Raw genomic sequence first — 144,179 nt, forward strand, 5'->3', positions numbered from 1 at the left:
GAACCATATGATCTCAAAGATGGTCTATGAAACCACAAGTTTAGGTTAGCCTAAAATCTGTCATTAGATCTTGATCTGACTCTAATGCAAAGCTCTCAACCTCAGCACCATTTGTGTTTGAGCTCAGAAATTCCTTGTTCTGGGGAGTGATCCTGTGCACTGTGGGATAGTTTGAAGTATCTCTGCTCTGTAGTCACTACAAGACAACGGCACAACCTCCCTGATTGTGGCAGCAGTCACACCCTCTAGTGGTGGGAATGCACATACTGTGGTGGACCAGGAGGACAGATGCTTTGGGAGAATCATAAATAGCATTCTTTCAATGTTTATTATGTCCTGGACCCTGTCCTAAGAATTCCTATGTATTCTCACTTCATGTTCACAGTCACCCTATGAATCTAACATTGTTAACCCCATTTTAGAGAAGAGGGAACTAAGATTGAGTAACTTGATTAAGGTCATATGAAGCTCACAAACTGTCTTCTGAGACTTCACTCCCAGGCATTCTGGCTTCAATGCTCACGCCATCTACATTCTTCAATGTGTTACAGATAGCAAGACTAAACATGTGGGCCACAGCTGGCATGGGTCCATAGGCTGTTTGCTCCATCTGTGATAAAGTAAATCAACTGTATCACTGAATACACCATTTAGTTCAGATAATAATTTTTTTTTGTAGTCAGACTTCTTCAGTGAAGGAAGGGTTACATAGACTTATATTCTGATGCAAGCTCCTTGTTGCAGGCAGGCATAGAAGATAAAATGTCATCTCATATTTGCACAGAACCCTATTATTGTCAAACTGTACGCCCTTTTATATTCTTCTGTGATCCCCACAGCTGTGTCTTCTCAGACCTTGTGAAGTTTACACAAGAGGCAACACAACATAAACCATCACCTTCTAGTTCAAGAAGCCACACTTTTCACAGTTAAGTAATTTGCCCTTGTCATTAAGATAACAAGTTGGGGATCCAGAGGATGAGCCTAAGTTTCCCAATTCATAGCCCATCTCTTTCCAAGAAGGTAGGACTTTGTGCAGTGATCCTATCTAGAAGTGGCTCATTTTTGTCTAGCTCTGTGCCAGTGTAAGGACTCATCAAGGAGAATCATCCTTAATTCATGGGATAAGCTTCCATTATAATGTGACATGGTTATTTGAAAAAATCACAATTCCTTTGCCAGTGTACTTCCCATTCAAAAAGCACAGTGCTCTTTTGAATTTCATGTTGTGGAAAGACACTGGGGTTTGGAAGCAGTTCTAGCTTCCCTATTTATGAAGTATGTGACTTTAGGCAAATATTTAAGCCTGTCTGATCCTCAGTTCTGTCATCTGTCAGATGAACATCATCATACACACCTGTTGGGTTGTTGTCTTATGAAATGATGCATGTATGGGGTGGGTAGTTTCTAGAACCCTGTTATAGTAGGAGCTAAGCCTGTGTGACTCTTCTCTCCTTCCTTCTATCTAGCATGTACTTTTCAATCCACTTCCAGGTCTTTAAAACTGTCTCATAACATAGTAACTGATAACAGTGGAAACCAATCTTTATCACTAATGCACAATCCATCTGGGAGAAAGCCATTCCTTCTTAAATCAGGACTAATCAACGGGGCCTCACGACCCAGCTCTGTCCTGCCATGAGCTTGTAAGAACAGATGGAAAATGGGCTGGGCAGATGGAAAAACTCCATTTTCCAACAGGAATTATTTATTTGTGAAGTTGGAACCACTTGGAATGAATATTTCGAATTAGGAGGATGAAATATCGTAAGATTCACAACAGGGCCATGAAATTAACTAATGTGCTGCAGCTATCAGCATCATTGTGAGATGGGGAGAAGGAATAATAATGGGGCTTTTTAAAGGGTCCAAACACATAAATTATTCACTCGTGTGTGTCAGTGACTCCCTTGAAGCCGTTCTGCTGATGGCATGGTCCCTTCAAGCTCTTCCTAAAGAAGACCATTCACTTTGCAAGTTCCCTTTGTGATCAGGTTATTACAGAAGACGAGAATTATAAAATACATGGCCACTGTTAGAAGACTTATTTAGAGTTAGACTCTGTGAAGTGCTTTCTGTCTCTTATATCCAAACCTTATGAGAATCCTGCTTAGTAGACACTTTAGAGCCTGCTTTACAGATAAAGATACAGAAATTTAATGACATGAAATGATTTCTCCAAGTCACACAAGTAGTATGTCATGGATTTTCCCTAATGCTGTTCTGTTTCACCAAATGGTTGCTGAATAATTAAACATTCCTCTGGCCATCAACACCATCCTGTCCCCTTTAAGATTTGGTGTCTTAGAAGGGCATTTAGAGGCCTTCAAGTCTGACCCTGTGTCCACCCCTTTCCCCTGGAACATCATACATGTATGTAACCATAGTTTACAGAGGGTGGATTGATGTTGTAGGATCATCATTCATTTCACTTGTTCTATCACGAAAAGTCATTCCCAATCCCACATCCCACCCCATTTCTAGCCATTTAGTTTTCCTTTGCCAACACTTGGCTCAGTCATTCTCTAGGAAGACTTCTCTGACAATAGCTATGGTCCTATTACTAAGCCAAGCCATGTAGCCTTCTGTTTAGACAGAGCACTCTGATTTCCTCTCACATATCCCATAGCTTCAGTGTCTGCCTTCAGGAACACACTGTGAACTCTGCTTTGCTCATTGCTGTGTGATGGTACTCAGCATAGCACCAAGAACAGTGCAGAATTTGTACATGTTAGACTGATGAGTGAATGAATGAACAGACAGATGGATAGGAGGAATGATCCCTTTTAAAGCATCTGTGTGGCTTGTTTGCAGTATTTATGAAGGTCTCAGATCAACAGATAACCAAACTATCTAGATAGGAATAGGTTACTAATGCATTGGTGGGATCCTAGAAGGGGCTGAGGGGACATGGTGTTGGCTGAGTCATATTCTCAGAGTGAGGAAGACTGGGCCAGAAGAAGGGTAAATGGGAGTACACACATATTTCCTAACCCCCTAAATGCCATGGAGAGATATTACCAACTGATCAATTCCAGAAGAGGCTCAGTATTGGAAGGGAGTCCAAGTAAGTCAGTAGAATTTGAGTAAGAACCTTACCAAGGAAATGTGGACATAGCTTTGGAAATCCATTCAAATTATTCGCTGAAGTGTGGCACATGGTAGGTGCTCAGAAAATATTTATTGAATACAAAAAGAGAGAAATATAAAGGCTGAGCGCCTCTTTTCCATCCCCTGATTCAAGAAGCTCAGGTAGAAGCTTCAGAAAGAAGCCACATTCGGGCCATAATGGCTCCCTCCATGCCAAGGGCGGAGTCACCGCAGGATTTGGACTTGGGAATATGTCTTTTTAAGTCTACTTTTGCTAAGACTCATTTCTTCATTCATAAAGCAGAACTAATTTCTACCTCTGAGGGCTGCCACAGGTGTTAGGTAAGATCAGAGAACCTGCCTGCAACACATGTGCAATACTTCGCGAGTTCCCTCCCCTTCTCCTAGGTTCAGTGAACCATGTGGTAGCAGGAAACAAATCCCCAGAGCTGCCTGCTATGTGGGACCAATGTTCCTCTCACCTGCTTGCCTGGCCCTTGCAACGGGCAGAACCTGCTGCTGGAAGTTGGGTAACAAGTCAGGATACAGCAAGACTGCCAAGTCTACCAAGGCATGGTCACTGAGAACTTTGTAGAAGGAAGGCAGGTTCTCATCTGTCTCTCTCTTCTTGTACCTTTGGAAAGTTACAGAACTTCTTTCATCTCAGCATCCTCATCTGCAAATGGTCATCGTTCTTCTTGTTGTCCACTCCTTCCTTGACCAGTTTTGTGTGCTCTTCTGAGGACAGAGGACATACTTGGAAACATGCCCTGGATAATGCGTTGGCCATTATAGTTGACCTGGCCAGAAGTCAATCCCTCCAGGAGGCCTGGGGAATAATGAGCCCCACTTGCTCTTACCACAGGCATACGGTAGATTGGATCTTAGGCTCTGCAAGCTCCCATTAAGCACTGGTCTTTATTTAAGGTTTGGTTGAGAAATGGCAGGACTCTATCTAAACAGGAACTGCTGGGCCTCAAGTAAAGCTGTTAGTGTGTTTGTAAGTATGATGATGGCACAAAAGACCTAAGAAAACTAATCCAGTCTATGGGTAAATCCTCTTTCTGCCACTGGGTGGTCAAAATAGGGCAACCTCTCAGAGATTCTTCCAAACCAAAATATTCCATCATCCATAATGTCTAACATGTGGAAAGAACCACCAATCTTTTTTTTTTTAACATGGACAGATTTTTGTCCCTCTTGAGTGCTTCTAAGGATAAGAAGTGACTAATCCTATAGCACAGACAAGTAGTCATGTCCATTGGTTCTGATGGTTCATATGCGTTTTGGAAATTGCATCAAAATCCATCTCTCTATAACTTCTGCTATTCTTTTTCCCAATCTCAGCTCTGAAAAGAGCACAGTACCTTTCCCTCCTGCCTTTGTGCTTTCTCACTCTCTCTCCCACATGCTGAACGGAAGGGCAAGTGTCACCAGTGCTGAGTAAGGAGTGTTAACCAAGGTCAGCCCTCATAGGAGTAGTTGTGACACTTAATTGGGATGGACTGTTTGAGTTTCAGAGTTTGTACATATAGAGGTAAAAGTAGTAGGTCAGGATACGGGTTATGGAAAGTTTTGTACAGCAAGGTACAAATGATTTACCAAAGTACAGATGATTTAGATGTTACAGTTAAAAAGGAGAGAAAAAGATATTGCAAGAATACAATTGCACGTACAAATGCAAAATCCCTCAAATCTGTATAAGACCTTTAGGAAGCAGACACTTATTCATGTGAAACAAAAGTGAAGGGATGATATTAAATGAGGCACGAGGGATGGGTCGTCGTGAGACAAAGATGTGCAACGAGATGCTTATTTCTGTTTAGATGTTAGCTAAGCTGCAGTTAGTCTTATTTAGTTAATATGCAGTTTTCTGTCACCATTTTCAATTATTCATGATTACTTGATATCCTATTAAGGACCCTGGAGTTTGATGGCACAGGATCTGGGACATATTGTGTGCTTTATATGCATTTGATGGGTCAATAAGTGCAGTAGGTAGGTGGAAGATTGGGGTGCCCAAGACAGCATTTCCCATAGTGCCTTGTATAAAACACTTGTTATGAGATAGGCTAAAAAGTTATTTGGTAATAAAAAGTACTTTAGTCAAATATGTTTATATTAAATGAGAGTAAGAGTATTTTTTACTTTGGTTTCAGTTTTATTGTATTGTGCCTTGAATATTGAGACTCATCAGTGAGAAAGGGATACAGCACATGATGTTTCCCAAGCCTACTAGAACTTGGAGCAAGTGTCTGGAATTATCACCTGGCCTTGTCATTACAGGAAACACACTCTGAGAAACACCTACTGATATCAGAAAATCCATGAAGATTCACATGGTTTTGGTCCTTAAGGACAGGTTAGAAAAACAAAGAGAATAGAGAAAAGCCAGCTACTGCTTAAAGTATGCGGCGAAGAAGGATTGGATATTACCTCAATTCACATTCCACTGGTGAGACCTTTTGAAAAAGCCAAGCTTAGATAAAGGAGAACTGAGAAATGTAGCCTTGCTGGACAACTGCTTTCTACCTTCTTCTCCCCTTCATGGAAGAGAAAGAGTGAAATTTGGTAGGCAGCTGGCTAACTCTGATAATTTTGGTGGAGAAATATACACTCCATGAAGGAGCCGGAGAGAGAGAACCAGAAGAGTATAGATGCTCTGCAGAATATAAAGGGCTCTCTCTGGAATTATGCCCCCTTTTCTTTGGCTTGCCAGGGTGTGCATAAATAAACCTCAGTAAGTTTTGCAATGTTAACAAATGGTCTTGCATTCTTACTGGCTTATTTTTTTGTTCATGTTCAAAGGCTTATTTCTGTTTATGTTCACGTCCATGACGAGTCCATGGTGTTGACTTCTGCTCTGATCCATGTTGTCATTACTTTGGATCCTAATAGAGGGATGTCTGGCTTGTCGAAGAAGAAAAAGAACAGAGAAGAACTGCACGATGTTCTTCAGAGCTACTTTTGGGAGTTCTGTGTCCCTTGTATCCAGATTTACTAATGAAATGGGGTTTAATCAGGTGGAGTTGACATTTCTCTGCCTGAAAGAAAAGTCACAAGTTACTGGCCACGTCTGAAATCAATGGGTGTGAACATTTTCCTCAGGGAGAGAAAACAAATGTTGAACAATAGTCATTTTGAAAAATAATACAATATTCTCAGCTTTTTGGGGTCCAGATACTGTAAGGTCCTGTGGATTTGTTCTTCAGTTTCGGGCAAGAATCACACACATCAGTTGTCGGCAGTAACTCATCATGAAAAAGGATTTATATTTCCAGTCTTGTGAGTGTCTAGGGTCAGATCTGCTCACCCAGGGCTGTTCTCAGTCATCCTGGATCCTTGTGTTTAACACTTTCTGGGGGACAGCACCATCATGAAGAAAGGATCCTAAATCCTGGCTTATGGAGGGATTGGGAATTGGGAGAGAATGTCCACCCTGGGGAGTTTGTGTGTGTTGTAGGAACAGAAGAACAAATCTTGAAAAACTGTCAGGTGGAAAAGAGACTTATGTGGCTTGCATACATTTTCCATTTCTTGAAAAGATCATCTCTGTTCACTTACCTGGCAAAAGACAACATGCTAGCTGAGCCCAGTACTTCTTCCCCAGGAGAATCCCACAGAGCCACTCAGGTTGAGACATTTAATTCTTCTATTGTGTGCTCATTTTCCCATGGAAAATCTGAGAAAGTGCTTACCATTCGGTACAATTATTTCTCTGTGCTGTCATAGGTTGGATTGTGTGCCAGCATAAAATATCTGTAGAAGTCTTAATGCCTAGCACCACAGAATACAATCTTATTTGGAACTGGACTCTTTGCAAAGGTGATCTATTAAAATGCGGTCCTTATGGAGGGCCCAATTCAATGATGGTGTCCTAATAATAAAGGGGAAATTTGGATGCAGAAGTAGGCATGCATTCAAAAAGAACATCATGCAAAGATGAAGTCAGACACCAAGGTCATGCATCTAAAAACCAAGGAACAGCAAGGATTACCAAAACCCACACGAAGTTGGAAAGAGGCACAGAACAGACTCCCTAGCAGCCCTCAGGAGGAACCAACCCAGCCAACACCTTGACGTTAGCTCCCCCACAGTGAGACAATGAATTTCTGTTGTTTAAATAACCAGGTTTGTAGTACTTGGTCACAGTCACCCTAGCAAACCAATATACTGGATTATACATTTGTCACCCTATATTTTCCTCCCCTCTTAACTCCTTCCCCAACTTGATTCAGTTCTGCAGGTGAGAAACAAGATTTTCTCTCTTTGCTGTTCCTTCTTCATTTGGTTTTAAAAGTGTTTAGCCCTGATGTCTACAAAGGCCAGACACAGGGCTAGTATCGTCATTGCTTTTACAGTGATCCATCAAACTTCACATTCTCTCTGACCACAAGGGAGGATAGAGAAGAGATTAAAAGAGAGACTGATTTTAGAAGAACAAATCGGAGCTGTCTGGAGAGGACAAGATCATAAGTAGTGAGAGCCATATCACTAAAGGTATCCAAGCACAGGGAAGCTGAAGGAAACTCTGCTTGGGTTGGTTCTACACTGAAAAATAGCTTTGCTGTTTGTAATCTTCCAGGGACTAGTCTACTGACCGGTACTTTGGGATTCCAGTGAGACAGAATCTGGGATCCATGTCTCCCTCCTCTAAGTGGAGGAGATTGTGTGGGAGAGGGGCGGGTGTGTTTTGTGCAAGGGTTTGGTACCGAGTGCCAATTGCACTTCACCAAATAAGTCTCGCTCGGCCTTTGTCAGCGCTCAGTCTGCCTGTGAATCTGTCTGGAATCCATTCCCCACAGTGCCATCTGTTCATGATTGTCCTACCATCTGACCATTTACCCTTTGTTAACTCTCCTCCTCTGGGCACCCCCACTGCCAGTTGGAGTCCACCCATTGTCCAACCTGGAAAAACTGAGTCTGAAGAGAGACAGGACAGGAGAGGGGGGCAGGGACGTTCCAGCAGGATGGCATTGGAGATGGAGATACATTTGGGGGTGGGGGTGCTGTTGTGCCTTTGCACAGAACCTGGGGAGAGAGCATGCGGCCAAGTCAGAGCCATATTGTACCCAGGCAGTCTGATGGCTTCACAAATAATATTGATGGCTTTTGTTTGGAAACTTTTGTGAAGGTTTCCCATTTCCCAACAAACCACGCTAAATGCTGGGCCTCCCCCAAGCCACTTGCCTTTTGCATGGTCCCATGGCCAACTGTGCAGGCAGATGAGGCCCCTCAATGCTAATGAGGGGAATGGCTGGCATTCCGGAGGCACCCAGGCTCTGGGCACCCCGCCTTTGTTGCTAAGGAGCATTGGAACTGTAGCTGAAAGGCTCTTACAAGAGGGGGAGTGAGGAGAGAGAGGGAAGAAAGACATGCATTTGTTTTCAGAGCCTCACAGTTCTCAGGCCAACTCCAAAGCTGTCCAATTTCTGATCCCAATTAGAATACCAACCCCCTGCTATTGTTTCTCTTAATGATCTTGGGAAATTCCTCTGAAGAGTCAGCAGCGAGCACTTAGCAAACTCTTTGGACTGTGCCATCTCTACCGAGGTGCTTCTGGTTACATGAATAGATCATCAAAGCATTCTGAAGGCATCTTTTATTCCAGCAACCAGATGTGGCACAGGAGCTGGGAGAATTGGAAGAGGACAGAAAGGTAGCAGGGTTTTCAAAAGGTTCCTGTGGGAACTCCATTCAACAGGCGTTTACCAGGTGTGCTCTTGGTGCAGAATCCAGGTTCTATGCTGGGTGACTGACGGAGAGGAAGATCTTGACTCCAGCTTGTATTTACCTCCAGACTTGAGGGAGAGATAGATCATACTAATGAGAATTCTGTGGGTTATTTGCTTTAACTGTGACCTTCATGGTGGTATTGGACTCTGAGTCCTGCACAGCTGGGTTTTAATCTTGGCTCAGTCACTCACTAGCCATTAGATCATGGGCAACCACATCTGTTACTGTGAACCTCAGTTTCTCATCTGTACAATGGTCAGAGTAGCACCAACCTAGTTTGTTTACTATGAGGAGTAAGTGCAGGTAGGAGAATGAAGAACAGGAATGTGGGAAACTCTCTGATCTCTGGGACCCCATAGTCAATGAGCTATATGTTGGTTGGAAGGTGTCTGTACCTGGAAAATGCACTTAATGATTTGGCACATTGAATGGGGTAAAAAGTGAAATACCACGTAAGAATAAAATACACTAGACTCTCACTATGGGCATGTCCATGTGCCAGTTACAGTGCTAGGCAATTTGCATGCATTATCTCATTTGATATTAGTGGTGCTCTTGGGTAGTTAGTGAATTGCTCAGGGTTACACAGTGGGAAAGTCTGCCTACCTGTGAGTTCCTTTCTCTGTCCTCTTTCTGTGCTTTTTCCATCTTTAAAGGCTGAGGCTCTTGGAAGATTAATGCACACACAGTTCATTCTGTGTCTCTCCAGGGCCTGCTGTAGGTTAGCAAGGCCACTGCATGCAAACCCCTATTTGAGAAAGTTCTGCCAGAGGTAGCTGATGAAGCCCCAAGATTCCAGACTTTCCTACCCAGCATTTATTAGAAGCTCACAATGACACAGCCATGGGGAGTATACAAAGTTCCACTTATCTGAGAAACAAAAGATATAATATGGATTTTTTCATAAGCAAACCCACAAAGTCCCAGCATAGAAGTCACAGTGACTAAAGCATAATGACTTCATAACATGCTCCTGTTTGGGACAGTGGTTTGCTTCATAGCCAGGCCTCATATAACCTCAGTTGTCACATTGTCCCTTGATAGCTACAGTTTTCTCTGTGACTTAAATAATTAAATAATTTTGGTTCTTTTAATGTTTACTCAGAGGAAAAAGGAATGAGTACGTACTTTAGCAATGTGTAAGTCTTGCAAATGTGCATGCACATACACACTGACAAAGATTCTCTTCTTGACTAAAGTCTGCTCACCTTACTTCCCCCCCTGGTGGGGTCTGATCATCCTGGCCTGGCTTCAGCAGATATCCTGTCAGGTAGTTTTAGTTGGAATCCCCTCTCACAACTGATGCTTCATCTTAGTAATTTTCCATACAACAATCCCTGTGCCCTGCTTCTCATGTCTATAGATTTTCACTTTTCTTTGTTTTATTTGGAATTGAGCCCAGTATTTCTTCCCAACTGTAGACGCTGTTGCAGTAGTCCCTATACCTATTGTGATAGTTCTGAATAAAAGCTGATTTACCATTTTCACAAGTGTCAGAATGTGTTTTGCTTAACTCACATACACATATACACCTGCACACACACATGGGGATAAAGCAGTGGAGAATTCTAGACAGGAGATGATTCAAAAGCAATTGTCACTTGGAAATAGAAGGACAGGATACATCTCAAAATGTGTTTTTGCAATAGTAGTGGTCTGGTCTCTCTAGGACTTTTCACACAGACAATTGTTCAAAGTTTTTTGAACCTTCCTGAATGTTCAGCCACTAAAGAAAGGTACATCCAGGGTCTGGGAGTATAATTCAATGATAGAGTAACATACATGCATACACAAAAGAAAAGAATGGCATGTCTACACTACAAGGAAGTGTCCAAATGGCATTGCTTTCAGTGTTTATAATCCTCCTGAGAACAGGGGTTAACAACTCCCTTTTTATAGATGAAGAAGCTAAAGTTCAGGGAGACCAGCAACTTGCTGAGGCTTCTAGCTCCTAAGTGCAAAGTGCAGGATATGGGCTGTTATCAGGCCTATTTTTTTTTTTTTTTCTGTTTGCTGTGGAAGTACAGCTGGCAATGGGTCACTGAGGATCACAGTCTGGCCGCGGCTGTCCGGCTTATAGAAATAGTCATTTAGCCATCACTTTGGGATTATAGGTCATCAAATGTAGTCAGAGCTTGTGCTGCATTCCATGTAAGTGGAATGCCCTCCATTTGTGCAGCTCGGTGGTGCTGAGGCCAAAGAGCAGCAACTGTATTTATGTTGGACATAAAGAATTGGGCAGGGTAAAATCACCACTTTTGAGGACCTTCTGAGTTAGTTTAATAACTCTGATTTCATGTTTAGGGCCTCCCTTGACTCCGACTGCCTATCCAGCCCACTTTCCTCGGACATGAAGCTGGTACCAAGTCATGCTTAGGTTGCCCTCTTCCAGTGCTCCCCAGGCTCTCTTCCTCTGCAGACTATTAACTGGCATAATTAAACAGCTTTCTTACCTTTCTCTTCTCTGGGTCTCTGTTTCCTCATCAGTGAAATGAGGCTGTAAAAATCTGTCTTATTGAGTTGTCAGAATTGGAGGAAACAAAATACATCAAGTTCCTGGCACACAGTAGTTGCCCAGTGTATATTAAATTGCTTGACCTAGTATTCTAATTTTTCTCACTTGGCATTTTTGTAGAATGTGAAAGTCATGTCTGTTTACTTACTCTTCTGACCTAAAAACAGTGAGCAGGTCCAAGGATTCTAGAATGATAGGAGAGTGATCAATGCATCTCAAGAGACATTTTTATGGACAATGCAAGGATTATAAAAACTAACGCATTTATTTTAGTGAGTTCAAATGGTTTTGTTCTTGAAATTTTGTTAGTAGGTTGCTCATGACACCACTATTTAAAGTGGATAAAGGGAGAAGCTCAGAGACTTTTCTGTTTGATTTTTCTCCTTGACTTAACTCGTCCTCCTCTCCCCCATATTGATTTGAAGATCAGTATCCAGGTCCCACTGAGTTAGTGATGAGCTGAGGCAACTTGTTTTTGAAGTCCCAAGCTGGTGTTCCTTCAACAACCCCTAGCTACCTGTGATGTGGGTTACATGGGTGGGGGATAGTTCTGGGGAATGTTCAGGATAGAACTATGAGAACTGGTAGAATGTTTCACCTGGTTTTCCTGACTCAGGAGAGCAGAAGAGGTTACCTATTCTCAGAAACTTTTGTCTCAGGAGTCCTTTCTCAACCCTTCTAACCATGACTCTTGGAAATATCCCTAGAGACAACATTATATTATCTAGTTTTGCACTGTAGAAGATACTGTGCTTGTTCAGAAAGCCTTGCTTGAAGTTATTCTTCTGCTTAGTATTAAGATAATGTTAGTATGTTCTTCTTAGAATAGCTTCTAGGGTAGGGCCTATTTATCCATGCAAAAAATGATGTACTTATGTCTACTATGCACCAGGTGCTTCAGGGAATCAATTACATCTGGCATGTATTTTTTTGCTATACGGAGCAGTGAGGTTTGCAAAAACAGTTTGATGACCAATGTCGAAAAATATCATACATGTCATATTAATAAGTTTTATTATATGAGCATCTTAAGTAGTTGGGTTCTTGCCACATCAGAACAGAAAACCTGGTTTTCTCTGATCATGCAGAACTGCACGTGAGCAAGCATCAAAAACCAGAATCCAAGAGCTGGTCAAAAGCATCTACCATAGCTGCAATGGCCTCAACTCCTAGAAAGCCTTCACCATTGCTCTCAGGCTGGGGAGAAAGATGTGTCTGGGTAAGAAGGGAGATAAGAGAAACATCTGTTCACACAATATGGGCTTGCTATCATAGCTCCTTTAAGTACCGCAGTGCTGGCTCCAAGAGCATATTTTCTCCAGAACGGAATCTCCGCAAGGCCTGGTCGATTTTCCGAGGGCTCAGGGACAGGTTGTAAATGAGATTGTAGTTGTGAATGAGGCGTCTGGCTCGTTCCTTCTCCAGAACTCCTGTGATTGGATTGGAATGGGTGGAGGTTTTTTTTAAAGAGGAAGAGGAGAACAGAGAAAGATATACATTAACTTGAATAACTTGTAGGTAGACACTAAATGCTAGTATTTTGAAACCATAAGCCTCTTAAAAATCAAGTGACACCTTAAAAACTATTTATATTCCTGGATATGCATGGGTACTGTCCTTGGGAACAGAGAGGACTAGAGAAATGATGTTACCTCTGGAAACTTCCTGATCTGGAAGACAAGTTATGCAGACAGTAAACATCATGACTGATATTTATATATAGAACTTTCTGGGTTCCAAGCACTGTTCCAAACAGTTTTTTCCAATATTGACTCATTGAAACCTCACAACCACCCATTTCACAAAGGGAAAAACTGAGGCCTAGAGTGACAAAGTCACTTGCCTAAGGTTGCTCAAGGTTAACCACTACACCACACTATGGAATGAGAGAGAAGAGATTGCTTCCTAAATACATTTCTTGAACTGTGAAGATTTATGATACAAGTGTTAATGAAAAGATTTTAAATACCTTTTATAGGAATGAAAAGTACATCCCTTGCATGTTTCTCTTCTATTCCCTTTACCTGTACAGACTGTTATAAGTGATTGCAAAATTCTTCCTCAAACAATCCAGAGGCAGTGCCGTGGTCACTTTGTAGCAAGGCATTGTTAGCCCAGTTGACATGGGCAGTGGTGAAGGCTGTCATCCCAATTTAAGTTACCAAGTACTATTCATATTTTCATGTGCCAGGACTGCTGGGCTTAAACCTCCCCTCTCAATTACTCGCAGGGGTTATTTCTTTCTTTCGTTTGTAGTACTAGGGGGTTGAACCCAGGGCCTTGGACTTGCTAGGCAAGTGCTTACCACTGAGCTGCATCCACAGCCCTTTTTTATTTTCATTTTATAACAGGGTCTGGCTGAGTTGCCATAGTTGGACTCAAAGTTGTGATCTTCCTGCCTCTATCTCCTAAGTAGCTAGGATTACAGGCATATGTCACAGTGCCCAGCTTCTAATGGGTATTCTTTTTTTTTTTTTTAGAGAGAGAGAGAGAGAATTTTTAATATTCATTTTTTAGTTTTCGGCGGACACATCTTTGTTTGTATGTGGTGCTGAGGATCGAACCCAGGCCGCACGCATGCCAGGCGAGCGCGCTACCGCTTAAGCCACATCCCCAGCCCCATAATGGGTATTCTTAACAGTGGGCTACAGAGTGGTAGTTCTAATGTCACCCATTCTGTTCTATTCATTCCATTCCAGTTTACTGTCCAGTCTGTTTTGATTTGTGTGTTGACTATTTAGCCTATTTGAATGTCCTAGACTATTTGAATCTCCTTCTTTGTATAGGCCAATGCTACAAAATGAACAAGGCACTGCCTCTGGATTCTTTGAGAAAGAATGTTATAATTGCTCTTAATAGTCTGTACAGGCAAAGGGGGTGGGGAAGAGCAAAACTCAAGTGATGTATTTTTTGTCCCTATAAAAGATATTTAAAAGATTTTCATTGACACCTGCAATATGCATCTTCACATTTCAGGGAATATATTTAGGAATCAATATGACCCAAACTTTGAATAATCTCTTTTCTCTTTGGAATTCTCTGGAATGGTTGGCTATTTCCAATTCTGCTTAGGTTTGTTCCTTCCAGACATTTTCTATACTCTTCCTCTGGAAATGTAAGGCTATGGAGGAAGTTTCTGACTGTAAGACCTTAGAGAAGTTACTTTGATGTTTGAGCCTCATTTCCTCAATGTTAAAATAGGGATAATTAAAATTTGTGAAATCCAATAAAATATTAACTTCTTAGTATATGTCCATATTAATAAGATTTATTGATGGCAAATACCATATAGGATAATTATAATAATGATATCAATACTAGTTAAAGCACAGAAGATGAATTTTGATATGAAAAAGTTACTAGAATATGTAACATGCAGTTTGTATTTTAATTAAAAAATGAAAAGTTCCATGTCAGAATCACGGTGGTATTTTTCTACCTTCTAAGCTTTGCCATTGGTAAAAGATTGCTAGTGTCAAACCAAAGTCCACTCAGAAATTTTTCTCTCTCCATTCTGTCATTAGAGGATGGCCAGAATGGCTGCATAAAATGTCACCTTCAATTCATCTCAGTGTCCGAAAGCTATCCTTTCTCAGCCAGACACAAAATGAAAGAGTTAACAAGAAGAACCTCTTCAATATCCACTTTGTTTTAAAATTTATAAAGAACTTTCTATTTTTTTTTCTCTCTCACTTGAGCCTTTCTCAAATCTGGGAGGTATGTTTTATTTTTATCAGTTCTAATTTATAGATAAGAAAATAGGTTCCGAGTAAGTGACTAGTTTTCAGGGCTCGACAATTGGTGGAGCCTGGTCTTGAATTTTAATCTTCTGATGAAAGAAAAATAAGCGAATCCTCATGTTCTTTCCAGCACATCATGAAAGCTGGCTGTAGCGGGAAGTCACAGAGAGCTGGGTTTGAATTATGGCTCAACTTCCTAGTGGCTATGATTTTATCACGTTAAGCTTGAGTTCCTCCTCTGTAAATAAGAGTGCTAATCCCTTCAGCATGTGTTAGATGTGAGAATTTAGCCATGAAGTGTGTGCACAGTGCAAGCCCATGCCGAGAATGTCCTTTAAGGCATTCTGCCTCCTTGAACTTTAAAATATTTTCTATGTAGCCTTTGGTTCTCTGGGCAAATTCCAAGTGCACCATTTGCTCAGACATTTATCCCAACCACTCTTCTTTCTTTAGAAAAAAAAAAAGACCAGTTATTCATAGTCATTCCTTATTCCTTCTCCTCAAGGCTATTTTCTTGACAAACCCCATTAGAGAATAAGCTTGGTAGGTTCCCAGAAACACTGATTTGATGATGGATGGTCTGTCTTCATCCTGGATGAAGAACACTCTGGCCTACATATTTCCTTGCACATAATAAAGAACAGTGATTCATCTGTGGGCAAAGTAGGTGTCATCTGCTCAACATGTAGAAGGGGCCGAGTGGTCTGCTAAACCCTGCGGCCAGTAAACCAGCAGAATGACCTCAGTTAATCCTCCTTCCTCATTAAAGACAGTTGTAGATGATCCCAGATTGGGCTGACACATTCCTTGGCTGTTGAGGAACTAATGAATTTCATAGAAACAGGGAAAACAGGCATAAATAGTGAAGAGGCCATGAGAAAGGCATTTCAAAGCTGTTGGAATCCGTCTCCAAAGTCAACAAAGCTCGGCTTTTCCTCAGAACCATTCTGTTCCTATGAGAAAGGTCCCAATCTCTGGGGAGCCTCTCAGCAGCTAAGTTTATGATACATCATCGGTCATCATGAACTCAGCATTTATGTCTTTAGCAATGGGTTTTCTATCTGCTCAGGTTTTGGTTTTGATTTTTAATTTTTGTTTTTTGTTTGGAACCCATAGCTACTCTCACAGTCCTGATGTGAATACACAGACTTGGAGTTCTGTCAATAACCTTCTAATCTTTTCTCCAGATTTTTCCCTAAATAATCCATCTCAGCCTTCATGATGTCCTCCTCGGGTTGAACCTTGGTAGATGCTGGCTGGAGCAGAAAGCCTTTTCCTGCCCTTGGGATTCAGAGCAGGATCTCAGCTTTCCTAGGGATCCAACATCAACCTCCAGGCTTGTCTTGCTCCATGCCTTTCCCCATCACAATCCTTCCCAACTCCTAACTTTTGCAGAAGATGGGTTCAAAGTCAGAATGGCTTGCCTGAGTCCCCAGAGTTTCCCTTGCCTCATATCTCAGCTCTAGCTTTCTTTTCCAAGGAGCACTTTCTGATATCCAAACTCACATTAGATGGTGGCCTTTTATCTCTTTTCTATTTCCTTTTGAATCTCAACATTTTAAATTGACATAAAAATTGTATATATTTATGGCATAACCTGTGACACTTTGATAAATGTATACACTGTATAATGTTCAAATCAGGGTAAGCATATCTATGTCCTCAAACATATTTCATTTCTTCATGGTAAAAAGATTAAGGAGCCTTTATTTTAGCTTTTTTGAAACACACAGTACATTATTGCTATCTCTAGTCACCCTACAGTGCAGTAGCACACAGGAAACTTCTTTCTCCTAACTCTGACTTGGTAGCTGTTGTCTTTCTTTTGATTATTGAGCACTCATTTGTGCTCTCAATTATAACAATTTATGATATGCTATTCTTTTTTTTCTTCCTTTCCTTTCTCTCTTTTATATTTTACTGGTGTTAAACTATTACCAGTCTCTGTGTCTTACCTAAAAGTTAGATCTTTGAGGCCAAAGACCATGTCTCATCTTTTCTGGTTTTCCTCTTGGTCCAGCTTCTACCACACTACTGGGCTCATTTTAATAAATACTTTTATAATCCTAGATACAAGTATTTATTAAAATAATAATGCTAGATCAAGCATTCATTTAAAGCTTTCAGTGTCTTTTTCTGTCTTTGTTATAATTACTAAATATCCGTTAAACTTCATGTGATCTAGAATTAAATTGCTTTGGAAACTCAAAAACAAAATAAAACCAAACGAGAAAGAACAAGAAGGGAAAAAAATGAACACACACAAAGAAAATGAAGTCATTGCTTTTGCTATATGGTTACTTCCGGAGAGTGCTAATGTGAATGACAGCTCTTCCCTAGGCATGCTCTGTAATGAAGAGGGGTGGTTTTGTCCACGTGCTTTAGTGTCTGCTCCCTCTTCCCTATTCTGGAAGTCTCTGGCCTCGTTCTTGACTTCATTCTCTCTCACTGAGACATGGCACTGACTTCCTTTCTGCTTGACTATATTTCATTTTCTCCATTCTACCTATAGGCATAAAGAATCTTTCTGAATTACAGATTCATCAAACCACTCCTCTGCTTAGAAAGGTTCAGTCCTAAACACTACTTTTGAATTAAGTCTCAGTTTTGTGGTCTGGCATTTTAAACCACTGAATATATGGCCCCAGTCTGTTTCCATCTTTAACACTCTCTGAATAACCCCTACTCTCTGTCTTCATCGAACCCCTTACATCCAGCACACAGTGATTTTCTTGGCCAACCTCCCAACTTTTGCCAGAAAGTCTCATATTTCACCCCTTTGCATTTAAATTGCACTTTTCCCTTACTGACCAATTTAACATTAACATCGCCTTCCCTCCCTGATCACAGGATGAAGGGATTCTCCTTTCTCTGAATGCCTACATAGCACACTCTAATGGCATGTATCACCCTCCATCTTGCATTGACTTATTTATACACATGCATTCATTTACAGTTGACTTGAAAACAAAACTTTGGGGAAAGTTGTGCAGGTTCTAGTGTCAAAAAAAAGGAATATAGTCTTCTGATGAAAATATAATAAGTCTTCAAACAAAAAAGTATAGTATATCAAACATGATAATGGATGTTAAATAACCCTGAGAGGTCAGATGAAGATTGGCCTAGATCTGTCCAGAGACTCTCAGGGGAGTGCTTGAATTCCAATATAAAATATAGATAGGTGTGAAGTTGCCAGGTGGAGAGACTGTGTGTGCTGAAGGGGTGAGAGAGTGAGGGTTGGTGGAGTAGAAGCAGACAGCACAGTTGGAAAGCTTGGGGTTAGAAAAGAGACAGACACATGAGAAAGTAAGACATGTTTGAGGAAAGACAAGTTATTTATTTTGACTAAGCAGGATATGCTGAGTGAGTAGCTACAGAAAAGACTGGTCAGGCGGTCAGGGAATAGATTTTCCCTTGCTAAAGTGTTTGGAGATCATCCTGGTAGCAGTAGAGGACCCCTGAGGGCTTTTGATTAGGGAATTATAAGATTGTGGGTTGTACTTGGCAGTGGAGTGCAGGAAGGATCAGGGACACGAAGATACTGTAGGCAACCTCATGGGGGATTGATGTCAGATGCATCTTGGTATTTTCTGATTGTGCTTAGTATAGTGCCAGGCACATGGTTTATATAAAAATTGTATTATTTGTTCAAGAAATGTAAGAAAATGAGGTGTCCATGTTTAGACTAGAACACAAATGGAAAGGGAGGGCTCTTTACAGTTCATACCTCACCTGTATTACTCAGATCACACAGATACAGGGCATTTTCCAGCTTTCTGAACCTGTCAATCCACGTCTCACATTCTTCAGAGTGGTTCTTCATGGCCCGATTGAGGAAGGGCTGGGAGACTGGCCGGATCTTCAAACTGCTTGGAGGATCTTTGGGGGTTGGAGTCTCAGCAGGAGGGTTTCCTGGATTCAGCTTCTCTTCTGGAGTTTTCTACCAAAATAATGCAAGCATCTCACTGGCAGCACATTCACCACCCAGAGCTTCTCCAGTCTCTTGGCCAAAGATGAGGCCACACAACTAGGAAGATTTATTGCAAGGTCTGGCTTTGGAAAGCAAGGATGAGTTTCAAATCCTCACTACCATAGGGCCATATCTGCCAAGTTTTGCTGGATGCAAACATGGTTGAGTTTTTTTTTTTTTTTTTTTTTTGAGAAGGTGACATCATCACTTTTATTCAGTTTTCATTTTAGACTTACACAAAGCAAAGAACTGTATAAGTAACTGGCTGAGACTTTTCCTTGAGGTTCTATTCTAATAGTGAAGGCAGAATTACACAGGCAGTCAGTATAGATAAGTCAATCGAGTCAGGTCAGATCAAGGAGGCCAATGTGAGTGAGTCTAGGAATTTGGAGACTGCCCCAAGAGGGACTGAAATGTCTTCAGAGCCCTTCCTCCACCCTATGAAGATAACATGCCCCTGCTCCAATATGATGCTAAGGTAACTTGTCCTAGGAATTGCCCCCCGCTCCCACATTGAGTTGTAAAAGTTGTTAATTAAAGTGTCCTGGGCTGCTCCATCCTGCCCTTCCCCCTTCAACCCACCTGTTTCCCACCTTTTGGCCATCCCACCGAGCATCTCCAGAGCTTTGTCACATACACAGGAAGGAGAAAGATAAGGGGAAGAGAGAGGAGAGCAAAGGATTTGCAAGAGAGTGTTTCCAGGAAAAACAGAGCTGGTCATATCAAACTCTCCCTATGTGGAAGGTGGTGTTAGGAAGTCTTAAATGGCAATGTTTGGATCCATTTGTCTATTTCATTCTAAACACATCTCTATTTTGTACTGGACATAGGATTAGGATACCTAGGTTAACTCACCTCCATGTCTGTTTATAGTCTTGGGTCTACCCTAAGATCTAGGCAATCTCAGTAATTGCCTATAAAAAACATATAAAAAAGGGCAGAATGTCTTGCTTCTCAGGATAACAGGATACCAGTTATGGTCCCCTTCTCCCTTCTGGGAGAGGTCTTTGTTACCCCTTTTTAATAAACCCTGCTTTATATGCTTGCCTTGGCATGCTTCTCTAATGTTATTTACGTCAACATGTGAGGAAGCAGAACTCATCACTGGTAACTGGAGGTATCAATAGTACTACTAGTAGGATCTACTGAGGATAGGTTTCTGGCAAAGCTTAAATTTTCTTCTGGATTCTGAGTGTGACATTTTTTGGCAAAAAGTGACTGAAGCAATAGTGATATTATCCTAGGCTTACCAGGCCCCTTGAAGGTCTATTAAAACACCTCTAGTCTGCTGGTCCTGTTCATTTAACACAGGAAGCTGAGGCCCAGAGAGTGCAAGTAAATTACTGAGATTGCCTAAGATCTTAGGGTAGACCCAAGACTATAAACAGACATGGAGGTAAGTTAACCTAGGTATTCTAATCCCATGTTCAGTACAAAATAGAGGTATGTTTAGAATGAAATAGACAAATGGATCCAAACATTGCCATTTAAGGCTTTCTAACACCACCTTCCACATAGGGAGAGTTTGATATGACCAGCTCTGTTTTTCCTGGAAATGCTCTCTTGCAAATCCACATAGTTGAGAGAGAATTACCACATTTCAGCTGCACAGTTCAGCACTGGGCATCTGGTGCAAAACAGGCAAATAGACCTATTGTTCAGGAGTTTGGGATCTATTTGTGAGAAGGAAAGATAAAGGGAGAAGCACAGATCATTCTGTGTGAGACCTTAAAACACTAGCAGATTTTCTCCCTGTGCATTGGAAATGAGAAAAAGCTGGTCAGTCAAGAAAGAGAAGATGAAGTTGACAGTAGAGAAAAGAAAAAAATGGGAAGTCTTAACTGTGTTCGAAACCCTGGTTTCATTTACTGTTGCATTGTTTTCCTTAGGTAATAAAATAAATTTCTCTAGCCTTCCAATTAATTAAATTTGTAAAGTTGGTTATATTCATTGTAATCCAAATAATTCTGATGCACCATAAAATTATACCTCTAATTTTTGAATACCATCTGTGTCCCGTAAACTTTCAAATGCCTGAATTTTTCCAATTTTGTAAGTTTGTCTTAAACTTCCCACATATAGGCTGCAAAAATTCCATACTCCTAAAGAATATTTATTGCAATAGGAATTACCAAGTCCTGCATTAACTAAGAAACACAAATTAAGCTGTTGCAGGGGTATTTAAAGAACCATTTTCTTTGAAATAATAGAACACAATACAAAATTACACCCACATGGATGACAAGAAGCCAGTAAGTTTTAAGGATTAATTAATATAAAATAAATCCTACAATGACAAAATCAATTTTTGGAAAAGTAGAATGTTTTCATACAGTAGATGACTGATTCTTACGCATTTTTAGAGCTGTGGACCACTTCATAAATCTTAAGAAAGATTTAGAAAATCTGCCCAAGTTAATGTATATTTGGTTATATTTTCATGGATGATTTTGGAGAGATCAAGGTGATCATGGATCTGAAAAATCCAAAAATTCTCTGATGTTAAATAGTTTTATATTTCTCTAGAGAGTTCAACTCTCTTTGACCATTAAAGAAAGGAGAAAGTGGAGATTTGTATGGACCTGAATTAAGCTCAAGTAACTAACTAACTAATAACTAACTAACAACTAACTAGCAACTAACGAACCAACATGCCCTATACCATTCTCATCCCACTGTGTCAGGATTCCTTGCTTTTGTCTCTCTACAGTGTTGGCCCCTCCTCCACCAGAGGTATATTGATGTATCCTCAAGGTCCTGGAGTGCCTGGCACTGAGTAGGTTCTCAAGGCATGTTTGATGACTGAATAAGTGAGGGAACGAATGAATGATTTTCTCTACGAAAATAGAAAAGTTGCTTTACCAACTCTGTGCTTTAGTTCTTCTTTAAAAAGTGGGACAATGAATGCTGCTCATACAAGAATGTGAGAAGAATCAATTATTTCAGATATGCCATAAAATCCTCATACAAGAGGCAAAATAAAAGAGCAAAATATATTTTTTACAACCTTATTCACAACAGACTTAACACTCAAGGAGAAAAGCATTTGCTGTTGTTTCCTGCATGGCAAGAGACTTGCCAAAATGATTCTGTTTTCTAAAATATTTCAACGTGTGAAGTGCATGAAGAGGCCTCCCGTCATTTTAAGATGAATTATGTTCTAATCCGGGCATTTAAAAAACAACAACAATAGAAAAACTCAGGCTGTTTTTCAATTCTACAACATCTCCTGGCTAAATGCTGGGAATATTAAAATGGATTTTAACTGCTTGCCAGATTTTCTTTTTTTCTTTTTTTTTTTTTTAAATCAGAGAGCCTGCTATATTTTAAAATGTGATGCCTGAGGAAAAGGTCACCATCAGTTTCTGGAAGCTGGACTTGAGATGTTAAAATAGGTCTCATCTCTATCCTTTGTTTTGATGGCAATTGGTGGATGGGCCACAAGCTTTGGGAGAACTCTTGCACATAGGCAATGGGTGTAATTTCTTGGGGTTGGTGGCAAACTCTTTAACTACTGATGGCGAAGGTTTCTGGCAAACTGGAAAGGAGGTGACCACACTCTTGGAGTTCCTCTGCCTTTCTTCTCTGCCTGAGAAGTCTGGGAGTCAGTCTGACATCAAGAGATTGGGTGGAAATCAGAAACCCACAGGCGAGGCCCCTCCAACATCAGAGAAGGGAAGATGAGGACCTTCCCCACGCATGCTCTGTGTACCCCAGGTGCATACCATATGTTCAGCTTTGCTTTGAGATATCTCAGAGACTTCAGGCTGCTCTGGAATGGCAGGGACTTCCTTTTCATTCTTTCCTAAACAAGAAACAATAACAGGAAGGGTTTGGTTTGATCTTCATTTAACACACTCACATAGACACCAGGCCAAAAAAAAAAAAATACTGAGGCTCTGTGTGTGGCTGGCACTGTGTTAGGTGATGGGGACACATTATGAATGAAAATCTGGTTCCCACCCTGATGCACCTCAGACCAGGAGGGATGCCAAATAATTACTCAAAATTGTTATTTAACTGCAAGCTACCATAAATAATTCAAAAGACAAATATGGGCACTTATTTTAGAGCAATGGCAGGAGAGGTGGGGGTCAGAGATGGCTTTTTGGAAAAAGTGACACAAATTGTCAACCTGAGGGATGAGTAGATGTCATCTAGACCAAGGTTGTGCTCATGGTGCCTATGGAGCAGAGAGTTCCAGAGCAGTTGAGACAACAGCTTGCAGAAAGGCCACTTAATCAGAAAGGCTGGTCTCACTTAGGGAGTGGTGAGGGGCTTCTTCCTGTGAGCCTGTCTCTTAAGAATCAAGCACTTCCACCACTCTTTCCTTGTAGGTAGGCACCTGAAAGGTCAGGCACAGACTTCTCTGCTCCCTTCAATGGCCTCAGCCTTATATAGAACGAGGTGTGAACAGTGACCCTCACCCAGGGCATTCTACTGGGTACTCCTCCCTGCAGCCTGCTGCCTTCATGAACAGGCTTCCTTCAGATGCCAGAAAGACCTGCTGCTGGGTTCACCAGGGCTTCCTGCAGACACCACGCATTCATCACTCAGCACCTTCCATCTGACTTGGTGACTTGCTTACGTTGCTAATCCCTGTGGTGACCACTCAGCACAGATTTCTGGGAGCCTCAACTTCAATATTCAGTTCATAATTCAAGTATGCCATTAAATATGTATTATTTCTGAGTTGGGTCTCATTATTTTCAATAAACTTATCCTATGAATAAATATTAAAGTTAGGAGGAGGCAAATAACACAGGGGTTGAGAGCATAGGCTCTGAGGCCAGATAACCTTTCTTTATTAGCTACATGACCTGGGGCAAGCTGCTTGTGCCTCAGCTGCTGTTTCTGTAAAATGGAGGTAATGAGACCTACAGGTTATTGACAGGATTGAATTGGATTACAAAGTGTAAAGCAAGTACCCGGACTATAGCAAGGGATCAATAAAGGTAAGTAATAGTGCTATCTAGGTAAGGATGTTTTCATAAATCAATTAACAGATCAGATTTAAAACACTTTTGTTAGACTTTTAACATTGCAACCATGAATCATTATGAATCTTCTTCAGTTTCTTGATGGAGAAGACAATGTAATTTCATATTATTCTCTGAAAGCCCAGACCCCAGCATTAGAATAAGTATTCAAAGCATGCTTGTTGAATAACGGAATAATCATATATTCTTTGTTTGGAATTTGGAAAAGAGTGTGACATATGTATCAGGATATATATATATATATATATATATATATATATATATATATATATATATATTCTTTGTTTGGTTCTCCAATTCCTTTCTTATCCTTGAAGAGGAGAGAATTTTCTTGCATTTTTTCACTCTCCCATACCTAATGTGGAAGCCATATATGGTAAGCCTTAATAGAAGCTTAGCAAGCATCATGATGGTAGCCAGTAAGGGCAGCACCTTCCAGGCAGATCTTATTTGATATGTTGAAAATTTAAGTTGTCATGGGAACCCACATCACCTAGTACACTGGCCCCAGCTCATTTCACCCAGAATATGAAAGAAAAGCTTTCTGTTTATTGCAGGGTAAAAGGTTCAAATTACTCCAAATCATGGAGTTAGATGGTTAAAGGGATTCTAGAAGCTGTATATAGCATGAACAGGCAGGAATATGAATTTCAGGGTTAGACAAACCTAAACATCAACCCTGATTTTTTCCTTTACCAGCTATAGGATATCAGATCAGTTCTTTCATTTGTGAAATTATAGTCATTGTGAGATAGAAACTATTTACATAAAATACTTAACCCATTGAAGATGCTCAAAATACAGGGTCTTATTTGTTGTTGTGTTATTACCGGCCTTAAGCCAATCTAATTCCCCCAGAGAAGAGGACCTATTATTGATTACAATATACCAGAACTTTTTCTGGACATTGATCATTGAATTGTCTTCTTAAAGAATAAGATCTAGAACCTCGACTTTGTCCCAGTCTGGTTCTTCTCTTCTGTCTGCACTTTTCAAAATTTCCATTAAGAGAAAATACAGTGCTCCTCTACTTGGTTTCTTTTAAGCTGCCCCTTTTCCTCCCTTGTAGCTAATAGCATATAAAAAGGTAATGGTTTGCATATGTAAAAATTGTTTGAAAGGCCTGAGGCAGAGCTCTATTTTTTTCCCTTTCCTTTTTTTTTTTTAAGCACAGCAGGAAGGATAAATAATAACCATCTGTCTAGTCTGCCAGTTGAAGATTTGTATTGGAGGAAATAAGCCAAGCTGGCTTCTAGAGATTTCCAGGTGTGGGAAGGGCCAGGTTTTACAGGGCTTCCAGTGGATTCTGATGGTTACACAGCCAGCCCTCCTGTCTGCCCCCACTAATGACTTGAAATCAGTGGTCTTCAGAAAAGGCTGCATGTTAGAGCCACCTGGGGAGCTTTAAAACTTACTAGTGCTCAGGTGTCACACCAGACCAATTAAATCACAAACGTGGGGGATGTGGGGGTGGGGAGGGGGGGGAAGAGACCCACTTCAGCAGTTTAAAAAAAAAATCCCCTAGATGATTCTAAAGTGAAACCAGGGTAGAGGATTACTGATTTAAAACAAAGGCTATTGGCCTCATTGGATTTACTGAATGAAGATTTTGTGAGAAGGAAGCTAATATGGGTCAAATATCTATAAAGGACAGTCATTTCCCATATTATCTAAAGAATAACCTGTGAGGTAGAAATTATCCCCATTTGACAGACCAAGAGTAGATGAAAGCCTATGTTTCCAACTCATTCATTCATTCATTCTGAGAATATGTGTTAGGTGCTTTCTAAAGGCTAGGCATTGTCCTAGGTACTATGTCAAAACACTGACCAGGAAAGAGTCCTTTCAAAGTGAGTGCATTCTTGTAATGAGGGCAAACAGACACACACACAAAAATCAATGCCAGGTCTGATTAAGTGCTGTAAACATGATGTCAGTTATGGGGGTGGCAATTACTAACTTGATAGGGAATTCACCCAAGGCCTTTGAAGAGGTGATAATTAAGTAGAACCCTGAGCAGAGGGGAGTCAAGGGAGCAAGTAAGAAAAATATCTGGGGAAAGTGCATTTGAGGAAAATGTTACAGCAAATACGAAGGCCTCGAGGCAAGAGTGCTTAGGCAGAACAAGAAGGGAAGAAAAGTGGGTTAAGTGTTCATGGAACTAAAGGGTATCATGGGCCATGTCATGTGACTAAAGTTTTATTTATTTTTTTTTCTTTCCAGCATTCATTTCTTCCCTGGTGATTCTCCCTTTACTACCTCCTCTGGCAAAAGCAACTGTATTTTGTTTTGTGGGGCTCACTCTTCCCTCTTTACAGTGTGCATTGTGGTTTAGTAGGGTTGACCTCCAGTTCCAATTCTAAGCTTGGTCTCTGACTAATTTAAGTTTGTCATTGTACCCTCATATCCCTCATATCAATTTTGGTTCTAAGATGGGCATAAAACTCAATCTGAGCTTCTGGATGGAGAGAAGATAACTGCTGCTTATAGATAGTAAAGGTTCCTCCACCTTGGCAGCACCTACCAAAATAGTGCTGTGTCATAGCAACCTTAGCTTTTCTGTTATTGTGAAAGGAGTGCTTGGAGTAGTCAGGGGAGTGTCACATGAAGCCCAAAGATGATGCCCACACCAGGTAAAGCAGAACAGAGAACCCAAAGAAGGAAAGCACATTGCTAATGTGGACATTTGAATGGCTAGATCAAAGATCTTGCTGCTATGAGACATTTCAGCCAAATAATCCACTATATCTTTATTGGGTAAACCAAGTGAGTTGGCTTTTATATCCCTTTAATGTAAATAGTTGTAACTAGTAATTATATGGATTTCTTTCCTTAATAAAACAGAGGCCAATTTGTCACCATTTTTATGTTTTCTGTCTATAGTGATAAGTTTTTATGCATGTTGGAGGGAACTCAATGAACCTTTGTGGCTACTTTTCATTCCCCCCAAATTTTCCCCTCCAAGTTTTTTCAGTTTGACTCCTTGCTTACATATTCTCCTTCTTTGCTTCCTCACTCAGTCTCTGAAATGAGGAGATTCAAATTTGGAGCCATACATAATTTTTGGGAAATACCTTTGATCTTAGACCATACCATGTTTGGTGGATCCTAAACTCTTTTTTTTTTTTTTTTCTTAATGGGAGTTCATAGCATTTCTTGGATCTGTGGCTTGAGATCTTTCATCACTTTTGGAAATTTCTCCTAATTTCCTCAAGTATTGCTTTAGATCTATTCTCTTCCTCTTGCGCTTCTATGATTTCAGTTATATGTATGTTGGATAGTGTCACCATTCCCTAGATATCTCTTACATATTTTTTTCATATATTCCATATTTATTTCTTATTGATATTTCAATTTGGATATTTTCTACTGAACTATATTTTAATTAACTAATCTGTCTTCAGCTTTGTCCAATCTTCTCTTAACCTCTTTGAGTTTTAAAAATATAGTTTTAATATTTTTCAGTTTATATAGTCCATTCAATTCCTTTTGTAGGTTCTAAAATTCTTTGTTGAAAATTCTCCATTTTTCATTCATTTTCTTGAACATAATTAATTACAGTTATTTCAAAATCTGTTTTCTGCTTGCATTGTTACTGATATTTGTAAATAGAAACTGAAAACTCCATATGAAACACACAGAGCTTTAGTGTAATGTTTCTTCTTGATTCCTACAAAGGATCAAGAGGACCTTTTCATCCTTCTGTTTGGTAGTTTAATTTGAATTCCAAGTAAAAGGCTTCAAACAAATATTCTTATGTATTTTTATTTAATCTTCTAGTTGTTCTTGCCAAGAGATTTGGTCAGCGGCTAATTAGTCTAATCTTGTCATTAGTGCAAATCACTGATATCGAGTATTTATGTGGAAATCATATATGTACATTAAAGAATAAGGGTGCAGGATTTTTATGATAACAAAGGAGATGAAGTTTATAATAAAAGGCAGCATATATAAAATGAGTAATTTTGACCAAGTTATCATAGCACCTTTGAGTCAAAAGAAGAAAATGTACAATTTTATATACACCTAATGAGTAAGTTTCTTTTTTGTATGATCCTCTTCCCTTTTAAAACATTTGCTTGTGGGCAAGAGAACATACAAATAAAGTGGCTCACTCCGTACTTCAGAACACTTAACAATCTTAGTCCTAATGATATAGAAATGGGAAGAGACCAAGATATTAACTTAGTAGGCAGTAAACTATCACACAAAGTGACAACAGCAACATCACCTCAACAACCTTGTTGCTCTGGAGAGTCTCACATGGACTAAAGGGTTAGGAAGCTGGCATGTGCCTGTAATTGCAATGGCTCAGGAGGCTGAGCAACAGGATTATAAGTTCGAAGCCAGCCTCAGCAACTTAGCAAGGCCCTGAGCCCCGTCTCTAAATAAAAACACGAAAAAGGCTGGGGATATGGCTCAGTGGTTAAGTGCTCCTGGGTTCAATTCCCAGTACCAGAAAAAAAAAAATGATATATTGCCTATGTTGTTTATCCGACTCACAGTCACTCTGTCAGATCAGCAGAACAGGTTTTCTTTCTTCCCTGCCCTTTTCCTTACTTCCCCCCCTTTCTCTCTCTCCTTCCCTTCCTTCCTTCTTTCTTAATTTCTCTTTCTCAGTTTTAGAGATGAGAAAAAAATAAGTTGGAGTGAAGTAAAACAAGTGACCCAAACAAGGTGATTTAGTTGCAAAAGTGATACTTCAACCTGTATTTTACATACTATCCAGCTATGCTATGTGCTATGAGCTAAGTTGTGTTACCCAACATTTATGTATTGAAGTCCTAATGCCCAGTACTTTGGAATGTGACTGTGTTTGGAGACAGTGTCTTTAAAGAGTTGAATAAATTTAAATGAGACTGTTAAGGTAGGTCCCAATCTAATTTGACTGGGTATTCTTATGAGAAGAGGAAATCTGGACGCCGAGAGACACCAGGGATGTACCCACACAGAGGCCATGTGTGGATACAGCAAGAATCTGTCCAGAATTGGGGCGTGGTTTTAAATATTCTTAGCACTAGCTATGTGTGAAACCTCAGAGGTTAGGTTAACAGCCACAGGCATCCCTTCAGTAGCCTCTGTATCCCTTCAGTAGACTATATATATTGACTGTATAGTTTTTTTATTTCTTTGAATTGTTTTTAATAAATAATCAGGTAGTTTGTAGAACAACAGGTATACTAACCCTGAGATTAAACGCAAGGAAACAAACAAAGTGTTTTATAAGAGATTCGAGCACAGCCACCTTCTTAGAGGTTTGAACTCCAAACCAAGTGAAACTTTTAGAACCAGCTGTATGTCACCTCTGAAATCCTTTCTCCAGGTTACTTGGCATTTTCTTAGATCCTGTGTAGGGGCACTAGTTCCTAGATTTTGATGTAGTGTGCATTTCTCTTTGTTCTTTCAGCCTGAAGGGTGAAGCTGCTTTCTACAGTTACTAAGGTCGGGATTACCTCATTGTGGTGGATTGAATTTGTCCCCAAAGAATAGCCATGTCCTCTCCACCGGTACCTGTGGATCTGCCTTTAGTTGAAAATAGCCTTTGTGAATGTAAACAAGTTGAAATCATTCTAGATTAGTGTGGGCGTGAAATTCAATGACTGGTGTCTTTATAAGAGACAAAAGAGGGATATTTGGATACAGAGACCTAGAAGTAAAATGAACAAAGCTATGTAAAGACATGGACCAAGATTGGAGTTACACAGTAACAAGCCAAGAGAGGCCTGGGACCACTGGAAATTGAAAGGGGCAAGAAAAGACTCTTTCCTAGAATCTTTGGAGGGGGCATGGATCTAATAACACCTTAATGCTCTAGTCTTCAGAACTGTGTGAGAAGATATATCTGTTTTTTCTGCAATTTGTTACAGCAGCTTGGAAAAATGAATACATTATTCATTCCCTTTTTTATTCTTTCAGCCTGTGATATTCATATAACCAGTCCCCTGTAATGAATCCCTCTGATTGAAATACCTATTAAATTTTCTGCTTTTCTACTTGGATGCAGACTGATATATTCATTCTCTCTCTTTCTCTCTCCCCACCCCCCTTATATTTTGATTCAAAGGCAGTCTGTAAGTATTTGATGGTTGTAGTAAATAGAAAAACTACAACAGTGGATTGATATCAATGTAAATTTTTTTCACCTGTCATATTTAAAACTTGCAAATTGCTAAATATTTTGCCCAGTTCATTTTGATAAATTCACTTAGTAATATGTCTTGGAAATCTTCCTGTAGCTGTTTGGTAATATAATTTTACAATTACTTAATTTTATCAGTTGGTTGTATTGTGATCTAACTAAATGGTCCCCAAAGGATCATTTGACTTTTTCCATTGAAAAAATTACCAAAAAACACTGTACTAGATACACACACACACATGTACACACACATACAAACATATATTTTGAATTTTTTTAATTGAGACAAGTAGAATAAATACCTGGCAGTAGGATTCCTAGATCAAAGGTACTATGCCACTGATATTTAATAATACCAACTTATTCTGTAAGTGTGCTGCACTCATCTTAAAGGGCTACCACTAGAGTATGCCTTGTGATAAAACTTGAAGAATTATTCCTTTTATAACCCAACTGGCCTAAAAGAATATGCAATAAGGCAATTCCCACTCCTATTTTTCCTTCATTGATGAGCCATCTACATTTCTGGGAGGAATGAAACAAAGCCCAGAGAGTAAACCACTCATGCTAAGCAGCATTATTAACAATAGTGCTGGTCTCAGGAGCAGCAAAATTATGGAACTCACCTGGAGGCAAACCAGACAACAAATCAGAAGAAGCTCTGCTCAGCAACTCAACAAAATTCTGCCATCTGTGTAAGAAAAAGAAACATAATATTGCTGATCAATATCGTTGCCCTGGAAGTATATGCAGCAAAGCACTAAATTTATACTGGTTGGTAGAGTGATGTTGAAAGAACTTTTTGATACCTGTGTCATTCCTGGTTCAATGTAGGAAATAAACTAATTTATTTCTATTAGAAAGTATAGGGAATTGAGTTCCCCACCATCCCAATCATTGCAAGGCTAGGATATCATAGATTGCTAAGAATTGGGTCAGGACTCAGAAAATGTGGTTCAAAGATTGAGGAACCACAGGACAATCTGGCTGATGTCTCAGTTGCTGCTAGTCATGAAGTTGATGACTGTAGTACCAGGTATATTCTGGCCACTGGAAAAACTATGTTGATACACTATAAGAAAGTAAATACCTAAACTGGCTCTGCACCTCTATCCCTCCTCCCCCTCTTCTGCCTCTTAAATCTTATCTAATTGTATTTCATTAAATAAGTTAGATCAATTTTGAAGTCTTTGTGTCAAGGGGATTCCAGAAATGTTGAAATGTTCCTTTTGGCCTTCAGGATTATGGAAGAACTGCAACACAGAAGAGGATGGAGAAAGGTGTTAGGGGAGAGATAAAGGGGACAGATAAATATTATCTAGTAGGTGATATTTAGTAAATTGCCCAAGATGAAATTGCATTGGGCAATATGTCTGAAAGTGTCAATCAAGTAGTTATTAAAAGCTTAAAAGTACTCCAGCAAAGCTTTGGTAGAAGAGACCACTAATATGTGTTTGCTGTTATGGTTTAGATATGAGGTGCCCCCCAAAAGCTCATGTGTGAGACAATGCAAGAAGGCTTAGACTAGGTGAAATGATTGGGTTATAAAAGTCTTAATCCTATTAGTGAATTAATTCTCTGATAGGAATTAACTTGATGGTAATTGTAGGCAGGTAGGATGTGGCTGGAAGATGTTGGTCCCTGGGGGCTTGCCTTTGGGATATATATTTTGTCGTCGTTAAGTGGAACTCTCTCTCTCTCTGCTCTCTGGCACCATGTTCCTAGCTCTGCCACAAACTTCTTCCATGATGCTCTACTTCATCCCAGGTCCTGAGTAATGAAGTTAACAATCATGGACTGAGACCTCTGAAATAGTCAGTCCCCAAAACCTTTTTGTTCTTGTTCTTTCAGAATTTTTGGCCACAATAGTGAAAAAGCTGACTAAAACGTTTGCCTAATACCACCCTCTATTTAAATATAAATATGCTCTTCTTTGGAGTAATAAGCACCCACTTTCCTGCACATATTATGGTTAGGACTATATTTAAAGTCTCATATCCTGCTTCAGCCAGTGTTCAGACGGACCTTTTCTAATTAATCTCAATCTGTCTATCACTTACACTATAACTTCCCTTCTCCCCTCTCTTTTTTTCCCCCTCTGTCTCAATCTCTGTCTTAAATTTTTGGTTTTGGTCCTTCTTGAAGGTTTATTTTTTCTTCAGTTTTCTGAATTAATATTCTTTAAAAATAGTCTTTTTTTTTTTTTTTTTTTTTTTTGCTAGTGTTAGCAAAAGACAGGTTTTCTTGCTAGGTACCAAATTGCAAATAATATTAATTCTGATCTTTGTCTTGCCTATCATAAGAAGTTCAGCAAAAATAAAGAGGGAGTTTTGAAATACTTGTTCTGGGTTTTCTCAAAACGTTCTAATGTCATGTGATTTTATTCTATTTATATAAAAATGATTTCTTAAATATGTACCTAATTCATTTTGTTTTCCATCATAAAACTTTTTCTATACACAATATCATGAGTCAGAAACATTCTTTGGTCAATATATGTGCTCTGATAAGAGTTTTAGAAACGTGTCCTTCAGAGCTTCACGTCAGGTGTGGTGTACAGTGTGGCAAGTCAGATAAGCTGGTGACTTTACCAGCTGCTACAGGTCTAGGAAGGTAAAAGAAAATTGGAAAAGAAGTAGCACTCTCTAACACTGATAATCATATAGAGATATGACATTAGCACAGTTCTGGAAATAAATTGCAAAGAAGCATTTCCTGTTATCTGCTCTCCTTATAATGGCTTTCTAGACCCTCTTAGGAAGACTAGGGCTTATGCCAAGAGCATCTTCCCATCCTTTGATAACAAAGCTCAACAACCCAACGCCTAGGTCCATTAACACTCGCACACGTCCTATTGTTCTCAGGGTTGTCAGGAGCTATCAGGTAGTGATCTTCTAGATGTCATATATGAGGTAAGGTCCTTGGATAAAATGGCACCACAAACTCTCTTGCTCCTTCTTAATCATATGCTAAGAGTGGGGTAAGAAGATTTGGGGAAATTTTCAAAGTACTGAAGTTGAGCATCGTCTTATTTAAATGACATATAAAGACTTATGTGACTACTAACATTCTAAAGAGCCTTCCAGTAAAATATTCCCTTTCTCTCCATGTTTTTTCCATTACTCCAAGACCTTCAAAGAGACACTCATGATTTAAATGGGTTTATGGGTTCCACTGTCAGGAGGAGTGACAGTGTCAAGTCCCCACTGATAGTGTCAAGTCAGAGAGGTTGGGACTGGAGAATAAGGCCTGTGAGCCTAGTTCTAGATTCAGGTAAACATGAGTTCAAACTCTAAGTGAGTTTGTCAAGTTAACAACAGCGTTTAGCGAGTGATCCAAGTACATTCTGTTCATTATTTCATTCAATGGAGATAGCCACCCTATGAGATAAGTAAATGACTTGACCAAGAACACATGGATTGCAGGGGCATCCAGGATTACACCCTGGCTGTTTGACTCCAAATCCACATGGATTTATGCAATTTGGCTTCAGTTACATGTTTTTACTCTTTGAAATTTCATGGGTGTGGCTTTAGTATTTTCTAAAATTTATTATTGCAGAAGTCTATCTGAGGTCAGCCAGATTTTTGTCCATTGATAATTATATTTTTTCCCATTATTTGCTGTAGTTTAGTTTTATTCTGTTTTTGGCCAGGATCTTTGACTTATTTTCTTTGTCTTAATAATACAAAAGTTTTATTGGGATAGACATGGGTACATTTTTTTCTTCCATAATTTCTCAGAGTTCATGGTGAGACCTTCAATCTGTATACTTTTTTTTTTTCCAGCAGTTTTCAAAATTTTTCAGTTGTGGTCATGGTTTGAGTGGGTCCCCCAAGGATTTGTATGCTGGAATCTGGGTCCTCAGTGTGGAGGTGCTGAAGCAGTAGAACTCTAAGGGGTGGAACCTAGTGGAAGGGGATTAGGTTAACTGGGGGCATCTCCTTTGGAAGTGATGTATAGCTCTGGGAATCTGGTTAATTTCCTCGAGAGTGCGTTGTTCTAAGACTGTCCTCCTCACTCCTTGACCTTTGTTCTCACCATGTGTCCTCTTGCTTTCACAAATATTCCCACAATGATGCCATCTGCTATGATACAGCCAAGAGCCCCCCACACACACACACCAGAGGCCCAACAGAGGAGGCAGTCTGATCTTGAACTTTCACCTTCTAATACTGCTGGCTCAATAAGCCGTTTTTCTTTATGAAGTACCCAAATTCAGATATTTTGTGATAGCAACAGAAAATGAACTAATGTAATTGAGTTTCATTTTTATTTTTTCTCCAATTTTTTTAAATTCCCTTTTCCACAATACCAAGTCCTCTTAGGTTGCATCTCTACTATTCTCATTTTATATCTACTATTCTCTCCCGTTTCCTTCTCTTTCTTTTTCTTCCCTACCTTTTGCAGAAGTCCCTTAAGTTTGACATTACACATTTTCCTCTAGTGTTAATTTCACTTCTTATTGATTCCTGGTTACCTTTTAATTTGCCTAGAGAAGCTTTAGCTTCCTTGATACCATCTGTATTTCCCCAAATTCTTTCTAATTTCTTCTGTTCATTTTTTGTGCTTTTTAAATTTGATTTTTATAGATCTTAAAAATCTCATTATACTTATTACTTTTTAATTCAATTCCATAGAGACAACGGCTTCTTATATACTGCATAGAATCACTGTGCTTTCCTAAATTATTTTTCTAATTTCTAGAGTAGATCATTTCTAAGCTTGGTTGAGATTTGGAGACTGCAGGATGATGATTCCCTTTCACATTCTGCGGTATTTTCTTAAATGTTGGTGTTTTTTCTTTACTGGGCTTCGAATGAGGATCTCCTCACATTCACTGTGACCCACAGTTAAGCTGTCTTGCTTTCCTGTGACTGTGTTCCCTGCTCACTTGAACCTCCAGTCAAGGATAGAAGGCAACCCCATTCCATACTGATTTCTCTTAGTCACTCGCCTCATGCACCTTGGTAGAATGGAGGTGGGATCTTTTCACCACATTCGTTGAGTACCAGACACTTCAGATTGGTGCAGTATGTCGTATTTTATATACCTATTAGTGTAAACAACTACAGCGGTCTCCTTTTCTCCATTCTAACTCCCATGACTTAATTTTCAGGAATTATACTTCACCACGTGCAAACACCATACATAACCTGGGTTTCCTTTCTCTCCTTGCTCATCTTAACTTTTTGCTCTGTCGTTTTGGGGAGTCATACAGGATATATCTGTATCTCTGAATAGGTACAGAAAAGTGATGTGTGGGTAAATACACAGGTGTGTTTCTTTGGGCAGGGAGGGGCGGGGAAGGAGAAGCAGGGAACAGAAGAACTCAGACTGCTACTATAAACAGCGCCTTTGCAATTTTCTAGTTGGCTAAGACTTGTGGTCTCCAAACCAAAGGGAAGGCCATGGTGAAGGGAGAAAGTATCTTCCACACTTCTTAGAGGCAAGCAGGGTGAAGTGTGGGGCAGGCAACTCATTGATTTTCCCACATTGCAGAAACTCATAGAGGAGGTTCCTGCTAGATCCTGACACTAGAGTTCCTGTTAGTGAGTTTTTCTGCTTATGTGTTTTGGGCCTTTTTCTTTCTTTGTAGGAATTTTTGTCAGGTGCTGTTAAGCAGATGCCTTTTGATAAAAAAAGCCTTGTATGAATAAACAAAACAAACCTAAATATACTAAGCACACAAGATGTGGGCTATTTTATTGAAAGGCCCTTGAAAATCTTGGTGAAGCTAGTTTCAGGTGGCATGTTCTTCTAGCGGCTTCATACAGGCTTATGTCAAAAGGTATGCCAGCAACCACCTCCCAAGTCCAATCATTATCTTTCTCCACCTCCTGAAATGTATTCTCCAGCCATGAGGAAAAGTTTGTGGTAATCCAAACTTGCCAAGCTTTGCTTGTGTTTCTGTCTTTGCACCTACTGCTCTTTCTCTCTGAAATACTTCTCCTGTCTCTCGCTCTGTTAGCTCCTATGAATCCCATTAAGCTCAGCTGAGCCATAGCATAGAACAATGCTGAGAAGTCAACTCTATCCAAACTTCCAGAATCAGAAATTATGTCCCAGGATTTAAAAAATTTAGGCATTATAGCCGTGCCTTTCAGACTTCTGAAATTTCCAACTTTAGAAGTTTCTGAAGGATTACAGAATATGCTAGATGGAGAAAACAGCTAGAAAGGAGGCTGCCTAGGAGTCTATTATCCTATAGGACCATGTTAGTTTTCGAGGACTGTGTTACGGTCTGAGTCTATGGAATACTCACCTCCAAGGTATTAGGAGGTGGGAGTCTTTGAAAAGTGTTTAGGTTATGGGGCAGAGCCCTCTTGAATGGGATCAGTGTCCATATAAAAGAAGCTCAAGAGAGACCCACTCATTCTCCCTGCCATGTAAGGTCACAGTGGAAAGAAAGCCATCTAGAAGGAAGCAGACCTTCCCAGGCACCGAATCTGCCCACATCCTAGAATTCCCATCTCCAGAACTGTGGAATAAAACGCTTTTTTTTTTTTTTTAATAAGCCACCTAGTTTATAGTGTTTTGTTATGGAAGCCCAAACGGACTAAGACAGGCTGCCACAATGAGACACCACAGACCATGCGGCTTCAACAGAAATTTCTCACAGTTTTGGAGGTCAAAAGTCCAAATCAGGGTATGGGTAGAGGGCAAGAGTTACCCAATTCCTCAGATCCAGAATTGTGTTCAGCACCAAGCCCAAGTGTGAAGCCAGCTCTGGGACTCAGGCAATTTTCCCCAAACACCTGTGCCTTAGCCACAATCTTGTAAAAGTTTCTGAGTATTGTAGGGCAAGTAGGAATGTTGCTATAGTGCAGTGACTAAGCCCCCAAACTCTGAAACCAGAGGGTCTGCATTTGGCTTAGCCTTATTGATGAATTCAGGTATGGATTACATATAGGTTTTAATCTCTCTGTGTTTCTTCATTTGAAAAATATTAGTGCTCACCTCATGGGGCAGGTGCAAGGATTAAAAGAATTAATATTTATAAGGCGCTTAGAATATTTCTTGAAATACATTTAGCACTAAGTAAGTGTGGGCTATAACTAATAATAATAACAATTATTATTATTATTATTATTATTATTATTATTATTATTAGAATGTAGAATGGAAAAGCTAGGTCTAATTTCTATAGCCCAACCAATGTGCAGGCCATACCACATCTCTAATAGCTCTTGGCTAACCCTTTCCTATTCCCTTTACAAAGTAATTGCTGAATCAGACACCTCATGTTTCCTTTATCTCCCGAAATCCTCTGGTAGTTCCTGGGATTAGCAAAACGGGTCCTTTTCAACCTAATTGCACTCTCAATAATGGGCCAGATGTGTATGATAAGTCCTACTTGTGGCTGTGTCAATGGCTCCATCTATTCACGAAGCTTCCATAGAGGCTTCATTATTCCTCCCCACCCCCCCCCCCAACACAATTTGGCTCGTGTGCATGTGTTTTAAACTGGTTTGAAGCATTTAATTTTGCCAATACAATTTTAGAGTATTAGTTTGCCTCCTGTTCTCTCTCTGCTGTCCTTAATTACCACTTATTACAAAGTCACACAGAAACATTAAATGCGAATTCTGACTTACACGTTCCTGGCCAAGAACAGGGATAATAATTTTTACCAACACAACCTGAACTCATTTTACATAAGGGTGATTCAGAGTCGAGATTTGAAATCGTAATCAAGTCTTTCTCAAAATCGCCTTACCCTGGCAGTCATTCACTAATGTCGCTGCTAATTGGTAGGCAAATGGCAAAAAACAAAATCTCAATGTTAAAAACAAGAACAACAACAACTATTTTGTTACGGGGCTCACAAAATTGCTCTCCTTGTCAGCTCTTGCAACATGACAGTTTAAGAAGGGAACGCAACTCATTTTATTTGGTTAGATGGGGCTAATCCCACATCACCATAATCCCTCCTGATGTTTTATTGATTCTAAAGGACATTTAATCAGGAAGCAACTCAGCACTAGAATCCTGCTAATTAGCAAGCAGCCACATTCCAAATGGGTTCCCAATTGAACAGCAGATTAATGGACAATATGTACTAAAATAATGATTCGTGCATTCAGCTCCTAAAATGTGTGTCTAAATTGCATCTTTAATCTCTTAAGGATATAGATTTGCATACAAAGCCCTTAACGAAATGGATTTAATTCAACAGAAGAAGCTTTAGCCAATGACTGTTTAAGGATGAAACAGGTTTATCTCTTATAAATGCAATTCTTCGTTGGTTCTCATAGTTTTGATGTCCTTGAATATTCAAAGGTCAAAGACAGGTAAATAAAAAAAAATTAGCATGTTTCTCTGATTTTCCCAAAAGCAGTGGAAATTGAGAATTTTGATATAATAAAAAGCAGCTTCCCTTCACTTGCCCCCCATTCTCTCTTGATCTCATATTCCTAATTCATGGAATATTGGTTTGGACCCCAGCTTTTAATCAACTAATGTCTATTGAGTCTCCACTATATACCAGGGACAATGTGAGCTTTGAAACATGCTCTTTCTGCCTTTAGATTGGAGCCATTTGAGGACTCTCAATTTCAGCTTCCTGCTTTTCCACTTAGCTCTGAGCTCACTCTCCTGATTTTTTTGTTTAACCATGTCTCTTACCTTTACCCAATCACCTGTAAGAATTTCCCTTTAGAGAAGGGAAATTCCTATGTGCTAAGCTGTTCCACTGGAAATACACTTACTGTGTTCGAACTCCTGGCCTCATTATTAATTTAACCATTTAATCATTGATTGATGCTCCCTGCTATGGTTTGGATATGAGGTGTCCTCCTAAAGCTCATATGTGAGACAATGCAAGAATGTTCAGAGGTGAAATGATTAGATTCCAAGAACTGTAGTTTCATCAGTGATTTAATAGGCTTGAATGGATTAACTGGGTGGCAACTGTGGACAGGTAAGGTGTGACTCATGAGTTGAGCTCTCTCTGCTTCTGGGCTGTTATGAACTGAGAAGGTTTCTTCCACTATGCCCTTCCACCAAGATATTCTGCCTCATCTTGGACCTAGAGCAATGGAGTTGTCTGATCATGGACTGATTATTTGACCCCAAGAACCAAAATAATCTTCTTTCTCTAAGTCGTTCTTGTCAGGTGTTTTGGTTAGAGTGACACAAAGCTGACCAAAACACTCCACATAACCTTCACTCCACTTTATTTTTCTGCATTGCTCTTGTTGCCATATGACATACTATATATTCTAACTCACTTACTATTTCTCTTCTTCTCCCCACCAGAATATATAAACTTCATGAGGGAAAGGCTTTGTTTTAGTCATATCTGTATTCCCAGTGTCTAGAGTAGTGTTTGGTATGTAGCAGGCAATCAATAAATGTTAAATGAATGAATAAATGATTTCATCACATTCTTATAACTACCAGGAGTCAGTACTAGGATATATGTTGGGAATACAGTGTGAGCAAATAAGTCACACTGCCCATCATTAGGGAGGGCACTATTGTAAATAGCAAACTAATATCAGACAAATAAATACATAATTACAAATATCAGTGTTAGGAAATAAAAGGACTGGGTTCTGTGAGAGTACTCAGCAGAAGGAACCGGATGTTGATGAGATGGTTAGGGAAGGTGTCCTTCAATTTGACTGTGAGCTAGGGACTGGGAAGAATTCACATACTGCCATCCCTGAGAGTATCTCAACACATTATTCTTCACCTAATTCAGTTCAAGTACATAAATATTTATTATAATAATATTTATTGTGCAAGGCACTGCTGTAGACAGTGCCTGCGTGAGTGAATAAAACAAAGATCCTGAATATCTTGGCATTATATATTCTGCTGTTTGTTAGGGAGAGACATATGACAATAAATAAAATAAATCAGCAAATGGCCCAATTTATGAGTAGTTGAAGAAGACAAGAGAAGAAAACAAAAGTAGAGCGGGTTAAAAGGAACAAGAAGTATGGGAGGTGATAAATTTGAATAGGGGAGTTAGTGTTGGCCTTGTCTCACTGATAAGGAGTTATTTGAACAAAAAGTTGAAGAAAGGGAAGAGGTTGGCAGGAGGACATCTGAGCCGTAAAGAGCATTATAGGTGGAGGAGACATTCAGAGGATAGGTGCCCAGGTGGATCTTTGCCTGGTCCATCTGAGAAAGATAAGGTTTACAGTATAACTGGAACAGAATGAGCAAAGTAGCTTTTAGATGGAGCCAGAGAGATGATGGGGGAGCAGATCATATAGAACTCTTTATAAGAACTTTTCTTCCCTGAGTGATAGGTGCCTTTGAAGTCTTTGGGGGCAGAGCAATGATGTATACTATTTTAGTTTTTTTTATTGGTTCTTTTTAGTTATACATGATAGTAGAATCCATTTTGATATAATTATACAAATATGAAATATGTCTTATTCTAATTAGGAAACCATTCTTGTGGATGTACATCATGGTTGGATTCACTGTGGTGTATTCATATATGTACACAGGAAAATTATGTCAGATTCATTCCACTGTCTTTGCTTTTTGTATCCCCCTTTCCTTCCCTTCATTCCCTTTGTCTCATCTACTGAACTTCTATTCTACCCCCACCCCTTACTGTAGGGTACCTTCTATGTATCAGTAAAAACATTTGACCTTTGGTTTTTTTAGGGGGTTGGCTTATTTCACTTAGCATCATACTCTCCAGATCCATCCACTTACTGGCCAATGTCACAAAGTCATTCTTCTTAATAATTGAGTAGTATCTGATTGTGTATATATGCCATATTTTCTGTATCCATTCATCTTTTGAAGAGCACTGAGGTTGGCTCCATAGCTTAGGTCTTGTGAATTGTGCTGCTATAACTATTGATGTGGCTGCATTACTGTAGCATGCTGATTTTAAATCCTTTGGATATATACTGAGGAGTGGGATAACTGGGTCAAATGGTGATTCCATTCCTAGTTTTTGAAGAATCTCCATACTGCTTTCCAGAATGGTTGCACCAATTTGTAGTCCCACCAATGTATGAGTGAGAATGTGAGTACCCTTTTCCCCATATTCTCACCAACATTTACTGTTGCTTGTATTCTTAATAATTTCCATTCTGGAGTGAGAAGAAATCTCGTAGTTTTAATTTCATTTCTCTAATTGCTAGAAATGTTGAACATTTTTTCATATATTTGTTGACCATTCATATTTCTTCTTTTGAGAAGGGTCTGTTTAGTTCCTTTGCCCATTTACTGATTTGGGTTATTGTTGTTGTTGTTGTTGTTGTTATTATTATTATTATTATTATGGTGTAAGTTTTTATATATCCTGGAAATTAATGCCCCATCTGAGATGCAGGTGGCAAAGATTCTCACCCATTCTGTGGGTTCTCTTTTCATACTCTTGATTATTTACTTTGTTGTGAAGAAGATTTTTATTTTGATGCTATCCTATTATTTATTTTTTATTTTAGTTCTCGCACTTTAGGACTTTTTTTTTTAAGGAAGTCAGTTCCTCAGCCTATAAGTTGGAATGTTAAGCTTATATTTTCCTCTAGTATGTGCAGGGTTTCTGCTATAGTTCCTAGGATTTTGATCCACTTGAGTTGAGTTTTTTGCAAGGTAAGAGATGGGGATTAAATTTCATTCTACTACATAGGTATTTCCAGCTTTCTCAGCACCATTTGTTGAAGAGGCAACCTTTTCTCCAAAATATGTTCTTGGCACCTTTGTCTAGTATGAGGTAACTGTATTTATATGGATTTGTGTCTGTGTCTTCTATTCTGTTCCATTGGTCTTCTTTCCTGTTTTAGTGCCAATACCCTGCTGTTTTTGTTACTACAGGTCTGTAGTATAATTCAAGGTCTGGTACTTCGATGCTGCCTGTTTTGCTTTTCTCATTAAGGATTACTTTGGCTATATGGGCCTCTTATTTTTCCAAATGAATTTCATGACTGCTTTTGTTATTTCTATAAAGAATATTGGAATTTTGATGGGAATTGCATTGAATCTGTTTAGCACTTTTGGTGGTATGACCATTTTGACAATATTAATTCTGCCTATCCAATAATATGGGAGGTCTTTCCATCTTCTAAGGTCTTCCTCAATTTCTTTCATTAGTGTTCTGTAGTTTTTATTGTAGAGATCCTTAACCTCTTTTGTTAGGTTGATTTTCAAGTCCCCCCATCCCCAGGTTATTGGGAATGGGATGTTTTTCCTAATTTCTCTTTCAGCTAATTCATCATTGGAATATAGGAATGCAATTGATTTCTGGGAATCTACTTTGTCTGACATGAATATAACTGTTCCAAATTTTTTTAGAGTTGGTGTGCTATATCTTTTTCTATCCTTTTACTTTTAGCTTGTCTATATGTTTAAATCAAAAATTGTTATTATAGAAAGTGTTTAACTAGTTCTTCCTTTACAAATGGAATCTGAAAATCTCTGCTTTTTAATTAGTAGATTTGGATCATTTATACTAAAAGTAACTATTGATGTGATTAGGTTTTAATCCTATCTTATTGATATTTATTTTATATTTGTCATATTTATTTTGTTTGTTACCTTTTTGTCTCTGTGTGTATTGACTGTGGTTAGGCTTCCATTTTAAAATATTCTTTTAGCATCTTTAATTAATTAAAGTATTCTTTTAGCATCTTTAAAAAAAATTATAGTACTCCAGTTACAGTATAAGAGCATCATCACAGTATTTTATTTGTTTTTTACTTTCCCCTCTTGTCCTTATATGATGTTATCATATATTAGACTTTTATTTATGTTATAAACTTCATACAACATTGTTCTTATTTTTGCTTTAAACATCTAATTATCTTTTAAATAGTTTTTAAAAATTAAACAAAAATGTACTATTTTATTCATCCACATATTTACTATTTCCATTCTCTTTATTCCTTCATGTAGATATAGAATAATTATTTTTGCTCCATTTGAAGAACTTATTAAAATATTTCTTGTGGTGTTGATCTGCAGATTATTAATTCACTCCTTTCTTGGGTATGTAACAAAGTCTTTATGTCATATTTGTTTTATGCAATGCAACTTTTCTGAATAGAGAATTCTAGTTGATAGCTTTCTTTCAATAATGTGTAGATGTCATTCCACCGTCTTATTTCTTACATTGTTCCTAATGAGAAATCTGTTATAATTCTTAGCTTTGTCATTTGGTGTTGTTTTGGTCTCAGTGTGCTTTTTAGACTTTGTCTTTACATTGTTTTAAGAAATTTGTCTATAATGATTCTTTGGATGGTTTATTTCAAGATTTCTTTTTTCTCAAGATTCATTGAACTTCTTGGGCTCATGTCTTTGTAGTTTTCTCCAAATTTAGAAAAAATTTCAGCTATTAATTGTTCAACATTCTTTTCTGTTCCCCTCTCTTTCCCTTTCTGAGATTTGAATTTTTGTACATTAAATTTGTTGATGGTGTCACAAAGCTGCAGTAATCCTTTGTTAATTTTTCCTTCATTATTCTTCACAATTAATTTTATTATGAATAGTGTTTATTTCTATGTCTTCAAGTTATTTTTATTCCATGTTTAATTTGCTATTATTTCTATCAAGAAAAATGTTAAGCATTACATTTTTAAAATAATCTATTTTATTACAATTTTAAATTTACTAAAAAAATTTAAAAATAAGACAGAAAATTATCACTCACCTTTCACCCAGTTTCCCTTTTCATCAACATCTTACCCTATTTTGGTACAATTAAGGGCCAATATTGTTACATTTCAATTAAATGAAATTTATACTTTATTTTCATATTAGATTTTATAGACTTGTCCTTTCTTCTCTAGTTTCCATCCTAGCTACTGTATTTGATTTAATCTTCCTGTCTTCTTATGTTCTTCTCGATAGTGACAATTTTTCAGATTTTCCATGGTCCTCACAATTTTGAGGAGCCCTGGTCAGCTATCCCTGTATTGTGATTGGTTTAATGTTTTTCTTATTATTATTCTGTTATTTGTTTTGAGGAAGAAGACATGTATTTTTTCTACCTAGAAGCTTCATTTGTGTCTTTTTCTTTCACCCATATTTCTCATTATGTTCATGCATTCTTAATAAAATAAAATATTTCTTGTATAGTACATATATGAAGTATATGGGGCATGGGGGTAGGAGGTATAATAGAATGAATCAGAAATTATTACCCTATGTACATGAAAGGTGTGATTCTACATTATGTATAACTAGAAGAATTATAATTTATACTCCATTTAGTTATGATGTATCAAAGTGCATTCTACTATCATGTATAACTAATTAGAACAAAAAATCCTTGTCCATTAATTATATTAATTACATTTCTGTTTTATTAATGTACATGCTTTTATTGACTTTTCTCTTAATATTAGGTCATACTTTTCTTGCTTCTTTTCATTTCTGATAATTTTTGTATGTATGCTAGAAATTGTAAAGTTTACATAATGTATTAAAATGATTTTATTCCTTTAAAAATTTGAGAGCTTTTTTCTTGGATATATTTAAGTAGTTTGAAGAAAGTATGATCATTTTTTTGTTTCTTTAGGGATTTTAAGATTTGTGGAGTAATTGGCCCCTCTTCAATACAATCAATATCCTTCTCAGGATCCTACTCAATGTGGCATGTGTTAAGAGGTTTTCTTCATTGACTGTTGGAAAAATGAACTATTTCTAACACTGCAAGAGATCTAAAAATTTTTCTACATCTTTATCTTGTGTTTCTGTCTTAGCTTGGGTAGTTTCCTCAAATATATACATTCTCAATACTCTCATGAAGTCTCAATGGCCATTCTTGGAAATTTCCAGAGAAATATCTCTGGGGATTTATTTCCTCCTCCCTTCTTCTCTGTAGTGTGCATTCCATCCTCAGTCTTTCTGATCTCCAAATTCTATTCCTTCAACTCGAGGAAACATCTGAGTTCTAATTGGCTTCTCCTTTCCTGTGCAATAAGTTGAGCTGCTCTCATTGGTTTTCCTTCTTTCAGGAATCACCATTCTATAATTCTTGATGTCCAATGTCTGAAAACATTGCTTCATATATTTTGCCCTTTTTTGTGACAATTATAATTCTTGATGATTCATAATGGCCAGAAGGAGAAATTTCCTGCTTTGTTTTTCTATGACCAAGAAAACCCTTTGATCTTAATAAAAGCAAACATTCTTTAACCTGGTTGTCAAGTGACTGAAATTGATTAGGTCACACATGAAACTTGAAATCTTAAGACAGATCTCTGTGTTTGGCATCCTGGTAGATAAATGAGAGCATAAAAAGTTGTCTTAGCTTCCTAAAATACCATAGACTGTGTGACAATAGTCTTTAAAAACATACATTTGTCTTTCACAGTTTGGGACTGAAAAATACAAGATCAAAATTTGAACAGATTTAGTTCTTGGTGAGGACCCTCTTCTTGGTTTTTAGATGGCCCCTACCTTCTTGCTGTATATGCCCTCTTATGACAAAAGAGGAAGTGTCTCCTCTTCTTGAAAAGATACCAGTTCTACCTTAATGATCTCATCTAAATTCTATTACCTTTCAGAGGGCCCACCTCCTAGTATAATCCCATTGGAAGTCAAGAATTTATAATTAGGAATGGTACAAGTGTTTAGTCTATAACAAAAATCAACTTACTTTATTTCATCTCGGTAACCCAAGTTTTGGTGGTTAAGCAATGTTTCCAGCAGGCTCAAGGTCAGGTATAATCCATGCTTCCCACATATAGCCCTGACCTAGAAATAATAAAAGGTTTAAAGTTTTACTAGGATGAAACTAATGATTGAATTTCCTTTCCATAATTAGAGCCTACATGATTTTGATGGTGAATTAATACCCAGGAGTGCATTCTATTGGATATCATTGAGGACAAGAATATCTAGTTGAATGCTTATAATCAATAAATCTTTATTTAATTGACACAGAATTTATAATTTAGAAGTTGTATTAACTTTGTATAGACACCAGATGCTCAATAAATATTTTTTGATTGAATAGAGTGTCATAGTGGTTCACAAGGATGTAATATGTTCTAGGTTCAGCTAAGAAACCAATTCAGATACCCGGTTGGTGGGTGAATGAAGCTTAAATTATGCCATATTTTCATGGATGTGATAGCATATGTTGTGTGTTTATAATATCATTTAAAAATAGACTTTGGAATCCAAGAGATCTTATTTTGTACACCAAATCAGCTGCCTGTGCCATGGGAAGTTACTTAATCTTTCTGTGTCCAATTACTTCATATACTAAATAGGATACTTTTAATTTCCATGGATTCTGTGAAGGTTACATGAGAATGTGAATAGTTAGAATGGCACTTGGTTTTTAGTAGGCATTTGAATTTTATTTGAAATAAAGAAAAGAAGGAATGGAGCGGAGTGGAAGGACAGGGAGATAGGTGAATGAGGAGGGGAGAAGAGAAATACAGAAATGGGAGAGGAAAGAGACATGGAGAGAAGGGAGAAAGAGATGTGGGGTGGGGTGGGGGGAGAAAGAGGGAGAAAGGAAGAGAAAGAGGAAGGAAAGTAGTAAGAAAAAATTTCCTAATTCAATGTTTGTACTAAATAGTAGTTAGTAACCAAACTAAATCATCCAAAATAAACTATTGGTAGCTACTGTTATTATTTTGAAAGGAAGTTCAGTACAATGAGTATAGTAAGTGTATCTTCTGTTTTTTTTTTTTTTTTTTTTTTTTGCTTTGAAACCCTGAGCCCTTATTGACTCTAAAGAGCTTGTCATTCTTAAGGCTGGACAATTTCTAGAGAGAAAAGAACTCAGCTAAAAGTAAGATTTTCAGATGCAAACCAAAGGGCTCTCACAGGACCACTATTTCTCCCCCTAATTACCTGAGGCCTAGGTACCAGGGAACTAGGGACAGCCTCTAATGTCCCAAAGTCCCCTGAAGTTCTCCAAACTATCCAATCCTAAACCTGCTTGCCCTGCTTTGCTCATTATTCTTGAGAAAAACACAACAAAAGCTCTTGTCCACATTTCCCCTCTTACCCCCACTGCCTGCTGCCTGCCCTGTTGTTTCTCTGTGTGGTGCAGCAGGCCTCCTCCTTGTAGAAACTTCAAGAAATAAACCATCTTTTCAGTGACAACTGTCTCCTGATATGCTGGTCTCACCATAACAAAATAGTAATAAAACCTTCATTTTAAAACAGTGGGGAGTAGCTCAATGGTAGAGCATTTGCCTAGCATGCAGGAGACCCTGGGTTCAATCCACAGAACTAGAAAACAAATGAACAACCAGTCACCAAAAGTCCATCTTCACTTGTTGCTATAAAAGGAAAGACACCAAATCTGCATTTGAAGCTTGTGTCTATTACTTTTTAGGTACAGAGGAATAAAGTCGGGGAAGCTGAAAAGAGAAAAATAAAGATTGTTTTGAAACACGAAAAAAATGAACAGAGTTTACCTAAAGAATAAGGAGTTGGGGAGAATTCTAGGCAGAGGAAAAGCAAGTGTAAATAATGGGTAAAAACAAACTTGGTGCTACCGGGGAAGGTATGAGTTTTGACGTTACCCAATCTAGTGTGGTTTTGCATCCTTGCTGGGAGCCATTAGCCAAGTAGGTATGACAATTTCCTTGCCAGCGTACCCCATGTTGCAGTGACATTGAATGTAGGTGACCTTGTTCAAGGACCAAGGCGGATTAGGGCGTTCCCAGTTTAGGTTCCAGGTTTAAGGTTTAAGATTATTCCTCCTGGGAATAGGGCGTATCCTGCTGCCTGAGTTCCCCTTGAGTTCTCACGGGATCCAGACAGTGTATTTTTGGGAGATAGAAGCCCAGTGGAGTGGATGTGGGCAGAGAACGTGGATTTCCCCAGAACGTGATTGTAGACGGCTGGTGTGAGTTCGGGAATAAAGAGTTGCTGTTTGAATCTACAAGCTGTGTGGTGGCTCCTGATTGTGTGCCCAGCCAGACTGCGGCACATCCTTTTCCTGTGTAGGCAGTAATTTTTTGTTACTTGCTGTGCTTTCTTACATGACAGTGGCTTAATCAGTGCTTGACCTGTGTTTCATTCATTTTCTTATCACCATTGCCTAGCACAATTTTAAAAAATAAAGGATCAACAATTTAATACATGGATGAATGAGTGGGCAGATGAATGAGTCGAAGTCACTGGAGAGTGGAGTGTGTGTGGGTGGAGGTTGGCACAAAACAAAAAGAGGTAGAAGTTGGTTGCATTATGCCATTTGACTCCATAAATAAGAACAAAATAATCCACATGATTAGCACATATTGATGTATTTTTAAACATCGACATTAAGAGGTTATTCTAAAAACAGATCACTCACTTCTGGTAACACTAAGTTTTGCTCTTGGCTAAAATGAACAGAAGATTAGAAATGGTACATTAATGTTCCTGGAAACAGATTGATTGACAGCTACTAAGAACTGACTGCTGACAGTTGAAGAGGAGAAACAGAAACATCTACCAGAAAAGCCTTGTCATTTAGTGTTATTCAGGACGATTATTAAAATATTTCAAAGCATTAATATTCATAATGATGACCCTTAGGAAGAAAATGTTCTTCTGCTTACTAGGAAATGTTTTCAGTTAGAAGTAAATAAAATAGCTGCTACTTAAAAAAAAAGATATGAGATGACTAAACATTTCCTCAAAATACTGCTTGAAAGAGTGGTACATACTGTCATGACTCCCTCTTTTCCTATGAGTAGTTCCATTTCCCTTTACCCAACTGCTATACTTAATTCTGTTTACCAAGTTAATAGAAACTTCTATGAGTTTACATTTTACAATTTTTTAAATTTTTTGGTACTGGGGATTGAACCCGAGGTGCTTTACCCCTGAACTATATCTACAGTCCTTTTAATTTTTTTATTTTAAGACAGGGTCTCACTAAGTTGCTGGGCTGGCATTGAACTTGCTATCCTCCTGCCTCAGCCTCCCCAGTAGCTGGGATTACAGGCAAGTGCCATGGGCCTGCCTACAAATTCTTTATAGTACTAGTTATAAAGATATCTTTGTAGTGTGGGTGTGAGTCTGGGATAATCATGTCATACTCCCCCAAAACTCTTTTCTCCTTTGGCTTTATTGATCACTCCCCTATCTCCTTTTGTTATTTTTAGTCTCTCTTATTGACTTCTTTTTGGCTACCTACTCTTTAACAACGCATATGTTTCTTGACCCCCTTCCTTTCTCACATTCCATTATGTCCTTGAGTAATCTTAACTATGCCCATGGCTTCCACTCCTTATGGAAGTGTCTTAAAACATTATTCAGCTTCAGCCTCTACTGATCTACCTGGGCCAGGTTGAACTCATCAATCCATCCTGTACCCCTCCAGATTACTCATTTTCTGATTCCTCTTCTCAGAGAATGGCACCACCATTCAATCAGCTGCCAAGCTAATGACTTAGGAATCATTTTAATTCCTCCTAATCCAGAGCTTTCATTCAATTAGACACCAGGACCTGCTTTTCTATCTTCTTTTACCTCGATCCCTCTTATTAGTGCCTTAGTTTCAACCCTCAGAATCTCTTGCTGGATCATTGAAGTGGCCTTCAAAAAGGGTCTCTCAGCTTCTAATATTGTCCGCCTCTAACTAATTCTCCAAATAATATCAGGATGCTCTTTTTTAAAATTTCAAATTCGATCGCACCATGCACTAATTTAATATCCTTCCCTGATTACTTTGGACCTTTAGGATAAAATTCACACTCATCAGAAAGACCCTTCTCACACTGGCTCCTGCTTTCCATTCTAATAACAATTTGAGCAGGGACTTACAGCAGTCCCTGAATTAGCCCTTGTGCCAGTGCTATTTCACATGGTTCCTTTCTCCCAGAATACCTTTCTGCTCTCTTCTCTTGCCCCATATTATCCTTACCCCCAATCTTTGCCAAACTCGTCTGTCCTCTAAGATTCAGTATTTGCATCATCTCCATTGTGGGCTTTCAGGCCAGGATACATTGGTGCACTTTCTCTATCTTTAAAGTCTGCGCTACCACTGTGTTTATTGCAGAATTGTGATGACATGTTGATTTTTCCCTACACTCCTGGAGAAAGAAGGAACTGAAATAATACAACCCATCATCCTCAGTGCCTAGAACACATGGAGGGAGTATCATGTTAAATGCAAGAATAGATTAAATATACCTTATTGATTGGAAAGATGCCTATTGCATTGGAGGAGGGCAGTGATTCAGAATTAATAGGAATCTTCGCTTTGACTGTTTTAGGGGAGATGCACAGATATTGAAACAACTAAGTATGGAAAAAGGGGCCTGACGAACTGCAGAAGGTCTGATGGTCCTGGCTCACTAGGTAAATTAGTGTTCCAGCTAAAGCCCTACCACAAGAATGAATTTCACATCTACAAACCTTGGTCAGCTCAGTAAAAAATTCCCTCCTGATAACAGTGAAGAAGCTACATGAACTTGAAGCCGAGAGTACTAAGAGATGAGTGGCCTGTGCTCCAGCGAGTTCTTCCTGAGAGGAAGGTCTGGCAGGAGCTTGGGAAGGGCTCCTGATGTGAAGCAGAATGAGGACGAGTTCAAGTGGTGAAGAATGTGGGTTATGTGTAAAGGGTTAAATGGAGCCTGAACACATAGGAACTTCTTAGGTTCTACAGTCCTATTGAATCTACACTTGACTTGGGTAATGTAGGTGGTTGGTAAACAAATATATGTGGATCCGTATTGTATTAGCAGTCCCACCAAAAATCATCACTATATCAAAAAAGTGCAAGAGGAATAGGAAGAGTGGGTCCAGAGAACGAAGATGACAGATACTGGATCAGTTTCCATTCTGTTCTTTGTGCCTGGTCAAAATTCATGGATTTGATGACAAGACCTAGGGATTATCCTTGAAGGCAGTGTTTATTTATCTTTGAAGCCATAGATGGTCTGAGAACCCTTTGAAATAGTGGCTGTTTGGATATGCTTATTTTTAAATATATATTTTTATTTTCCTGGATAGAAAGCACACAGCTTTCATGAGATAATCAAGAAGGTTCACAGATCTGTCTTCTATACTCTAAGGTTAAGAACTACTAGTCAAAAGGACAAAGCTCTCTAGTTCAGATATGGCCTTTCCCATTCTACTCTGAAGTCCTGCATTCAGGAGCAAGGAAGTGTGGTGTGGCTGCTGCTTCCCTTGGGCCTCAATTTGCCTCACATTTTGAGGAAACAAAATTCTATTTTCCATGCCTCCCAGAACTGTAGTAGACTTTGAGTGAATTCCAGATGTCTTAAGAGATGCCAGATGGCTCATGAAAGGCAGAACTGCTTCAAGAAAGTGTGCCCCATTACTTTGGATCTAAACCACAAGATTGAGCTTTTGGGGAATAAGAACACTCAAGCTCTTCCCCCATAGCCAGTGTTGGAAGTGACCATCACCAGACCATGAGAGGCCCCTCTTCCTATAGGCTGTTTTGAAGTGAAATTCTCACAAAAATATCTATTTTTAATATAAGAGGGAAAGGAAGCTAATATTCAGAGCCTGGTATGTCAGGTAGTATGCTAAATACTTTCACATATTTACTTCATTTAATCCTCAGAATAGACACAGGAGGTAGCTATTTGGAACCCATTGTTTCCAAATGAAAAAAAAAATGAGACTCAAGGAGATTAAGTAAATGCATTTTAATTGTCAAGCTGTTTATGTTCCGTTCTGTGAGTATCATTTGAGGGCATTCAGGTTCATCAATGGTATTTTGTGGTTTCAAATCTAAAAAAAGAATTTCTGCTTCTTAGTCTGTTTCTAAAGATTCTCTCATGAACACAGTAAAAGTTATTTATGATGGGCAGTCTCACACTCTCCAGCACTCTTCTTTCTCCTTCTAGTGAAATATGTTGCATGTATAACACACATGCACACACACACACACACACACACACATTGACGTTAATATAAGCTTTGCTTTTGCACAGTTAACTCTACATCTGAAGGCTCCGAGGAAGCTGTTTTTGGTTATAGAATAAGAACTTCCTTCAGCATCTTGTATCCTTGCTTCCTTAGTAAACATCATTTTTAAACCTCAGTATACCTAGATGAAAGGTATATGCTGATTTTCTAACCGAACATTTCCCCAGCTGTCATTTCCACCCTTTTCCAATCCTGTAAAATTCTAATCTTGTCTATTGGATTCAATGGACACTTTCTACCTAGGAGACTTTCAGTTCTGGCTCTCTATTTCCAGAACTCTTCTACTTGGAATCCTGGCTCCACCTCTTGTACCTGGCCCTTAATTGGAGTTGACCTCTTCACGACTCATTTACTAAATGGGAGGATAATGTTTACCTTTGTGGTATTTTATAAGGAATAAACTTTTTCAGTGTTATATGAGATCATGTAAGTAATGCATTTTGCAAGGTTCTTATAAGAATTCAGTAATTCAGTAATTTGTGATGGTGATGAGGTATTTTTAAAACAATGGCAATGATTATTTTACCTGTATCTAAGGTAGTTTTGGGTACATCTGGCTACCAAATATCCATGAATTAATATGGTTCTGGATCTTCTTTCATGAAACACATCTGCACTGTTAATTAATGCTCCAAAGCAGCATGCTAACCTCTATCAGCAATAAATTACATCAGTCCCTAAAATATGGTGTTCCTAAGGAATGAGACACCACATGCTGATTTTACTGGAAGCTGGGAGAGCATGTGAGAAATGAATTTGGCCTTGAAAATATTGTTTTCCATTGTGGATATTGTCATATTTTCTATTATTAACATAAGACAGCCCAATTATAAGTAATTCCTGGACCAATTCTGCACATTTCATAATTCCTTTTGTATTTTGTTTTTCTCCTCACAAGCATAAAAAACAATTGTGTAATGTCATTCACAGGCAGAATAGAGATCATAACTACTCCTTATTTTTGAAGACTCAATGTTCTGAAGTTGCCTTTAGCTGAAAAAATCTGAAATGTAATTTTGGTTACCTTGGCTGGGGGGAGACAGCCAGAAAATGAACGGTCTTCTTTTCGAAAACTCAAGTTGAGATTCTCTATGTTGAGTTTGCCATTGGTTGTCCTTAGTACCATCCTCAAAATCTCCAACAGGCTCTTGTCCTCTTCTGATGGTGAGCTGGAGTCTTGAGGTGGGGTTCTTATTGGAGGGGCAGAGGAAAGGCTATGAAAAGAAGATGCATTTGAAGTAGCTATGTGTTTCCATACTGTGTCTCTCAACTCTGTTACCCACCGTGGATCCCCAAGAACCCATGGGCTACATCCTAAATATTTGGTGACCTGGTCATGGGACTGCAAGTGAAAATTTTACAGATTAACTAAAACCTGCCTCATCGGACTAAGCTCTAGAGCTTCTTCCCATGAGGCACCAACCAATCTGACTGCAATATAGACTGAGATTCTTAAATCAACCTCCTCTTTTTCCCAAATGGAGAGAAAAACAAATGATTGTAGTAGTTTTCCTAATTGATCTTACTTTTCTTAAACTCAGATAACTATTGATGGCAAATCAAATTTCCACACTGTTTATTGCTACTAGCAGAGCAAGGCAAAGCAGATGCTGCCAAATCCCTGTAACAGGGAACCTACACAGGAGGAAATCCCAAATCAGGAGAATGTCTGCATTGTCTTTGACTCTGCTTTTTAGATCTGGGAAACCCAGAAATATTTTGGGAGTAATCATTTATTTATAATCTGGCATGCAAATGTATATAATTATTAAGATGGTTTATCAAGTTATTTTTGCTTTAAATAATGGGTGAAAAGTAATAAAGATAAAACTTTATAGTCATTTGTATTGTGAACTAATTTGAGATCTTTACTCACCTAACATTCAGATTTATTTGTTCCTCCAGATTCAGCTGAACTGTTGTCTTCTTTGTGAAGCTTTTCCTGATGTACACTGTCTCAACTTAAATGCCAGTTTCCTAAAGGGACATTCTATGATCTCCCCCAAACGCCACTCATTTGAATCATGTTCCTTTCAGTGGTGTGCTGGTAAATCCTTAACCAAGCCTTCAAGATAAAGCCCTGATTTGTAGCGTTACCAATTTCCATGGTATAAATACTTCTGTTATTGGCTGGTTTTAACATAACAAGGTGACATCTTTGAATGAAGAGTTGGGAAGTGGTGTGTGCATAATCAGGCCCCATGCTTTGCCCTAGGGTATCTGTGCTAGATATACCCTTTCATATCTTAATAGGTCTCCCTTCAGATCACAGGTCTATTCCTTAGTGTTTCAAATCTTATTTCCCTGATTGGCTGCTCCATAAGTTCAAGTCTGATTTGTTCCTTACTATTTCCCAGGGATTTTGAGCAGTACATGGAATTGATTAGTTTTAGATGTATATAATTTTTTTTCTAAAAGTCATATTTTACACTTTTTCCCCCTCTATTATTCTTAGAGGAGCTTTGGCCCCAAATTATATGATTCTGAACTACTTAATAATATGTAATATTTTCCAAACGTTTGGTCCAGGAAAGGAATGGTGGACATGTGTCTTTGGTTTGGTCAGCAGCTTTCGCCTCTCCTTCCCTTGTTCAGGAAGTTCCAAGCTCCCAACACAGTCTGTCTCATTCTAGCAAGAGAATATTGGTATTTGCGTTACTAGCCACTCTCTACACTAGGGCACATGACCCAGACTCTGCCAGTAGGAATGTCTGTTCAAGATTTGAATCCGTAGTTTCCTTCTTCTTTGTTGGCAACACCAGCTCCTGGGAGTAGGAATTCATAAGGCTTTGACCCTGGCTCAGTACTTAGTGGGTAGATGTTGTGTGGAACCCACTTACTGCAGCTGATAGGGTTTCTTGGAAAGTGTGTTGCTGGATGTATTTCCTTTGATCTATTTTAGGCAATGAGGGCTATTGCTGCCCCATCACAGAGCTACTCCATTAGAGCCTCTATCTGACAAACTATGGAGAGTTTGTTTTCTTGCATAGCGTGTTCATTATCAAAGAGCTGGGCTTCATTACATCAGCCCATCAGTCCCATGTTTCTATAGACACACTCTCTGGTCCATATAAAGCAGTGCCTTCTCTGATGTGCTCAAAATGATTTAATGCACTTTTTAAAAATAGAGCAGATATGCACATGTCCCTGCAAGCCTAGTGATGTAAGCTCTTCAGATAATTGAAGATGCCAATTACATTTAACAAATGTTTATTGAGCACCTCTTATATGCCACGAACTATGTTAGGATTAAGATAGTTCACGAGGACAGACACCATTCCTATCTTCAAATGAATATTTATAAATGCAATGACTGTTATGAAGGGGAAGCCTATGGGATGATAAAACAAAGAGATAGAACCTAGTTCAGGGGTCAGAAAAGGCTTCCTTTCTAGAACTAAAAGGCTCAATTTCTATAAATGAATGGCCATATGTTCATCTACATAGTGAATAACCTCTTAGGACCATGATTTTACAATCTGTATTACATGAAGGGAGAGCACTTATTTTAAAAAATCTCTAAGGCTTATGGCTCCCAGTAGGTCAGTTGCTTCCAGAACTATACTGGACTGCAGTACTCAGGCAGAGTATCCATTTTCTGTGGATTATGAACTTGCTAACTTTGGAATTGACTGGGCCAGAAAAATGGACTTGACAATCAGCTGTTATCCTATAAGTCTTTGTTAAATAAAGAATCATGGTCAAAAGTGGCACCCTGTAGAGAGGAATCAATTCTAATGCTTGGCCCAGGGACATTTTTCCAAAAAAAGTCACATTGTTTGTAACTGACAGAAGGTTGTCTGGAGGGAAGTTTAAAAGTAATAAAAAACACCTATATTGCACTGACTGTGTATTAGGCACTGTTTTTAAGAACTTTGCATTTATTAACTCAGGTACTGTTACAAATCAACAAAGGTCTATTCTTATTCTCCTATTACAGAATGGAAGCACAGAGAGGTTAAGTGAATGCCAAGGCCAAACAGTTACTAATGGCAGAGACAGAAGTTCAACTCAGCTTTCTGGCCGTGGAGCTCATGTTCCTACCGACTGCACTTTGTCACTTTTCTTTGTGCAGAATATCATACTTTGGTGTGCTGCATTTATAATTATATTTCTCACAACCTTTTTGAAAATTTCAGTCACTTCTTTTCCTTAAGATTATGTGAAGGTATTACTGATTTCTATATTTCAACCATTAGCTAGTGCCTGTAACCCAGAGGTTCACAGACAGAACCTATTTCTGGAATCATATGTTATAGATGAGCTCTGCACCCATACACAATCATTTCTTATTTCATAATGAGGTTTTTCATTTTCACACAACAACCTCATAAAAAGACACATGCTTGGTGTTAAGAAACATATGCAATTGCTACAAATAACTTTCTATGCTGGCCTGCATACAAGAGAAGGAGAAAAAAAATTATATGCATAAGCCAAGTGTTGGTGAAGAGCAAAGTGATTTTGCATTGGGAATATTTTAGAGTGAATGCCTCCAAGATCCCTGCCAGCTCTAGAAGTCTAGTGCAATGGACTGGATGTTTCTCCCAACAAAGTTCAAATGTTGAAACCCTAATCCCAGCATGATGGTACCAGGAGGTGGGGCTTTGGGAGGTGATCTGGTCCTGAGGGTTGAGCCCTCAGGAATGGGATCAATGCCCTTATAAGAAGGGGCTAGAGAGGGCTCACATTCTTCCTGCCAATAAGGATGCAGGAAAGAGTTAGCTGTCTGCAACCTGGAAGAGGACTCTCACCAGAACTGGACCACTAATCATAGGCAGGCACACTAGTCTTAAACGTCCAGACTCCAGAACGATGAGAAATAATGTCAGTACTTTATAAGCCAGCCAATCTGTGGTACTCCACGACTGCAGCCTGAATTGACTGAGATACATCAGAACAATGGGCCCAGGAAAAGGGAGGAAATACCTTTGCTTAGGATCACTTTGACTCTGAGTTTTCTTCAGGTTGCTGTCCACAACTGTTTTGCTTTGCTGTAAGTCATCTGAGGCTGCACTTTTTAAAAACCAGAGTAGCTTTTCATAATTCACCTGAAAATTAAGTATAAGAACAGCCTCATTTACTCTATATGAAGGGAAAAAAACCCTGCTGAAATAAAATGTATTTGGAAACTTTTTATATTTATAGTTTTTAAAAATTGTTTAAAAATAGAAATATAAGAGTTAGTGTCTTTTAAAATCAAATATTATTATCCCTCTGTACAAAATGTAAAATTCTACTTCCTGGTTGCCTTGTGTTTGGGTAGGGCCGTGTGACTAGTTCTGGCTAATGTCTTATGAGCAGAGGTGACAAGTGCCACTTTGGGTGGAGGATTGAACTGTTGCCATGAGACCCGTTGGAGCTCACTTTTTCCCTCCTCTCTTCTATCATTTCCAAAAATATTCCAAAGTGGCTGTTCCATCAGCCTGGGTCCTGTAGCTAAGATAGTGAGGAGAAGGGCCTATGGTTGACTTGTTATGGAAATGTAATGTGGATTAAAAAATAAACATTTGACTCTAGCCTCTCTCGGTCTCCCTCTCACATCCCTAACATATTTAGCATATAGAATGCATGCTTATGTTTAGATGAATTCAGCTTTTATAAGGATAAGAATCTATTAGCCTAGGTGAAAAAAATCTCAAAATTACTTTTCTACATAGGAAAGGACTGAGGGAATGTCACCCATGTCCACTGCTGGTCTGGATGGGATCCTAGGAGCTCTGGTCTGTAGGTGACTCTAAGGAATTGGAGGGTAGCAGTGAAGGAAGGAAGCTATATATAAACTAGGTGTTAGCCAGAAAGTTTCATATATACTTTGTATAATAATTTGACATTGTATTGCTAAATAACTCATAAATATTCAGAGATTTCACTTGGGGAGGTTAGAGAAGAGAGCACTAACATTTGAGTATGCCCTAAATGCTGGACATGGGACCACAAATTTGCATTTATCCTGTCACTAAATCTTGAGTCAACATCTATGAGGTTGGTTTTGACCTGGCTTTCCAGATGGTATCACTGAGACATAAGGGACATTAAGTAGAATGAACCCCATGGGACAGAGATAAAGATGGAACTAGGATTAAAGTCCTGGTTTCTGAGGTTTGTTCTTCAGAAACAAGGCTTGCTATTCATACATACTCACTAATGATTTGTTCATGGCTATTAGTTCTTCTTGTGGATATTTTCCTGTGGTTCTGGGAACTTGGTTATATTTAGACCACATTATATTCTGCTACAAGTGTGAGTTCAGGCTCAGTGCCCAGAGATGTGCAGTATCCAAAGAACTTTGGCCTTGTTGGAGAGCTTGTGTCTCAGCTCTGCCATTAATTCTTGAGTGTCCTGAGCCAAGTCCTTGGCAACCTCTTGGCATCAGTTTTCTAATCTGTAAAATGGTGATTGTGGAGAGCAGTGACTTGGATTATGGTCTCTGACTGCCTTGTGGCTGCCTCTGCCCTGGGAACTTCCTGTGCAAAGGTGCAGATCAAGATTGTCCAGTTGCTATGATGATGCCTTTCTTGAGGAGGCTCTGTGCAAAGGCAAGGCACTATATCAGTCTGGACCTTGAGCTTAGGCATTAGCTGCTGAGGGTAGAGAATTCTGGGCATAGTCAAATAACCACAAAGTCTCACAAGTGATTCTGACCTTCAAGACTGTCTGCTTTGCAGAAACTCCACAAATAACCTCTTGATGAGAAAATCTATATAATAAACATGCTATAGTAGCTCTGGGTCATTGTTTCTCCATTGGAGGACAATGTGGGGGTACCTGGGATTGAACTCAGGGGCACTTGACCACTGAGCCACATCCCCAGTCCTATTTTTTGTATTTTATTTAGAGACAGGGTCTCTCTGAGTTGCTTAGCAACTCACTTTTGCTAAATCTGGCTTTGAACTCATAATCTTCCTGTCTCAGCTTCCCAAGCCACTGGGTTTACAATTTTTTGTATTTCTAAATCCTCCATGGCTCCTACCAGTTTCTAATTAATGGTTGTGTGGGTCACAGCAGGTGGTGGTAAATCATATTTCAAAGATATCCCCTACCTCTCTCAGTCTAAGGACTTGTCCCAACAAACAGGAGATCTTTGCCAATTTCTCTGTTCTGACTGAAAGAGCGCATTACTAGACTCAAGAGGGCCCATCATCATGAACCACCCTCGTGGTGTTGAAAGCAGACGGTAAAATTTAGGACAGGATACCAATTTCAAGAGAAATTAAACAGAGGTAAGAACCCTACATCTATTTTCTATTCCTGTCTGTTCTAACTAGAAATTTCCACATGAATATAAGTAAGCTTAGACATCTTTTATGGTGTGGCTATGAAGAGTAATCCCAAGACTCCTATGTTAATGCAGAAATATTCAGAGGTGAAATGATTTGATCATGAGAGCTGTAACCTAATCAGTCCACTCTAGTTTGGCTGGACTAACTGGGTGGAAACTGTAGGCAGGTAGGGCACGGCTGGAGAAGGTGGGTCACTGGGGGCCTGCCATGAGAGGGTTCATCTTTCCTTTGCCATCTTCCCATTTCTCTCTTTGCTTCCTGGGTGCTGAAGTGGAGTCGCTCTCCATCGCCATGCTCTTTCACCACACTGTGCTGCCTCACTTCTGGCTCGGAGCAATGGAGTGGCCAACCATGGACTTCACCTCTGAAATCATGAACCCAGAATAAACTTTTCCTCCTCCAAGTAGTTCTTGACAGGTATTTTGGTCATAGGGATGAAAACCTAACTAACACAGTGTCCATAGAAAAGGTTGTTTTCAAGGAAAAAAAAAACACAACTTCTTAATTCTATTACCCGGTGGGTACAAATAAGAGACATAAAAGACATCCACACTTAGAATAGTGGCCATACCATTTCAGGAGAGCCCTTCCTAGAACATCTCTGGCAAAGGATCTTGACTGTTGGCAATTGCAGAGGGACTCCATGCCTCAGGAAGAGGTGGCTCAGCTGAGACTGAAGGAGAAACCCTGAAGAGATTGGGTCCAGGTTTGTCAGCTCTTTCTGAATTTTGTCTAACAATCTGGAGCTCAGAGGGTGTGACTTGAGTTCCTTTCTGACCAGGGCAAGAAGAAAAGAATCTTCTTTTGTTGTTCCACTGGGCCTCTGGACGATATCCTAACACAATGATGAGAAAAGGAATGAACATGGCTTTAATACAAGATGGTGAAAAGCCCAGACAAGGATGCAAAAGTGCACAGGGGCTGGAATCACAGGGTCACTCCAGAGGGCGAGTATCCAAGCTGTGTTGTCATTAGTGTACCATGCCTCAGGTCTATTCCTTCAGGAGAAAAAAGGAAGCAGATCTTCTTAGAGTACACATGGCTCCTTAACATCCACCATCTGTCTTTTACAAAATAAAATTCTTCTTTAATTGCATAAGAATTAGGATAATCTATCTTATAGACTCATTGGATGGGGAAGTTTAGGGCCGGGGTTTAGACCAAGGATGAAGCCCAGATCCTGACTCAGTTAATTGGGAGCACAATGGCCCTTCAATCCTAGAAATCTCTGGAAGGAAGGTAGGTCAGGGACAGGAAGATGATGAATTCAGTTAGATCTGTAGGGTTGGCCTGTAAACTCATCAAGGATGTTTCCCAGAAAGCCATCTGGACATATGGAGTTTAGTATCCATCGGTCCATCCTCAGACTGTGTTATCATCTGCTCCACATTAAGTATACAGAAAAGGGGCTGGGGTGGTGGCTCAATGGTAGAGCACTTACCTAGCATGTGTGAGGCACTGGGTTCGATCCTCAGTACCACATAAAAATAAATACATAAAATAAAGGTATCGTGTCCATCTACAACTAAAAAAAAAGTGGCTTTTTTTTAAAGATATACAGACAACAAATAATACCTGTTCATTTACAGTAGGAAACAACTTGACAACTCTGAGTACATACCTCAGGTTGGCTGGGGCCACCCCTCACCAACTGCTCCAAGGACTGGTCTCTAAGATTTCTCCTGGGGAGGCCATGCATGTAGGATAGTGACTGGTCTCCAGATGGTACAGAGCTGCAGTGGGCCTGATGAGGAAACTTAAAGAAGAAAGACAAGGGCTGAGGATGTGGCTCAAGTGGTAGCACGCTCGCCTGGCATGCGTGCGGCTTGGGTTCGATCCTCAGCACCACATATAAACAAAGATGTAGTGTTCCGCCGAAAACTAAAAATAAAAAATATTAAAAAATTCTTTCTCTCTCTCTCTCTCTCTTAAAAAAAAAGAAGACAAATGGAAGCAAGGAAAGACAGGTTGGGGAGAGAGGAAAGAAGGGAGAATGTAAGACAAACAGCTCCTTTAAACACAATCCTGATTCTAAATAAATTAAATCCCCAATGAAGAAAGCTTGCAATGACACACATTTCAGCAAACAGGCAATTAACACATGTTTGACAAATATGTTAACAATTAGATACTGTCTCATTTGTACAAGAAAAGTGTCTGTGGCAGACCTAAAAAAAAAAAAGGTAAAACATAAAGTGTTTGTAGGCAAATGTGGAGTATTTATTGATAAGAGCATCCTTAGGCTGTTTAAATTAGCAGGTTCAGGAAGAGCTGCAATGGAAATTGTGAGCTTTGTCAAGAATGGAAGAGATTAAAAAGCCAAGAATATTACAGCCCGTGAGCAATGTTATTAAAGGTTACCATAGAATAATAATCAAACTGGGGTCAAGAATAAAAGTCCCATTGCATGTTGCCATAGAGCATAGTGTATGAACCAATTTTTTTTAACTGTCTGCATTTTATGATGGTTTGACATCTTAGGATAAGGGACTCTGCCACTTAGGGAAGACTGCTCTTCCCAGGGCTGGGTGATTCCTAGAGACGGTAAACAACTCTCTTGCAAACACATCTTTCACTCATACAAACCAACCAATTCTGAGTTCAAACCCCCAAATGCTCCCTTTATCTAACTTTCACATACTAAGCCATTATTTATTCTGCCCCAAATCCACCCAGGACCAGGTTCTAGACAAATAGAAACCAACTTTATGTCCCATAGCCTGAGGGAATTATTCTGACCGGCCAGTACAAAGCTGTTCCCCTGCTCTGCCTTGCTTTTCCTACAGAAACCTCACCAAATTCTGTGGCTTTTCCTATATTGTCCTTTCACCTTCCCGCTCTGTGCTTCCCCACGTGACCCTCATGGGGTGGGTATGACCCCTTCTCTTGGGAAATGTAAGTGATTAACTCTTTCTTCAAAGGCAGTTGTCCTCATGTCTGTCAGTTTATTAGATGTGATTAAAACAAAATACTGAGTAAAAATTGAGACACGTGGTTATTTTTTAGTATCAGGCCACTGAAAGGTGACAAGATTTGAAGAACTGAAAACAATTATCTGTACACAATTGATAGTCATGCTGAACAACCTTTCAAGATGAATAGCAGCCAACAAGGGCTTAGTAGTTATGAAGTATTTTAAAGAAAAACCAAGAGGCTTTCAAAGTGGTCTCGGATGACCGAGGGTCCTAGAGGACACGTAAAAATAGCAAGCTATTTATTTGACCTATACTCTGTATAAGGCATGATGTGGGGGCTTCACTAATGCCATTTAATTTAATATGAGGTAGGTATTTTAAATCCTCTTTACATTAGGAAAGCTGAGGTTTGCAGAAGTTAAATAATTTTATTCCTTCATTTAAGAAATATCTATGACTTGCCTAGTCTGGTCAAGGCACTGTGGTAGGCCTGAGAGAAGAAAACCAGACTTACCCCTGCCCTTAGAGCTTGAGAGAGAGGAAGGCACAGCAAGCATATGGGGGTGGTAGGCCACTATTGCAATGGTCCAAATGCCCACCTAACCTTCCAGAGGGACTGACACCTAAGTCCAGGCTTGAAAAGTAAGTTACATCTAGATAAAAACGAATGGAGAGAGAAAGGGAGAAGAATGAAGGTGACAGAAAAAGGGAACTGATATAGAAAACTTCAAAGGTACACCCATGCATGTGAGAGAGAGAGAGAGAGAGAGAGAGAGAGACGGATGCTTCCAGAGCATAAATTTTTGGAAAAGGCAAAAGATAAGGCTGGAGAGGGAGGCAGGAAAGAGGCAGTGAATCAGCCTCTATGCTTTATTCTGAGGGCAATGGGGGACCATGGAAATGGTTTTAGCAGAGCAATGACTAGGTAAGTGTGCCCAACATTCCCTCCCAGTAAATTTTGCAGACAAGATCTGCTTCTTGTTTTTTTTACTACTGCCCTAAAATAAGAGAAATTTAATATTTAGTTCACAGAGAAATTTCACTCTGTTGAAATATTTAGTTAGGTCTTTCAGACATATTGTTCTGGGTGCAGTATTTTTCTTTGCAAATTATTTGCAACATAAAATATTCCCATTTTTTTGGTATTTATATACATACAGAAAACCCTTGTGTATCTACTAGTTCCCCATTCTCAGATTCAATGAATGTCATAGGGAAAATAGTTGCATCTATACTGAATGTGTGCAGACCTTTTTTTCTTGTCATTTTCTAAATGATACAATAGAACAACAGTTTACATAGCATTGACATGTTATTAGACATTTCAAGTAATCTAGAGATGATTTAAAGTATATGAGAGGATATAAGGATGTACCATGCCATTTTATATAAAAGACTTGAGCATCTTTAGATTTTGGTACCCTTAGGGGTCCTGGAACCAAGCGATACAGACAGATGTCTATATTTCATAGTTCCAACAGAGTCAAGGTGCCTGTTAGCCTTCTTTGCTTTCATTTAAACACCAGAAGTGAGAGCACCTTTATCCTTGGCACTCTAGAAACAGGTGAACAAGGCACCCATGGTTCCTGTCCTCATAGGTCTTTTGGCCTAGATATCACAAACTAAATGTTATATTCTCACCTACAGAAAAAGGAACATGCATTTCACTCTCACAGGTATTGTTAAGAATGAGTGTTGTGTACTTTAAATATTTTGTAAATTCCCAGACTATATTTGATACTATTTTTGAAGTGTATGCCCCTCCAGTAATATGATCTCCACATGGGCCAACACTCTCTCTTGTATCCTGCTGAACCCCAGCATCAAAACCAGTGCTGAGTCTGTTGAATGAATAGAGAGACAGTGTCATGAAACAGTGACAAGCCATTGGCGCTACTAGTGCCTGGTTGCACCATCAGATTTCTCCCTTTACTAATATAAATCACCCTGGACTGAACTGCTGTTTTTTTTTTAAAAAAATAAGAGTGTCCCTAAAGTGTCAAAGAAGATGAAATGGGAAATTCTGATCAAGATTCATCTGACCTTGGGAGCTGCCAGAGCGCCTACAAATTTCTGATATACGGGCTTCTTTCATTTGGTTTACTTGAATCACAAAATACTGCTTGGGGGATGACAAAATAGCCTGAAGTGACTTTGATTAATAATAGTATTGTGATACTGGCTTAAAATAATTGGTACAAACAAAGCATAAAAATTAACACACATTTACTAACTCTCCTTGGCGGTGTTGAAACTTGCAAATGTTGGAAGTGTAAACAAATCTTTTAAATATTGCTCCTAGTAGAACAATTTTTAAGTGGTTACATTATGGAAGTTATGAATTCTGATCCTCTAAGACAAGAGAGCACAACTGCTAATTGTCTTAATATTGTGAGAAATATGCTGTGGCTTGAGAGGAAATTCCAGAAAAAGCATCAAATGCAGACTTGAAGTTTGGTTTCTTAAACAACTTAGACCAAGCCCCTGATGTGTTCTAGAAAGCTGTCAAATGGCTCAAAAAAGGACATTGTTGATAATGAAGACAACTGTGAGAAAAAAGCCGGTGAAAAGTTTGATACATAGTTTTTAAAGAAATGTAGAATTAAAAAAAAAATTCCCAAAGATACTATACATGATATGTAATTTAAATATATGCTTCAAACAATTCACTGAATATTAATGCTTATCATTTAAATATTTTATACAATTTTACATTTTACATTTTTAAAAAATATTTTTTTTGGTTGTCAATGGACCTTTATTTTATTTGTTTATATGAGGTGCTGAGAATCAAACCCAGTGCCTTACATATGCCAGGCAAGCGCTCTACCACTGAGCCACAACCCCAGCCCTGTATTTTACATTTTAACCTTTTGGTTGAGGAACTTTCAAACATGTAGCAAGAATAATCTAATGAAACTTCATAAAGTAACCACCATGATCCAATTATCAGTTAACAACATTATTTTATTTGCACCCACATTACCCTCTGCTCTCCAGGGATGAAGTGAGCCCAAGTCTATTGGTTTATCCACACAATTTCAGCATGTTATCTATAAACCTGTGATTCTCAAAGTGTGGCCCTTGGTCCAGAAGCCTTGGTCTCATTTGGGAACTTATGAGACATAAGAACCACCCAGACACACTAAATAAAATTTCTCAATGTGAGACCCCAAAATTTGTTTCGATAAGGCTCCATTGATTCTGATGCATGAAAGGTAGGACTTCATTTAAAATGCAACCACAATAACACTATCACAATTTTAAAAACTCACTATTAATAGTAATTGCTCATATCATCAAATATAGTGTCTAAATCCCACTTATCTGATAAATCTTATTGTTATAGTTTGTTTATTCAAAACAAGAAACAAATACGGTCTGTATATTGCAATTGGCTGATATCTCTGACATCTTTTTTAAATTTCCATTTTTTCTCCATCTTTTTCCTTTTGCCACTTTTCTTCTTGCAATTTTTTATTGAAAAGCTGTATTTTTTTGCCCTACAGAGTTTTATATAGTCTGTATTTCATTGCTTGCATTCTTGTACAGTTTAACAACATTTACCATATATACCATAGATGGTAGTTAGATCTAGAGTCTAGATCATATGAAAATTCAATTTGTTTAGGAAGTTTTTTTCATAAATGGTGTATTTTTCCTGTAGAAGCAACTGATTCTGGTTATCTTTTTGGTCACATTGCTTAAGTTCCCCCTTTTGGGGGGGGACAGGATTTTGCAGAATTAGATTCTTATGCTACCATTTATTAATATATTAATTGGAATGCTTCACTGAAGAGAAACTTCCACTAGTTTGCTATTAACATACAGTTTGCACAGGAAATACAGATGGAGTAAATACTTAATTCTCTTATTTGCCAGTTTTAAAAAATAGTTTGTTCCCTAGTATTCTTTAGAGGTGATTAATGAGGGTTTGTTTGTTTTTAAAAGTTCACTAGGTTATGAATTTAACCATATTTGATGTGGTTCAATCCATTGTTGTATTATTTTCATCAATGCCTACATTGTTCCATTTTTTACTAGTGGGGTCCTCTTTAAGTTAGATCTGATAAGTCTTAAAAGGTCTGTGGTATCTTTACTGCTTTTAACTAGATACTCCTGGAACAAACCTGGAATCAGCTTCAGAATTTCACTGAACAAAATGCACATCTAGGGTTCTCATTGATATGTGGAAGATTCTAAGTTGTTTTTTTTTTTTTTAGTAGAAGGTGAGAGGAAATACTTTGACAGAATTCATTTGATATTTACAATTTAAATGTAGGATATAGGAATTTTATATGATCTCATCAATACTATATCTGTATTTTATTTCTTCTATACTAAAAAATCCCAATTCCCAAAAACACCAAGACTCACTTCCCCCATAATGTATATGATAACAACATAATAATGATAACAACATAGTAGTTCTGAAAATGTTTGTATATATATATATATATATGTGTATATATATATATATATATATATATATATATATTTTCTTCTCATTATATAATACTTCTAGGGACATACAGTGAAGTCATGCTTCAAAGTCATTTATGTTAATTCCAATCAATTTGGTTTTACTGATAATTATGTAGTGGCCATTTTTCAAGGTGGCTTCGTTGGTACTGCCTCCTGGTTTCATGTTCTCATTTAGTCGCCCCTTACCCCCACCATTCAATTAGGGTTAGCCTATGTTACCAGCAAAAAGGTGAGGAAGTGAGTCATGCTACGTCTGATATGAGGTTATAAATGTAAATGATGATGTGGCTTCTTATAAGGTTGTGTGTGCTCTATCTTTTTCTTCTTTATTGGATATTTCACAATTAGGGGAGCCACCTGCTATCTTTGAGCAGGCCTAGAGAAGGGGCCCAAATAGAGAAAAAATTAAATCTCTGGCCACAGTTGACAAGTAACTAAAGCCTCTAATAATAGTCACGTGAGCAAGCTTGAAGTGGATCCTCAGCCCCAGGGAACCTTCAGAGGACTGCCTTCCCAGGGGATATTGAGAATATAATTTCATGAGCTCTTGAGCCAAAATCTCTGATCTAAGCTGTACCTGAATTCTTATCCTGCAAAAACAGGTGAGAATTAATACAAGTTTATTGATTTAAGTATAACTTTTGTTATACTTGTTACAAAGCAATAGACAACTAAACTGGATTTAAATTTTTTATTTTTTTTTTAAATTTTAGGAATTGATTTTAATATTTAATTTTGTTTTATAAATGTGCAAAATATTTATGTAGTTCCAATGCCCAAAACACAAGATTTATTTAGAAAAATGCTTTCTATTTTTGATCCCTCAATCCTGTTCCATCTATTTTTAATAGATAGCTACTTTTTCCAAAAAGCCCTTGGGGATGTGGGTCAGTGGTAGAACCCCTTGTCTGGCATGTATGAAATCCTGGGTTTGTTTCCTAGTACTGCAAAAATCAACCAAACAAAACCCAAAACACCTCCAAAAACAAACAAAACAAAAAAAATCAAAGACAAACAAAAGTCAAAACTCTTAATTCCTTCATTTTAAAAATCATAAGGAATAGGTAGATAGATATCTGGTATAGGTAGATACTTGGTAGAGATATCTGTATATCTCTGCTTTTATTCAAATAATAATATATGTAGATTATTTTATACAGTGATATATACCAGTATTTATATATAGTATACACACACACATACACACACATATGTATATAAAAGTTCCTAATTTCTTTCTTTCTTTCCTTCTTTCTTTCTTTCTCTTTCTTTCTGGTGCTAGGGATTGGACCCAGGGCCTTGTGCATGTGAAGCAAGCACTCTACTAGCTGATGTATATCCCTAGCCCCATAATTTCTTTTTATAGTTTCATAGTACTCCATATATGGATGTATCTTTGTTTATTCAGCCATTCCTTATTGATGAACATTTAAGTTGTTTATTTTTTGGTATAACAAGTAATGTTGTAATGAATACCTTCGGAATGAAACCTCTAATAATTTTCCAGTGTTTTCTTAAGATAGATTTCTGAAAGTGCAATTTTCATACTAAAAACTAAATGCATTGGAAGAGCTTCTAATCATTGTAATGTTTTCTTCCAAAGTGGTTGTTCCATTCTAAATTTCCTTTATCGGTATAGCAAAGTATCTCTTTGCCACAGCTTTTAAACAAAGCATGCTATCAATTTCTTGATTTTGCCAGTAAGAAAATTTTATTGTAAGAAAGAATTAATTTATGTTCTACTTATTAAGAGCAAGGTTCTGTTTTTTGGTAAGTTTAAGAAACATTTACATTTGTTTTTCTGTAAAAACAAATTCATTTTGTTTGTTCATTTTGCCTATTTTTCTAATAGTTTAATCTCTTTTTTCACATAGACAATCCTATGTGTTAGGTCTATATTTTATCATGGTATCAATGGCAAATTTCTCTTCAGTTTTTCAGATTTTGGTACTTTGCTTACAGTGGTTTTATCCATAAATAAATAGTGAAAATTTCACTCTTTTTCTTAGTATATGTGAATGTTGAGTCAGAGTTAAGAAAATTCTCTTTCAGCCCAGGAGATATATATATATATACCATATATAATATACCATATATAATATATATATATATTCCATATATGTATGACATATGTGGAATAGGCCCAATTTAAATTTTCTGTGTGACTTTCCAATAATCTCAATATCACTGATTAAAAAGTCCATCTTTCCCCTGTTCATTTGTGATGTAAACTTTACCTTACACAAATTATACTAGGTAGATTTTTCTTTTGAATTCTATAGGTCTTCTATTTACATGGCATATATATATGTATCAATCACCGACTCATCGGTGTTGTGCTTGGCCATGTGGTGGATTGATTGCTTTAACCAACAATATGTTAGTGGGTATGACATAAGCAAAGACTTAAAATGTACTTGAGTAGTTGAATTTGTCCTCTATCACCATGCGATGAACATGCTTGGAGGGACCCGATGGATTCAGAATAAGAAAAACAAGCAGACTTGAACCAAATAAGAAGATAAAGCCAAGCCCAGACAAAACCCACATGAGCTTAGTAAATGCTGCCTTGGCTCATATATTTGAATATAAGCATATTCAATTATTGTTATAAACCACTGAGTACTGGGTGATTTATTACACCGCGGTATTGATTTATAATAGCTAACCGGTACAGATAGGGAGGTTTAGAGAAAAGAAAGTAGTTTGAGGAACACTAAAGTCACTGGTGGGATAGAATGGTGGTCTGACTGGGGCGACGACAGAAGAAACAAATGAAAGAAAACATTCTGAGAGACACGAAGGTGGAATAACGGAAAAGAGATTGGTTGGACATCAGAGTGGGGGGTTGGAGAGAGAGAAGGAAAGTATGCTCAGGTTTCTTGCTGGCACCAATGGAAGAATGGTGGGATCCTTCTAGGAGATACAGACTACCAAAGGAAGAGCAGGATCACAGGTTCTGCTCTGCACATGGTGAATACACTGTGAATACTCTCCTGGTCCTTGACCTCTGCCTATTCATCTATTCAATGAAAATAGAATCATGTGCTTCTTCCTACCTCATGGAGTATAACAAGGAAAATACATGCCAAAGGGTTTAGAAAATCATGCCCACGCAGTGAACTGTGAAGACTATTAAAATTAAAGCACACTTTTATTTTCATGCTGACAGATGCAAAAATCATGATCAAATTTTATTTTTGAAACTGTGTTACTGAGTTTGTTGCTTGTCACACTTTTTTTTTAATTTTTCTGAGAGAAGGCAAAGCTAATGATTCTGAAAAACAATATAACAATATATACATCTTCAAAGACTTACCCATTAGGAGCAGACTCTCCAGGAGAAACATCCTAAGGATGATGGGAAGAGGAAACAAGCTCTCTTCACATGAATCTTCACAAATCACTGAAGCCCTCTGGGTCTCTTGTTTTTCATTTGTGAAATCAAGCTTTGTACTTGTTGATCTATACAATACCTTATTGTTCTCATATACTTAAAATGGATTCTTGCAGCATTTTCAGCTTTATTTACCCCCTACCAATGATACTCATTGAACTTAATCTGTTATTTCATACTTGCTCATCCTCACTCATGTTAGCTCCGTCTTTATCAGCAACTTTGCTTTTGGAGCAAATTCAGCCAGTCCAGATTGCCTGTTATGTCCCAGGCAGGGAAACTTATTTTCATCTATGTGTGAGTGACAAGGATCTAGAAGGAGTTCTGATTGGTTTGCTTCTGTAACTGCGGCAGGATTCCATTTACCACTTAGTCAAGGTGGTAATGAGGGTCTCTGTAGCCGGCTACGGTGGCAGCCATCTGGCAAGCCAGCATTACAGGCCTGCCTGGCAGACAGAACCAATTAGTCAGTCCCCACACTTCCCACGAGGCCTTCCTGAATTTGGTGGCTGGGTGTTAGCCCTGCTGAGCCTCCCACAAAACCCTGATGAGTTCTGAGAAAAGAGAGGCAAATCCCCTCTCTCTGCTACCATAGACCCAGCAAAGATTCCAGATCACGGAGGTCCAAGAACTGCTCACCCAATGAACATTCTGCCCATTGCACTGGTGGATGCAGAATTCATGGCACAAATGGTGGGTGGAGGTATTAGGAGAAGTGTCAAGAAACAAATTTCCATTTGTAAGAGGAAAACTAGAATTGATTTACAAATTTCCATTTGTAAGAGGAAAACTAGATAAGGGACATATTAAATCAACCACATTATATCTATAGAGAGGAAGAGATGCAATTTAGTGATTCAGGACCTACTACTTGAGCTTGAATTATGACTTTGTCACTAGTTAGCCTTATGAAATTGGCAAGTCACTTGACCTTTTGTTATTCAGTTTCCTTATCCATGAACTAAAGATAATAAGAGTTCCTACCTCACTGGGTGCTTGGGAAGAGTAAATTAGTTAATATATGTAAAAAGCTTAGAATAGTGCCTGGCACATAGCAAATGCTATCCAAGTGTTAGTTCTGAATATGACTCTTACAGAGTCATTAAATATGATGTGTAGGATGATTTTTTTTTCATTCCAAGGAGAGAATTCTATATATGTAGTGAATTGAGCAGGATAACAATGAACATACACATAATGATTCCATTCTGTATCTGCTCATGGAGAAAAGAAGAGAAATCAAGGGCAAGAGAACCACTAGTTTCTTTGGTTACATTTTACTTCCTTCTCTTTTCCTGAATTTCTACATGAGTACGTAATATTTTATAATTAGAATGATCAATGAAAAATTCAAGTGAAGAAGAAGGAAAAAAAAGATTTAAAAAGACCTGGGTAAACATCTTACCTGCATACCTGAGTCACTTCAACTTTTCTGAGTCTCAGTTTTATCATCCATACCACGATGATGGAAGTAATAGTGCTACCTATTAATAGTAGCACTATTTATTAATTTTATTAATAATAAAATTTACATGCAAGCAGTCAATAATAAGTGTTTTTTAGCTGAATTATTATTACCAATGTCATCCTTGGGAAGCAACAGGAACAACAAGAAATTTATCAATGTCAGAGTCAAATTTGAGGGTACAACTCAAAAGTCTTTAGAAATTCATCCTAGATTATTTCACCTCTCCAGATTCATTATCTCCTGCTCTAAGAAGGAACAAAATTCAAAAACTCATTCTGGGAAAGCCAAAACAAAACAAAAACAAAACTCAATAAATGGAGACTAGGAGGCCCTGGTTCCAGCCTAGGCTATGCCACTAAACGTTTTGAAAGAGTCACTTTTATAAATGGACTTCAGTGTTGAACTAGACCTTGTGGAGCAACGTGTGACGTCCATTGATAAGCTTCCACTACTCAAAATCTGTAATACTTTGAGTAGTTCTTATGAGCAAAAGACCACAAATCCCCAGGTAGTCCTTTTCTCATACAACTAAAGACTAGATAGTATCTCAGTGATTTTAAAAGGGCTATTAAATTTTTCAACCAAAAATAGTTATGTTAGAGTTTGCTGCAGACCCTAATCAGTATTCTACTAAAATATCTGGCTGTCACTTAGAGCTTGGCAGCATTGCAAAACTCCTACCCTATGTATCTGTTTAATTGCAATTTCAGCAATTTTTGGAAATTGTACTTTGTTATCAATGAATCATTAGTTTTGTCTTGATTTAGATCCAGTTTTCAATTGCTGCTATACTTGCTTTTTAATTACAAATTACTAATCATTTAGATTCATCATTATAAAGTCAGTTTGTTATGGATTGTTTGGTTGATTGTTAACAGCATGCAGTGATACATATTTCTATCAAGACAGTTTTTGGTCTATAATTTTTTGATATTTAGACATGGTTGCATTGGATTTTGAAAATAAATTATCTCTTCCTGTAATGTGAACAAAGACAGACCCTGCTCCTCCATCAGGCCAGAACTTTGCACAGATAGTGATATTTAATCACTGTAGTTACTACTGAATATCACTGATTTAGCTACAGCCAGAGTAGGTTGACCAACTCAATTGGTGGTCAACAAAGATGTAGTATACAGATGATCTTGAAATTTATTTTCAGATTGAAAAAGTAATGATTCTAATTTCCATTTCATGAAAAACATATTAATTTTTATGTTTACAAGTGTGTGTTTGGGGAACCCTATATTTTCATTTCCATTTTCCTAGTAAATTACCAAGAAAAGCTCGGGAATTTCTCGTTACTCACTTTGCCATCCAGGAATCTGCCACAGTATGTTCCTGTTAGGAGTTCCTGGCGGTTCTCTGGTTTCTGGTTGTTGGCTGGGTGCTTACCCTCTTCCATGTCATCTTGGTTATCCATGGTTTTGTGATCAGAGGGGTCAGTGGGAGCTGGTGCGTCCCCACTCATCTGCCTGGCATTCCCAGTCCTGGGGTTCTGGAGCGCTGTTTCAGTTTCCACCTCCAGGTTCTCTTTCTGTTTGCTGGGAAGAAACAGTTTTGCACTTTGTTACTCATGGGGCAGACTCCTCAAACAGTAGGGTGACATGAGAAACAGGAGGTGTTAGTCTGGTGGCATGAGTATCCTTAACTCGGCAGAGTGGAATGCAGAAGTAAATGTTGGTATTTGTCTATGGATCATTTGCCATAGAGAGAGTGCTGTTGTCTTTCCAGGTTTCATTTTTTTCCCTCCCTACTTCCTCATAAATATCACCCATCCATCTTCTCCCGACCCTTATGGGAAGCTGTGAACAGTGTGAAAAATGGCCCTAAAGGTTATTACATTTCTCAATTACAAATCTAACAGGTATTTTCAGCTTTTGCAACTAGAAAAGGAAGAAAGTCAGCACAATTTGCCAGTTCCAGCTCTGCTCCGTCTCTCTTCAGATGCCTCACATGGAGATTTCTTTTTCTCTCAGTACTGTTTCATCTACATTTAATATTTAACAGGTAGGAGAAAGGAAAAAAATGGAAGGAATGGTTTTTAAAAATACATAAATAACAAACAAAATTAACAAAAAGCCAACTTTGTTTAATAACTAAAGACTTCTGAATCAAAACAATAACATTATTTTAAATGTAGAAAACATCTCTGAAAATAAGAAAGACCTGTACTAATGCCACATAAATAGACATAATACTTGAAGTGGGTGATTTTATAAGATTTCCTTAAGAGTCAGACAGCTAAACCTTTTTGGTAAAGTAGATCAATTTTTATGAATGTGTACTAAGAAAAAAATGTATAGAAGAAATTTGAAAACTTGAAATATGCAGTAATGCTTGGATGATCCTATATTCATAGGATAGACATTGTAGAGCCATTAAAATATTTATGATTAATTTTAATGACACAAATAAATGCCCAGTCATAAAAATAAGTGAACAATATTATTATTTCAACAAATAAAATATATGTAAGTAATGTGTGGGCTTATTATTTAGTCTAGAAAAAAATGCCAGAAATTAACAGGTAAGTATCTCTAGATGATAGAACTTGGGGTATTATACTGCGCTTTAATACATTATATCATATTATATCTTTTTTAAAACTATTTTTTATTTATATATGACAGCAGAATGCATTATAATTCTTATTACAAATATAGAGCACAATTTTTTAAATCTCTGGTTGTATACAAAGTATATTCACACCAATTCTTATTTTCATACATATACTTTGGATAATAAGGGAAGGGGCATAGGGTTAGAAATGATGGTGTAATGTGATGGACATTATTATCCAAAGTACATGTATAAAGACACGAATTGGTATGAATATACTTTGTATACAACCAGAGAAATGAAAAATTGTGCCCTATATGTGTCATATTATATCTTATTATTCTAAATGAGAACATGTCATTTTATAATCATAAAAAAAATAAAATTCAAGGTAGCTATGCTTTCCACCAGAAGGCTAAGTATTAGCTGTTCCTTTGATATGGTGCAAAGAATCCACTTTGAAGCATGACATGTTATCTGAGAATAAAACTTTTGCTGATTTGAATAAGGTCAAACGAGAGGCAGTGATTTGAATGAATGGATATTTTTTTATTGTCATCCTGTTGTAGAAGTGGTAGCGTAGAAGAAAAGCAATTTTAAGAAAGAACTCTGATGGAAAGCATGTTTATGGAGGGAAGAGGGCTCCCTAAAGGGAGATTAAAATGCAATTTCCAGTAAAGTAGGAGGGAAACAAGGAGAGTGGGGGTTTGGCAGCCAAGCAAAGAGGATAATCCAGGGAGAGTGAAGAGACAACAATTTCAAACACTGCTGAGAAAGGTAAGTTCTGAAAAGGATCTATGTGGTTTAGCTGTAAGGATGTTGCGTGTGTGTCGGGGGGATCCTATGAGATAATGGAGGTGAATTCTAGACTGAAGGAGCTGAAGAAAGAGAGGGGATAAATGGTAGACAGGAGGCATAAAGACCTTGGTGAAGATTCTGACTGTAAGAAGGGAAAGATAGGGTGGGAGTAGATGTGGAATGTGAGTTTCAGATGGTGCTTGGTTACTGTCATGATTAAAGCTGGCAGGGACCTGGGCACATTAACGGGCCAATGGTGAAGAGCCGGCAGACCTGGAGAAAGGAGAGGATGTCATTGATGAATTGCAATCTGACCAAAGTAGATGGAATGTCACTAAGAGGAAAGAAGCAGGAAGGGAACATCAGGGAAAGGTGTTAGTGAGATGGGTGTTTCTAGGCAACTGTTTGTTTGTGGTAACAAGAGGCTGGTGAGATTGCCGACATCTTGAGTTTTTTTCCTCTGATAACAAGGGACAGTTACTTGTTAGGTCTCATGGGTAAAATAGTGAGATAGAGAGTCAGAATTAAAGACAGATGGTTTTTGAAGAGTGGAAGAGAACTGATCAGAAAAATAAGACAGGGGCCAGTTAAGTTGGAGACTACAGGTTTTGTAGTATCAGTTGGATGGCTGGATACTCTCCTCCAGATTGAACACTAGTCTTCATGGAGCTCACCTATGACTAGGACTTTCCAAGACAGGTTCAGAGGAAGGGTAACAGTGCAAGATGGGAATCTTACAAGAAGTGTATATATATATATATATATATATATATATATATATATATATATATACAGTTCTTGAGATGTGAGAAAAGATATTAGTTCCCTGACATCAACAAACTTACTTTTCATTTGGCTGCACAAAAATAACATGAACAATTAAGTCAACAATTGATATAAACAATTCTACAAGACAGGATGGTGGTTATCTTTGTAAGATACAGAATACCGAAGAGAGTGTGGGGGTCTTCTGGGATACTGGTCTATTCTTTCCTGATCTGGGTGTTTGGTGAATGGGTATATCATATTTGTGTGGTTGGTATATCATATCATTGTGTGGTTGGCTTTGACAAGTGTATTTTATGTAAATGTAGATATATTTCTCTAAAGTGTTAAAAGAAGTTGGTATGAAAATTACATAAAAATATGAAACATAATTAGTTAGCATATAAATAAATGCCAAATGAATATTATAAAGAATCAGTACTGTTTGAAGATAAGAACAAAGAGAAATAACTATGGTCTGCAATGATTACAAAAATAAATTGTGCTATTGAGCTTTTAACTACATGGTAGCCACACTATAGCCATTTATATACCTTAATTTATTTATCAACTCCATAGGCAGGTGTTCATGTTATTCTTATTTTAAGATGAAGAAATCAAGGCTCAGAAAGTTTATGTGACTTGTCCAGTTCTACATAGCTTTTCAGTAGTGAGCTTAGGTTTTAAACCCAAGTTTACTTGGTTGCCTGCAAACTCAGATCTTATATACCAATAAAGTATGTAGACACTCCACCAAAGTTTGGGATTCTGGAGGAGCAGAAAGCAGAAAAGCAGGCAACCAAAGCAGGAAGTGCAAGTTTTGAAGGCAGAAATAGTTGTGGAGCATAGAAATTCTCTGCTGGATGGAAGCAAGGACTACATGTTATGTTTGTTTCAATTACCCTCAAAACCCTTTTCTGGGCAGTCTCAGGACAGAATGGCCTGAGAAATTCTGAAATGTATCTGCCTCTCTTTGAAAACAGCCACAGTGGATGTAAAACCAAAAATAACCTGTAAAATCTGTTCCAAGTAAAAGCTGTTTAAAAAAATACATAGCACTTTAAAAATTAACATGAAAATGACTGTCGCTGAGAAACAGCCTGTGCCTGTGGTTAGCACAAACAATCCCACAGCACACATTTGTTGTTATGTTGTTCACGAACTCACAGTTCTTCCCTCCAGGCTTGTGCGCTAGCTACCTACATTACTGAAAATAGAAATTTGCCATTTCAAAAGAAAGGGAAAGAATGCCATGGATGATTCTTGGAAGCGCCACACAGCTAGCTTCTGCATATGTACTTCCGACCTCCCCCGGCTGCTCCAGGAGGTGCCATGAAGAGTTCAGTGTCATCCAGGAACTAGGGCAATTAGGGAGGATTGCTGTGCTGTTGCCGAATGATAAATAAATGAGAAAACAGTTCCTTTGCTCCCTCTCTCACACTGAGCTCTATCTGTAAACCAGCCCTTCAGTGCCACCTTCTACCAGAGCTTAGAGTCTCAGGGTTAGAAAGAGGACGGTAAGGGCCTGTAGTAGCCTCCTCTGCCCAAGGCAATGTAGGGATCCCTGTTGGTCCTACCGCCTGTGTAACTCCACCTCACCAGATCTCACATTTGATTTGGATTACACCCCTGCCGGGAACATAAAATCTCAAATGAACGACCCAGGGGGCTCAGCAAAAGGTCACCAGATGCCATCTTAAAGGTCTGCCAGCCTTGGCAGCCACTCAATGCCCCCAATTTCCAACTGTGCGCCAACTAACAGGCCCTAAACCCTCTGGAGTAGACAGCCTGGACAGTGCCAGGGAAGTGAATGGGGATCTAATTTCAGTAAATGAAAGCATGCTCTTATTTAGAAGTGATAAGTGCTCATCAACACAACCAGACTTTTCTTAAAAAAAAAAAAAAAAGACAATAAAAAATAAAATAGGAAAGGGAAGGGAGAACAGCTGAAAAATCTTACCCAACTCCACAGGGGAGTTGAAACTTGAAGCCTGTGCTAATGTGTGTAGCAAATGAGGAAGGACAAGGGTTTTTTCTTTTCTTTTTTCTTTCTTCTTTTTCTGTTTTCTTTCTTTTTTTTTTCTTTGCCATGGAGCTATATAATGCATCATTATCATAGAAATTTGGTCTTCAGAAAGATCTTTGTGAAAAATAGAGAGTCTGGTGTTCCAATTTGAAATACAGTATTTACCTTTAAATGTAAAATGACTTGGGATGTAAGAAAGATTGCTGGAGGGGAGAACAGAATGAAAAGTGTAGAAGAAGTTCATACCGGAGTAGAAAAATTCACAGTCCCTTGACAAACAGGAGGCGAGGAGAAAGTGGCCTGACTTGACCAACAGAGATAAACTGTGTACTCCATCCAAGAGGACTTTCCTTTCACAAGAGGACAAAGGAAAGTGGAGACGACTATAAGTATATTTCTTTAAATAACCTAATAAGAGACAGTGAAACCTAGGCAATGGTGGAAAAGACTGTATACCCCATAGTACTCAGACAAGGAGGAAATGAGGGAGGGACCTTGCGCTCTACAGGATAAAATGCTCCTTGTACCTGGTCTATGTGTGCCTGTTCTCCCCCAGACACCAGATTTTGCAAGACATGGATCTTTTAAGATCGTCATTAAAGTAAATCTTGCTTTTTGCTATACCTGTGTCTCTGAGCCCATTCTTTGGGTTTGGACAGGTGAGTATGTTTCTCACGTCTTAAAATTAATTCAGCTTCCAAATTTTGCCCCAAGTCATTTCCTCGTCACTAGTTGATGTGTGCTAAATGCATGTGTCAGTCATCACACGTAAATTCATATAAATTCTTCCATTTTATCCTAATAATCTGCAAAGTAGCTTTTATTGTCACAAAGGTATACAGGGGAGAAAACCAAATGACCAAATTGGTTAAGTAAATTGTCCAAGGTCTCCTTGCTGGGTAGTAGAGAACTAAGCCTTGGGCCAAATCCTCAGTTTCATATTCATAATTTACAAACTATCCAGCATAAAACAATAGGGTTTTTAAAATTATCTTTTCCTCTTAAAATTTAATCAATTTAATGAAAAATGTCATAGAAAGTCAATTAGTCCATCGTCTAACTTAGTCTTCCTGCAGAACTCCTAAGTGACCATTCAATCTTGGTTTGTACCTTCTCTAAGAAAGGGAATTCATTACATTCCCAAAGTTATTCCCAGAGTAGCTCATTTCTTTCTTCATAACACTGAGAAAAATTCTCATAGTAATGAAAATATTTCAAGTTTATTTTTCATGGCATTTGAAGTTCAGTATTTCACAGAATAAAAGTGATATCTCAAAATTAGGGCGATGGCTGCAAAATTAATAACTAAATCAAATAGCAATTGTTCTTTTATATGATTTATTTTTAACTTACAAAAAATCCCATCTCAACATTTCTGTTTTCCTGCAGCCTATCCTCACTTATATACAAAACTGCAGTGATAGATAAATTTGGACCTCTAATGTTTTTTTAAATCCATCTTTTAACTATGCATGATACCCTTCTTAGTAGAGTTTGGGTGGGTGTACAATATACACATTGTATTTATAATGTATTGACTTCAAAGATCTCATAGTTAAATAGAGAAGCAGGCATTTTAACAGAAATGTATAATATAGTGTGATCATAGAAAAAATAGAAGTTATATAAAAAGAGACATGGAACCATAGGGGAAGTTCAAATAAAATTTGCTTGGGGAGAAGGAAGATGGCGGCGAGGGGAGTGCATTGCCCCCATGTGCTGCTTCACTGTGTGGGAGTATGACAAGTCAGGACGGCTAAAGGATATCTTGTTAGGAATTTCCAGCAATAGTGGGGTGCTCCGGAACCTGGAGGAAGGATTTCCATCGCACGAGGATCGGCTACGGGGACTCAAACGCAGGAGGTTTGTCGCACGGAGGGTAACACTGCTTATTCAGCAAATCGCCCCGCGGCTAGAGTCTGCAGCGTGCGCTGGGAAACGAGGAGATAGCGACGCAGGGATACAGCGCTGCAGTTTCTGCCAGCCGTGCAAGCACCGTACTCAGGGCTGAATTCTGGGTTCGAGACGGGGGAAGGAAGCGGTCCATCTCGGTTCTCCACACCGGTCAGACCACAGAGGAGGCCAGCAGCCACAATGTTGGAAAGCTGACGTCACCATACCTGTTTTCGACTGACCGCAGCTCATTCAGCCATAGAACAGGTAATTTCAGGCTGCAATTCGCCTGCGGCTTGCAGACAGATTGCTAGGGTTCAGTGCCTGGGTGCTTCTTAGAACCTGATCTTATCGGAGTGAACACCGAGCGCGGGGCGGCCGAGTTCCGGCTCCCGGAACCGTCCCGGAACCGCCCTGGCCCAGGGCTGCGGAGCCTGTGGAGGCTGCTTCTTGGACCCTGCTCCTATCAGAGCATACACCAAGCACTAAGCGGCCGAATTCTGGCTCCCGGAACTGAGCCCGCGGGGACTGCTTCTTGGAGCCTACACTTATAGGAGCTTACACCGAGCACGGAGCGGCCGAGTCCCGGCTCCCGGAACTTCCCTGGCCCAGGGCTAGGAGCCCGCGGAAACTGCTTCTCGGTCCGGGTCCTGCTGAGGGCCGGTCAGGACTCACCCGTTGCTTTGGTTGCCCGGCAAGGGGAACGAAATGCTGCCATTCGCATAGGATACCAACATGGCAGAGATCTGATGTCATCAGAAAGCGGCGGAGGAGAGAACTTCATCAATACCAGTGGCAACATAAACAGTTGGTCTCCTGGTAGGGGGGGTGAGGCACAGACACCCGAGTCTCCTCAATTTGTCGTCGAGCCAGAGGGGAGGAGACGGGCCGCCGCCAGCGCCCGGAGCAGGCCCAGCGGCTCGCCAGAGTGGTGACCGCGTGACCCCAATTGGGGAGGGGGCGGAGCGGAGCCGCCACCCGCACCCGCAAGGTGGGCAGACCCGGGACCCAGTGGTACATGGGCGTGGTAGGAGGGGCAGGGCAGAGCCGCCGTTCGCGCTTGCAAGGTAAACAGACCTGTGACAGCCTGGCGGGTCAGCCCAGTGGCCTGCCAGGGTGGTACACACGTCACCCCAACTGGAGTAGGGGCAGAGCAGATCCTTCTCCCACGCCCGGATCAGGCCCTGCCGGTGTGGTGGTCACGTGACTCCAATTGGAGTGGGGGCGGAGCGGAACCGCCACCCGTGCCCGCAGGGTGAGCAGACCTGTGACCAACCTGCAGATCAGGCCCAGGGGTCCGCAGGCGTGGTAGGAGGGGCAGGGCAGATCCGCCGCCCGCGCCTCCAAGGTAGGCAGACCTGCAACAGACTGGCGGATCAGGCCCAGGAGCCTGCCGGCGTGGTACACACACCACCCTAATTGGAGTAGGGGCAGAGCAGAGTCGCCGCCCATGCCAGGAACAGGCCCAGCGTCCTGCAGGCGGGGTAGTCACGACACCCCAATTGGAGTAGGGGCAGAGCAGAGCCTCCACCTGTGCCCAAAAGGTGGGCAGATCTGCGATGGACCAGCGGGACAGGCCCAGTGGCCTGCCGGTACGACAGACACGTCACCCCATTTGGAGTAGGGGCAGAGTAGAGCCGCCGCCCGCGCCTGCAGGGTAGGCAAACCTGCAACCAACCGGCGGATCAGGCCCGGTGGCCTGCCGGCGTGGTACACTTGTCACCCCAATTGGAGTAGCGGCAGAACAGAGCCGCCTCCAGCGCCCAGAACAGGCCCAGTGACCTGCCGGCGTGGTAGCCACGACACCCCAATTGGAATAAGGAGAGAGCAGAGCTGCCGCCCGCACCTGCAGAAAAGATACGCAAGCAGTATGAAAAGACAAGGAAAGAAAGGACCACAAGCAATGCAGGTCAACGCAACTTTAGAAGAGGTAACAGCTGCAGCAGATGGAATGTCAGATAAAGAATTCAGGATATACATGCTTCAGATGATCTCGAGTATCAAGGAAGACATTAAACAGCAAAATCAGACAATGAAAGATCACCTCGACAATGAATTACGCAAACAAATCCAGGAAGCAAAGGATCAACTATACAGGGAGATAGAGGTTATAAAAAACAAACAAACAGAAATCCTAGAAATGCAGGAAGCAATAAACCAACTTAAAAACTCAATGGAGAATACTACCAGCAGAGTAGAACACTTAGAAGATAGAACATCAGACAATGAAGACAAAGTATTTCAACTGGAAAAGAACATAGACAGCTCAGCAAGACTGTTAAGAAACCATGAGCAGAACATCCAAGAAATATGGGATAACATTAAGAGACCAAACTTAAGAGTCATTGGGATACAGGAAGGTACAGAGCTCCAAACCAAAGGAATGAGCAGTCTATTCAATGAAATAATACAAGAAAACTTCCCAGACTTGAAGAATGAGACAGAATCCCAAATCCTAGAAGCCTACAGGACGCCCAATGTGCAAAATCATAAGAGATCCACACCTAGACACATTATAATGAAGATGCCCAACATACAGAATAAGGAGAGAATTTTAAAAGCTACAAGAGAAAGGAAGCAGATTACATTTAGGGGTAAGCCAATCAGGATAACAGCTGATCTTTCAACACAGACTCTGAAAGCTAGAAGATCCTGGAATAACATATTTCAAACACTGAAAGAAAACGGGTTCCAACCAAGAATTGTGTATCCAGCGAAATTAAGCTTCAGGATGGAAGATGAAATTAAAACCTTCCACGATAAACAAAAGTTTAAAGAATTCGCAGCTAGAAAACCATCTCTTCAAAACATCCTCCCCAAATCATTACAGGAAGAGGAAATGGAAAATAACAATGAAAACCAACAGTGGGAGGTAGGACAGTAAAGGGGGGAAAATAATCAAAGAGGAAAACAAACCATGTTTAGTAACATAAATAAACAAATATGGCTGGAAGAACAACCCATATCTCAATAATAACCCTAAATGTTAATGGCTTAAACTCACCAATTAAGAGACACAGGCTAGTAGAATGGATCACAAAACAAGACCCAACAATATGCTGCCTACAGGAGACGCATTTGATAGGAAAAGACATACATAGACTGAAGGTGAAAGGTTGGGAAAAATCATATCACTCATATGGACTTCGGAAACAAGCAGGCGTGTCCATACTCATATCAAATAAAATAGATTTCAAGCCAAAGTTAATCAAAAGGGATAAAGAGGGACACTACATACTGCTTAAGGGAACCATACACCAACAAGACATAACAATCATAAATATTTATGCCCCAAACAATGGTGCAGCTATGTTCATCAAACAAACTCTTCTCAAGTTCAAGAGTCTAATAGACCACCATACCATTATCATGGGAGACTTCAACACACCTCTCTCGCCACTGGACAGATCTTCCAAACAAAAGTTGAATAAGGAAACTATAGAACTCAATAACACTATTAATAACCTAGACCTAATTGACATATATAGAGTATACCACCCAACATCAAGCAGTTACACTTTTTTCTCAGCAGCACATGGATCCTTCTCAAAAATAGATCATATATTATGTCACAGGGCAACTCTTAGACAATATAAAGGAGTAGAGATAATACCATGCATCTTATCTGATCATAATGAAATGAAACTGAAAATCAACGATAAAAGAAGGAAGGAAAAAGCATACATCACTTGGAGAATGAACAATAGGTTACTGAATGATCAATGGGTTATAGAAGACATCAAGGAGGAAATTAAAAAATTCTTAGAGATAAATGAAAACACAGACACAACATATCGGAATCTATGGGACACATTGAAAGCAGTTCTAAGAGGAAAATTCATTGCTTGGAGTTCATTCCTTAAAAAAAGAAAAAACCAACAAATAAATGATCTCATACTTCATCTCAAAATCCTTGAAAAAGAAGAGCAAACAACAGCAAAAGAAGTAGAAGGCAAGAAATAATGAAAATCAGAGCTGAAATTAATGAAATCGAAACAAAAGAAACAATTGAAAAAATTGACAAAACTAAAAGTTGGTTCTTTGAAAAAATAAACAAAATCGACAGACCCTTAGCGATGCTAGCGAAGAGAAGAAGAGAGAGAACTCAAATTACTAGCATACGGGATGAAAAAGGCAATATCACAACAGACACTTCAGAAATACAGAAGATAATCAAAAACTATTTTGAATCCTTATACTCCAATAAATTAGAAGATAGTGAAGGCATAGATAAATTTCTTAAGTCATATGATCTGCCCAGATTGAGTCAGGAGGATATAGAAAACCTAAACAGACCAATATCAATTGAGGAAATAGAAGAAACCATCAAAAGACTACCAACTAAGAAAAGCCCAGGTCCGGATGGGTATACAGCAGAATTTTACAAAACCTTTAAAGAAGAACTAATACCAATACTTTTCAAGCTACTTCAGGAAATAGAAAAGGAGGGAGAACTTCCAAATTCATTCTATGAGGCCAACATCACCCTGATACCTAAACCAGACAAAGACACTTCAAAGAAAGAAAACTACAGACCAATATCTCTAATGAACCTAGATGCAAAAATCCTCAATAAAATTCTGGCGAATCGGATACAAAAACATATCAAAAAAATTGTACACCATGATCAAGTAGGATTCATCCCTGGGATGCAAGGCTGGTTCAATATACGGAAATCAATAAATGTTATTCACCACATCAATAGACTTAAAAATAAGAACCATATGATCATCTCGATAGATGCGGAAAAAGCATTCGACAAAGTACAGCATCCCTTTATGTTCAAAACTCTAGAAAAACTAGGGATAACAGGAACATACCTCAATATTGTAAAAGCAATCTATGCTAAGCCTCAGGCTAGCATCATTCTGAATGGAGAAAAACTGAAGGCATTCCCTCTAAAATCTGGAACAAGACAGGGATGCCCTCTCTCTCCACTTCTGTTCAACATAGTTCTCGAAACACTGGCTAGAGCAATTAGACAGACGAAAGAAATTAAAGGCATAAAAATAGGAAAAGAAGAACTTAAATTATCACTATTTGCAGATGATATGATTCTATACCTAGCAGACCCAAAAGGCTCTACAAAGAAACTATTAGAGCTAATAAATGAATTCAGCAAAGTGGCAGGATATAAAATCAACACACATAAATCAAAGGCATTCCTGTATATCAGCGACAAATCCTCTGAAATGGAAGTGAGGACAACCACTCCATTCAAAATATCTTCAAAAAAAATAAAATACTTGGGAATCAACCTAACAAAAGAGGTGAAAGACTTATACAATGAAAACTACAGAACCCTAAAGAGAGAAATAGAAGAAGATCTTAGAAGATGGAAAAATATACCCTGTTCATGGATAGGCAGAACTAACATCATCAAAATGGCGATATTACCAAAAGTTCTCTATAGGTTTAATGCAATGCCAATCAAAATCCCAATGGCATTTCTTGTAGAAATAGAGAAAGCAATCATGAAATTCATATGGAAAAATAAAAGACCCAGAATAGCAAAAACAATGCTAAGCAGGAAGTGTGAATCAGGCGGTATAGCGATACCAGACTTCAAACTATACTACAGAGCAATAGTAACAAAAACAGCATGGTACTGGTACCAAAACAGGCGGGTGGACCAATGGTACAGAATACAGGACACAGAAACCATTCCACAAAACTACTACTATCTTATATTTGATAAAGGGGCTAAAAGCATGCAATGGAGGAAGGATAGCATCTTCAACAAATGGTGCTGGGAAAACTGGAAATCCATATGCAACAAAATGAAACTGAATCCCTTTCTCTCGCCATGCACAAAAGTTAATTCAAAATGGATCAAGGAGCTTGATATCAAATCAGAGACGCACCCTCTGATAGAAGAAAAAGTTGGCTACCATCTACAGTAGGTGGGTTCGGGCTCCAAATTCCTCAATAGGACACCCATAGCACAAATGTTAATAACTAGAATCAACAAATGGGACTTACTCAAACTAAAAAGTTTTTTCTCAGCAAAAGAAACAATAAGAGAGGTAAATAGGGAGCCTACACCCTGGGAACAAATCTTTACTCCTCACACTTCAGATAGAGCCCTAATATCCAGAGTATACAAAGAACTCAAAAAATTAGACAATAAGAGAACAAACAACCCAATCAACAAATGGGCCAAGGACCTGAACAGACACTTCTCAGAGGAGGACATACAGTCAATCAACAAGTACATGAAAAAATGCTCACCATCTCTAGCTGTCAGAGAAATGCAAATCAAAACCACCCTAAGATACCATCTCACTCCAGTAAGATTGGCAGCCATTATGAAGTCAAACAACAACAAGTGCTGGCGAGGATGTGGGGAAAAGGGTACACTTGTTCATTGCTGGTGGGACTGCAAATTGGTGCAGCCAATTTGGAAAGCAGTATGGAGATTTCTTGGAAAGCTGGGAATGGAGCCACCATTTGACCCAGCTATTCCCCTTCTTGGTCTATTCCCTAAAGACCTAAAAAGAGCATGCTACAGGGACACTGCTACATCGATGTTCATAGCAGCACAGTTCACAATAGCAAGACTGTGGAACCAACCTAGATGCCCTTCAAAAGACGAATGGATAAAAAAAATGTGGCATTTATACACAATGGAGTATTACTCTGCATTAAAAAATGACAAAATCATAGAATTTACAGGGAAATGGATGGCATTAGAGCAGATTATGCTAAGTGAAGCTAGCCAATCCCTAAAAAACAAATGCCAAATGTCTTCTTTGATATAAGGAGAGTAACTAAGATCAGAGTAGGGACGAAGAGCAGGAGAAGAAGATTAACATTTAACAGGGATGAGAGGTGGGAGGGAAAGGGAGAGAGAAGGGAAATTGCATGGTAATGGAAGGAGACCCTCAGGGTTATACAGTGGAGGGGGTAGAGAGAGAGGAGGGGAGGGGAGGGGAGAGGTGGGGAAGGGGGAGGGTGGAGGATGGGAAAGGCAGCGGAGCACAACAGACACTAGTATGGCAATATGTAAATCAATGGATGTGTAACTGATGTGATTCTGCAATCTGTGTATGGGGTGAAGGTGGGAGTTCATAACCCACTTGAATCAAAGTGTGGAATATGATATGTCAAGAAATTTGTAATGTTTTGAACAACCCACAATAAAAAATTTAAAAAAAATTTGCTTAAGGAAGATGGAAATGACTCCTGAAGGAAATGACATATGAAATAGCCTCTGAACGAGCATATGGGATGGAGAACTATTCCAGGTGGGAGGGTGGGCTTGTTCTTAGAGAAAAAGGCAGTGGTTTCTGACATTTAAACCCTCACTGCCTATCCATAATCATGAGGGAAACTGGATGATAAAAGAGGGAATGTATCATTGTGAACCTATTAAGGTGGAGTTTCTGAAACAGGACAAGAAACTTTATATTTTTAGAAAACATTTCAGATGATTCCTATGTACACCAAAGTTTGGGAAACAACAGGATGGAGAACAAAATGAAGTCCTTTTCTAAAATATTTCTAAATTTACTTATAGTTTCAGGCAGTACAGTATATAGTACTTACCTGGCCATGCAATTTATGTCCCAAAGACTTGAGTTTGAATCCCAGCCCCAAACATAATTAAGCTGTGTGACTTTGGGCAAGTTATTGCCGCAGTCCGGCTGCAGCAAAATAACCGGGGGGTGACGAACAACTTGTGTAGATTGATACAGCAGGAGTGGAAGCCGTTTATTGCAGAACAGAGGTATTTATACATTTTACACAGCTTATTTAAATTAGCATAAACTAGATACATCAGTCAACCAATAAGGAATCTCCACGCTTAATGGCTCTCTGGCATTACTTCACAAACCACTCCCTCTGGCATTTTGCCAGGCGCCATCCAGACTTGTTTACAGACTTTAACCACTCCCTCTGGCAAAATGCCAGGCGCCATCCTGACTTGTTTACAGACCCTAACAAGTTATTTCACATTTCCAATTTTTAGGTTCTCCTTTGAAATGAGAAAAATAAATCTTATCAAGATAAGATGGATAATATATTGAGCTCCCAGCCTGGTGCTCAGAGAACCCTGGACAAATAGTAGTTCTGTGTTAGTCACAAGGTAAAGCTCTTTACTGTTAAAAACACCTCCCTCATCACCTAGGTACAGAAGAGATGTTCTTTCCTCTGGGCTTCTAAAACTTTCTTTACCCACAGGCAAATCTAATGTTCAAAAGAACAAGGTGTCACAGTACATAGGAACTGAGGAAAGTCTATGTAAATAGATCAAAAAGGAATTAATGAAATCTGTCTCCAACTTTGTTACATCTCATCATGATAAATACAAATTCTAGAAATCCCTCACTTAAAAAAAAAAAACAAGGACAATTAATTAGCATTCAAATAAGCTCTTATAAATCAGGCTTCCTTAATTTTACAGGGAACCGCCCCCCTAAACATTGTTGTATCATGATGTACCCAGGTGAATTATCCCCAGGGGCTTCAGACTGCACAGCTTCTAAATCTTTGAACCAATCACTACCAGCTTGAAATTCAGTGTCCTTTGTATTTGCATTCTCTCCAGTTTGACTTTAGCAAGTGTAAACAAAATAACTGTGCCACTGCATGACCTCTTCAACAATTATCTCCATGCTTTGGAGCACAGTTTCCAGGTCAGATCTTCTAACCAATTCAAGATGTAGAATAAAAGTTCTGGCTCTGTACTGGCCCCTGAATGCATCCACATAGTCTTTGGAAATGAGAACAGTATTTACTAGTATGTTATTTTATCTAACTTGGTAGAACTAAGTCAGGGATATATGGAGAAAACATGGATTTAAAAGTATATCATAGAAGCATAAACTTGTATTATTTCTAAATTTTAACTGGCTAACCTAAGTGTGACAAGGTGTTATATTATCTATAAAAAAGTTTTCATAAACATTTACAGAAACTTTTATTTTGTTTTGCTTGTAAATCAAAGGAAAACTATATAGCTTTGTAATCTTTAATTTAAAAAAATCCAGTTGAAAATATGAATATCAATGTATTAATACTTATGTCACTATAATATTTTAAATGTCTAAATAGTATCTCATTGTATCCTATGCATTGAAGATTATTTTTGTTGCCAAATTTTTATTCATTTAAACATTGCTGCTCTGTAAAATTTGTTCTTTTTGCTCTCAGATCCTTGACATTCTTCTCCATCTCAGAGACTGTATGGACTCTCTCAACAGCTGCCATGTCCTCTGATTCTGGTTGTTTTGGGCCAATGGATAGCCCTGGCAGGAGGTGGTTCCCTCTCTGCACTGACTCAGGTTACCTGTGTCTCCTGACCAATGGCTATGACTTTTCTCAAGGTGGCCTGAGCTACAGAATGCTTCCTCCATTTAGTTTTAGTAACATTCTCCTCCAGTTATCTTTTCAGACCTAGTGCTGGTACCAATCTTGCAGATGTTAGACCATGATTTATTTTTTAAAAAATCTGTTCTTTTTAGATGGACATGAGACTAGGCTTTTGATAAGTTTTGACATATCATACATACATGGAGTATTATTTTTTCTAATTAGGATACCATTCTTATGGTTGTACATGGTGTGCAGTTTCGCTGGTCATATATTCATATATGAATATACGAAAGTTATATCCAATTCATTCTACTTACTGTCTTTCCTATTCTTATCCCCCTTTGTTTTCCTTCATTCCCCTTTGTCTAATCCAATGAATTTCTACTCCCTCTTACCCCTTATTGTGTGTTAGCATCCACATATTAGAGAGAACCTTCTGCCTTTGGTTTTTTGGGAATGGCTTATTTCACTTAGCATAATAGTCTCCAGATCATCTTTTTACCTGCTAAATCATAAACTCATTCTTTTTTATGGCTGAGTGTTATTCCATTGTGTATATATACATAATTTTCTTTATCCATTCATGTGTTGAAGAGCATCTAGGTTGGTTCCCTAGCTTAGCTATTGTGAATTAAACTGCTGTAAATATTGATGTGGCTGCATCATTGTAGTATGCTGATTTTAAGTCATTTGAGTATATACTGAGGAGTAGGATAACTGAGTCAAATGGTGGTTCCATTCCAAGTTTTCGAGGAATCTCCATGCTGTTTTCTAGTAGACCACAATTCATACATTGTACTTTATGGTCTCTTAATCTCAGCCTATGTCTTATAATTAGTTCTTTCCTAACCAAACCCTCCCTGGAGCATCATAATTTGGATTTCTAATTATACATTCTAACTTACACTTTTTTATATATCTTTGAAACTAAACCATTATATCTATCCACAATTATTTCTACAGAATTGCGTGTGTGTATGTGTGTGTGTGTGTGTGTATATATATATATATATATATATATATATATATATATATATATATATATTTCATGCCAAAGTACAAAAACTTTTAAGGCTTTAGATAAATACACTTGAAAAGGTCCATTAGCATGTATTTTTTTCTCTAAACCCTTGTCAACTCTGAGTTGAAATCTTGTTGTTTATTTTATTAACATGTGATGTGAATTTCCCTATGTATCTCCTATTTGTTTTATTTCTTCTTTTGTAAATTTCTGTCAAGTTCTATTGCCAAGTTTTGCAATTGGACTGTTAATCTTTTTCCTATTGATTTGTGGGAGCTCTTTGTACAACAAAAAGTTTAATTTTTTTCATCATATACGTTGTAAATACTGTTTTGTTTTTGACTTTGAATTTTTTAAAATACAGAATTTCAAATGGTAAAAATAACAACATTTATCTCAGAGTCTCAGATTGGGGATCAGTAGGCACCTATTTTGTAAAGTGTTCATTTAGCATTCACTCTCATAATGCCCTGAACTCTTAAGGACCTATGCCTTGGTCTTACACTTCAGGAGATGTAAAAAACAATGTCTTCACCATAATAGAACCCAAATGGTCTCTTCTTTATACTTCTCACAGTGCCTAGAATAAACACACAAACAATCAAAAACAAAAAAAAAAAAAATAAAAGTCACTGTAGAAGCGTAATGAAGAAACTGTTTAATGCAGTGAAGCTTTGAAGAGAAACATGATTTTCATATATTATTTCAAAATTTTGAACTCATGAAAATGGAGACAATTGTGTCTGATATTCTTGTTCAATTTTAAGAAGAGACTAAGTTCATGGATATTAAGGTATTATGTAGATTCTGTACTGAGAAAAGCAAAGATACAAAGATATAGTATTCTGACTATTTTTTCTTTAAAATAAATAAGTAGAATTCTTGAATTTTTATTTATTTTTTTTTGAATTTTTTTTTATTAACATATAACAATTCTACCTCCTAATGGGGTACAGTGTGATATTTCAACACATGCATACAGCATGCACTGCTCTTGAATTTTTAAGTCACAAAAGTTTATTCAGAGTTTATTTAGGGACTACAACTAGCTACCATCTCTTGCCTTGATTACCATAAGGGAACCCTGAATGGTCTCTCTTTTCACTCCCTGATTAGATAGAGACATCCTTTAGAAAGTAGAAATACGATGTGTTCTCTTCTGCTCTTAATTTTCCAGTGGTTTCCCATCATAGGTAGAATGAAACCCATAGTTCCTCTGGTGGCACACAGCCCAGAAGTCTAGCCCTCCTGGCCTCTCTGACTGACTTCATACTTTTTATAAGAAAAACACAAGGAAATCTTAGATTTTAAAAAATTTGCTTGGGCTCTATGCACTCAACTTAAGTGCTATTTTTAGAGGTTGATGGAAAAACCACATGCCCAATATCAGGAGAACTTGTGGCCTGTGGAAAGTTGCAGCCTTTTCTTCTGAAACAGAAGGGGAAAAGAACCTACTCATTTTAGGGAACATTGGTAGCAGAGGCCTGCTCCCTGGGATGCAGGCTGAGGCAGTCTTAGCCAGCTCACTGCTCACTAACCTGAGACAATTCTCGTGGATAATTCTGGTTGCATGTCTCCACAGTTTCAGTTTAAAAGTCACCTGCTCAGAGAGGCCTTCCAGAAATATCCTTTATGATCCATATACCCCTACAATCCCTTTCTCTTCTTCCTCATTGCACTATCCCCATTTGGATGATCATTGCTTACATGTTTTGTGTCTCCAACCATTAGAACTTTAGGTGGACTGCTCTACCTTCAAGGTTTAGAACTCAGTAGGTGTCATTCATATTTGTGGAAAGAATTTCATGCATGCATTTACGTCTACAACTGTTAGCATTAACCATTAGAAATGTTTCAATTAGAAATGTTTCAGTTTGAAACATTTAAGAAAAGAGACAAAGAACTTATTATATGAATGACTTTGGGGGATTGAAAAATGACAGAATATGGGCTCCAGAAAAGTCATATAGGAAAATATTGGAAGTTTACATTTCTTGGCTATAAATATCAATGCAAATTATGACATGTATTTATTATCCTTTTCCCATAAAAGTTTGCAGCAAGCTTCCCCTGTGCTTAATAATGCTATATCACAGAAATGTGTGAAATAAGAAAGGGCTTTGGTCACTTAATTTTGGCATTGGATGGAACTACAGAGATCAACTTTATTCACTGGAAGATTCTCACAGGGATTTCTTGAAATGGACCTATGCCTCTTCTCTTCAACAAGATTTAGATTCTCTAAATGTTCCCCTGGGACACATGCCACATCCTGGTTCTACCACAATGGATTGTTCATCAAGCCCTTGGCTGTCTCCACTTTTAATGTGCCAGGATCCCCCTTATAATATGGCATCCGGAATGAAGAACAGAACTCCAGAGTGCTGAGTGCAGAGGGCCTCAGATCTCTCTGGCCGGATATGCCCAGTACATGCGAAGCTCAAATGCAGACCAAACAGACGTTTATACCACATAATCACAAACATGTCCACTTATCTAAAGACAAACTTTGTGTATATTTTCTGTTGATTTGATCTTGTTAGTTTTAGCCTTTTTTTTCTGACAAGACTTCCTTACATGTACAATCATTTGTCTGTCTTCCTTTGATTGTGAATTCAAAAGTTGTTGAATAAAAACATGGCCACAAACAAATCCTTCCTACCTCCAGCTGGTTGTGTTTATAACAATTGTTTTAATCACCACCACATTGGTATATACTATGGCTTTAATATCGTTTGTTCCCTCCAAAACTCATGTGAGAGTTTAAGTCCCCATTGTGGGGTATTAAAAGGATGGAAACTTAATCTGACTATGGTGCTTAGAGATAGGACCTTTGAGAAGTTATTAGGATTAGATAATGTTATCAGGTGAAGCCCCACCATTTCATGCTGGGGAATTTATAAGAAGGGGAGACATATGCACATGTGCGCGCGCACACACACACACACACACACACACACACCACACTACTTGTGTCTGCTGTGTGAAGCTCTCCTCCATTGCTAGGCTCTGCCAGCAAGAAGTCCATCAACATTTATGTGTCCTCATACTTGAACCTCCAGAACTATGGGCCAAAGTAAACCTATTTTATTTATAACTTATCTAATCTGTGGAATTGTATTGAGTATAAACTCAATACAATTCCACAGATTAGATTGGACCATTACAGGATGTCACCTACCTCAATAGTGTTCAATGCACAATTCTGTCTTGTCTCAGGACTTTATGAGAAAGATGTTCTTAGTGATTTGTTGACCTGGAAAGATACTCTGTCTTTATTGTTTCCTTCATTTGGGTTGCAGTGATCTCCTCAATAAAGGGAACAGGATGAGTGTGGCCCCAAGTGTTTTCAGTTAACGTATACCAACTCTTGGAGATCATCACTTTCAAGTTTCGTTTTCCTAATTAATGCTATATTTAATTCTTTGGCCTACAACTTGCCAGAGATGGTCCACAAGCCTCTGGCTCTGTGATTTTTATTCCCCACTCTTATTTCCTTTTTGTAAATGAAGGAAAAAAATGTGTCTGCTGTCACCTGGCATATCTTCCTTTGGATACAGTATCAAAGTTCACTCATCAGGGTTCCAGAGGAACATCTGCATGCTTATTTTAATAGCATGGGTCTTTAGATCTGGATTTATTTAAAGCAACCAAGTATTGTCTTTCTAGATCTTTAGTTTTTTTGGCAACTATGTTGCTCTAACTCATGCAGTGGGCTTTTAACATGTACAAGACTGTGTCCTTTGTGCTGAGGACATAGTTGTACATATAGAATTTACAGTTAAAGGAGGGAAAAAGAGATGTATGTGAAGTCACCAATAAGTATCTGTAGAGGTGTTATGAGAGCCACAGGAGCAGCAGGCAAATCTGGGGCTGCTGGTGGTACAATACTATCAGGTTTGTATTTTAGAAAGATCATTCTGGCCATAATTGAAACTGGGCTTCTCAAACTGAAGTGTGCATAAGAGTCACTTGGGTATCTGGCTAAAAGACAAATTCTGACCCAGTGCATCTGGAGATGGTGCTGAGGTTCTGTTTCTAACTAGGCCCCTGGTGAGGATGGTGTTGCTAGTCCATGAACTACACACTGAACAATAAGGCTTCAGAGAGCAGAATTGAGAACAAGAAAATCAGAGGCAAGGAAGCTCCTTTGGAAGTGATCTAAAAGATAAATGTTGGTGGCACAAAGTACAAGCCACTTGATGCGCTTTCTGATCTCCGTAGGCTGATCTCCTGGTGGAAAATTTGTATACTAATAGGTGTTTCATATTTTCCTTTACGTAAACAATTGTACAAGCTAAACCTAGGGAAGACGGAGGGAGTGCTCCATTTCCGTCTCAGTTCTTTCTAAGTGGTCTACAACTTTAGCAGCTTGCTGTAAGCCCATGGACCTCTGCTGTTTCAGCTCATTCATAAAATAGGAGATTGGTTGTTAAGGTTGAATTGTCTCTACCAAGTCCCTGTGTTTAAATCTTAATCTCCACACCTAAATGATGACTTTCTTTGGAAATTGGGTTATTGCAGATGTAATGAATTAAGATGAGGTCCTACTGGAGTAAGGAGGGAATCTAATCCAATTGATGGGTGTCTTCATAAAGTAGAGAAATTTGAACTTAGGTGGAGTCAGGGCAAAAAACCCTAAAGCTTAGAGTTATGATGCTACAAGCCAGAGAACTATTAGAAGCAAGGAGAAAGGCCTGAGACAGAGAGATTCTTTCCTGGCACCTTCAGAGGGAGCACAGATCTACAGACACCTGAGCTTTGGACCTCAAACTTCTCAAACAGTGAAATAATACACTGCTGTTGTCCTAAGCTACCCAGTTTGCGATAGCTTGTTACAGCAACCTTAGCAAGCTCAAATGCTGGCTAAATCTTCAGGTCTGGTATATTATTCCATCTTTAACACGTATCCTACAAGAAATCTTAGTCACATTTGTAAAATTGGAAGATTTATTTTCTATCCATTATTAATTTGTGATTTTCTTTTAATTCAGATTATCCTTTTTGGTGGTTACTTGTGCTTCTTGTATAGACTTTGGCTAATGGGTTCAACTATTTCAACCCAAAGACCCTCAGGCTCTGGTTTGAGTGTAGACACTTTGAAGGGGAGGAACTCTAGGACATGCGTGACAGTCTAAAGGTAGGTTTCTCCTTACGTCAGCAACAAAAAACATTTCACAGTTGTTTATTTTTGAACCATACACAGTTACTTTAGCAAAGCACACTAAATAGTCCCATGTCATCCTGGTAATAGTATCAAGTTCATAGAAACATAAAGCACCTTCTACATAAAAATAATGCCATGTTTTAGAGTGTCATAGAAGAGATAAATATTATATTTCACAATTTATCTATTCCCTGGTTCCTGAAGTTTAAAAATAAAGGTGGAGTACCTTCTCATATGATCCAGTGAATTTTTCCCAGTTATAAAAGGACAAGGGTTCTTTCACCCTTTCATTTTAGAAACATATTATAATTGATGTACCTGGAAAAGTAGAATGTTTTTGAATAGAATGAGGCTAAACAAACAATCTCAGGAAACAAAGGAATCAGGAGAGTGGTCATGTCATTTTTCAGGTAGGAGCTCTAAGCCAGGTGTCTAATTCCCCTTACTTGACAGTTAGAGAGAATTAACCAGAGATCTTGAAATGATTGCTTACCTCATCATAGTGTCTTAGCTTCCTCATCTGCAAAACAGATAACCTGCCTGCTAGGCATAGAATATAAAAGCAATGGCAAGTATTTCATAGAAAAGGATTTGATTTTTCATTAATCATTTAAATTTCCATAGCAGGACATACATCAGTAATAATAGCAGAACCATTTTTTTAAAGCATGTGGACCATCATATGCACAGAAAAGGTGTTTGTATACTTTTTCTCACTTAACTCTCACAACAACCCTACTAAATAAGTGTTGTTTAATCTCTACAGATGTAGAATTGGAGATCAGGAATGTTAATCACTTTCCCAATATCAAAGGCCAGGAAGGAACAGAACTAGGACTTATTTATTTATTTATTTATTTATTTAGTGCCAGGGATTGAACCCAGGGTACTTAATCACTGAACCACATCCTCAGTCCTTTTTTATATTTTATTTAGAGACAGGGTCTTGCTAAGTTGCTGTGGACCTCACTAATTTGCTGAGGCTGACTTTGAACTCGCAATCCTCCTGCCTCAAATTCCCAAGATACTGTGATTACAGGCATGCACCACTGTGCCTGGCCAGAAATAGGATTTGAATTCACACCACTCAGTTCTGCAGGGATCTCCACTGCCTCAGTCATATGCTATCAAGCACATTTCTCTGTGCTGACAGACACTGATGACAGCACTCACTTTGGGATCTCTCTGGGCTGACAATACTGATGGTGCAGAGGCAAAACACAATGGAGTTCCAACAGCCTTTCTGAAGCCTGTTCTTTGTAACCATATTCCTGGTGACCTGCATTTAGAGAGTCTGATTTGGTTGGTTTTGAGTTGGACCCTGAAGTCAATTTTGAGGAGAGTCCAGTTTAGTAACCATTGCTCTCTGTACCTATGTTCAATGATGCCATACCTTTTTTTATTTATTCAGTCTGGGTTTCTGAAATTGAGGGAATTGCTAAGGAAACAATCCCAGGAGGAAAAGGCAAACTTCTTGACTAGCTGATATTTATGGAGTGTCCTCTATAAGAAAGGTAGGTCTAACACTTGCTTTTCTTCTGTGAACCATCAAAACTCTGCAAGGATGAGCCAGTTATACCCTTCTGTGCCAAATGTCTAGTGACTTTTTGAGATATAGGAAAGTTCTTGCTTGTGGCTGTGATGGGAAGGGAAGAAAGACATGTCACCTGTGCTCTATAAGGTGCTGCTTAGAAGAATATCCAATGCGAATAAGAGTAAGTGAAAACCTTACAACTTATGATTCATTATTAATCCCACTCCTTTAATTCACAACAAATTGACTAACAGCCCTCTTTTCCCTCCCTATCCCCAAATTACTACATGTGGTAGATTACAAACGTGATGAAAAGAAGCAGCAATACTCCATTAATATTTATAAATTTCATAATGCTCATATTTCCCATCTATTTGAAAAACCAACCCAAGTAATTAAGGAGTATGGGGAATTATAAAGATGAAAAATATCAGGAAAACAGTGCACATAGAAGTTATCAACACCGTTTTACCCCCACTGCTGCATCTTAATGACTTAATTTTCCATGGATGGCATTTTTAAAATGTAAATTTCTGGGTTAAAACATTTCATTGTCATCTAAGAAATAAAGATATTTTTAAAGCAGGAAACTTACATCTTTGGCTTGTCTGCAAGGTATCGAAAGTGTTTGCTTCCAATGATTTTCACAACGATATCAGGCATTGCATTTGACCTAGGGGGAGTCTTCCAAACTGAAGACATGATGCTTCCTCAAGTGCCTTCAAATCTCTAGAGGTAGAAAAATAAATAAATCATTCCTTTTGATTTTTCACTGAGCAACTTCAGAATCCTTTTTAATAACAAAAGCAACAACATCAACAATACTAGAACACACTGCTTTACCTAGGAAGGATTAAGAATGCTCTGGCATAGTGACAGCCTCAATCAGAGGCACTTGAAAAACAAGAGTTGAAAAAAAGAAAATAGAAAAAAGAGAAAGAAAAAGTCATTCTGACCTTAAAAACAGAAGATGAAATTCCCATGTGAAAGTTGCAACATCCTTATCCTCAAAGATGAGAAACTTGATACTGAAATAATTCTGCACAGACCCTGTTAAACTAATTCTTATCTTTTAAGTCTCTCCGCATAATTCGGTTGCTTCATCACAATATTTTATTCTTGTCAGATTCATACTATACTATCTGATTCTAACTGCTTTTTTGTGTCTTCATTTTTTTATGAGGGGTCCTATGCTACATAAAACTTGTATTAAATAACTTCATATGCTTTTTGTCTATTAATAGATTTAATTCTTAGGCACAGACAGGACCCTAAGAGAATGGAGGTGGAATTTTGCCACCCCCACACCTGTATTATCTCACTTAGCACAGTCAGAGGCACTGTATTATCTCACAGCCTCAGTCAAAGGCACTTAAAAACAAGAGTCGAAAAAAAGAAAAAAGGAAAAAAAGAGAAAGAAAAAGTCATTCTGACCTACCCAATGCTTCTTAAAAACTGAAGATGAAATTTCCATATGAATACAGGTATCCCACTCTTAATACAAGTATCAGATCCTCTTTATTACTATTCAAAGTCTTGCTTTACACTTGAGGGAATGGGTATACGTTGCTATGTGACTTACTGAGCATCACATATGCAGTAAGTAGCAAAGCTGGAACTCCCAACAGACGGTATTTTCTGTGAAGCAGACCTACTGAGTCATTAGATGACTCTGCCTTCCTGCACTATAAACCATCAGATGGGAGTCTTGTGAGGTCAAAGAAGAAACCAGACATAGAAAGCATCCCTATTCGACTGTGTTGCTACTTTCCCATTTGTAAAATCGCAATAATTCCACTTATGCTCTCAGGGACTTAGGGTGAATGCAATGAGACCCAGTGCCTGAAGGACCACTGTGCACAGGAAAGTGGACTTTGTTGTCACCATCCGTTTCCACAACAATGAACCTGACATTGAGATATTTTTGGAGATAAGCACTGGGTGTTTAAACAGGTGCTACACCAAGGGAAATGGTAGAAATTCTGTAAACTTAGCCTCCGGCTGACCATTCTCTTATGAAGCCTCTCAGAATCCAAGAGGCATGTAGAAATCATTGTACTCCAAATGCTCGCTTTAAGGATTGAGCAGCGAGCCCAGAGAGGGTTTGCGATCTTACCAAGGTCATATAGAGTAGGGACAAAGGTCTTTCCTATACTCTGGTCTGAGAGCAGACCAGGATCCTTCCTAAGACCCCAGTTCCACGTAGTGCGCGGAAAGCCCCACAATCTGTGAACCCCGCCATCCAGGACACCTGCGGCCTCTCTGAAGCTGTCTAGAAACTGCAATGCCCAGAGTTTGTGAATGTCAAGTCCCTTCCGCGCCCAGCAGTGGAACGTCAGCCAGGAGACCTTTTCCAGGAGAGAATGAAAGGGCAGTCTCACCCGACCTGGCGTTTCCCCACCCAGGTATCTCAGAGGTGCGCAGTCGGTCTTCTCCTAAGGAAGCCACAGAAGGAGACCCCGGGGGACCCGAACCGGGTGGGGATTGGAGCCCAGGGATCTGGCCAATCACAGCGCCTGGCTCGCTGGAGGAGGCTGCTCCCGCCCTGGTCGTCAAGGACGCAGAAAGCTGTCGCCGGGCGGAGACCCTATTCCCTGCACTGTAGGTGGCCGCGGGCCCTCCTCTGAGAAAGTGCTCAGGGGCGTGGCGCTGGCAGGTGAGGAGCCCAGGTGCACCACAACTGCATTCGCGCTTCTTCAAAGGTGTGTGTTTCTTAGAAGCCCATCTGGTTCACCTGTGGGTCACCCTTTTTTGCTCTTTCCCTTAGACTTCTTTGTCTGTTGTGAAATTTGCATAGTTGGAGTTCTTAAACTTTAGGTTCTTCTAATCCTTGCTTCTCTACTAAATTGCTTTAGGTAAATCTCTTCTTTTCCTTGAGGTTAAGTTTCCTCATTAGGAAAGCAAAGGAAACCAGTAACATGGACCTAAATGTGAAATTGGGGACAACAATAAATAATAATATAATGATAATAATATTGGGTACCATTCATACACTAGATCCCTTATTAGAGCTATATGACTATTATCTTATAAATTAACATTTATCAGTAAATTAATTTTATTCCTATTTTAAAGAGCAAAAAAAATGAGGCTTGGGTGTTGGGAAATTATCTAAGACACAAAGTGAAAAAGTCAAGATTTCAATGTAGATCTGCGTATCACAAATTTCTGTTCTTTTTCTTATGTTAAAAGACTTCATGGGCTGGGGTTGTGATTCAATGATAGAGCCCTTGCTTAGCATGTATGAGGCACTGGGTTCAGATCTCAGCATCACATATAAACGAATAAATAAAATAAAGGTCCATCAACAACTAAAAATAAAACATTTAAAAATTAAAACAAAGACTTCAGTAAAAGTGGATAAATATTCTTTAATTGATTCCAAAATGGTATTAGTATTTGCTTCAACTTCACCATCCAGGTCCTCTGCCTTCTGCCCTTTGTGCTGAATTTTGTTGAATTTTATCTCCTACTGGCACATGCAGTCAGAGATGGATGACACACTAAGCTCCCCTCCGGGGCTCACTCACTAGAAGCGGGGAGACACAGGCACAGTCTATGGTATACAAACTTCAATGGTAGCAGAGAGAGGGCAGCTCCCCTCTCATTCCTCCAGCCCAGCTTTTACACTGCTGCCAGATCAATCTTCTCAAGGCCCTGCTCTGACATGATGCCCATGGTTTCAAGGTCTTCCACAATCTGACCTAAAGCTAGATCTCTTACTTGATCTCTAACTATTTCTCCTAGGCTTACTATGCTGCACCCTACCTGGTCTACTCACTGATCTGAATCTGCCTTTCATTTCCCTGTCTGCTGCTTTTGTTCATCCAGTTCACTCTGTTCTCAATGCCTTTCCATTTCCTCATTGTTTCAGTTTGTTTTAACATTCCTTAAATTTCCTTTCAAATGATCAAGAGTATTCACTTGGGAACCAAATACCTTGAATTCAAATCCTAGCTCTGCTGGTTCAATGTGATCTTGGGAAAGTCACTTAACACCTTTATGCCTTAGTTTCCTATTCTGTACAACGAGGATGGTTTATTGTGGAGATTGAGTTATGTAAGCAAGACGCTTGAAACAATGCCTGACTCCAAATGAGGAATATCAATGTTTGCTGTTATCACTGTATATCAAGATGCAAACAATTCTAGAAGCTGAAAGTGATTTCTTTGTTCTATATATAATCTGTGGTTTCTCTCTTAGGAAATATGTTGTGCTTTGTCTGAGAGTGTGGCTATTTGTTTTATTTGATTGTTACACTTTCCTGATTATGTTTATGGAAAGCTGAATAAGGATCCCCCAAGATGTCTATTTTCTAACCTCGAGGACCTGTGACTATTTCCTTCTATGGTAAGAGGAAATTTACAAATGTGCTTAAGGTAAGGATCTTGAGATGGGGAGATTATCCTGGTTTATTTAGTTTGGCTTTTGGGGGGACTCAGAGAGAGATTATATTACATAAGAGGAATAAGAGATGGGGTGATGTAAGCAATAGGTCACAGGGTGTGATAAAGGGTTCATGAGCGTGGAATGCACATGCGCTTCAGAAGCTAGAAAAGGTAAGGGCACTGACTCCTCTAGAGACTCCAGAAGGAACCAGCCTGCTGACCTCTTGATTGTACCCAGTGAGATTGTTTGACACATCTGGCTTTCAAAACTGTAAGAGTTTGATCATAAACCACCAAGAGTATGTTAATTTATTATAACATCATAGGGAAAATTAATACAATGCTATTCATGCTATTCAATAACTCTTTTTCTTTTCATCTACGTGTTTTAAAATACCTGGAACATTTGTTTAGATTATAATAAGGGCTCTGCATTTTTTTATTGACTGAATAATGAAGGAGAAGAGAATAAATTAATAAAGTTTAGTAAAATTAAACTTCAAATTTTCTTTCTGAAAAAAGACCATAGTGAACATAGTACTCACAGTACCAAGCAGAACTTGGTCTACTTAGTACACTTGACCATTCTGCTTTTCTGTGATTACAGCCTTTTCTTTGGGAACCTCTTTTCTCATTCCAATAAATCCTAGAGGTGGCTGTCAGTGAAAGTGTGATTTTCATCCTGCTTCTTCATTTAACTGATCATACTCTAGGGGTTGAGGTCAAACAGAGTTCTTACCCATGATCTACATGCAGACAGTGAAGGAGAAAGAGGGTTTTGATCTTTTGGGGTTACCAGACTGTGAGGATAGGTGTTGGCAAATATTTGTGTCCACATATTCTGTCTATTTTTTTTCCACAGAGAAGAGGAAGAAATCAATCAACAGAGGAAAGCAGAACTGAAAAGGGAGCCAGTCGGCTGATGGAAAAGAAAGCAAAAAGCCTGGATTCTAGAACTCTCAGAAACAAAAGCAAGAAGAGCTTTTCCTTTTGCGTAAGATATTTTGAGAGATGCTTCACCCACCTTTCCCCAAAGGTCCTGAATAATACTCTTAAACCTCAGGTTGTTATAGTTCACATATGGAGTGTAGTTAGTTGCTGGGATGACAGTTTGAATTTCACTTTAAAAATCTGTGATGAAGTTTGGAGGAGTAGTGAATTGACTTTGATTAAACCAGTTATTTTAGTAAAGACTGTTCTTTGACATCATCTTGACTTCATAGGTTTTACAAATGCCAACTTAAAATAATGGAAGGATCTATCAGGAAATTCTTTTATCAATTGATGGTATTTAGATGAAATTTGATATATTTTTCCCATCCCAGGAAACCTCTGTTTTGCCACTTCCTAATCAAATGGCCTTGAACATGTAATTGAGTTCTTTTATCTATAATCTGAAAACTTACAATAATCACCCTGTAAGATTATTAGGATTACAGATGTTCTTGGAGGCCTTAGACAACTAAAAGGCTTATAATAAACTATGTTCTTATTTATGGAAATAGCTAACATTTAATGAATACTTATTATGTTCCAGATACTGTGCTAGAAATGTTATTCAACATCTCATTTAATCTTCAGAATGACTTTTTGAAATGATAATTATAAATATCCCCATTTTAGAGATGAGACACCTGGGGCTAAGAGAAGATAACTTGCTCAAGGGAATATGGATAGGAAGAGATCCACTATAATAAAAATCTAGGTAGGTCTGATTGCAGAAGTAGTCTTTATAGCTCCTCTCCAGAGTTCCTCTGTGGATGTTGATTAGCCATTGTTATTATAATTATTATTAATCCCTGTGTTTTTCTTGGTGTTGTTTCAAGGCTTGAGGTCTCTTACAAAATGCAGAGACTGTGACAGAATTCTTAAGCAGGAGTGGGCTTTTCTTATCTGGGATTTTCATTTCACACTGTGCTTTATGAAATGACATAACCAAGAAACATCTCTTTGGTGGTTTATATTAAACAAGGCAAAACAAAAAGCTATGCAATAAATGTCTCCATAAGATTAAATACTGTGGTTAAAACTGCCTTCCTTGGATTCAACAGCTTTAGATTACGAGTCACCAGAGAAAGATTCCACAGAAACATCTCCATCCAATAGAGTCAGTGCTCTCTCTCCCCTTCCCCCCAAAGGAAGATGAATAGCTGTAATAAGGGAACCAAAGAATGCCCCCTCCTAAAACTTCATGACTTTACACTTACCATCAAACAGCGTAAGGGAGGGGAGAAAAAATGGTCTCCAATGTTTTGGTTTTGCCCGTATAAGTCAAAGTAGAATGAGTTTATAAAGAGGAAGCAATAAAGAACTGCTCTTTTGAACAGTTTAATCATAGATCTATAAAAATGAGGCATTTTGCCGTGAAGTCCCTATCCAACTAGAGAAGAGACCTATACTGATGTTAAACTGAGTTGTGTCGCAAAGAACATGTGGGTAGTGCACTGTCTTTTTGTTGTTATTTTGTTTTGTTTTTCCACTAAAGGACATACAGGGCTCAAGCTAGTGATCTTTATAACTAAGTGGGGAACTTCAGGTAAAATATAGTATAGAATGCAATTATGGTCAAGTTTCTTTTCTCCTTAAAATGCTGTCAAGGCTTTTGAAAAATAAGCCTGTAGAACATACTGATGAGATGGACTGACTTTGGATTTTGCAGTAGACTTTTCTAGTTCTGCCAGATGGGTGGTTTAGATAACAGAATTTCATTGTCTTACAGTTCTAGGGGCTAAAAATCTGAGATCAAAGTGTTTGCAAGTTTGGTTGCTTCAGAGGATGTTGAGGGAAAATCTGTTCTGAGCCTCTTCCCTTACTTCTGATGGTTTTCTGGCAATATTTGTCATTACTTGGCTTAGAGATCTCTGTCTTCATGTTCACATGATGTCCCCCTTTGTACTTATCTGTGTCCAAATCTCCTCTCTTTACATAAGTGATATTGTATTAGAGGCCCACCCTACTCCAATAGGACCTTCAACCTATGAAGACCAAAGACCTCTTCAACATTTTTCCAAACATTTTATATTATTTTTTTTCCATTTTCTAGGAGTTTATCATTTTATTAATTTCTTCTATTTTATTTTATTGGTACGTTAATAGTCTCACATAGTAATGGAATTTGAACATGATTTTGAGGCCACAATAAGTTATGGAGGATACATTGATGAATTCTGATTCATCAACAGTTTAGGGGCCTCTCTCAAGATAATCAACAGGAAATATAAAATATGTTCACAGATAAAAATTAGACAATGGTATCAAGAAGGGGTTACAAGAAATGAATGTGAAAATTTGAAGGCAAGAGAAACTACTTCAGAATAGTGAGATTAAGGAAGATTTTACAGAAGAGTTAGGATATCAATTGAATTTTTAAAAAACAATACTTGACACCAGAAAAGGGAAGAAACAACACCCTAAGCCTAAGGAATGGCATAAGTAGAGACAGGAAAATCAAGAAATGGAGGCATATGGTCAAGGAATTGTTTCTATTTTCATTTGGAAAAAGATGGAAGACAAAATTAGGAAAGAAAGTTTGGGCCAGAGTGTAAATGACCTTGAGTATATGATTATAACACACATATTATTATTGATTAGAACAGAGAGATGTGCATTTTCTTTTATGGTATGAGTGAAATTACCTCCCTCATGGTGTTGGTCAAAAGAGGCCAAGTTATGCTATGCTAACAAACAACACCTAAATATCAGTGGCTTAAGAAAACAAAAGTTTAGTTTTCATTCACACAATATTCTCCTGTGGATTTGGGCAACTCTCTAGGACAATTATCCTCCACAATTGGCTCAACAATCTGGTCTCTGTGGATCCTACAGCACCACCTTCTCAAAGAATTCTTCCATGATGGCTGTGGTAAAAGAAGAAAGTTCTGGAAGGTTTCTCAAGTGCTCTGCCCTAGAAACAACCCACATACTGTTTCTGCCTATTGCTCCTGTCCAGAATGAGTGACTCAGCCCTCCCCAACAATAATGGGGTTTGGGGGTACCGACTAAGGTCTCCATGTGGCTAGAAAGAGAAGTGTATGACGATGATCCCTTGTGATGTACCACACCCACGCTTGCAGAAAATTCACTCTGGTTCCAAACAGGTTTGTATTTACAAACAAAATATAGATATGTAAGATTCCTAACACACTATTAACAGGAATTTTCCCTTCTGTTGCCTTTACCATTTTCAAATGAAGGAAATGTTGTTTATGGTTTATCCACCTGTGGCCCATAAGAAAAGAAAGATTCCGACTACTTTCTGTAATTTACCTGCTATTGTCACTGGAGTAGCATAGACTGGTGTGCACTATGAGTGATGTGGGCTTTGCCCACACATGGCTGACTCCTCATTTGGCTTCACTTGCAAGCTGCAGCAAAACCATGATTGTCAGAACTCGAGGAGAGGGAAATGCGTGTCTGAATAGTGAAGCACATGTATGTAGTGTACACAGCATCCTATGTATGTTGTTATATGACCTCAAAAATATCTTACTTTTACAAGTAAAATAGTGGTGGAATACAGAGGTAATATGGTTCAATTGAAAGTGCCTGAGCTCTAGAGTCAGGAAAAGTTAAGTTAGAATCCTAACACGGTGAACTTATTGTCCGGTGACTTTGAACCTCAGTTTCTTCATTTTAAAAATGACATAAATAAAAGTTCATTAATGGTGATATATTAAATTAATTGAGAGCCTGGTATATGTCAAACATTTTACATATGACTTCCTCCCTTCCTTTCTTCATTACTCCATTTTTTTTGTTATATGTATATATGTATCTAATCTATGCCAATTTTTAACATGTATAAAAAAGTAATGTTGATTCAATTCATAGGTAGTGGGAGGGCCTTTTTCAGTTTGAGTGTAAACTGGGATTTAGACCCATATGATGAACTGACTTGGTGGATTAGGCCTCAGTGGTAAGGCAATGCTTTAGAATGAAGACTTTTTCCAAAAGTGGATAAGGATTGTTGAAGGGGAGGAAAGTGTTTTTCCCCCCTGTGGGTATCTAGGACTGAGCCTTAAATAGGATGAAAATTTTTGTATTTATCTAAACATCTAGGTATCCTGCTCAGGTACATTACATGGCTAGAACAAGATGACGTGAGAAACGCTGAGACCAGGAACACATGCAGTATGTGCTTGTCAACACATGACAGAATGTTACAGTGAGAGTCTTAAGGCATGCAGATATGCTGTAGTCTCTTGAGGGTTTGAGGTTTTGAGCGTTGTGGACCTAAGCATCCTTGGCAGGTAACCAACATTCTTCTGGAGAACACCCTCATCTGAAAGTATATGAAAGACAGTGCTACCCTCAAGTGGCTTCTGTGGTATCCTCGGGGAGGAAAGGAAAAATCCACAAGAGAATAGCACTGCTATATTGGTGAGAATGCATGAAATACCCATTGAGATGTTTTGAAATGTATGAAGGGAAATGTTTTTAATATGAGACCCATCAATTCTAACTCAGGTCCTGTTATGAGGGAGCTCAGAAAATACTTGATTGAAGAATAATTGCCTCAATTGTCAAGTCAAGGCTGTGGATGTCAGTGGAGGCAGCACTTTCCTTCTGGGTGGGACATTCTGAGCTGTTAATAACATCTCAGCACATTTAATAACACCAGTCCTTGGGAACTAGATTCCAGGAATGTGTACCATTCATTATGGCAATACAGACACAACCCCATGTCAAATGTTCACTGTGGGGATGCTGCTCTCTCAGGTTACAATCATTGGGACTCAACATCACTGGGCTGTCTCAGAGCCAGTTGTAGGGGACCCATAGATCCTTCTCAGAATAGGATTTTCCTCCTCTTTGTTTTCTCGGCATATCATGACTGGGGCCCTCTTTTGTTTCCTTTGCTTAGTGCTCTTGGAATCTCCAAGAGAGGAACTCTACCTGCAACCCAGTGTGCTTGTCCAGGGCAATGAGTCTTGCCCACATCCATCAGTCTTCTCCTAAGACTGATTCTAGCACTTCAACATAAATAACATTTTGTTCTCTGGTATCAGCAGATTGGATGCTTATCCACATTGGAGCCCAATAAATAGAGATTTTAGAATAAGTATTCAAATTGGGAACCCAAATGTTATCTTTATTTATAGTCAGTAGATATTAAAGATTGGGACTATGACAAAAATAGGTTTGCAATCTTTCCAGCTGCCCTCAAACTGAGATTTGGTCCTTCCTGTGGGGATGGTTGAGTCTGCAGAGCAGACGCTGAGATGTATAATCAGCCAGGGGCTTGTTGGATTACAGACTGAAGCATCAGCAAAACATAATGTGGAAGAGGGTGTTTCCTTTAATGTAACGCCATTCTCCCCCTGGTCAAAACGTGGTTCAATGTTTGTCAGGTTTCATGATCAGCATTAACTGTACCTCCCCTGGGGGTAAGTGGCTATATGCTGGGTAGAAAAGGGTGGAAATTCTTTCCTTCTGGCCTGAGGAATAAGTACAGGTTACAGAAAACAGAATTATTCCCTTTAATACTTTCTATATTACTTTATTGTATCAATACACTTTGTTTTTCCTCCATTTTATCATAAAAGAGTCTTTGAGAAGAAAGTGTCCTGCCTTGGCCCCCCAGCTAATAATTGATATAGTCTGTATTTGAATCTAAGTTTGCCTCACTCTCAAATCTCTGTTTGTGTGCATGTATATTTACATATACTCATGTAAACACGAATATATGTGTACATATTATATGCAAATATAAATATGTTTGTCTATGCACGCATATGGACAGTTACACAGATGAAGGTTGTAGTTGTCAATCAACTTCAGCAGAGGCCTCTTAGGATTGGGGATTCAGGCAGTTTCATGCCACAGACTCTTCAGGAAGACACCAGTTGCTTGCTTCAAAGTACGTGCTTTATGAATTATTTGACATCTTTGTTTCAAATATGCTATTTGTTTCCTAGGGCTGCCTTAACAATGTTCCACAGACCAAGTGGCTTAAACCTCAGGAATTTATTTCCTCAGAGTTCTGAAGGTTAGAAATCCAAGGTGTTCGCAGGTTTGGTTTCTCCGGAGTCCTCTCTCCTGGGCTTTCAGGTGAACACCTTCTCACTGTGTCTTTATGTGGTCTTTGCTCTGTGTGCTCCTATCCCCGATGTCTCTTTGTGTTCAAATTTCCTCTTCTTCAAAGGACACTGATCATATTGGGTCAAGGTCTACGCTGAGGACATCATACTAATTTAATCACATCTCTTATAAGGCCCGGTCTCTAAATATAGTCACATTTGAGGTACCAGAGGTGAGACCTTCAGCACTTACATTTTTGAAGGACCATTAAGCCTCTGATAAATACAAGGATGTTGAAACAACCACGTAGGAATTGGATGGGGAAGGTCATCACCGCAAAAAGGAATCTTACAGTATATCACCAAATCTCCTTTTAAAACTGATGTCCAGAGAAGCAGACTGAATCATTCAAGGACTCACAGGTAGAATGGCCCACTGACATTGTAGGTCATAATCCACATGAGGGGCTTATAGATCCTAGTGGAAATATTTTGTGTAAGTGTGTGTTGAGTGGTAGGGGAGATATTTGGATGGAAAGGGGAGGATGAATCAGTAAAGAAAGGAAGATGTCTTTCAGGGTCATTTATTTGCATTTTATACTTAAAAATGAAAACACTCTGTTTTTCTTTTAAACCCCAGCAGCAAAACCACGGCAGATTCTAATATGAACCACGCGGTGGCAGTAAAACAAATGTCTGCAAAGAAAGCAGAAATCCCTTCAGAATTATAATAAGTTTTATAGACCAAGACAACTGCAGTTGTAAAACATTATGGTGTATCAATTGGCATATTTGCTGATCAAATCTTTATAAGGTTTGAATAGGCTCATAAATACTGGGCTCTCTAGTTTGGCCTCTTCATGCTTCTGTTTAAGACATTTTGGAGGGAAGGAAATTCAGCAAATGGTTGAAATATCAAAGCAATATGCCACTGCCAATTTGTTTTCCTGTGATTGAGGGAAAATATATATTCCTTGATTAGAAACACTAACCAAACAAGCAGAATCTGCTGCATTCAAGTCTGAGCTCATTTCCCATGCAAGGCACAGCCCAGGCTGGTGTTAACCAACAGCTAAATTGTTTTGCTGCTTGATTTTTACAAGTTTATGAGTTTTACTTCCCTTTCTATTTCACAAGGGTCTCGTTATGCAGGGATTTTTCTCATTTTCTTCCTAAGTGGTTATTGGCTGATGATAAATCAGGTTTTATGATAAATATATGAAATCACAGGGCAGGAAGTGACATCAAAAACATGCCTGTCATCAAAATACAGGTCTCATGCAGTTGGTTGAAGAGAAGACTGAGCTGATTTATGACTGTTGTCATTTGACATTGGGGAAACTGAGGCCTAGGTGTTAGGTGACTTATCCAAAGACACATAACTAGTGAGTTTTACTGGTCAGACAGTAAAACTAGGTTTCCCATAAGGCAAGAAATGGACTATAGAATTGGTTACATTTAGATATTAATTCACAAATATTTGGAATCCAAAGCGTGTGGATCATCTAAGTCCCGTCTCTCTTGTGTTTTTGTAGATGTGCACACTGATCATTTTAGGAGAAGGATGAAATTCCATGGAAAGATCAGCCTTTAGTGTGTGGTGCCTGTATAAATTCTATTAGTAGATGAGGATCTTACCTCTTGCCATCAGACCCACAGATTGTACCCTAGGAAATGGCTTTTGCCCTGTGCAAAACTGGGTAGAGCTGGTACACTGAAGCCCTTCGCTCTGCCTACAACCCTCTGCCTTCTGCTTTCACCTGGCTAAATTCTGTTGAGTCTGGGTTGGGTGGACTTTTTATGTATTTCTCAAATACCATTCCCAGGAAAAACAGCTAATTTTTAAAAATAATTGTCTGAACTTCTATTATATTCTTTTTAAAGAGGGAATATGTATTCAAGGACCCTAAATAGTAAATAATATAAACTGTTTCATACTATTGTATATCATGTATCATCTATATTTATGATCATTTAAAAAGAGTGAAAGCTTTATTAGGAAGTATCATCATAATTATATATATATACATATATATATGTGTGTGTACAATAGCACTTATGTGTCTTTATCATCTATGTATATAATCTATGTATATAAACTTAATTGTTTGTTATGCACTACTAATAATCATTGATTCCCTTGCCATATGCCAGTTCTTCCTACATACTGATGTTTTTTTAATCTTCAAGTATAAGCAGCTCAAATGATGTAATTAGAATTCTGACAGTAAAATAACCAGCTTGCAGTCAAAATGTAGAGAAGCTGGATTCACATCCAGACCTTTCTCAGAAATTCATGATATTTCCACTCTCCAGAGTAAATGGGGTTCAGAGACTGAACGTGTCTTCCTAAAGCAAGACAGTGGTCAAGCCAAATAGCAGAATCCAGGACTTCTGATTTTTACCTGCTTCCTATATCCTATATTTTACTCTGTATAGTGAGAAAATAAGGTAAGAACTAATTTTCATGCAGCTGGAGGAATGCAGCATATTTTGAGAGGTACAGTCTTTTCACTGGTTTTGTTCACATTGAGAAATGCATTAATTTGGCAGTTGCCTGGGATCCATGTGAACAGATGCTAACTTGAGGTGTTAGCTAGTTCACAGATCCCTTGGTCCTCCTGACTTGAGCTCCTGCAAAACTTCAGGATTGGGAAATGCAGATTTTTGTGATCCATTTGTTTGCACATACAATGTATTTTCCAGCTCTCCCACTCCTTAGCGATTCTTTGCCTAAACCATCTTGCTGTGCATTTGTCAAGGAAATTTGCCATTTTCAATTTGGAGACAACAACTCAAGTCAGAGAAAGCTAAGCACCAGAATTCATTGGAAAAAAAAAAAAACATATTAGAAACAGTTTAAAAATGGGAATGGCTGTATTTGCTCTATAACAGGCAGAACATTTTTAAAAAATCAATAATAAGAACAACAACTAATGGCGATAATGTCTTCCCTGACTCATAGGGAAGAGTATTCAAGAGTAAAATGATGTAATTGATGGGAAACACTTTGAAAAATAAAAGCACCATGCAGCACAAGATATTATGGTTATTATACGTTTGTCCTTAAGCACTGCTAAAAGTGAGCCTCTATCTCCCTCAGGAACAGATGTCATTATTGATAAATCATGTATGTAATTCCCAGAGTGTACAGGATGTCCACAGGCTCCAGGCCCTGGTATTTGTTATAATCTCTCCACTAGGGAGTTCATGGATGAGGCCAAGGGCAAGTCCCAACCTCTCTGGGCTTCCTTCTTACATCTTTGAGATGTGGATAAATCTAATTAATAATGACCACCATCTACAAAGCAATTCTAAGTCTAATTATAAATCATCTTGGCTTATTATTTCATTTCATGTTTACAAAAGTCCTGTGAAATAGTTTATATATGAGGAAAATAAAGCCAGAATGTAGTGAGATGTCTATAGAAATACACCAATTTTAGATTTAGGTAGACAAAGTCTAGTGAATTGTATAGTCTCCAGAATGCTTTTCTCTGTCCCATTTTTTACTTTAGAGAATTGTCTGTCCCCCAGAAAACCTGTCCCAGTGTTTTGATAGGGCTTCCAAACCTGTATATCCTTCTCGTGACCACAAATGAAGTAAAATTAGAGCAGGTAGACTTACTTCACCATTTTTAGAAATTCTCTCATTTTATTCCATTACTCCAGGATGAAAGGGGGGTCAATCAGAATCCATGGAATTTATACATAAAAATGGACAGTGCAATCCACATCCTCTCCAGTGTTTGCATTCTTGATGACTGCCATTCTGAAGGTTTTGATCTGCATTTCCCTAATAGCTAATGATGTTGAACATTTTTTCATGTATGTGTGTGTATATATATATATACACACACATATATATATATATATATATATATGGGAGGCAGGGCACTCCACCACTGAGCCACATCCTCAGCCCTATTTTGTATTTTATTTAGAGACAGGGTCTCACTGAGTTGCTTAGTGCCTCTCTTGTGCTGAGGCTGGCTTTGAACTTGCGATCCTCCTGCCTTAGCCTCCCGAGCTGCTGGGATTACATGTGTGTGCCACTGCACCCTGACATTTTTTTTCATATTTTTTTTTTTTTGCCATTTGTATTTTTTTTCTTGAGAAGTGTCTGATTAATTCATCTGCTTATTTTTGGGTTATTTGTTTGATGTTAAAGTTTTTCAATTATTATTCTAGATTATGAATCCTCTGTCAGAGAGTAGCTAGTCAAGATTTTCTTTCATTCTGTAGGTTCTGTCTTCACATTCTTAAATGTTTCCTTTTCTGTGCAGAAACTTTTAAATTTGATGTTGTACCCTTTATTAATTCTTGGTATCATTTCCTGAGCTCTAGGGGTCTTATTGAAAAACTTGTTGTCTGTGCCTACATGCTGGAGTGTTGACCCTCCATTTTTCTTTAGGAGTTGCAGTTTCTGGTCTCATTCCTGGGTCTTTTTATCCATTTTGAGTTTTTGTGTAAGGTGAGAGAGAAAGATCGAGTCTCATTTTTCTATATATGGATAACAATTTTTTCTCATTATTTTTTGTTTAAAAGGCTGTCTTTTCTCCAATGAATATTTTTGGCACGTTTGTCAAAGATCAGATGACTATAGAGGTATGGGTTTGTCTCTGTGTCTTCTATTCTATACTGTTAGTCTATGTGTGTTTTTATACTAGTACCCAGCAGTTGTGTTGCTATAGCTCTGTAGTATTTGAACTCAGGTTTTGTGATAACTTTAGCATTGCTTTTTTGGCTTAGAAATATTTTGGCTATCTGGGATATTTTATTCTTCAAAATGAATTGTAGAACCTTTTTTTTCCTACTTCTGTGAAGAATATCATTGGTATTTTGATAGGGATTTCATTGAGTCTATGTATTGCTTTTGGTAATATGACCATTTTAACAATATTAATTCTGCCATGAACATGGGAAGTCAGTGAGGAGAGTCCTTAAAAGACTAGGAATAGAACCACCATATATGATCCAGCTATACCACTCCCTCAGAATTTATCCTAAAGAATTAGTTATCATACTGTAGTGACACATGCATAGCTATGTTTACAACAGCACAATTCACAACAGCTAAACTATGACCTCAGTCTAGGTATCCATCAATAAATGAATAAAAAAAGAAAATGTGGCATATGTACACCATAGAGTTTTTTCAGCCATAAAAAACAATGAAATTATGTCATTTGCAGAAAGATGGATGGAACTTGAGACCATTATGTTCAGTGAAATAAGCCAAACTCAGAATGTCAAGGGTTGTACATTTTCTCTCACAGGTAGAAACTAGAGAGAAGAAGGAAAAGAAAAGTGTGCGTGAAGAGGTAAATCCCATGAAAATTGAAGGGAGATCAGTAGAATAAAGGAAAGGGGACCAGGAGGAGGTAAGAGAGGAGGGAAAGGGAAATACCAGGAATTGTTACTGACCAAATTATATTGTGTGCATGTGTGAATGTGTAGCAATCAGTCCTGTCACTATGTACAACTAGAATGTACAAACAAAAGTTGTGGAAGAAAAATTTAAAAAACGAAACAAAACAAAAAAAATGGACAGACTTGCTTTGTCCTGAAGGGCTGCTAGGCAGAATGGGGTAAACCTCTAGAAAACTGCTCTCAGTAGAAAGCATACAGACAATAAAACACCAAAAGCAAGAGATGGAGAACATTCAGAAAGCATTGCGAGGCCTCAGAAACTTAAAAAGCTGGAACTGCATCACTCTTCCCAGTGATGGAAGTCAGTAAATATCATTAAAAAAAATAAAAGAATTTGAGTTAGAATTTTGGTGAGAAACAGTTTCTGAATAATATGACATGTAGCAAAGTATGTTTCTATATGCTATGCCCAGGTTTCAAAACAATTTGGGCCAGTATTCTTACAATTGGATCTTTTTTTTTTTTTCTATTTATATATATTTAACTTGAAGATTTTTGTTCAAATTTATAAATAAAAGCAACATATTTGAGAAGCAGTCTGCAATAAATTGTAGCATTAGTTATAATATCAAAGCTGGTTTTAGATTTTGCAGATTAATATTTTAACATTTGAATTGCTTAAATTCACATAAATTGTGTTTTTTTTTATTGGTTGTTCAAAACATTATAAAGCTCTTGACATATCATATTTCATACATTAGATTCCAGTTGGTTATGAACTCCCAATTTTACCCCAAATACAGATTGCAGAATCACATCGGTTACACATCCACATTTTTACATAATGCCCTATTAGTAACTGTTGTATTCTGCTACCTTTCCTATCCTCTACCATCCCCCCTCCCTCCCCTCCCATCTTCTCTCTCTACCCCATCCACTGTAATTCATATCTCTCCTTGTTTATTTTCCCATTCCCCTCACAACCTCTTATATGTAATTTTGTATAACAATGAGGGTCTCCCTCCATTACCATGCAATTTCCCTTTTCTCTCCCTTTCATCCCACCTCATCTATCTGTTTAATGTTAATCTTTTCTTCCTGCTCTTCCTCCCTGCTCTGTTCTTAGTTGCTCTCATTATATCAAAGAAGACAATTGGATCTTTTAAAAACTTTTTTAAAAATTTGTTTTAATTAGTTATATATGAGAGTAGAATGCATTTTTGCAATTTGATATATCATACATAAATGGGGTATAACTTCTTATTTTTCTGATTGTATATGTTGTAGAATCACATCAGTCATGCAGTCATATATATATATACATAAGGAAATAATGTCTATTTTAATCCACTATCTTTCCTGTCCCCTCCCCTCCCTTCACTCTCCTCTACCTAGTCTAAGGTAACTCCCTAGTGCCCCCACCACCATTGTGAATTAGCATCCGCATATCAGAAAAAATAGTAGGCCTTTGTTTTTGGGGGATTGTGTGGTATATATATATTCAATGGAATATTACTCAGCTCTAAAGAAGAATGCAATCATGGCATTTGCTAGTAAATGGATGAAGTTGGAGAATATCATGCTAAGCTAAATAAGACAATTGGATATTTTTAATAGAAGTAAAGAACTAGAAAATCTAGTGATACATTTGACCTTTACACTTATGTTTGTGACTCCAAAGACCTTGTTTTATACAGAATACTCTGTAAGATACAGAAGATGGAATCAGACTTAAAAGTTCATACTAGTTGGGTTTTACTGTTTAATAAAAAGGTAGATAATCAATCATATTGGGAAATTCTCTTATTTATTCTGCATCATCCAAAGAAGGTGTTTTTGCCAAATATTTTTCTAGTTATCAAGACACATATATATAAGGGATCCAAACATACTATATTCATTTTAAGTCTAAAATGTATTTTTGATCAGGCACATGCCTGTAATCCCAGCTACTAAGGAGGCTGAGGGGGAAGGATCACCAGTTTGAGAGGACAGCCTAGGCAACATGGCAAGATCCCGTATTAAAAAAAAAATAATAAGCTGAGGATGTGGCTCAATGGCTGAATGCCCTTGAGGTTAATCCTCTGCCCCAAATAACAACAACAACAACAACAACAATTGTATACACACGCACATATACACACATATATATTTTACATTTTCATGTCTGCTTGACAACAGAACTCTAATCATACTTGTACTTTCTCTTTGATAACCTGGGATATAATTTGCTCTGTCATAACAGACAACACATTCTGTTTTTATAACTTGTTTATCTTCCCAATTAGGTTGTAAAGTGCATGAGAATATATGATACACAGTTAGTAATAATGATAATAATAATAATCCCACATGACTTCCCAGTTTTTAACCTAGCATGTGTCATCTAACATGTTAACAAAAGGACTGATTGTTCAGTGCAAGAACAAGTGGACCTGAATGATAGTAAAATAAACTTTATGAATTTGAATGCAATTCAATTACTAATGTTTTAGAGTCTACTGAAGTATGAAAGGTTTTCTTCGCTTTTTTCCTTTTTAACTTATGTTATTATTTTTGTACAATTTATTTTTATTGGTACACTATAGTTCTACATAATAGTGGGATTCTTTATGTCATATTCATAGTGACACATAATTTGGTCACTCTCATTCCCCATTGCCTTCCCTGGGCTCTTCCTTTAGCCTCAAAATGCTAAGCTCGCTGAGTTCAGCCAGCATTTTAGGGTTTCTCGGTCTCTTTCCCTATTTTCCCGACTCAAGGTGTTGATACCAGCTGACAGTGTGGGCCAGGCAGCGTACACAGAGGTCTAGAGCCAAATCTGTAGTATCTGACAGAATCTAAACCTGACTCATAATAACTATGACCTTGAAGATATACCCAAACATATCTTAACATCACACTCTTCCTCTGCAAAATGGGAATTGATAAACTACCTCATAGATATGTGATAAGGATTAATTGAGATAAGGCTATAAAATCACCCAGTAGATGAACAACAACCATGTTTTTAATAAGAATTTTCAGAGGACCAAGAAACTGAATACAAGGCATTAAAAAGAGATGAGTGAAAATTTGAATGCTGCTTCAATGTAGGAAATGCTGGGAATGAGGACATCACATGGATGGGTTTGTGTGTTGTGTTAATACTATGGATGTCGGATTAGCCCCTGAGAAGCTTGAGAAGAGGAGGTTTTTCTGAGCAATGGAAAGGAACATAACCTGCACAGAGAGAAGAGGACTATTTTTCTTTAGTGAGTAGCTCTCAGCACACTCGTCAACGTGACTGTAGAGCCCCACTGTCTAAACCTGTAAGTGCAAGCCCCAAGAACACTTCCAGTGGCTCAGGCCCAGCAAGTCAGGTTGCCACTCTGTCTTATTGCTTTGTTTCTCCCTTTCCTGAGTAATCTTCACTGTACATTAAAAGGAAAAGAAAATAAATACTAGGAAAAGAGTATGAGAAGTATGAGATCCTTTGGTCTTATTCACTTAGCTTTTCTAAAACACATATCTAAATAAACAATAAACTCTTGTGTAAGCAGTAGAAGGTGCCAGTTAAGAATAGTGTCTGAAAGTCACAGAGACATTCCTTCAGGCTGTCCTAGCATGATTTTGCACAAAGTTATCTAACCTCACTAAGCCTCATAATTGTCACCTATATAATGAGTGTAGAAATAGCTTCCTGGCAGGATAGAAGACAAACTCAGAGCCTGGTACCTGGAGTCATTGTATTGCTGCAGTGGTATATTTTTTGTGCAAGCACAGGTTACATGAGTGAATGAGACAGCTAGCAGGGCAGCTATAGTAGTATCTGCCTTTGCTCCCCAACTCCTTTCCTTTCTATCTTTCAGTCCACTTTGGATACTTCTTTCTGTCTTTATCAAACCTATTCGAAGCATCTACCACGTTCCCACAGTTGTACGATCCAAACTTTATGCAAAGTACTTTCATGTACATTCATTTCACAGATTTTTCATTTTATGAAGTACGTTAATATACATTCATTTTTGTCTCATTTCAGTATAAAAATGTACAAGTCATAAGTGACCTATGACTTTTTATGAAGTACACACGCCTATGTAACTAACACCAACATAAAGAAAAAAAGTACATCTCCTGTGTTTCCCTAGTGCCTCATCCTAGGCGTAGGTCAGTGCTGTTTGAATTCCAACAATGTAGATTGATTTTGCCTCTCTTGACCTTTATCTTAATGGAGTCATATGTTGTATAATCTTTCACGTTTGGTTTATTTCACTCCATTATGCTTGAGAGATTCATCCAGGTTGTTTCCTGTAGCAATAGTTTGTTCTTTATTGTTGTCTGGTATCTTTTTTATCCATTCTCCTACTAAAGGACATCTGGTGGTTTCCAATTTGGGGACATTATGAATTCTTGTGTTTGCCTCTTAATACAAAGATAAAACAGAAACATTTTTCTATTGGCTAAATACCTGGCACTAAATTTCTGCATCATAGAAGATAGGCATCTTTACCTTAATGTTGTCCAAGGGTTTTCCAGAGTAGTTCAAAGAATTTATTTTCTCACCAGCAGAGAATGAGAGGTTTGCAGCTCTGTATCTCACCAACAGTTGGTGGTCAGAGTTTTTGTTTATACTCATTCTGTTGTAGTGATGTTGCTTTTGTTATTTTAATTTGCATTTCCATAATGCCTGCTAAAGTTGAATGTCATTTCATGTGTCTATTGGCCACATGCATATCTTCTTTTGTGAAATGCCTATTCATTTCTCTGCCTTCTTCTTCTTGATTTGTAGGCTTATTATTTTTACACACACACAAAAAAAATCTGGACGTGGATTCTTTGCTGCATATATGGCAAGTATATTCTCTAGCTTATGGTTTGACTTTCCAATCTAAATACTACCTGTGGCATATAAGAGTTATTAATCTTGATGTAATCTAACTTAAAATTTTTTCTTTTTATTATTGATTTTGTGTCCTATTTAATAAATATGTGTTGCTTACCTAAAAATATAATAATGTCCCCCCCACACTTTTTATTTAATTCTGGAAACTTCAATGTTCTACATTTTTGCATTGTGATCTTTATTGCATCAAGAAATAGTTTTTGTTAGTTATTGTTAGAAACTATTTATTTCTGGAATAAACTCTACTTTTCCTTGGTGTATTAACATTTTTACATGCGGGTTTGGATTTACAAATATTTTATGTATGTTTTTAATGCATTTTTAAAGAAAGATTTCTCTGTTATTTTCCTCTTTTGTAGTATCCTTCCCAGGTTACTGTATCAAGATTATTCTGGCTTCATAAAATTTGCTCTTCTTTCTATTTCTGGGAAACTTTGTGGAAGATTGATGATATTTCCTCCTTCAAAGCATGGAGAATTAACCACTGAAGCTGTCTGAGTCTGGAGATGTTATTTACAGAATATCTCTGTAATAGAGATTTAGCAATGTTAAGTAGGTACAGAATCAGATTAGATTTCTACTTATTAGATTATATTTCTACTTATTCTTTTGACAATTTGAACAATTTTTCCCCAGAAATTTGTCAGCTTTATTTACCTTTTAAACATTATTGGCATAAGGTTGTTCAGAATATTCTCATTATTTTTCTTTTTAAAAAGACTTAGGATATCTTTTGATATGCTCATTTTTTATACCCAGTTATTTGTTTCTTTACCCTTCATCAATCTTGCTAGATATTTATTAATTTTATTGTCTAATAATCACATTTGCTTTGATCATTTTCTGTATGTACTTTTCATTTCAGCCTTTTAAGTTTTCTTTTATAATGTGTACATTTAAAGCATCACATTTTCCTCTAAGTTTACTTCAGCAACTGCCTAAAGTTATGTTTTAATTATATTTCAGTACAAAATATTCATACATTTCCATTGTGAATTATTCTTCAACTCAAGGGCCATCTAGAAATATTTTACATAATCTCACATTTTAGGTATTCAATAAATTTGGACTTTTTCTTATTGATTCCTAGTCATAAATGACTTGTTTTCAGAGGGCATATTCTGTATGACATCAATAATTTGTTAGTTGTTGAGACTGGTTTTATGGTCTGGCATACAGACAATTCTGATAAATGTTCTATGTACCCTTGCAAAGAATGTATGTTATGTTCCATTACTAATGCTTTCACTTGAAGTACTTTATATTTATCAATTAGTTCCAGTGTGGGATTTGTATTATCCAAATCCTCTTTTCTTACTGATATTTTTCCTGGAAATACATCAGATATTAAGAGAAGCATGTCACTATTTCCAGGTGACTGTAGATTTATTTCTCATTTTACCTACATTTCCTATGGTGTAAAGTTGTGGGTAGAGATCCAGCTTGAGCTGATTACAGCTGTCTTGACTGTTACTGCATCTTGCATTTTGAATCTTAAAATTCATTTTTTAATATTTTATTTTATTTATTTTTTTATTAGCTACACGTGACATTACAATGATCTTGGCAATTCATACATTTGAATCATTGGGGTATAATTTCTCATTTTTCTGATTGTACAAATTGCAGAATCACACTGGTCATAGAGTCATCTATATATATATACAGCAATCATAATGTCTATTCTATTTTGCTGCCCTTCCTATCCTCCCTACTCCTCCCCTCCCCTCCCATCATTTCTCTCTATCCAATCTAATGTGACACACTTTTTTTTTCTTTTTCTCATCACAACATCAAATTCATTCTAAACCCTGTAGGATAAACAAAGTCAATAAAATAACCTATGGGTTCATATCACGTCCCACAGTTTCTTAACTGAGGTTTGATATGTTGATAGTTTTGGGGAAAGCCCTGGTACACCCCAGTTAGCCATGACCCACGTTTGTCTAGTGAGTTCATAAATCCTTCATTCCACATGGGAAAATCGGATCCTCCTGTATTGCTGCCACCCAAGACACAACCATCTCTGTACGTCTGTAATAATTTTGATGCTGCTATTCTGAATTTGTTCTTTCTTTGGTCTCTTGATATCTTCCACTTTTGGAGACCAGTTCTTGGATAATGGGTTTTACCAAAACACCAAAAATGGGTTTATATTGATTAATATGTTCAAGATATTTCTTTCAGTCTATGAAATACTCTTTTTTATTTATATGAATGTGTCTTGTCTTGAAGCCTACATGGTTTCATATTAGTATGGTGACATGAGTGGGTTTTTAAACATTAATGTTTGCATAGCATTTGACTTTTGATTGTGGCAGAAGCTACTCAGCACTCTTCAAGGATATGTCAAAGCATCCTACTGAGTCTCTGTGAAGTCAAATTCTACTTTCTGGGGCTGGGGTTGTGGCTCAGCAGTAGAGTTCTCACCTAGCATGTACAAGGTCCTGGGTTCGATCCTCAGCACCATATAAAAATAAATAAATAAAGTAAAGATATTATGTTCAACTACAACTAAAAATAAATATATATTTTTAAAAATTCTACTTTCTGCTTGACAGTTTAATCTCAATTGACTTGAGCAGGCAGGAATTGCAGGGGAGTTAGCAGTTCCCCAGGTGTGGAACCCATGACTGTGGCATCTACTGCACTCAGAATTTTGTGTCATAGTCTGTTTCTCTGAAAATCCAGGTTAAGAAGTTATCATTTAACTTAAAGTTTATGTCTTTGTATTGAAGGATCATGTCTTGACAAGGAACACATTGTTGTGTTTTGTTTTACATAATCTTTGTTTTAGTTGAAATATTTAGTCCATTTATGTCTGATGTATTTACTAGTAGTTTGTGCATTCTGTTTTCTCTATGATGTCTATCACTTAATTGTTTAACCTCTTAAATAACTGGCTATATTTCCTTTAATTTTTGATATATCTTTATTCAGTATTCAGTAAATTATAGGAAAAAATCCTTAATTGATTATAATCCAGTATAATATAGATCCTTCACCTCTTTCTAGATGTTATTAGCATTTAGCTCATTTATATCCTATTTGCTCTTCTCTTTATGTTCTGTTATTTATTTCAAGCAATAATATATACATATTTAGATTTCCTAAGACATTATTATTATTGCTTTTTATAAACAGTTTTCACTTAGGTTAATCTACTTATGTATCTTTTCTATTGTCCTTAATTTTTTCTTACGTTTTCATTTCATCATCTTGGATGATTTTTCCTCCTGTCGGAGGAGCTATCTTTAAGTGTGGTTCTGTTGACAACAAATTTTCTAAGGGTTTTTTGTTTGCTTTTATGGAAATATTTTTATTTGTACTTTTTATTTTTTGGGGGGTTTTACTTTTGTTTACTTTTATTTACATCATGTAAGAAATGTTGAAGAATAATTTATATGCTACATTTAGAAGCACAATCTTGAGTTCACCTTGATAAAATTTTACATCTGTACCATTCAAGTCAGGGTTTTGAATGTGTGCAGAATGTAAGAAGCTCCCTCCCTCCAGATAATACTCTTCTCATAGAAGTAGTCACCATTCTGTGTTTTCCCACCACAAGTCAGGTTTGTCCAATCTTGAGCTTCACATTAACAGAATCTTATAATATGTACTTTTGTTTCTGGCTTTTTTATACTCATATAAAAAAATATACCCATATTTCTTACATATGGGTGTTCATCTGTAATGTATGAGCAGTCCTAGTTTATTTTTTATTGACATTGTATAAGTGTGTCACAATTTATTTATCCATATTATTATTATTATTGGATACCGGGGATTGAACTCAGGGACACTTGACCACTGGACCACATCCCCAGACCTATTTTGTATTTTATTTAGAGATACGGTCTCACTGAGTTGCTTAGTGCCTTGCTTTTTACTGAGGTTGGCTTTGAATTTGTAATCCTCTTGCCTCTGCCTCCCGAGCTGCTGGGATTACAAGTGTGAGCCACCACACCCAACTCTCCATTTTATTATTGATAAATTTTGGCAACTAAAAATGAAGCTGTGATGAGTTTTCTTGTGCATGTGTTTTGATAGGTTATAAGTAAATTCTATTGAATGCAAGGGATAGTTTTCATTTTTCATGATTTTTGTTACTGATTTTAGATTTAGGGGTTGATAGTTGATAATCCCTTTCATTACTTTAAAGATAGTATTTTTTATAGTGCTATAACTTCTATAGCTCCTATTGAAAAGCCAGCCATGAATATTATTGATTCTTTAAAGGTAAACAACTTTTTACCTCTGGTTGTTTTAAAATTGTTTTGTTTTGGGTTCAGTATTTTATTATGATTTGCCAAACTGTGATTTTCTGTGTATACATCCTCCTTTAATTGATGGATTGATAGTTTTTAAAAAAAATTTTTGATAATTTTCAGTTATTGACTTTCAAATATTGCCTTTGACCTTTTTTCACATTGTTATTCCAATTATATGTGTGTGTATAATATAAAATGGTTTATATGCAATTTATATATTATATATTATATATTACCTTAATATTATAATTCTGTATATATATAAAATTTCAATTTTACATGTCCCCTAAAAGCTTACTTGTTGAATGGAATGCTTGATCACCAAATAATGATGCTATTAGGAGATGATAGAAACTCAAGGACATAGGGCACAGTTGGAGGAATTAGGTCATCAGGGGTGTAGACTTCCAGGGTAAGGGCTGAGGATATAGCTCAGTTGGTAGAGTGCTTGCCTCACATGCACAAGGCCCTGGGTTCAATCTCTAGCAACACACACACACACACACACACACACACACACAAATAGAGTAACTTCAAGGGTAAATCTTGTTTCCAGTTTCTTCTCTCCCCCTTCCTTAGCTCTCTTTGCTTCATGGCTGCCATGAGATGAGCAGCTTTCCTCCACCATGCTCTTCTGTCATGATACTTCTGCCTCATCCTAGGCCTAAAAGCAATGAGACCTGTCAACCATGGAATGAAACCTCTGAAATCATGAGCCCAAATAAGCCTTTCCTTCTTTAAGTTGTTTTTCTCAGGTATTTTGTCAGAGCAATGAAAAGCTGTATAACACAAATATTCACATGTGTGTGCGCACACACACACAAGCACGCACGCACTCAATAGACCTTTAAATTGTCTCTCCTATTTCTCTTATATTTTCTAAAATTTTCATCCTTTTGACTTTTCTTTGTTTAGTTTAAATATTTTCTATTGATCTAATTCCTGGCTCACTCTTATTCCATATTGAATTCTTCATTTGGGTGATTATATATTTTTGTTGTACAATTTTAATGTGATTTTTATAGATTCCTATTTTCTGATTAGGATCTCTATATTATTATCTATTTATGTAAATCATAGTGCCACCAGTAGTTATAAAGTTCATGTTTGATGTCTTCAAACCCAGATCATCTCTGGTTCTTATTCTATTACCTTCCCCCCTCCCCCGAGTCTTGATATGTTTGGATTGTTTACTTGTTTGCCAGATATTGTGTTTACTTGTTTGCCAGATATTCGCCACAAACAGTAACTTTATGAGAGACATATTGTAGTCGTCTCTTTAGTTCAAATTGTGAGCATTCTTTAAGATTCAGAGTTTAAATACCCAGTACAACATCAAGTATATAGTGATATAGTGGCAGAGTCTCTATTCAAGCAAATCTCTCCTAGTTGCAAAGTATGGGCTCTTTCTTATGTTCTACAGTGTCCTGGCTGGGATATAATTTCTTCTGTCAACCCTTCTTTAGGACCATTCTTATATGATGCTAACACATACAAACTGAAAACTGAGGTAGAGAGCATCATTTTTTCCCCCTTTCTTTTCAGACTTTAACAGAAGCATCACAAATGGTTTTTCAGGGCAAGGGATGCTATGCAGAGAATGTTAATCACTTAGAGATATAGGATTACCTAAAACTTTAGTTTTATGTATCTATGTGATTGTTCCCCCATAAGTAATGGACACAAGCCACGTAGGGCCTACGCATAATAACGTGTTGCTATGCAAGATAAAAACACAAGGGACCAATTAGATTTTTCACTTCCATTAGCAAATATGATTTGTGTCCACTCCCCACTGCCATTCATGATTTTGAATTTCACTCGACTTAATATGTTCCCCCTCAGCTTCTGCTGAATGATTTTCACAAGAATCTTTCTCTTTGAGAAGTACCCGTAAGTGATGGATAGCTGCCTTGACAGCGATTGCTAAATTGGGAGCACATTAGCCATTTCCATCTCCTCTCCTGCAGAGTGGAGGTGGGGGGCCAGCGGCTCTAAGGCAGGAATGGAGGGTCCATGACAAAGCAGCTGGAACCACCGCAATTGCAGCCCTTGAGAGCAGCTCATGCCACGGGGTCAGAGGAGCAGCATTTTATGTTCCTTTGTAGAATAAACTGAATATTTTCATAAGAAACAAATCTTCCATCTATGATCTTGTTCCCATTAGTAGGTCAAGGCAAGAGCACACTAGAGAGGCTTAATTTACTTAGAAGACATTCAGTATAAATACTGTATTCCCTTGTGCGATGTTCTCGTTCTGTTTGCCTTTTACGTGCAAACAAAGATGACTTACACAAAGTTTCGATAGGCCCGGAGACCATTCTTCTTACAACGTGGTGTTCCTTCTAGGCTGGGTTTCAAGAAGATCCAGAAAGTCTACATCAACACAACATTATTTTCACTCCACTAAACAACGATACAATCTGTAATGGCTAACCCCACAAATTTACCTTAACATTTGTAGGAAGCAGATGGTTTCTATACACTGCCAACCTGTTGTTACCAAAGCATTTTCTCAGAATTGTTTTCCAACTACAGTTACTAACATAATTAACCTTTCTGAGGATTGAATAAACAAGAAAATGGTCACCAGTTTGCAGGAAAGCCAAATATACTGTTCAAGGCTTTGCCTCAGAGCAAGCTCCAAGACAAATTCAGACCACACACACTTTGTTGAAAGACCCACTTTGGGTATGTCTCCCAGTGGACACGAGTCCATGATGTCCCCTATTCTTACTGCACCCTCAGTCGCATGTTGTCATTTGCTTATTTCTATTTCAACCATTGGGCTCTCTGTGTCCTGAAATATTTTTCTGAACAGAGCAGTAACCAGGCAAGAAGTTTTCAGGGGTTAGAATATTCAATAGCCCATGGTGATGGTATTTTCATTGTGCCTTAAACAGTGGTAACAGTTAATGAAGCTCCTTCACACACAAAAAGTTGATTGATCCCCAAGAATAGATAGTAGGACTGATTTTATCATTCCGATTTTGCAGATTAGGTAACTGAGACTTGAAAAGGATAAAATAAGGAAGTCAGCCAGAGGGGGAGCCCAGAATATAACTTGGAAAAAAAACAAAACACCACAGGTTTTAAGAGGCACAGTGAAAATTCTCTATAGTATTTCTCATCCCATTGTGGAAGAGTGTTTCCCCCTTCATCATGATAAATAAGATTGACTGAGTGCCTACAGTGTTCAGTGAACAATGCTAGACTTCTCACATCTTTCGCCTTATTCAGTTCTCACAGCACTCCTATAAGATACTGATTATTATTCTTATCCTGCAGATGCAGGCACAAGCTTAGAAAACATAGGTAATTTGGCACCAGTCTTAATTAGCTAGTGGTAAAGCCAGGATTAGAATCTAAGGCTAGCTGACTCCCAACCTGAATTTGTAGCATTAACTTTTTGTTTTAAAGGGGAAAAAATTGCTAATTTTTCCCTCCAGTATAAGTACAAAACAGAGAAGTTAAAATTGTGTAATATGGAATAGAGTTAGAAAACTACATACTAAAATATTGAAGTATTTACTGGTAATTAATAATGGGAAAATTTCACATAAAAATCTGGATTACTAGTTTTTCATGATAGAACAGCACAAGCACAATTGGCCACAAATATTTGGCCAGCCCCTGGATCTCTGCTTTCTGGTTTGCCACAATTGACTTCTAGCTTCTTCTCCAATGTCCCTGCCTTGCCTGCAGGGACAGGTGACTCCTCAGACTGTCAGTCAAGAGAATGAAATTTGGAATCAAAATCCTGGGTTTAAGTCACAGTTACAAGATTTTCTATGAGCCTGTGGCAGTCTAAAAAATAAAGTTTACAAATTCTCCCTTTGAATTTGTGTGAACTGGTTTGACCACTAGAATGTGAGAGAATGACTGTGTAACTTTCAAGTTTGTGAATGTCATGCTGTTTTTGCCTTGTATCTTGGAACTGTCTTTTGGGAATAATCAGGGACGACCAGTCTGTAAAGGCCATCTTGAGATGTGCTGATCAGAGATCCAACTGAGCCCAAACTTCCAACTATATCAGCCAGTTTGCCATATTTAAGAATAAAGCCCACCTAGATCCTCTGAACCAGCCCACTGGCCAGCTGAGTACCAATGAGAGCTCTCCATGGTATCTGAGCAGAAGAATCATCCAGCTGAGCCCTGCTCAAATACTTACCTGCCAAATCATGAGGTACAAGGAAATGTTTAAGATACTAAGTTTTAGGGTAGCTTTTTTTTTTTTTAGCAATAAATTAGTTAAAGAACTTAAAGCTTTTTGCCTCAGTATGTCATGTATAAAATAGAATTAAGAATAATGTATGTCCTGACCTCTTCACTCTGGTAGCAGTGGGAGGAACAAATGAAAGAATGAATTCATCTGTACATCATATACTACCTGGTGCTATCCAGATAAAGTCATTGAAAAAGCCAACAGTTCAAGCCATCATTCAAAGGAGACACAAGAATACCACTCAAAAGGGAAGAAGGAACAGCCAAACTCTGTTTCCAATGCTAGTAGAAGGGTTTTAATTAGTCACATGCCTTACTAATAGTCTCCTATAGACCATGACCTTCTCAGATTGTGGTATCCCACTAAGTGGCCCTTTTATATGTGGAGTAATGAAGGACTTCTGGATAGGACTCAACCCCAACTTTACAACCTCCAGCCACATTAAAACATTAAAATAACCTGAATAAGGGTTTGATGGAAAGTCAGCCAGACAGAATTTGCTGGATAATAAATGAGTGTTGGGAAGAGAAATCAAGTCACTCTGTAGGAATGAGTATAGAGAACATTGGTTGGAAAGCTTTTAACCAATTGCCTTCAATCATTGAAGGCCCAGAGACCATTTTATTTTATTTATTTGCAGCAAATTTCTTTAGTGCACTTTTGCTGTGACTGGTGGCTGTAAATGGCGACAGGGTCATGTTCAGGCCTTTCCTTTTGCTTCTTCTTCCTCTGGTGGCAGCTGTGTGGGTTGCTCTTCTGCCTGAGCTACTTCCCCTACTCCATCCCCAAGTTTTCTCTTACTCCTTCTGCCTTCTGCTTACACCTGGTCTCTTCATCTTTGACTGAGCCTTCAAACCAGTTGAGGTTTCTCTGTAAAAGACTGCATGGTTCCCTGTTTACCTTACTATATCCATCACCATGGCATTCATAGTGAGTTGTATCCTCATCCTACATTCAGAATTAAAAGGAGACAGAGCTACTACATGTTCAGCAATGGATCTGCATTTTTTTTTTTTTTTAAGAATTGGAGTTCCTGCAGGCTGAGCAGGGAAACTCCATTTGAACTTGGCTAATGGTAGTACTTCTGTTGCTCTCAGTGTGCAGTCTTATGCATTTACACAGCCACTACTGGTTCAAAGGTCCAGTGGTTTCAAATGTCTCCTCCACTCCACACTATGCTGGTGTCCAGGTGGTTGGAGAACAGGTTAGAGTGACTTTATAACTTTGAAGGGAAGGCATTGTTTTTGGCTGTGGGCTGGTTGGTCTCTGCATGCTGTACAGCACATATTGTATGCTCTGAAGTATGTTGTAGAAATAAACGGATTACTAGCTTTTTTTTTTTTTTTTTTTCAGAATAGAACAGTGGTTAATTAAGGGCATTTGCTTTGGAGTCAGATTGATTTTAATTGCAATCTCTACTCTGTCTGTTATTAATAGCATTCTTAGACCGGACACTTCACTACCCTAAGCTTCGGTTTTTGTAACTTTATAAAGGAGATATTGATAATTATCACCGGCTTTGAGAAAGTAATTAGCATAATGCCAAACTCGTAATTAGTTCACTTTCCTGTGTTTCTTTTTAGCTTCTTCTAGTTATTAGGTTGCTTCTTTATGGGAAGTTACATCATTGCATTCTCTGGATTTATATGCTTAATCTCCAGTCTCTTCTCCCTCCAAAATTTAGCAGTCCTTGGTTCTGTTTTCTTAGGATCCTGCTAAAAAGTCTGGTGGAGATTGGGGGAAAGCCTTTGTCATTCTCTCAGAAGCAGTATGTTGCAAAGGAATGAGCACAGATCTTGAAATCAAGAATCTGTTACTTGCAGATTTTATAGGGTGCATCTCAATCCAAACAACTTCTAATCAGACCAGCATATGACCACAGTCTTCAAGAAAGGAAATGAGTTAGAAGGCAGTGGAAATGGAAGAGTTTTCTGTTTGTGCTTCCAAATCAAATTAACTTGTCCTGTTCAGGAGAAGGGTACTCCCTTGATCTATTCAATATATAGCTTCTCATGTGTATTCCAAAAAGAACTGATTCCAGATGTTTCAGATTTGCTGCTTATGGTATGGTTGGTTATTTGATACCTTTCTCTAAGGTGTTCAGCATTTTCCCTAGAGGTAGATAGTTTGTTTCACTCTGAAAATTGTTTGGAAAAAAAATAACAGTCAGACTCTATCTTCCTATCTGACTTGCTCCAGGGACCTGCAACTGCTCTAATTCCTGTGGTTACAGAATGGAGAAGAGACCTTGATATGAAGTCAGTGTGGTGCAATTTATCTTTACAGGGGACAGTTTTTTTTTTTCCAGGATAGATTGTCGAGGGTTTGGCCTGAGTAAGAGGGGTTTCTGGTCAGATTTCTATGCAGTAACACTCCTGCTGCAGGAGTCTCTGAAGTTAATCTCAAACAATGTGGAGCTACATCATAAAGTGTTAGCTATAAAAAGTGCTTTGCTCATGATAGCAAGTGCTATGGTTTGAATTTGGTTTGTCCCCAAGGATCCATGTGTTGGAAATTTGCTCCCCAGTGTGGAGGTGGTAGAAACTATAAGAGGTGAGGCCTAGTGGGAGGTCCTTAGAGCAATGAAGAGGTGTGTCTTTAAAAGAGCTGAAAGTCTTTCTTCAGGGACCCTTTTTAGTTCATGAGAAGGGACTGTTGTAATAGCCTGAGCCTGGCCCCAGCCAGCTCTCTGACTTTCTTCCTCTGACATGTTCTCCTGCCATGCCTTTGCTAAGGCCTGTGCCATGCCCATTTGAACTTTCAGCCTCCAGGACTGTGAACTAAATGAAACTCTATTCTTTATAAATTTGGTCTACCTCAGGTATTTCATTAGAGCAACAAAAAGCTAACTAACTCAGCTTTCAATGCAATTATAATTTTTGTTTTTCCCATTTGGAATATCACTTATAACAATCAAATCTACGTATAACCTGGCTTAACTCTTATCCATCTCAAGACCTGTTTTTCCTTCTTCTCTGAAAAGCCTTACCTGAAGCATTAGAAAAATTAGTCACTCTGCCTGCATGGTTCTTTTCTAGCTAGCTCTGACTTTAATTGTAGGATATCTGTATAGCATTTATATATTACTCTTCTCTTCTAGACTGTAAGCTCTTTCTAGGCAAGAGTCATGCCTGATTTTTCTATACTAGCCACTGACTGAAACTGAGGTTGATGAAGAGACATACTTGATAAGCAAATTGGATAATCATTTGCAACACTTTTCAGAAAAAAGAATAAAAGCATAAAAGACTTAGATGACTCGGAAGAAGAGAAAGGGAACTTAATTTAATGAATGCCTAATGTCATTTAATATAGAATAATTTATTTGTTCCTCATGGCACCTTTAGGAAAAAATGTTGTCTTAATTTTACAGAGCAGGAACCGAAGTTCAGAAGTATAATAGATATATCTAAAGTATACAAATAAGAATGGATGAATTCAGAAATTAATTTAAATCTGTGTGCTTCTGTACTCTTTGTCTTCTTATTGTACTTTCCTGCTTCTTAAAGAGATTAGATTCCACAGTGTGTTTATGCTCCCAGTGAACACAGTTTCTGGAATTCTAATTTGCTTTGTTCTCTAGTCAGAAGGGAATGTTCCATTGCCCCTGAAATACACTGGGTCTACTTCCAACATAAAGGATGATATGACAGCAGAGAGCCCAAGAATCGGATTATATTTTTGCTTTCTAATAGGTGAAAGGACTGTGCTCAAATAGTATTTTTTTCTTTTGCTTCTTTAGTTTTGTGTCCATTTTACTATTTATTTATTTATTTTATTAGTTCTAATCAGTTATACATGACAGCAGAAAGCTTTTCCATTTATTGTACATAAATGAAGCAGAATTTTTCACTTTTCTGTTTGTTCGTGAAATAGTCACATCACTCATACAATCATACATGTACCTAGGGTAATGATGTCCATCTCATTCCACCATCTTTCTTATACCTATACCTGCTACCTCCTTCCCTTTGCCCCATCCAAAGTTCCTCCACTTATCCCATGCATGCCCCCGCACCCCATTATGGATTCGCATTTACTTATCAGAAAAAACATTGAGCTCCTGTTTTTGGGGGGTTGGCTTATTTTGCTTAGCATGATATTCTCCAACTCCATCTATTTACCTGCAAATGCCGTAATTTTATTCTCTTTTAATGCTGAATAATATTCCATTGTGTATATATACTACAGTTTCTTTATCCATTCATTTATTGAAGGGCATCTAGGTTGGTTCCATAATTTAGCTATTGTGAATTGTGCAGCTATAAACATTGAAGTGGCTGTGTCACTGTAGTATGCTGATTTTAAGTCCTTTGGGTATAAAATGAGGAGTGGGATGGCTGGGTCAAATGGTGGTTCCATTCCAAGTTCTCTAAGGAATCTCCATACTGCTTTCCAGACTGGTTGCACCAATTTACAGTTCCATCAGCAATATATGAGTGTGCCTTTTGTCTCATGTCCTCACCAACACTTATTGTTGTTTGTATTCTTCATAACTTTCATTCTGGAGTGAGATGAAAACTTAGAGTAGTTTTGATTTTCATTTTTCTAATTACTAGTGAAATTGAACATTTTTCCTATATTTGCTGATCAATTGTATATCTTCTTCTGAGAAGTGTATGTTCAGCTCCTTAAACCATGTATTGATTGGGTTGTTTATTTTTTGAGTTCTTTATATATCCTAGAGATTAGTGTGCTATCTGATGTGTGTGTGGCAAAAATTTGCTCCCTACATTTAGGCTCACTCTTCACCTCATTCATTGTTTCTTTTGCTGAGAATAAGCCTTTCAGTCTGAATCCATCCCATTTATTAATTCTCTATTTTATATCTTGTGCTTTAGGAGTCTTATTAAGGAAGTCGGGCCTATTCCAACATGATGAAGATTTGGGTCAACTTTTTTCTCTATTAGACACAGGGTCTATGCTCTAATTCCTAGATCCTTGATCTAGTTTGAGTTGCGTTTTGTGCATGGTGAGAGTTAGGGGTTTAGTTTCATTTTGCTGCATATGAATTTCCAGTTTTCCCATCACCTAAATGGTATATATTCTTAAATTTTATCAATGTATGCTGGATATAAAATAAGTCACACATATTGAAGAATGTAATCTGTTAAGTTTTGATGTAAATATATATCTGTGAAAAAAAGCACCACAATCAAGATAATGAAATAACCGTCATTCCCTAACATTTTCTTGTGTCTTTGGCTAGGACTTCCAGCAGAGAGGGGAGTTAAAGTGATGAGAAAGGATCCTCAAATTGATCCTCATATTAGGGGAAAGCCTTCCAACTTTGCTACTCTGTATGATCCCACCTTAGGATTTTTGCAGATTCCTTTGATTTGAAGATATTCCCTTATATGCCTAGTTTGATTTTTTTTTTTTAATTTAGGTAGATCATTTTTTGGAAAATGTTGAGATGATGATATGATTTTTCCTGACTATCTCTCAGGACTCTTTCTAGCTTTTAGATTCTATGATTGTAGGTTATTTAAGTATTTAAACCTATCTTAAAATGATAAGATAGCATTGCCTTAGATACTTAAATCCAAAGGCTAATAACTAAAGATGGTATAAATGTATGGTATATTAGTTCAGCAAATCTGTAATTCTGAGATATCTAACCATAGTTCTTTCCATTACCATACAAACAAATCATGTGTCCTTTAATGCTTGTTTATTTGTTTTACATAAGGTTCGTTCCCAGTTATAGAGAATTTAGTAGGATTTGGGAGGATCCATGCAATCATATCTGAAGTGAAAGGGACAGTTTCCTCTCTCTCCCTTCCCCAGACCCCTTATTTTGTCTCTTTGGCCAGCTTGTTTCTCTTCCTCCCTCCCTGGCAACCATTGATTTATCTTCATCCTTATAACAAAAATAAGATTTAATTTATTTTCAAAAGTTTTGTCTTTTTCTAAATATTATATCTATGAAATCATACAATGCACATTCTTTTGAGATTAGCGTCTTCTACCAAGTAAAATGCATTTGTGATTTGTTGATGATATATCTTGTATGAATGACTTAGGAGTATATTTTCCCACCAACTGTCTGAAAGTAAAAGAAAATAAGCTGTTGAAAATGTGGTATACTTATCAAAAGAAAATGAACCAAGATACATAATGGTGATGTGGGAGAAGCTTCTTATTTACTTTGCTGCAGTGTGCTGATGTCATATTTTTCATCAATATGTAGAAAACAAAAGCGAACAAACTGTGAACTATTTCATCCATAGATAATGATATCGTTCAATCACACAAGCAGGAGTGACCTATACTGGGTCCACATCTGTGCTGTTATTTCTATCTATATTCTATTATCACTTTCTCTTTTGTGTGTACAGAAGTAATTCGTTGACTTCTCGTTCCATGAATTATGGTTGTATAGAATAGCATTGCTGTATGTATAGCCTATATCATAATCAGAATAATATAATTAAACAGAGAAGGGGTAGGAGGAGTCGGATGTAATGAATAGAGTTCCATTTTTCTCTATAATGAGGGGTCATTTTCAGCTCAGGCCTGCATAGGTCAGATACTCTGACAGAACAGGATTATAGGAAAAGAGCAGCATGGGACCCAGAAGAAGGCTTAGACAATGACAGGAAAAAGTAGATATAACCCATCTCATTTGCTTAGCCATCTCACTCTCTTAAGTTTTCACTAAACCTTTGGAAAAAGGATGAAAAGGACATAAATATCAAGTATCCATTGTATAAAATGTACAGTTGAATATGCATTTTGCTTTATTATGCATTTCTCAGACTGTATATTGTTAGTTCATTATATAGGTTCACCTCTCAATTTGTCTTGATAAGGTCCTGAATTAAAATAACAAGCAAGCAAACAAACACACCCAAAACTCCCTAGAGGTTGTTGGAGACTGGTGGGTGTATCTCAGCATCTCAGGAGGAGTCCTCTACCATCACAGAACAAGTCAGTCCTAATTGTTAGCTAGGAAGCCTTCAGGGTAGTTAATGTGAGGGGAGGGGTGAGTTCAGGGGTGGGGTTGGGAGATTGACAGTGACACTATGAAGGGCATTTTGGAGTCAAGTTCCCTCCCCCCAGACAGCAGGGGGCAAATTGCTAGGCAAAAGCAGCCCAAACTTACAACAAAAGCTGTCAGGCACTCATTCACAGCAAATGTCAGACTCCAGACACCAACTGCTAATGTGTTAGAAACGCTGATTAGGGATTACTAAAGCTGCCTATAAACTTTATATTACCATTATTTAAGAAAGTCACAAGTGAGCTGATTTTAATTCCACCAACATTTTATGTTTTTCTTATAGATTTCAAATCTGTGAAAGTCAGCATTTATGAAATTTAGATGAGAGATACATTATAATGAATACATTATAAAAGAAGGAATCAGGTATTCATGAATACAAACATCAACATTAGATTGTATGTACTGCACTAATTTTGGAATTGATGTGCATGATGTACACGAAAATCATACCTGCAAACCAGGTGAGTTCCACAGGGGTAGAATGTTATTGTTTTCTTAACTGGTGTACTCCAAGCCTCTAGAATACTTTGGTGCAAAAAATAAAGTGTCAGTAAATATTGGTTAAATTAAAGTAGATCAGAAAATAAAGTAAGACTGAGTATGCAAACAAGAACGTTTATATAATGGATATGGGTTGGGCAAGAAATTTGGCTTTGTACTTCCTTGAAGAAAGTTCTAAAGTGAAAATGAAATTATACTTGCTTAAATAGCTTATATTGTCAAAGAGAAGAAAGGATACCATTCATTAGGGGAAATTAAGCATTGGCCCACACTACAAGAAATTCCTAGTGTGGGAATTTATAAGAAGAAATACAGTACTAAGTCTTTAGGGATTTTTTTTTTTTATAGCAATCGTCAGTGAAAATTGGGAGCATAATGCTAAACTTTAGTGTATCAAAGGTAATCATGAAATGGATTTGGATAATATTCCTTCCATTTTAAGAAGGGAAAAAGTGGGAGGTAGCAGCAGGAAGCAGTATGTATAATTGTACAGGTAGGCAAAATCCTACTGTGGTTGAAAATGGCCTCTCAAAAAATAGAAATTATTTTCCATTTTGCTTTTTAACCATTGCCTTAATCATGTACTCATTCAGAATCATTTATTAATCACTTGGGTTGCTGTGATGGACAAAGGCCAATGTAGTCCTGTTCTAAGGGAGCTCTAAATCTGATGAGGGGGCAAAACAAGTCAATCAGCCACTAAGAAGCATTGCTATGAACAAGGTCCCCATGGTGTGTGTGGTGGGTGGGGAACATAGGAGAGGCACTTAAACTAAGCTTGAGTAAATGTTGGCTTCCCAGGAGACTGGGGAGCTATATTTTAAAGGCAGCATTGAGTTTGCAGAATCAACACAGGGGAGAAGTGGCTGCAGGCTGAGGAAATGCACATACACTGGGAAAGTAGTTACTGGTGGGAGTGGGGAGTGATGCTGAAGTTCAGTCCTGCTCCTGTGGATTAAGGAGAGAGGTAGGTAGAAAGTAAGCAATGAAGGGCCTGGTAGGCTAAGGTAAGAACTTTGAACTTTCTTCTGAAAGTTATTAGCAGCCATGACCATTGGCAAGATGGAATCTTAGTGGTTAAAAGGAATTTTTTCTTGCATGACTGTTGATTTTAAATTTGGCTGAAGAGCAATCTTAATGCTATTCCCTTAGTTATGAGAGTTAGTTATTAATAATTCCTTTTAAATCAGATGAAGGAGGGATTTTCCTCCTTGGTGCATTATGGGACTAGCCAGTCTGCAGGATTGTTCTCATCAATGTAGAGAAAAGAAATGATTCAAAGAAAGAAGTGACTTCACCAAAGACATACAGACCTGGGAATCTGACCTCATTCGGAACACATTATAATGTGGTGAAAGGACACAGCTTCAGTCCCTTCATTATAAAATAAAGATAATAATGACTGCTTAAAAATATAGACTTGAGGTGAAAAGAATGTGAAGTGCCTCCAGTTTACAAATGACTTCTGAGTGAGGGCTTAGTCAGTGTTTGATAATGAAATGCAAGGACTCCAGTTTTCTGGTTTGGATTCTTTTCCAGAAGTCCATTTGGATGGGTAGCATTCACATTAAGGGCCTCTGCTTGTCCTTTCTTTGAGTCTGCAGTATCCAAGCTCCAGTGGTATCTAAGTGGAGTTGGGGTCATTTGGGTCTGTAGAGAGTCTCTGAAAAGTCTCAGGGTAGCAGACCCTGTGAGTGACGGAAGTGACAGCAAGTGTCAGAAACACGTGTTTCTCATTGAAAACTCTGGGCAAGAACATTTCAAAGCTTGATACGCCCAGGATCTGCCAGTACATCTGCAGATGGAGGCCTGAAATCATCCGGAACCTGAACACTACTCATTAGGGATGGAAGCTCTGTGAGAGAGCTCTGGGGGCAGAGGGAAGGAGGCTTGAGCTTAAACAAGGAGAGGAGGCAGAGTCATATATTTGAAACCAGTTTTTCCTTAAAATCAACCCACTCAAATGAAGTCATTATAAAGCTAACCAAGGATAACAGCTCTATCAATCAAATCTTTTGCCTTTACAGTTGAGTGAAAGTTGTTTTTTTTTTTCCTTCCTTTTATGACCCAAACTGAGAGAGTAGTTTAATTTCCTAGTTAGAGGCAAAGGAGTCTTTTTCTTGACCCCTTGTTCTTTATCTCCATTGAAGAGCTCACCCCATGTTAATGTCAGCTTTATTATTCAAATTACTAGTATTGAAAACTGTCCAAGGGTGGGAGGATATGATGAAAAAGGATCAGGCTTTCTATTTGAGGAACTAATCAGGTTTTAGGAAGGGACACCAGTGCACTGCAGGGTTTCCAAGCAGGGGGCTCTAATGATCTGTTCTCCCCTGTGGTTAAGGAAGTATGTGTTTATCAGGGAATGAGTTTCCTGGGCTTTGGAGGGAGATTCAGAGAAGGAGGTAGCAGCAGGAGGGATACCATGCCCATTTTAAGAGTATTCCCTTTTGAAAAATTGAAATATTATCCTAATACCTGCATGTATTCACTCTTTAGTCTCATTCTAGCAAGAAATGAAGTTATTGTGGACGAGGTCTGCCTCAAAGAGCATACCTGGCAAGACAGGTTGATTATGGCAAATGGATACCATGAAGCCTATTGCATTTCACAAAGCCCAAAGTACCCAATAATTACTCATGAGACCAAGTCAGATTCAGTCACCTGTTAGGATCCTCCCTATAATGATTAGAAAACCCAACAGGGGCATGCAAGTTTTTTTTTTAGCTAATAATTACTATGAGTATTCACAAAGTACAAAATACAGGTGAATTGAACTTTCTAAAGTAATACTACATCTTCAGGACATGGGAGGATCTAAGGGACCATTTAGTCTAGGGTTGTCATGTTATACCTGAAGAATGGGAGCCTAAATGTTGTGTGAGAGCTGCTGAAAGTCAGGAGAGTTTTAGGGCCAGTGACAACCTGAGAATTCACTTCTTTCAAAGTGCAGGTGTTGCTTCCTTTACATATTGCATCCTTAAGGAATTTCTGAACTGTGCTTGCTTCATTAATAAGAGTGAGTTTGAGGGCTGGTGATAGAGTAGGAATCTAATATTTGTCATGGGGTTAATGAATACTTGAGTGGTGCTTAAAGGCTCTTAAATTGATTATCTCATTTAATCCACAATAATCCTGTAAAGTCAGTATCATGCTCACCCTGCAGGTGGAGAAACTGAGGATCAGAGAATTTAGCCTGGTTAAAGTACCAAGGATAATACAATGGAACTGGAATAAGCTTCAAGGTCAATTAAGTCCCCACTTGCCACAGACTACTACTTAACACCTAGGAAGCATAAATTTATGAAATCACATGCTTTTTTATGTTGGAATTAAAATTAAAGGTAACCAACTTATACCTTTGATTCAGTGCACGATTTTTCTTTACAGAATTCCTGATAAATGTTCACCAGTTTCTACTTGAATAACTCCTGCATTCCTTCACAAGATATTTAACATTTGTAGGTACTAAATATTTCATATATATGCATAAAATATTTTCCATATTTGGTTTCTTAGTTTATCCTTATAATTTGTGTTCCCTAGATCTTTCTATTCTGCATGCCATACTCAATCATTCATTTATTAATTCAGAAATTTATTGACTATCTACTACATGTGAGGCAATATACTTTATTTGGAGAGTACAATGTTAAATAAAGCAAATGCAGTATTGTCTTCATAGAGTTTACATTATTTAAGCAAGGATTTGGGTATAATTCATATTTGAGTAACTGGAAGAGGGAGCATTAAGAACAGGGAATACAGAATTTTAAAAAGTAGCTTGGGCTCTAAAATGTGGTTTGCTCAACCTTATAATAAAATGTTTATGGAGAAGGCCATTGACATGCTTTTGAGGATCACTTAGAAAATGAAATATGGAGAGAAATTTTCCTTTGAGAAAGCAATGAAAAAATTTGCTTGCAGCATCTAAATGGCTCCACAGAGAATTATCTGAGTTATGGCTGATGACATAAAGGAATCCCGAGCAAACAGGGCTGGGTGTTCTGCAGCAGGCAAACTGTGTGAGAGATGGGATTTTCCATTGTGTAAATGTTGGTTCCTGGGCCAATAGGAACAGGTCAATGGTCTGAAGTAGCAGATTCGTAGGTTTGTTGTTAGGGAACTCAGTGATCCTAACAGGTAGGAAGCAGGCCTGGGGAAGACTGGAAGAGAGGTTTCTGGGGACACACCTTGACCATGGCAAGACTGAACCATCACCAAGCACCAACAGTGTCCTGAGGAAATACCCGTTATTCTTGTATTGTCGGTGAAGTACTAAAGCTCTTGTGGTTATCTTCTACTGAGTGTCAAAGTTCATAACTGTTATGGTTTGAATATGAGATGTTCCCTAAAAGCTTGTATGTGAGACAATGCAAAGATTTTCAGAGGTGAAATGATTAGGTTATGAGAAGTGTCAGAATCCATGGCTTAATCCACTGACATGGATCAACTGGCTGGTAACCATATGCAGGTAGTGTGTAGCTGGAGAATATGGGTTAGTGCTCGTGTGCCTTTGGGGTTTATATTTTGTCCCCAGTAAGCAGAGTTATCTCTTTGCTTCCTGATACCATGTCCTGAGCTGCTTTCCTCCTCCATGTCCTTCTACCATGATGTTCTGCCTCACCTCAGGCCCACAGCAACAGAGTCAGCCATCTATGGACTGAGGCCTCTGAAACTGTGAGCACCAAATAAACTTTTCCTACTCTAAAATTGTTCTTGTCAGATCTTTTGATCATAGCAGCAAAAAAGCTGGCTAAAACAGTAGCTAAAACACAGAGGAGTGGAATTCCCACCTATGTGCATATTACCCCCAGTTACTTGCTTTGGATTATACCCTGCTATTTTCTTCACATTTCTCTAAAAGTGACTGACAGATTTCTTGAAACTCCGAAGTAAGATTCCAGAGGAGCCAGGTTGAAGTTAGAGAAGCTTAAGCTTCAGAGCCCTTCATTTGCATGGTACCCATTCAAGGTCTAGGGAGGGACCTTAGTAATCAGACCTAAAATTTCTGTAAACTTTGTGACAGCCAAATATTTGTAAGGCTTTTTTCCTAAAGAAAACCTCTAAAATTGTAAATTTTTTTTTTTACACCCCATAAAACCTGTGCTAAAGTCATATTTGGAAAACAGTACTTCTTTCAACAAATATGTTTTAAGTGCCTAACTTGTGCCAGGCATCATTCTAGGTGCTTGGAATACAGTAACAAATAACGCAGAATGGAGAGCCCTGTCCATGTGGAGTTAATAAACTTTAGACAATATATATTGACAGGGTCCTGGTAGGAGAAGCATGTCAAACTTAATCTGGATCATATGGAGAAAGGTTAATAAAGAGACTAATTTCAAGGGTGTGGGTGGATATAAGTAAACTGCAAAGAATAGTGCAGTATTATCAGGAGGAAGCTAGCTTGGTAGGCAAGTGGAGGGAGCACTTACTAACACCCAGAGTCAGAGAGAGTTGTGTGAAAAGAGACCTGCCTGATAGGGGGGTGAGGCCTTTGGTTGATAGCAACCAGCCAAACCCCAACCTTATGATGAGAAAGCAAGGCAATAAGCACTCCCCCTCACTCTGCTCTTGCTTTCTGAATTCCTGCTGGCATTTCTTACTGGCCAAACCCATTTGGAAATTAGAGAACAGTCAGCCCATTAATAGAATGCCTACAGGTCAGCTTCCTGGATCACATGATGCAAAAAGGTGGAGAGTAGATCTGGAGGAGAAATGGAGGGCATCCAGCAAATCATTATTTCGTTCAACCCTTTGAACTCCAGTGAGCATGCGATCTGGGGAAGAGCATTGCATAAAGTAGAATGCAATTTTGGAATTGATATCGCTGCAGTATAACAACAACAATAGTGACAGCAGCAGTAGAGGAAGAAAATCCCTTCTGAAAACAGTCTGCTGTAGACAGGAGCTGAGGATTAGCAGCATCTGATATCACATAAGTTTTCTCCTTCCAACTATATTCTAAAGGGCTCTAGAAGTTGACCTTTTGCCAACTTGGAAACATTTTGACCCAATATATGAAGAGTTAAGCTGCCTGGAAGATGCTTTCATACTTTTCAATGTTTTATATATTAGGGCATGTAAAAAAAGAGAGAAAAAGGGAAACCATTGGGCAACCATATATATGAAGAATTCACATTCAACCAGCCATACTGAGGATAATAAAAGGCTGAGAAGCACTAATTACTGAATTAAAATGTATACTCATTGGCAAAATGCCTTAGTAATGCCTTGATTCTCTCTCAAATTGAACACTTGCTAAAGGTCCATTGGACCTGGGAGGCAGAGTATTAAAGGCACAGGCATTGAATATCTCTCACTTCTTCTTAAAATATTCTTAAGCAGAAAGGCTATTCCCAAAGAGGAGCAACAGAGAATGACCCATTTATGGGAATGAAGTGATTTGTTTACCCAAGAGACATGTTTCTAATCACTCAGGACACTGAGGAGGGAAATGCAAATGAGTTCTTCCAGAGTTCCTTCAATATACCAAAGCAAACTTAGAATAAGTTCACAAATTTCAAGAAAGTTAGCAGTTTTCCACACTCAAGCATCAAACATACTTATGTTCAGAAAATCTAGTCTTTGATGGAGTAAATAAGATGCCTCAAGGAAATCTAAACCTCAAATTGCTCTTTGACTTGTTGTAAATTGAGCTTATCAATTCTTCATTGAGCCCCCTCTTGTGACAGGTGAGAAAACTGTGACCTTGAAAAGGAAAGTGACTTTCTTGAGGTCACTCCATGAGTCTGCAGCAGAACTGTGAGGAGTACCCTTTTGTGTTCTCCCTACAGCATTCTGCTCCTTAGAGTTATATTATACTGGTTCTCAAAGACACAGATGAGGAACCCAGCAACCTGAGTGTCCTTGAAGGTTTTTCACTTCAGGGGAGAAACAATATTGATCACTTCTTCCATAGAAGAGAGAGGAGAAATCTAGTGTTAAAAATTCAATTGGAGGAAAAGTGTGGGTGAAAGGAACACTGCTAAAATATGTTTGTCTGTCTACACTAAAAAAGAGAAAGTTCAGCCTATGCAAGTTTCTTTGGCATCCCCTGATAGGTTATTAGCTTCATAGGACATAGAAATATACAATGCTTACTTCTGGGACTATCTTCAATTTGGGTGAAGGCTCTTACTTCAAAGGTGTTGAGAAATTTAATCAGCACATCGTAACATTACAACACTGGGTTAAATGAAAAATAAATAAAAAGAATCTGATAATTGCTAGACAATTTCAAGGGCAATTCAATGAACTTAAACAACTGGTCCTTCAGTCTTTTTCCTGAGCAGTCATGGACAATTTGAGATGTTTATATTCAGACTCCCCCCCATTTCTCCAGGTGCATTTAGCTTTATGCACAATAAGAAAATTCAGCTGTGTACCACCTTGAACTAACAGCTTTAAATGTAGATGGGATTGGTCTCACTGAAGGGCCTAAACTGTGATCCTGTCCATCTTGCTTCTCAAGAAGCGCTTGACTCCACCAGCTATTATGTGCCTAGCATCACTTCCCACCTGAGGCACCAATATTACAGAATTCCTGTCTGAAGTCACTACAGATGAGAAACTCTATTTCTTTCATTCATAACTAAAATCTTGCTTCTCTTCAATCTTTATTGTTGTTATTAACTCTTTTCCATTCCCATGGAGTTCTCTAAGAATTTCCCTGACCACTGACTTTTCCAAAAATCAACTTTAATACTCTTTGATTTGTCAACTTATATCAAACATAGTGAATCCTGATATAAGAGTATGCTTTCATTATTTTGAACTCAGACTATTACTGGCTCATTTCCAGTTCTTTCCCATGATGTTGAACCCCCTACTCAGTATGTCAAGAGGTTTGAAAAGTTCAGGTATACCTTTCCATGGCTGTTAATTATGGACTGCGTTATGGTTTAGATATGAGGAGTCCCCCAAAATCTCATGTCTGAGACAATGAGAGAGGGTTTAGAGGTGAAGTGAGTGGATTATTGCTGTCCAATGGTAGTGGAAGAAAAAATTTGTTTTTAGGGTAGAATTATATAAAATGTGTTGTGACTTTTACTTCTTGATTTCTAAAATAATCATGGATCTCTGAACATATTTTCATGATAATCAGAAGAAAATTTCAAAGATAGCCTTAACCCATGGCAAATTGTCCAGCATTAATCCTGATGGGGATTATCTGAGTGGTAACTGTAGGCGGGTAGGTTGTGGTAGGAGGGGTGGGGCATTGGGGGTGTGCCTTTGGGGTATATATGTTGAATCTGGTGAATGGAATAATGGAATATCTCTCTCTCTCTCTCTCTCTCTCTCTCTCTCTCTCTCTCTCTCTCTCTTCCTGGTGCCATGTCCCCAGCTGCCTTCCTCCTTCATACTATTCTGCCATGTTATTCTGCCTTACCTCACATCCCATTGAAATGGAGCCAGCTATCTATGGACTGAGACCTCTGAAACTGTGAACCCCCCTAAAATCTTTTGTCCTTAAAATTATTCTTGTCAGTTTTTTATTTTTATTTTTTGTCACAGCAGCAAACAAAACAAAACAAACAAAACCCCAAACCAAACAAACAAAACTGACTAGAACAGACTGAAACATATTAAGTAAGACAGTAGCAAGAAAAAAAATGCTATCAATAGGAAAATTTCTCATATGGTAGGGAAATAATGAATCCAGTGTGAGCCATTTGTCAAATGAGTCTACAAAAATGTAAGCTGGTGTTTTTCTTTTTCACACGTTTAAGAGAAAAACAAATCACTTTTGGAAATCTATGAACATTGACATGATACAATATTATGGATCCTTCAAGGCACTTCAAATGAAATCCATCTATGTCCCAACTCATTTACTATATTAATGGTTTAGTAGGCCTATCCTTTATCTATGAATTCATGCAATTTTCAATGTTTGTATTTACTACACTGAAGAAGAGCTATGAGGAAAATTGGGAAGACCTATGCCAATACCACTCAATAAATATAATGTATATTGATGTAGTATCAAGACTTCAAATGGGTAAAGCAAGAGAAAATAGAAATGAGTGTTCCAGGCCCTTTGAATGGACTGACTTTCTCATTATCTAATTCAATAAACAGTAATCAAATGCTTACCAAGTTTGTTATACTATATGCATTGATCATTAAAACCTGTGGCCTATGTTCCTATAGAATATATAATCCCATGGCCTTTATGCACAGAAGCATATATACACTTTTTCAATTAATACTTTAAAGTAAAAATGTAATTATTTTAGTAAGGCCCCAGAGACCACATCAGTGTGGACACTTCCTGTAGTATTCCTCTGCCTCTGCCTTACATCAGATGCTGCTATGTGTTTAAAGCACGTGAGTGAGCTGTTCATTATCCATACAACAAGTACCTGAGATAAACAACTTCAAAAGGAAAAAAAAGGTGGTTTTGGATCATGGTTTCAAAGGTTTCAGTCATGAATAGATGCCCATTGCTTTTCAGCCTCTGGTAAGCAGAGGCATGAGATGGCAATGGTGGGCATCACGAAGTCACTCTCTTCATGGCAGGGAAGTGAAAGAGAAGAAGAGGGAGGGACTAGGTCTCACACTTTCCTTCAAGGGCATGCCCCTGACCACCTGATAACCTATCACAGGATCTACCTCTTGAAGGTTCCATAGTCTCCCAATAATGCCATTTCAGGGAACTAGTTTTTTAGCACATGGGTTTTTTCAGGGATATTTAAAATCCAAACTATAGTAAAATGTAAAACAGACAAAAATTATTTAAATGAATTGTATTTTAAAATTTTTGTGTATTTATTTTCATGCCATTGCTGTTCAATGGTAGTGGAAGAAGAAATTTGTTTTTAGGGTAGAATTATA

General features: G+C 38.2%; 1 protein-coding gene across 2 annotated transcripts; it reads right to left on the reverse strand.

Annotated features, from left to right (window-relative positions):
• Positions 1 to 12,332: 12,332 nt before the first annotated feature.
• CUNH1orf87 (chromosome unknown C1orf87 homolog) lies at positions 12,333 to 99,179 on the reverse strand. 2 transcript variants are annotated; one of them, XM_046450849.2, is made up of 12 exons: positions 99,052 to 99,179; positions 97,261 to 97,394; positions 72,891 to 73,125; positions 60,938 to 61,072; positions 59,888 to 60,151; positions 56,963 to 57,084; positions 53,058 to 53,247; positions 45,771 to 45,868; positions 30,817 to 30,881; positions 22,777 to 22,856; positions 18,814 to 19,021; positions 12,333 to 12,771 (listed from the first exon to the last, which is right to left on the reverse strand). In XM_046450849.2, the coding sequence occupies exons 2-12, from the start codon at positions 97,365 to 97,367 to the stop codon at positions 12,611 to 12,613; spliced, it is 1,665 nt and encodes a 554-aa protein (XP_046306805.1). In that variant the 5' UTR covers positions 97,368 to 97,394; positions 99,052 to 99,179; the 3' UTR covers positions 12,333 to 12,610. The 2 variants fall into 2 exon arrangements, with proteins under 2 accessions (XP_046306805.1, XP_046306804.1); XM_046450848.2 differs by having other exon boundaries at positions 99,047 to 99,179.
• Positions 99,180 to 144,179: the final 45,000 nt, after the last annotated feature.

The sequence above is a fragment of the Marmota monax genome, unplaced genomic scaffold (genome assembly GCF_021218885.2).
Source record: "Marmota monax isolate L192 unplaced genomic scaffold, Marmota_monax_Labrador192_F-V1.1 WCK01_AAM20220418_F8-fsc00023, whole genome shotgun sequence".
Taxonomy (NCBI): domain Eukaryota; kingdom Metazoa; phylum Chordata; class Mammalia; order Rodentia; family Sciuridae; genus Marmota; species Marmota monax.

Coding starts and splice junctions, on each gene's coding strand:
- CUNH1orf87 (XM_046450849.2), bottom strand. CDS start 97,367: ATGTCTTCAGTTTGGAAGACTCCCCCTAGGTCAAATGCAATGCCTGAT. Junction 57,085..59,887: donor GGAAGGGCTCTCCTGAAATG/GTATGGCCACTA, acceptor CTTAATTTTCAG/GTGAATTATGAAAAGCTACT. Junction 45,869..53,057: donor GCTGTCTCCCCCCAGCCAAG/GTAACCAAAATT, acceptor TATTATTTCTAG/GTCAGGGCTATATGTGGGAA.